This window comes from Piliocolobus tephrosceles, chromosome 4 (assembly GCF_002776525.5).
Source record: "Piliocolobus tephrosceles isolate RC106 chromosome 4, ASM277652v3, whole genome shotgun sequence".
Lineage (NCBI taxonomy): Eukaryota > Metazoa > Chordata > Mammalia > Primates > Cercopithecidae > Piliocolobus > Piliocolobus tephrosceles.
The window spans coordinates 48,254,587-48,398,765 of NC_045437.1; the positions used below are offsets into that span (position 1 = coordinate 48,254,587).

Genomic DNA, 144,179 nt, shown 5'->3' on the forward strand with positions numbered 1-144,179 from the left:
GGGGAGGAAAGAACCAAGGCCATGATAGGAGGAAAGAACATTTTGGACCAACTAACCCCTGATGTTCTTGGACAATTTAGTGAAAGATCACAGATCTCACAAGGACTACTACATATTCTGCTACTGAGACAGGGCTTATTTAGTTTGAAACACAAAAGAGATGTTATTGTGTTTGTATTCACAGGCTCTTGTAGCTTAACAAACAAACAACTTTATATAAATAGGCAAACAAAGCAAATAAAATCCCATAGTTCAATGTGGCAGAATGGAAAGAGCACTGTATCCAAATACGGCAATCTAGAGACTTGGCTTTGCTAACACCTTGACTACTAATTTGTTGTGGCAGCTGTAAAGCTCAGTTAACTTTTCTGTGCTTCTGCTGGTTAACCTCTAACATGAATGTCTAAAGATTATGAGTCCATATGGCAAAATAATCACATGAATCCTTCATTTATTCTCTAATACAAACATACAACGCATGATGATAGAAATGGAATATAACACATTTTTAAAATACATGTCTTAGAGAAAAAGGGAACATCTCTTTTAAAAATAAAAAAAATAGCAAATATTTGGAAAGTTGAAGTTATGGGGCACATAGGGAGTAGGTGCTCTCAAAGTTCCTTTGGAAATGAGGGTCAAGAGAACTCTATTCATCATGGGAGACCAAGTTCCTTGAATTAAGCAGGGGGCTGGACAGCACCTCCATCCAGCGAACTGGGACTGAAATTTTTCTGCTTGACCACATAGCTATGGCTAGAAACATTCTACTTGTGTAGAGAGGAGCCCACGCAATAAAGAGAACCAGGCTAGCACAGGGCACAGGTGTAATGCGTTACCTGCTTGAACTGAATGACTGGAACTTTCATGTAAGACTATCCTGAAAGTGTGAGGTCTGGAAGGCCAGGCTGAGGCAACCATGGGAAGGAACAGGCATTCAGGAAAGTTTCATGCAGGATGAAATCTCAAATAAAATCTACAAAGCACACAGAAAAATTTATTGCAACACAAATCCCTTATGAGATTCAACGAGTGAGAATTCATACCCAAAGAAATTGGAATGACATATAAATTTCAAATAACTTTAAATTTAACATGCTTAGAATTCTTAAAGAGATTAAGGATGTATTAATAGCATTCTTTCGATATTAAATTGGAGGTTATATGGCAAGAACAAGAAGATATAAAATAAGCTTGTTGAAAATTAAATTTTATTCCTTGAATTAGGAAAAATCACACTCAAAAAATAAACCTTAATACTTAACGTAAACAAGAGACTGGGCAGACTTAAAGGCAGAACAAAAGAATTGGAAGATTACACTGAGAGGAGTCATACAGAACTTAGCCTAGACCTAGCCTAGAAAGAGGAGATAGATTAAAAGAGTTCAGGTAAAAGAAAAATAGACAGAGAAACACAGACCACACATCCAATGGGAGTTCCAGAAGGAATGAATAATAAAAATTGGGCAGAAAAACTACTTAAAAGTATAATAACAGAAAAAAAATTAATTGAAAAAATATAAAAATCCTCAGACTGAAAAATCATCCTGAATGCTTAGGAGGACAAAAATAAATAAAAATAAAATTCACATTTAGATAGAGTGGTCTAAAATTAAAATGGATGTTAAACAATTTAAAAGGTGTCTTGATTTTATGAAATTATTTTGAGGCTCAAATGAACAGTGGGTGGGAAGGTGCCCTGTGGAGAAGAGCAGGTAATGCTACGATGTGCTGGGGTTAGAGGTGATAATCAGTCATATCTCCCCCCAACTCTAAGTTTGGAACCAGTTGAGAAATAGCCACAAAAGATAGAGAATGAAGATACAAATGTCAGGTTTATTATGGATAAGCTATACTGGAGAACACTATCCACCTTCAACCAAGATGATTCTGATACATAATAATATTTGGGAGCCGGCCGCAGCGGCTCACACCTGTAATCTCAACACTTTGGGAGGCCGAGGTGGGAGGATCACTTGAGGTTAGGAGTTTGAGACCAGCCTGGCCAATATGGTGAAACCCTGTCTCTATTAAAAATACAAAATTTAGCTAGGTGTGGTGGCACGCACCCACTCAGGAGGCTGATGCAGGAGAATCGCTTGAACCCAGAAGGTGGAGGCTGCAGTGAGCCAAGATCGCACCACTGCACTCCAACCTGGACAACAGCATGAGAGACAAAGGGAATCACTTGCTGCATTCCTTTTCTTTTTCTTTTTGGGGACAGGACCTTGCTCTGTCGCCCAGGCTGGAGTGCAGTAGTGTGATCTCAGCTCACTGCAACCTCTGCCTCCCAGGCTCAAACAATTCTCCTGCCTCAGCCTCCCCAGTAGCTGGGATTACACCTGCCACTACACCTGGCTAATTTTTTAATTTTTTTTTTTTTAGAGAAGGGGGTCTCACTGTGTTGCCCAGGCTGGTCTCAAACTCCTCGACTCAAGCAATCCTTCTATATTGGCCTCCAAAAGTGCTGGGATTACAAGTATAAACCACCATGCATGTCCACTGTGCTCATTTTATATTGCTGTGTAATACATATTTTAAATTTAATAGCTGAAAACACAGATTTATGATGTCACCATTCCCACACATCAGGAATCTAGACATTGCTTAACTGGATCCTCTGCTTGGGGCCTCACAAGATTGTCTGCAAAGAATTGACCAGGTCTCCTTCCTTCCTGGAGCTCAGAGTCCTCTTCTAAGCCTAGGGGGATGTTGAGCAAGAGTTAGTTCCTTGTGGTTACAGGACTGAGGCTGGAAGTTTCTAGAGACTTCCCACAATTCCCTGCTTTGTGACTCTCAACATATGCAGTTGACATGATGGCAACTTGCTTCTTCAAGGCCAGCAGGAAAGTCTTGCTTCTTCAGTCTGCTAAAACTTCTATTACAACATAATTATAGGGGATAGCCTGACATTTTTGTTGTATAATCTAATCTAATCAAGGGAGTGATAGCCCATCACTTTTGCCATATTCTGTTGGGTAGAAGCAAGTCACAGGTTCATCAACACCTATAGGGAGTGGATTACACAGGGCTTGAACATCAGGCAGCAGGAATTATTGGCAGTCACCCTAAGGTCTGTCCAACACACTCACTGTCCTAATTTATAAAATGGGAATATTTCACAAATGGGAATATTTGTTATGATTATCAAACAAAATAATATGAGAAAGGGCTTGACACAAAGAAAATGCTCAGTAATGTGAAATACCTTTTTCTGGCCCAAGAAGAGGGTCAGTGATGATCAGACCACAGGGTAGTAATCTAAATTTTTAGCCAATGCCTCAGTGCTGAAGCAGATTGTCCAAGGACTGTATTTTTAAAAACACAGAGAGGATATGTCATCTGCCTAAGGTCCTATAATGATAGAGCACAGACAACATGGAGACTTTGTCTGACTTCACAGTCAGCACATCACAGTGCCCACCCACTCCTGTCCAAGGACCTGAGGCCTCTCAGTTCCCCTGTAGCCCTACAATTCATGTCACTCTGGAGGTCCACCTCAGGGCTCTGCTTTTTAAACTAAGTCTGGAATCTCTAGATTTCTTTATGTACCCCTTCCTCAAATTTGAGCATACATCCCCAAAATGTGTATCTGCGTTTGATTGTTTATAAATCATACATACAAGCTATCATATTAGTTTATTATAAAACATACCCAAAAGAACTTTTCAAAGGATAGAAAACATGAATAAACCATGCGTTAAAGTTTTCTTCTAATTGCAGTAACTCTCTTCTTCATGAGCTGATTTTAGTTGGGGTTTCCATTAATGATTGATGGTTTAAATCTATACTTCAAATAAACTTCTTGATGGAGTTCAATACCCTTTGGCCTCTATGTAGGCTTCTTTGTGGATCTGATTCAATTATCATTATTTTTATTTTGTAATATGATTGAAGGAGTAGGAAAAATGTCCGCTCTGCCATTTTCTTATTCTTTGCAGAATTATTAATTGCATTATTATTAATTGCACTATCATTCTATTTAACTTATTATGCTATTTAACTTGTAATTCTATTTAGTTTGTAATTTAGAGGGCAGGAGTCTTTTAAACAATTGTTTGTTGGCAATATACATACTGTATTGTGTCACAATACACTAAACACCAGTGAAGGAGTGATAGCATAATCGTCAACCTCTTCACAGTGTGAATTCCCACTTTTCCTTCAGGATAGCTCAAGTTCTGTTTGTGACCCAAGACCAGCTTGTATATGGACCAAGTGAGAGTACCAGTGCCATTATGTATACTAAATGTTGATCGATCTAGATTGCTTATGGTGGAGGATGAATAAAAATAGCTTTGGAAGTTCTGCAAGCCTGTCTTTAGAGACCAGTGAATAGGATTTTTCAGTTGTGAATCCAAGTTAATCAATATTGGAGATTCTGGCATCAATATGAATCGTCATTTTGAAAAGGTATTTATCACACCTTCGCCACCTCTAATGTATAACATTTCCGTATGTCACTTAAGAGATCTTGCCAAGTGAGCTAAATGAAGCTTAAGAGAATTCAGTTTTATCTCAGCAGAGGGCGTCCCTTCCTTCAACAAGAGGCTGTCTTAAGACCTAGAACCTAAGCAAAGAGGTCATGAGAATAATCTCTAAGTCTAAAAGAACTAAATTAAGCTCATCCATTATCCAACCTAATGTCCTCATTTCCTGTGTGAGCTGAAGTCCAGAGAACTGCTCAGAATTCCATGGTTAGCTGATGACTAAAGCAGGACTAGAATTCAGGCTTCCTATCCTCAGCTCAGGGCATTCTCCAATATTCCCCACAGCCCTTTCATGCACATTTCTTAGGAAATATTTATTAGGAATATTAAGGCTAGCTCATTTACATTTAATGGAATCACTGATAAATGTGGATTTTAATCTAGCATCTTATTTCATGATTAATATGTTCTACCTCTTCTATGATTCTTTTTCTCATCTCTTGACTTCTTTTGGATCAACTAAGATATTTTAGTCATTGATCTTTCCCCTTACTATTTTGGAAGATTTACAATAACTATTTATTCTTTTAGTGGCTGGCCTAAAAATTATTATCTTTTTCTGTTTATTATTTTATTTTTAACCTTTCATTGTTATCCAAATATAATATAACTGTTAATCTCTATCATTGGCCTATACAATTCAGAAAGCTTAGAACACTTCAATCCCATCTATCTACATCCCAATTAATTGGCACTTGTCACAATTTAAAATTCTACAAAATTTTTAAACTCTATATTCTTATTGTTTTTTGGTCTTCATTTCTTCCTGAATCTCACATTTTCCATCTGGATCATTTTACTTGTCCCTTAAATACATCCTATAAATTTTTCCAAACTTATTTTTTTTTAAAAAAGTATTTATGTTTACCATATATAATATAAATGGATATATAACATAATATGTTAATAAATAGAATATCTCCTGGGAATAGAAACCTAAGTGAGCAATTATTTTCTGTCAACATGTTGACAATATTATTTTACTGTCTTCTAACTAATTAACTTTAAAAAAATCAGTTGTCAACTTAATTTTATTTCTTTAAAGGTAATATGTCCTTTTCTCTGTGGCTGCTTTTAGCAGATGGTGTGCTTACTGTTCAGTTTCTTTGGTTTTCTATGGTTTCACTATAATGCTTCTGGTAGTGCTGTTCTTTACATTTATATTGTGTAAGCTCTATTAGGCTTCTTGAATCTATTGATTGATGTCTTTTATTAATCCTTAATATTCTTGGCTATCATATCTTAAAACATTGCCTTTAGTTTTTCTCTCTGTTTTCTCCTTCGAACACAGCAGAATTATTTTATAGTTTGTGACTAATAATTCCAACAGACATTATTTCCAGTGATTATGGGTCTATTTGTGTTGTCTGTTGTTTCTGCTGGTGTTGTTCAATGAACTCTGTTTCCATGTATGACTGGCTGTTTTTGACAATGTGTTGGACATTGTGTTTTAAAGACTATTTGTACTAATTTTCACAATAATTTGAGGCCTAGCATAACATCATCTTCTTCCAAAGAGGATTTTCCTTTGCCTCTGCCAGACACTTGAGGTGCTACCAGTCTGGGTCTATCTCAAACCAAGTTCAAGGCTTGCAGTTTCCTGGAGCACCCAAATGACATAAAGCGAAATCAAAACTTCTTTGCAGGGATTAGCTTACTCATGATTTACCTTACCTGGATCCTTTGGGATCCCAATTTAAAATGGTCATGGTTTATTAAAATCCTAACTTCTGGGGGATCACAGGTCTTGCCTTTTGCCTCGTGGTCCCAGGAATTTACCAAAAATACATTTCTTTAGGATTAGCAAATGTTCTTAGGGCAAAATCAGATTCAGATGTTGGTATTACTCTCTTGGTTCTCCTCTTCTAAATTTTGTTTTTGTAACTCCTCAAAATATTGTTAATACTTTGATTCTTTTGAGAAGATTTTTAATACTTCATTCAATTCTTTATGTTTCCTTAGTGGGAGGATTGGTCCAAATTTTCTAATCATCAACTGTTGTGAGTAGAAGTTTCAGCTTATGTATTTATTAGAAGAAAGAATATTTTTCATAGTTTTCTATTTCTACTTTATGTTTATGAAATTGTTAGTCACTATAGAGCACTTTATATATACCAAGAATATGTGTGTGTGTGTGTGTGTATATATATATGTAACATATCCTACATAACCAAAATTGGTATGTAGCATTTATCAAGTCCCTTTAAAGGACTCAATCTGGTGTAATATGAAATTGTTTATAAGATAATTTTAAGTCGTGACTACTTCAGGTGTTTGATATTCAGTATGATAAATGTGTGCTTTACCAACTCATAAAAATACAATGGAAGATTCAGGGATCTGTATGTAACATACATACATAATGTCATATCTCACCAAGGGTACTTACTCTTCCCACTGAATGAAAGTGTCTTCCCCTTCCCTGGTCTCTTTCAGGTCTTTTCTCTATCCTCATCTTCTCAGTGAAGCCTTTCCTATATATCCTATTTAAAATTGCAAACTCCCCCACCCCATTCCTGCATTTCTTAATCTCATCTTGTTTTTTGCTTTTCTCCATCATACATACTTATATACTAAACATTATATATACTGGCTCTATCTATCACTGCCTCTCCAATCTTGATAAATCTACTTAACCTCTCAATTCCTCATTTTCCCTAGATATAAAACAGTGTGAAGAAAAGCATCCCACTCTTTTTCATCTGAATGCCTCACAGTGAGTATGGTGATAGATCACGAAGGGGGTTAAATTTTAATAAGATCGTTACCATTATTGTTGCATAATAACCTTTTTTTATATTAATGTGCTGGATTGTAAGAAATGACCAAAAATTCCTCCTATCTATATATGCACACATACAGTCTAATCTCCATTCTCTTAAATCTGGATAGCCTTATGACCTGCTTTGTGGTGGAAATGACTGTATGTTTTAACTGCAGGCTTCAAGAGCCTACATAGCATCCATTCTTATCCTCCTAGAACCCTGAGACATTTATGTGAAAAAGTCTGGGTTAGCTTCCTTGAGAATGAGAGACCACATGAGAAGACAGGCCCAGCCAACCTCTTGCATCAATTACCGGTGAGAATGTCTTTGACCATATAATCCTAGTCAAGCCACTAGAAGAATGCAACCACAAGTGTAACAATAAGACCAGCAGAAGAGCTGCCCATCAATCCAAGCCCCAACTGCTGACCCATAGAACCATGAAAAAATAAATAGAAAACTGAAACAAAAACTATTTGCTAAAGAGCAAAATTGACTATGTCAGAAAACATTTGAATAGTTATTCTTCAAGAAGCAAAAGAATAAGAGTTATACTCCCTTTAGTAGTAATAAACCCCTACCTAACCAACTTTTCTGCAGATAATAATTTAAAACTTTAGAAAAACAGAAAAATATCTGAGGGGAAATAAAAGCAGGCAGATATTACAGAAGAGTCTATACTTGAAGAAGGAAATACCATGAGTTAAGTTTTATGTTTTTCTTTTTTACAGCTTTTATCCTGAGAGCAGGCTATAGCTGGTGTGACATGGGGGTCACTGAAACTCAGATAGAAACTCACAGTCTTCCTGGCTTGCAGAACCAAATGTCAGAGTTCAAGGCAACCACAGCTTCTTGAAAATGAGAGGGAAATTCCATGAAGGAGATAATCACAGAGAGAGAGAGAGAGACAGAGAGAGAGAGAGAGAACACCCAAATGCTGCCTAGAAATTTCTGGTTGAATCGTATGTCTCACATTTGTGGGACAGAGCTCAGGTCTCTCAGCTGAGGCTAAGAAAACAACTTGGATTTGAGCTGCTGCCTAATTCAGGGCATACAGAATTTGCAATTTGAATTCAGCCAAGATAACTACCTGCCTAGAAAAAGCTGCACAATATTCTTCAGAATAGCATAACAGAATACAGAGTCTCTTCAATATATCATTTATAATAGCCAGAATACTTTCCAAAATTGCTCAACATTTGAAGAAGAAAAATGTGACCCATTCTCAAGAGAAAAAACCAATTTGGAGATAATGCAGGTGATATAATTGGCAGACTAGATTTTAAAGTGGTTATTGTAACTGTGCTCAAGGACATAAAGAAAAACATACTCCTAATAAATGAAAAGATAAGAAAGCTCAATAAGGAACTAAAAACTACTTTTTTTCTTAAAATAATCAAATAAAAACTCTAGAATTAATCACAAGAACAGAAAACTAAACACCACATGTTTGGGGGAAGGGGGGAGGGATTGCATTGGGATTTATACCTGATATAAATGACGAATTGATGGGTGCTGACAAGTTGATGGGTGCAGCACACCAACATGGCACAAGTATACATATGTAACAAACCTGCACGTTATGCACATGTACCCTAGAACTTAAAGTATAATAAAAAAAATTAATAAACAAAATAAAATAAATTTAAAATAACATTATAATACCTACAATAAAAAATTTACTGGTTGGCCTTAACAGTAAAATAGAAATAACAGAAAAAAGTTAGTAAGCTTTAAAATCATTCAATAGAACTTATTCAATATGCAGAGCAGAGAGGAGACATTGAAAAACAATGAGCAGGTCCTCTGGGAACAGTGGACAATATCAATAGGTCTAATACATATGTAACTGGAGTCAGAGAAGGAGAAGAGAAAAAATAGGTCAGAAAAAATGTTTGAAAAAAATGTATACATGAAAATTATTCAAATTTAGAGAAAGGCATGAAGTTACAAATTTAGGAAGGAGAACAATCCCCAAGCAGAAGAGGATTAAACACACACCTACACACACACACCCGCACACAGGAACATCAGAGTCAAAGTGCTAAAAACCAGAGTTAGGAAGAATAATCTTGAAAGAACACAAAGGATCTTATTGTAGACTCATTCTACACCAAATAAAATACTACATCCAGAGTTTCATGAACTGTTTTTATTCAGGAAATTTTCAGTGTAGGAGAAATTGTGGCTTTTCACTGGAGAAACAAATCCTGGGTGTGAGAAGCTGATCCACACTGTCAGAGACCAAGGAGGTGGGTGGCTGAAGAGGAGACTAGCAGCCTTTCACTTCCATTTCAGCTGGGGAAGAGCTTCTGGAGGAGACAGGATGCTGTGAGCTCTCTGGAAGACAGTAAGATTTTGACATAAATAACTCTAAAATCAGGGAAAGAGAAGTGAGATCCTCATGGTAAACTTGAGAATGACCCAACCAGAGAATCTAGTGCCTTGGAGCCAAGGGAGTTTTTGAAATGGAATTAGTAGAAAGAAATTTGGAGGGAATGGGGAAGGCCCAGAAGATTTTAATCCTTACAGCATGTATTTCCTCATATGCTTTCCCTCCTTTCTCCCACAATTTAGCATAACCCTATTCAGGGTGGATCACTTTGAAACATAAGGAGGTAGATTCTTTCCCTTCCTTTTCACCAATAGATCAGAGATATCTGGAGGTAGCTGCCCTGGGGAATGTGTGGCCTCGTTTTGACAAATGTGGGCCTCTTAATTCATAGAGAATGTTGTTAATAATTGAAAACAAATAAATAAGAAAACCTCCAAATGTAAACCCAAAGTTTGCTGCTTGTTATAATTATGTTTTTCATACTAGACTGGAAATAAGGCTATTGTGTTTTTGTTTGTAGTTTAAGCCTCTTTTTCTCTTTTTATTCCCCCTCCTTTACTTCCCCATCCCTCCATCCCACACCATCTTGTTTTAGGGGCAATATTCCCAAGAGAGGGTAGTAGTCCAAGAAATAGCTGGAGGCTGGTTGCCTGAGGTTGAGGCAAGGGCCTGGTGTGATCCCAGGCTGAGCACCAGTGGGGAACAGTGCAACCTAGCACCATCATGGCCGGTCTTCCAGCCCGTCTGCAGCTCTTCCTGGAACACAGGCCTTTTCCTGTGTTTGAACTCACCGCCAATGGCTGTCCTACCAAAGGTAAACAGCAGCAGTCTAAGCAAACTACTCTGTTTCCAAAAGAAAGCTTTTAACTTTTCTTCTGGAGGAGGCAGGAGGGGGTTGTTTGAGGACTGGGTGGAGGAGAGAGAGGAGGTTAGACCAGAGGAAACACAACTGACCCTGGAGCCTTGCCCTGCTGTGTTTCTTTCTTTTCTTTTCTTTTTTTTCTTTTCACCGCTCTCATTATTTTTGGCTGGCTCCTTTGTGCGTGCTGCCTCTATTCACTGACAGCTGCTTTGAACATCAGTCATATCAGGTCATGTGCCAAGCTGTGCGCCTCTGGTCACATCGCTCTGAGGCCTCCAGTTTTTCAGCTTCAAAGTACCTCACAAGCAGCGACTCGCCTCCTTTGGGGAGGGTGTTAAAAAAAGGGGAAGCCTGAGACAGACTCATGAAACCTCTGGTGTTAAGGCTGTAAACTTCGATCTCATTTGGCAGAGGAAGAAATTAGGACCGAAGAAGAGCGACAGAGGCCTACTTCCAGGGTCTTGTGGTCAGTAAATTGAAAGATTGGGGGTGGAAGCCAGATCTGTTCTTGTCTAGTCTGAAGGTATTCTTCCCACTCTTTAGATTTCAAAACATATTTTTTAAGAAGTGTTAGCCTACCTCAAAAGTGCCTCATTGATGATGACGTTTTGAGAGTGAGACGGGTGAAGGGGTGGGGTAAGGAGGATGCCCCATGGACGGAACCATCCTCCTCCAAGTGGAGCCTCTTCTCTTTAGTCTCATTTACTCACATATTCATTCATTCAAAGTTGCTTGTTGAACAAATTTCACTTGCCAAGTGGCTTCCAGACACCGGAACACAGTAGTGACCCAGCAAAGTCTGATTCCCATGAAACTTACATTCTGTTGTTTGAATTTGTTTCCAAAGAGGATTATTTTTTGGTGAAAGAGTTCTGTTGATTTTTTTTTTTCTCCTTTAAGGAAAATAACATCTCTTCAACATCTAGCCTTCAGAGTATTAACTGGTATTCATTAAGCACTTGCAACACTAAGTATAGTCATCATCTCAAGCAAATTAGCTGGTGAGCTTCTAACCTGTGGTAATGTAAAATCTATAAAGAAAAGACACCTGAAAAGAGAATTTGCCTAGACAGCATCACCTCCACTCACTAAAAAATATGGGAAAGAAATAAACAAGTCGATGGCATAGATGGTGAATTGAACTCCTGTGGCTTGTAGTCTACAAAGGGACTCAATGCATTCACTTTTTTGTTATCCCATATATGATATAGGGTGGTGAAAAAATATGTGACTATTTTACAACAGACCTCCTTCATTGGTGGTGTGGTGAAGGTGGATGCAGCAGTTAACAGCCTTAGTTAGTTTCAGAGTCAAACTTTGAGAGCCACCCACCTGTGAATATTCCTACCTGGGATTTTTGGTTTGAAAAGTTAGAGCCAAAATTGTAAACTAGCAGCCTCCCAGCTGCTGAGTTTATCACTTATCTTTTACTGCATAACAAATTATACTAAAACTTACTGGTTTTAAAATAAATGTTTATTATCTCATAGTTTCTGTGGGGCAGGAATTCAGAAACAGCTTATCTGAGTGGTTTGACTGAGAAGCTCTGATGAGGTTGCATTCACTGTGGCAGGGGCTGCCATGGTCTAAAAGTGTGACTGGGCTGGATGCTGGATCCATTGCCAAGACAGTGCACTCAAAAGGCTGTTAGTGGGAGCCCTCAGTTTCTCTCCATGTGGCCCTCTCCATAGATTACTTGGGTACCTCATGACGTGGCTGCTAATTTCCCCCCAAAGCAAGCAATCCAAGAAAGTGTAAAAAAGGAGGGAACCCCAATGCCTTCAATGACTGTGTCTTCTAAGTCCCTTACTGTCACTTCTGCCTTATCCTGCTTTTATGTCCAACTCACACTGAAAGGATAGGTAATTAGATGTCATCTCTCAAAGAAAGGAATATCAAAGAATTTAGAGATGCATTTTAAAACCCTAACACTAGGTCCTCTTCACATATATAATTTATTTTTTTCTTAAGTTATTTTATTTTATTTTATTTTATTTTATTTTATTTTATTTTGAGAGGGTCTTGCTCTGTTGCCAAGGCTTGAGTGCAGTGGAGCAATCACTGCTCACTGCAGCCTTAACCTCCCAGGCTCAAGCAATCCTCCCACCTCAGCCTCCCAAGTAGTTGGGACCACAGGCATGCACCACTCTACCCAGCTAATTTTCTTATTTTTCTTCTGTAGAGATGGGTCTTTCTATGTTGACCAGGCTGGTTTCAAACTCCCGGCCTCAAGCAATTCTATGGTCTTGGCCGCCCAAAGTATTGGGATTACAAGCCTGAACTACCATGCCTGGCCCAATTCTAAAATTTTTAAATTGTAAATTCCACATAAATATTCAGATTTTTTCTTATTTTTTTTTTTTTTTAAATCTGGTCACACTAGGCCTACATGCTCACCAAGCACTTTATATCGAACACAAACTCTTCAATTTGCCATACTCCCCACCTGTATTAAACATGGCACACTTATTTAACACATGTGTGTTACCTGCTTGCATGATTTAAATAGTTGAGTTTAGATCTAAGTACTGATCTAGATCTAATGAGACTGGAAGACATGGCAATGGAATTGAAGAAGGAAGAAGGCTGACCCCTGGTGTGAGTTGAATCCCAGAAGATTGGGAAATGAGACAGGTTGTAGGTTTTCTTAGAGTGACAGCAACCTTGCATTACACCTGCATAGGGCTGTAGAGATGACAGGGGCAACTGTGGCAATCTGGGCATGAGGCAATAGGTCAAACAGATTTGGCAGACGTTCCTGTGACGGAACTTGACACTGAGTGTGTAGAGTCACCAGGGGAACCAGCCCCCTTTGACAGGACCATGAATGACCCAGCATGGATCAAGACTCAGTGCTGTCTTCCTAAGAGTGCCTGAGCCCTAGGTCTGGGACAACCTAAGGAAGGGTGTGAAATCCATGAAAAATAATGATACAGAACTGTTAGCCAACTCTGTCAAGGAGGGGAACTCTAATCATATTTAATTTAATGTATAAAAATAAAGAAAGTTATTTCCTGTCCCTGGTGTGTCACAAACACATAAATAAGCATTTAGAATGCTTAAAGAGAGCCTACAAGCAGAACAAAAGTCCTTTACAACCTCTCTGGAGGAGACTGTGAAAAGGTGAGCTTCACTGAATTACGGAAATGAAGACTGCAGAATGATTGGCCTAATAATAAACCCACAGTGCACTCAAAAGGCTGTTAGTAGGAGACCTCCATTTCTCTCCATGTGGCCCTCTCCCTAGGTTACCTGGGTATCCTCAAGACATGGCTGCTAATTTCCCCCCAAAGCAAGCAATCCAAGAGAGAGTAAACAAGGTCATGCCTGTAATCTTCACACTTTGGGAGGCTGAGGAAGGCCGATTATCTGAGGTCAGGAGTTTGAGACCAGCCTGGCCAACATGATGAAACCCCGTCTCTACCAAAAATACAAAAATTAGCTGGGCATGGTGGCGCATGCCTGTAATCCCAGCTACTAGTGGCAGCTGAGGCAGGAGGATCACTTGAACCTGACAGGCAGAGGTTGCAGTAAGCTGAGATCGTGCCACTGCATTCTAACCTGGGCAACAGAGCGAGACTCTGTCTCAAAAAAAAAAAAAAAAAAAAAAAAAGAGTAAACAAGGAGGACTTGTTTTACTTTTAATATGACTACAACCACTCCCCAACTAAAAATGCCTGTTTGCTCATACCAGATATTTGGAGTTCAGACTGCATGTTCCTTGGTGGTTAAGTCCACAGGCCAGTTGTAATATGGTGAAATATGTATTTGGCCTTAGTCCCCATTTCCTGGCATATAACTCCTAAAATCCTTGGAATCTTCAAAATGATGTGTCTTTCGGTATGCTAATGAGTTGACAAGTGGCTGGCAGCCCAAGGTAGCTTCAGGATAGGGGCTGGTGACAGGAAAAACCAAGTTGTAATTACAGAGTTGGGACTCTCAGCCTCACCCCCCAACCTCCAGGAAGGGGAGAGGGGCTGAAAGTTAAATTGATCATCAATGGCCAATGATGTAGCCAATCATGCCTGCATAATGAAGCTTTCATAACAACCCAAAAGGACTGGGTTTGAGAGCTTCTGGATGGCACGCCCAGAGAGGACATGGAAGTTCTTCGCCTCTTCCTCCATATTTTGCCCTATCCAACTCTTCACCTGGTGTTCATTGGTATCCTTTGTAATATCCTTAGTAATAAACCAGTAAATGTAAGTAAGTCTTTACCTGAGCTCTGTGAGCTACTCTAGCAAATTAATTGAACGTGAGGAGGGAGTCATGGGCACCCTGATTTGTAGCTGATTAGTCAGAAGTACAGGTGAAACAACCTGTGGCTTTTGATTGGCACCTGAAGTGGAGGAAAGTATCATGGGACTGAATCCTCATCCTGTGGGATCCGATACTGTCTCTAGGTTGACAGTGTGGACACTGAATTCAATTAAAACGCCCTACTGGTGTCTGCTGCAGAATTGGTTGATTCCTAGGTGTGGGGGGAAAACTCCCATACATCTGGTGTCAGAAGTGTTCTGTGTCGTGAAAGTATAGCAGGAAAAACGGAGTGTTTTTTCCTATATCCTCAGACCAGTTCTTAAAACCATAATGTGCTGGAACTCTGTTATAACACCAGCAATCTACCAAGTGTAACAGTTTTCTTAGAAATTTCAGCCTGGGTTCTACACAGAATGCCTAGGGTACATTTTCTCCAATGCTAGTAGTTCAAACACTGAGTTCTACTCCATCCCTCCCACTTACCACTCCTGGGCTAGCTTGGAGGATGCCACTAGCTTTTTGGTGACAGCACTAGGTGTGTGTTAAAGGAAAAGGAGCTCTCTGTTGGGTGAGTGTTGAGAAATTCAGACATGGGACAATGACAGCAAGGCAAGCAGACAGGAGGCTGGGGTGGAATAAAGGCGGGCAGGCAGTCAGCTTTGGAGGCTCTGGAAATTGGGGATGGCAGGGGAATGGTAGATATTGCTGTTTGAAAGTAGGAAGCTTTCATAAGCCAGTTATTCTTAGGCCAGGCATTGCCTATATTCATTCTCCAACAGACTCTGTTCATACAACATCTGAGCGCAGCTCTTAAACTTTGTCGTCCTATGACATCTCCAGGCACCAACATTGAAACCGCCTTTGCAAAAATTATCACTGAGGAAATTATGACAGTGAAAGAGATCAGACCTAATTGACTCTATCTTGCTTCTAACCTTTAAGCTATCCTTGTTCATTCCTGGGCATAGGCTGAACCAACTTTGGGAAGGAATTCAGCTCATGGTTTGACTGAAACAAAATTGATAATAGCCCTTTCCGGAATAGACCCCGTTCTTGCCTGGGGACCAGTCTGCCTTTACAGGACTAACAAATTAGCTACAAGATTAGAAATTACAGTTTAGAGGTCATGTAGCCTCTGGCTCCAAGAGTCTGAACCTCCCCAGATTGCTCCTGGGGACAAAATCACTATTGTCAAGTCTAAGATCAGTGTGTGAGGTATTTTGCAAACTCTGCACTGGATGGATCAGCTGACACCATCCAGACCAGTAATGTGGCTCAACCAGTTCTGCCATCCCACCCAGGAACAGAAGACAGCAAGAAGACCTGACTTCCACCCGCTGTGATTCCATCTCCAACCTGACCAATCAGCACTCCCCACTTCCCAAGCCCCTACCCACAAAATTATATTTAAAAACACTGATCCCCGAATGCTAGGGGAGACTGATTGGAGTAATAATAAAACTCCGGGCTCCCTCACAGCCGGCTCTGCGTGAATTACTCTTTCTCCACTGCAATTCTTCTGTCTTGATAAATGGGCTCTGTCTAGGCAGCAGGCAAGGTGAACCCACTGGGCAGTTACAACACGTCCACCTATGTCTCTTGATAGGCCTTACTGGTAGGATCGAACTTAGCCTAGACTTTACAGTGGCTCATCTGCTTCCACTTTTGCCCCTCTTCATTCTTTGCACAGTGACCAAAATAGTCTTTCTGAAATGCAAACCTGATCATTCTATCCCCTTAGTAAAATCTTTAATGATTTCCCACCCTTCTCAGGATCAAGGTCACAATCTGAACCCAGACCTGTCCGACTGGCCCTTGCATGAGCTGCCCCTCACCATCTTCCCTGACTCATGCTCATTCTTGAGGTCTCAGCTGACATGCCATTTTCAGGAAGAGCCTCCTGACCTTCTTGTCCACATTTGGTCCCCTGCTATATGCTCTTGTAACTCCCAGACTTAATCTTCAGAGCACTAACCACCATGGTAACTGTTTAGGTATTCAGGTATGGTTTGTTTGATTTTTTTAAATGTATCTCTCCTCCATGAGGCAATAAAATCCAGAAGCACGTTAACCACGCCTAGCATGGGGCTTCTTGGTCCTTAAGACATGCTTATTAAAGAGCTGCCCAATGAACCTCTGTGTCTTTTATATCATAAAACATGTGGTTCTCCAATTTTAGGGAGCAGTCATTAGTTTTTACCATGTACCATGCAGTGTTAGTTTAGAGAGCAAGGTAGGTTAGCTTTGTGGTTAAAAATTAGGGCTCTGAGCCAGAATTCCCCGGGTTTGAAATCTTACTATTTGTGTGGTATCAAGGAGATAGTATGATGTCTCCATTGCTCAGTTTCTTCATCTATAAAAAGGGCAGGGGGATGGTGGATGATAATAGCACCTACTTCATAGGACTGTTGTGATGACTAAGTTGGTTTGAAGTGTGAAGTGTTTAGAAGTGTCTGGCACATGCTAAGTATGTGAAAGATGTTAACCTATTCTTATTTACTCCAAATACTGTAAAAAATAGATGTGTTCTTATCCCCACTTGTCATATGAAAAAACTGGATGCATAAAATAGACTTGCTTCAATAACCTGTCTAAATGAATCCTTCATAGCATCTTTTCATGCTAAAAAAAACTTAAAAGGAAGAAAGAAATGAACATTCTCACATTTTTGAGAGTTGGGACTTGGAGGCTTTTGGGGTTTGGCAAGTTGAAGACAATAAATCAAAGAAACAAAGGAAGTTTCAAAGCAGTTTCAGTCCGGAGACTGCGCCATCCCTCCTGCACTTTGATATAACAAAACTTAGCATGTTCGTGAGAAGCCCAGAGCGGGAAGGAGAGACATATTTTCCATCAAATCTGTAGTGGAGATGGGGAGCCGCTGGAGCGTGACTCAGAGCAGCAGGAACTAGCATCTCCAGGTTGCTGCAGGAAGTGAGAACAGTGGCTCCTAACCAGTGCCCAAGCGCCTCAGGAGCTCTGCCAGTGTCTCCAAAGGCATAGCCATGTCCTCAAATCAAAGTCACTTGATTTCTTTTTTTAAATCTATGCTACACATCCCCTTTGAGAGGAAGTGGGTGCCAAAGGATACCAAACAGAAAGACTGTGAGTCACCGGAGTGGCCAATCTTCCTGGAGAGAGATGAGTCCTGCATCAGTCTTCTAAAAAGACATCTGGCAGGGACAGGGATATTCCTGGCAGCTCATTTGTAATGGCTCCAAACTAGAAATAATCCAATGTCTATCTTAAGTAGAACAGACATATAAATGGTTGTATATTCACAGAATGAAACCCTATCCAGCAATGAGAGTGAATGAGCCACAGCTATATCAACAACAGGGGCGAATCCCACGAATATACTATCGAGGCAAAGAAACCAAATGAAGTGCAAGCCAATACCATTTTCACGTAGATTCAAAACCAGGTAATGTGCATCCATGTCAGGTGCTGGAAGTCAGGGCACCGGACAGGAGGTAGTGACAGGAGGGGCTTGGGGGCCTCTGTCCTCTTTCTTAATCTGAGTGCTGGCTACTCAGATATGTTCCTTTTGTGAAGTTCCCTGACTGGTACACTTATGTTTTGTGCACTTTTCTGAATAATATGTTCTATTCCAAACTTTTCTCCATTCTCTCCTACCCTGCTACCTCCATGACCTGAAGTCAAGTTAGTCTGGGAGTCAACAGATGACCCCAGAGTCTGTGTCATTGGAAACTGGTGCCATACAAATGAGGATGCTTCAGAGGCAGGACACCATTTTGAGTAGAGCTCCTATTTCTGTGGTGCTGGTTCTGAGGGTTGGGGTTACAGCTTTGTCCTCACCTTCGTTTCTCTCCTGTCCTCCTATCTAGTCCCAGGGGTGAGCAGCCCCTCTCTCTATTCAAGTGATCTCTAAAATACGCTTTGCAACATGGGGCTTTCCTGAGGGGTGAGAGCCAAGGCCATATGCCATTCCTGCTCATGTGTCTCAGCTGGATCCTTCACTTTCAGTCAGGATCCAGATAGGCCAGGACAGAACTAGAGCTCCAGTGGGCTGATCAGAAATCTCTCCTGCCAAACCTAATGGGAGGGTTGGGAATTTCTGCTCCTGACACCCAGTGGGTGGTTTCACAAGTTTTAGAGGGTGACTGCTCAGGTGATTGGCAGCATCGGGAAAGAGGGAAAAGCCTTTTCTGTGACCCTCACAGGCAGGATTGCAACGCAGTGTGAGCATGGAGCAGCTTGGCACAAGGCAGCGTTGAGAGTCCCCTGGCTAGCTGCAGGGATAATGTCTGATCCTGACTGGATGCTACCCCATTCAGTCAAAGCCATGCAGCCTGAAATGGCACATGTCCCCATCCAGGCTGCCTGGGCGGGTCAGCTGGCCTGGAGACAACAACACAGCCTCAACGTGACAGTCCCCACATTCTGCAGACTTAAAAGGGAAATCCTTTGGATTCTGCCTGGACTCCTGGGGCTCAGCCCTGGCCTTGCCCTTGGGGCTGCAAAGAGGAATAAAAATATGGGAAGGCCTGTGTGTAGCTGCGATGGATTCTTCAAATGATCAGAGGTGGTTTCCTGCCTGCGAGGAGTTGGTACCCTGAGCTTCTTGTTCCTTGGATCCCTCCTTTCCTCTGCTGCTGATGCCCCCAACACCTCGCCCCCTCCCTATTGCTTCTCCTCACCCCACCTCACTCCCATGGATGTCTGCTTTTTTTATTGTGAATTTCAGCTGCCTGCTTGTTTCACCTCCGGTTACTCAAAGGTTTGCCCCAGTGTTGCTCCCCCTTTAAAAGACTCCATTCCTAGGCCTCCCTGCTCCATTCTCTCATGCCCTTCTCTGGCTTTCTCGGATTTTCATTTTCATTTCCCTTCCCATTTCTACAAAGGCAGGATGCAGAGGAAAACCAGCAGAGGGCAAAGAGCCCGAGAGCCAGGATCAGGAAACAGGAACGTGTTGGCGTGTGGCTATGGGCAAACCATAGAGACGTCTCTGGTCATCCGTGTTCCCCACTGTTGGTGCGCCTGGGTCACCCAGGCCAGAACTCCAGTGCTATGGGGTGTGCCAGCGTTGGTGCTGTGGTGGATGCAAAGAATGGGACTCTGCCCTGGCTTGTGCACACCTACCGAGTAACAAAATCTTCATGTCTCTCTCTAATACACACACACATATTCAGGTAACTAGATAGACAGAGAGATAGATAGATATGTAGCTAGATTAGATAGATGATGGATGGATAGATAGATAGATGATAGATAGATAGATAGATAGATAGATAGATAGATAGATAGATAGATAAATAGATGATAGAAAAAATGTGTCAGAATAAAAACATAATCCTATAGGCCAATAAGGACTCAATCAAAATCTTACAGGGTCACTGAATCAGAATCATTCTTCCCCTTAACTTACTTTCATGACTCTCTGCAATCAGGTGTGTCTGTCCACCCTGTTTTTTCCACAATTAAGTGAAATGAGGAAGTAGTGTAAGGCTGGTTTTTCTTTTGCTGCCACAAAGGTCTACACAGCGGCTGGTTCCTGTTCACAGTGAAAATGGTCGTGACCAGATGAATGAGGGACACAAGAGACATAACACAAATCAGAGAAGTTAAAATCGAGCTTATTCCTAAATGCAACTAAACCTAAGCAGAGCTCATGCCTGCCTGCTGAAGCCCCAAGTCTTCTACGTTGATAAAGGGTACGCCCTCCATTTTCTCTGCTCCTGCCTCCCCCATCTTTTTTCAAACACCGTGGCTGATTTATCTAAGCCCTATGCTGCCTCGCAGTATTTTGAAAACAAATTAGAAAGCTCCTTCCAGTTTTCCAGAGGTGATTAAATCCAAGAAGCCTTAGGAATGTAGAGGATAGAATAATATAAACAACAGATCTGAGATAACCATGTCCGGCGGCAGTTGCGGTTAGTTACTTCTTTTCCTTTTTCGTCCATCAGTGATGGAAGCTGGATTGAGTCCACTGCATAAAGTTTGGTGGGCATAAATCTGCTATTTGATCCTGGAAAAACTCTGAGGATCTAGAGTCAGTGAGGAATTGCAGCAATGCTGGTGTTTCAAAGGGCCTAGGAAAAGCCAAGAGTCCTGGCTGACCGGCCCCGACACTGTCTTACAGGCTGCAGGTTTACCTCGGTTAGCACAACAGGCCAAGCTCTCCCTTGCTCTAAGTCGACATGATATGATTTGTTCCCTTTCGGCTGTGTCAGTTCTGCAAACCAGATACCAGAGACTGCAGGCTCAGGAGAGCCTGCCTGTCTGGAACACCGTTTGTTTGGACAAGACAGGCCGCTAAGGCGTTTCATCTCTTTAAAACTCCCAGGGCAGACGGCATATTTGAGGAATTCCTTTTTTCAAAGATTTTTTTTTTTTTTTTTGCCCCTTCCAACATTTTGTTTAAGAGAAAATGAGATGTCTATCTTCTGTTTCCTTATTTTTTTTCAGGAAAGCAAAGGGTTGTTGACTTCCTCCCTCTCCCCTCCCTTCCTTCCTTCTTCCCGAAGGTACTCATCTGAGAAAAAGAGAACGAAGTATTGTTCCTGTTCTCTTTCTTAAGTCATTCGAAACACTGTCCCTGCGAGTTCTTTAAGTTCCCTGCAATCTGTACACAAGAGAAAGAGGGAGAGAGAGAGGGAGAGAGACAGAGAGAGCAGGGATCAGGTAAAGGAGTGGGGCTGCTGCAGCCATTCAGACCTCAGGAGCTGGTAAGTTACCCATGCAATCATTTCTGCTTCCATTTCAAGGTTCCTGGGTGGATACTGCTGTGGGCATCTTCAACAGAAAATACCTTACTGGGTATAGTCCTTAACCAAAGGATATGAGTGATAGATGGCCCAGAATTTAAGCTAATACTTTTTTTTTGGTAAGAGAATACTGATGCTTTGCAGAGCTAAGGCTGGCAAAACTAGAAATAGAATTACATTGGGACTAAGGAGGACACTGCATTAAATCTGAATTTTGGCACAGATCATGTGGCTGGGTGAACCAGGAGCCACTGGCATATGAGATGTGTCCCACTGGGGAATTTGCTTTTCCTCAGTACTGTGTCCTGGGAACCTTATCAGGGTGTCTGTCAAGGACTGTGGGTTTGCTCTGGGGTTTTTGTTAACACGTTGCCTGGATTGAGGTGCCCTTCTCCTGTTCTTTTCTTTCCATTCAGCATCCCCCTAAAGGAGGACTGTTAATTGTTGTATGATGGTTATTCTGCATCACTGAAGTAGGAGGGAAAGAGAGAAGGGAATGTCACTTGGAAATACTTCTGCATGTGGGGAGCTTATGTGTTCAGGATCCCCATGCGGGTTGGGTGTAAATTTATTATTCTCTGTCAGTGGAAGATGTCATCTGCCACACGATAGAAGGCAAAGGTTTTGGGGCATATAGCTTTAGTTTTGGAAAACGATATGCAGCTAGAATGGGAGGATTAAGATGGATTGTTTATGTCAGTAGGTGGGAAAAACTAAGTTATAGACGCAATTGAAAAACATTCACCCAGTGCCTGGTTTTCCAAGCACCAAATACGGCATAGCAAGCTAGTCAAGCTTATATACACAACTAGTTTTTAAAAGTCTAACTTGCTTCGATTAAATTTGTCATAAAGGATAATGTTACCAGGAACCCATCATCACAAGCCATGAGGGAGCCGAAATCATGTTGTTAAAAATAGCTCAGCAAGGTCACTCTGAGAGACTCACTATGTTTCCCAATATTGATACTTTAATTCAGAGAGATGTCGAATGGATAAAAGCCAATGGCCATGTATACTTTTAAAAAATATTCACTGCTGTGAAATTTACTGATTAAAATCATCTGGGATGTGAAGAATAAGATAAAAATAGCTGGACTCTCATTTTTAAAATTAATTTGGCTAGACTATGCTTTAACCACATTCAAGTAATTAATCTTTATTCAAAATTGAACCATCATCTTACTAAGGATGAGAAAACATGATAGAACTAGACTGTGATGTAGCTTTTGTTCCATTAGTCAGACCTCTTTTTTCTTCTCCTTTTTTAAAGAGACTTTCTTTAGGAGCACCATAAAATGAGCAATGTAAAGAGACGTGAATAGTGTTTGCCAGTTTGCGGATGCAAAATTATTCTAATAACAATTGAAAATTTTTTACAGCTACCCTACCACCTCCCCTAACTACTCCATTTTCATAGATCTTCAGATCAAAAGGTAGCGGGAATAGATTGTCGAGGGCATTATTGCATCATTTATCAGCAACTGTGGCCCCAGAAGAAAATGCAGGTCTGCGATCTTGACTTGCTCCTTTCAGTTTCATTTCTCTTGATAATGTATTGAATTTTGTGCTCAACAAAAACAACATCACAGAACACATTCTAGTTTTATTGAGTAAAAGCATCAGATGCAACACAATAGGAAACAAATGACAGCAGAGTCATTTGTTAAAGACAAGGAAGGCAATTAAATTAAAGACAAGGAAAGCACAAGGTGGCTAGGCCAGTGGCTCAGAAAACAGCCCCAATGCTAGCATGAGTATTCACTGTGGCTTGAGATTAAGAAGCTGAGGATATGCAGTTTTCTTTTAAAGAAAAAAGTGTATTCAATATTTCCATTTAAGTTGCTAAGTCATTGCTGTGAAAATATTTCTTGGATACCAGGGGAAAAGAATTTTGGCTACCCGAAAAATAAAAGCCATCGACTAGTTTAGTCTAAGTCACTACCACTCAATCTATCTTTACTCACTCAACTCCAAGGAGTGAGTTGGCATTTGTGGAAACTTCCAGTGTGTGATTCTCTGGGGGTCATCAGAGGGCTCTTTTGTGATATCATTGGGGGAATTCCAGTTTGAAGTGATCCAGAATTTGAGACACACAATATTTTATTCGTTAATTTCTGCCAAAAATGTACACATAACTAAATTACAACTTCTTATACACATTTTAAATTACGTTAGAATGTGTGTCCTGATCTGTGTACTGGGATGTGAGTCAAATTAGAGTGAGTAGAGCACAGGCTCTGTTGTTATACTAATTTTCGTTTGAATTTCAGCTTCGTTGCCTACTGATTATGGCCCTCAGGGCAGGTATTTAACTGTTCTAAGTCTCAGTGCCCCCAAATGTAAAATTGCATCAACATAATGGAGTTGTGAGGATTAAATACAACTATTGCCATAAAACACTTAATGTTTGGCAAGTAGTAGGAGTCAATCAGTGTCAGTTATATACTTTTTAAGAGTCATATATTAACACTTAAGAGTACTGTATTTTGTTAATACAGAGAATAGAATGAGTCTCCTATAATCTGTGTCATTATTCTTGCTTGATACTCTATCAAGGATCTAACAGAGCAGATATTATTCCTCACAGCGTTAGAGTTGGGCACACATTGAGTGAAGACATTCTGAACTCTAAATTCTCATAAAATGAAAGAGTGTAGAGTTTAGTATATTGATATTCATCTTCACTAGTGGCAGAAATGGCAGATTTAGCTTCATTGAATGCAGCTATATTCAACACAGCTCAATGCAGGGGCAAGTTTGTCTTGGGATAAAAGTTTTCAACTTAGATGAACGTGCAAAGAGACTTCAGTTATACTGTAGACATTTTATTCTCCCTTTCACCCACTTCCCCAACTGCTTGAGCTCTGTGTTATTGGTGACCTTTTCCCTGGTTGTGGAGGGCTGGAGACACTTTTTTTTGGAGACCATCGTGGTTATACCATGACTCAGCTAAAGAGGAAAGGACTTAAAGTGACACATTCTCCTCCTGCCCAGGGCTGAGCACACTTGGGGTTCTCTCTCCTCAAACATTCTAATAGTGAGCCACTCACCTTCACACAGAGAAATAGAACACTGTATCACCATGGGTGTGTGTGTGTATGCGTGTGTGTGTGTGGTGCCTGATTGATCCAACTGCTATTTTTCTTTCACTCTAAACTTTAAGACCTGTATGACCGTTAGTTTGTCAAGTAATAATGATGCTTTTTCTTAGGTCTTAGTTAAATTTCTCTCCACTTTCCAAAAGCAAAACACACAACAGCAAAAACAACAAAAAAATCTACCACCAATAGCCAAAGCCATTCAGGTCCTTTTGTTAGACTGAGAGCTTGTGATACAACAGATACGTATTTGGACACTTAACCTTAGGGACAAATCGAAGCTGAGTTGTTCTGCACTAACGTGCAAAAGGTGCCCTCTCATGTGGTTTGGTGGAGTAGAAAAAGACCAGATTGGGAGTCAGAACCCTGCTGTTCTCATCCAATCTCTGCATTTCCTAGATGCATGACTTGACAGGTTTCTTTACTTGCTTGGACCTCAATTTTCTCATCTGTGAAATGACAAAATGGGATAAATAAGTAATTTTCGAGGTGTGTGTGTGTGTATTAGAAGTCACCTGGGGGCTTGTTTACAGTCTCCTCCTGCCCTACCCACTTCATGGGATGATCTATGAGACTCTTGCTGACATGCTGTGATTCTCTAAAATAGATGGTCAATGTCTTGCTCCGTCTTCTTCAGGGTGGCGTTAACTGTAAATGCTCATTTGAAGAGCCATGCTTTCAAATGGAATTCCTATTCAGCACTGGATGTTCTCTCTAGAAGGTAGTTCTGAGTATATCAAATGTTATTTTAGAAGCTATTAGTATTATGAAGTAAGGAATGTCCTAGCCGGTTGAGCAATCTGATGATAATGATCAATTTTCTAGAACCATATGTAAATCACAAGATCAATTTCTTAGATCTGTAAACATTATAAATCAATATAAATAGCACTTTTTTTTTGAGACAGAGTCAGGCTCTGTCACCCAGGTTGGAGTATAGTGGCACAATCTCAGCTCACTGCAACCTCTGCCTCCCAGGTTCAAGCGATTCTCCTGTCTCAGCCTCCCGAGTAGCTGGGATTACAGCTGCCTGCCACCGCATCTGGCTAATTTTTTGTATTTTTAGTAGAAACGGGGATTCACCATGTTGGTCAGGTTAGTCTTGAACTCCTGATCTCAAGTGATCCACCTGCCTCGGCCTCCCAAAATGCTGGATTACAGACATGAGCTACTGTGCCCTGTTGAATAGCACTTTTTGATTTACCCATTTCCTTATTATTTGCATCTTAGAGTGAGCATGTATTTGTTAATCAAGAAAAACACAGATACTAAGCTTTTTCTATTCCCTTTAAAAAATACTAGTAGATTCTATCTCATAAGGTTTTGTTTCTTAGTTTTTTACAATGTGTGCTGAGATGAGCCTATTTTACAAGTTAGATCCTTGTCCCTAATTTAATGGTAATATAGAAAGGCAAAAAGATTGATAATGGTGTTTGAAAAACCAGCATTCACACATCATATTGTATGCTTCAGTTATAAGGAAAATATAAACCTTATAGAAAAAGTTGTTCTAATTTTCCTGATTTGGTTTTTACCTAAATCACTCATTTTTTTCTTGTATGATTATATGGATAATGAAATAAAGCAGCAATGGACACAGATCTCCCTCTGACAGTAACATAGAGGCAACAAATAATTTTAATGTGCACCCTCAGAAACAACTAGCCTAATGATGTCTGTTCTTTTTGACTACTCAAAAACCAAATACATTTACATAAAGCAATGGTATTTACATAAAAGAATAAGAACACGTCCTCATCCAGCATTATGTGTAATATAAGGTTCACAAGAAAGTAAGCTCCACGAGGACAAGGACTTTGTTTTGTCCGCTGCTGTTTGCCCAGGGCCTACAATAGCACAGAGCCTGTCATAGATGCACAATAAATATTTGTTAAATAGATGAGTTCATGAATCAGTGGGCTGTAGAGTGGAAGATGCTATCTTTATACAACGCCAAATGAAGCTGTTAATTTGTTAGAAAAAAAAAAAAGTTAGTCAAACTTTTTTGGAGTCTAGACAATGCCAAACTGCCAGCTTGATGTATTTATCCCTCACCTGAATTGACTGGAATTATATGGGCTTGTTCTGCTGTTGTGTGCATGGGGCTGTTACATGTATATTAAAATGTCATCTTGGCAAGCACCCCCAACCATTTGTTCATGGGAAATTAACATTTATCAGGTAGATACACAGAAAAGACTGTTGTTGCATTTTATTTTCCATTTATTTTCTGGGCAGATGATGGGTTTGCAAATTGTTTTTGGCGAAAGAGAGCATGGTCATTTGTTTTTCCTTGACTAAAAGAGCTGTGAGCTAGGATCCAGCCTTGTAGGAAATGTTCAGCTCTCTGGTTTGTTATAGGCAAAGGCTGTGAATCTAAGCTAAAGGAATGCAACTTGGGCTGAATTGACAAAACACCATGGGGTAAATTCAGGGAGAGAAATGTGATATCCTTGCTGAGCACAATGCCCTATCCTTTATTTAATTCAAGGCAATTGAAGAAAGCCAAAACCACTGGATCAAGGCAGTTTTATACTTACTTGGCAAATTTAAAGTGGCAAATCTACATGCCTAATACCAAAAGTTGAGATTTTGGATGATGCTTTTTACATTTAACAACATTGGGGTTCTAGGTATCTGTTAATTGGAGTAGAAACCGAAAAGGCTCTTTCTATTAACATTGATAAAATCTCTCTTTAGTGTCAAGTACCAGGGCACACAAAGATAATTCTGGACAATTCTCCTATATTCCTTTGATAGATTATGGCCCCACTCTGACCTCATTCTGTGATGGCCACTGATACTAAATGGGAGAGTGATTTACCAACAACGGTACTACCACCACCAGCGCCAGCAATTATGGAGGAGTCATTACTAGGTTTGGGGCCTCCTCAGAACTTTAGATACTTCATTTCACTTACCCCATTCTCAAGTACGTGCCTTATTCTCATCTTAGAGGTGAAGAAAGGCAACCACCTTGTTTAACAGATAAACTAGAGAAAGTACGTGATTTGCTCAAGGTCAGTAAATTAATGTTGCTTGTTTTCAGTTTCCTTAGTAAGGAAAAAGTGTCATCTGTAGCTAATAATTTCTTTAAAAAAATGTGTATCCTTTAAGGTAGTAGCCTTCAAACGGGGTCCAAGGACCAACAGCATGGCACCAGCTAGAAGCTTGTTAGAAATGTGGAATCAATCCCAGTTCCACCGCAGATCTACTGAAGCAGAATCAGCATTTTAACAAGATCTCCAAGTGACCAGTTGCACATTCAAGTTTGAGCAGCACTGCCTTATGGTTTTGAACTGTTGCACACAGATTGATCTGGGCATGTAGGTCCCTATTCCAAGGAGTTACAAAGCCATGTGTTAACTTTGACCTTGTCCAAGACAACATACCTCCCTGTTAAATAGTGATATTACTGGACCAGTCTCCCATCTATTCAGCTCTGAGCAACAGTAGGCATGATTTCTGTGATCTCCCCCATGAAGTTAACTCCATATCATGGGATCCTAGCACTCTCAGAGAGGAAAGGTTGATGGTATTATTTTCAGGTGCTTTCTGAGCACCAATCATCAGAGTTACCTGGGGCAGATTTCTAGGCCCTTCCCCAGATCTAACAAAGCTGAAGAGGGGACCAAGGCTTTGCTTATTATTCAAGCTACTGGCTCAGGGTAAGAAAGCCCCCAGGGAGGGTAGTGATGAGTATTTAAGGGAGATTACCCTAAAAAACAGTTTAGCTTTTTTCAGTAGCTTGAAAAAAACATTTAAAACAGTAGTGCACGCATGAGGGAACCGCAGAGTTCTTCCAGGAAGAAAAGGTACTCTGCCGGTTTCTTCCTTTGAGTGTTTGAGAATGGGGACGAGAAATCTTGCCGTCTGCCCTGTGTCTTCCTCAGGGAGAAAGGGAGGATCCCCTTCTCTAGCATCACAGCCAAGGAGGAGACGCCAGTCCACACGCCTCCCTCTTCCCAGTGAGAAAACTCTGTGGAAAGAATCCTTAGAGTTTCCTTTGCCCTGGGGACTCACCGTTCTCTCCTGGAACAGAAATCAAGAGGGGACTATTGTTGGAGGGGGTGGGGGAAGGAAGCAGCACCGGAAGAGAGCGAGGGAGAGGACCGGAATCGCCTCTGGTTCGCTGAAGCCTGGACAAAATGGGGCCTCTGCCCTGATGGAGCCCATGGCATCTCTCCCGTTACTGAGGCCCTCTGGCTACCTTCCATGGAAAGTGCAGGGAGATGAGGAATTTCAGGTTTTCAGCGCTGTTTGGTGGAACACCTACCTCCGTAGTGTCCACCACTTGTTTCTTGCTGTTTTTTTAGTTCAGGCATTTTCTTTCCCACAGCACAGTGGAATTTCCTCCTTTCACCCCTACTTCCAGGGAAATTTTTCAGTTGTTTTTTCTCTTTTTTAAGTACAAAGAAGGGTCTTCTAGCATTATCCTAAAAAAGGTATATATTGAACATTTTTAGGGTACCGAAGAGTTCTATGCTTAATCTATAAAGGCGCGGTTCCTGAAGTGCTAGAATTTGAATTCTTAGGGTGAGGAACATGCGAACAGTTCTGAAAGGTTGCTGGCAGGTATATCCAGAATCTCACCTCCTACCTGGCTTTTCAGAGATGTGGGCAAGGAGGGACTATTCCTGGCATTGTCTTTCTTGACATTCAGGAAACATTCAGTGATGCAGCAGGCAGGCAAGCAGGCGTCTTCTCCAACATGGTCTGCAGCCCTCCTGGCACCCAGTGATTTCATGGCACAATCACCTGTCTCTTACTGGGGAGAAGTCTCCAGGGGCAGAGAGTTCTTCTGGTGGCAGCCTGGACCCCAGATCTAAATGGGGATGTTCGTGAAGGAATAGAGACACCAGTTTTGTGGGTAACAAAGTTCTGCTCAAAACTGCATCATTTTGCAGAAGGTAATCCCATTCCATGTGTCTTCACATCCTCCATATGTTCAGACACATCTCACTATTTAGAATGACTGACATTGGCTCTTTTCCCCCTTCAGTTTCCTAGGAGAGAAATTTCAGCATCACATCTTTAATACATGCAGTTGGGAAGGACATTTAATGGTGAGAAAATCCCATTTCAGAAGGATTAGGACATAAAATGCCAAATGTATTTGCTCTTCAAGCAATATGGATATTTTGGGAGGGGTCGTGGTTTGCTGAAGTGCTATCACTATGTACATGGTACATGCACCTTACACTTGTGTATACATACACACACTGCCTACACAAAATCATTGGCTCTTATAAAAGATTATGAGCCAATGGGTTAGCCCCAAATTGTGTGACTCAAGAATGTAGTATCTGATGTTCAATCTCTTAAACTTCCAAAGAGATTTACTGTCCTAATTATATTTTTCTTAGTGATGTTAAAAAGAGTTTGAATATTGTTAACTAGTGGGGGCAGGGAGAAAATGAGAGAAGATTTAAGTGTTACTACAAGCAATTCATAAAGCACTTCATTCACTTACTGTGTGTTGTTTTGAGAATGTGAGTAATGCAGGAAAGAATGCTACTTAGAGTCAGAGAATAGAGGATTGAGTGTACATACTGACACATGAATGGAACTAAAATGCATATGGGAATTTAGTATATCATAAAAATAACATGTATATCAGTGGAGAAAGTTGAATTATGTAATTAACAAGATTGGGACAACGGGGTAGCTATTTGGAAAAAAAAAACTTATATTCCTACTTGATTTTTTAAATTAAAATAAATTCCAGATAGATCAAAGACTTAAAATGTTAAAAATAAAAATATATGTGAACTGAAAATTTTGCTTTAAAAAGTCTTAAATAAAACAAAGAAAACATAAAAACTGTAGAGTTTTTTTTTTTGGAATTGCAGAGTAGGAAGGGCCTTTCTAGTTTTACACAGAAGCCTTAACATTTATCATGCATTTTATTGCATTACAATAAAAAGCTTCTGCAGGGCCAAAACTCAATAAACAAAGTCAAAAGACAAACAAAAAACCAGAGGAAGCATTTGCAATGTGTATCACAAAGAGCTTAGTATAAACAGAAAAATGAGCAAACGACATGAAACACATACGTCACATAAAATGAAATATAGTTGGCTTATAAACATGCACAAAATAAAAGATATTTTAGTTCATAATAAGAAGATACAAATTAAAACTATGAGATACCAATTTTTATTTATCGGCAAAGATGAAACATTTGTTAACACATTTTTCTGTGGGGTTCTGGAGAGAGCTCTCAGATATTTCTGGTGTAACTGTGAATTAGCAGAACATCTACAGAGAGCAGTTTGTGAATGTCTATCAAAATGTAACATTGACTCCTCTTGAATTTATCCTATATAAATGAGATGCAAAAAGACAGACCTACAGGCCGGGCGCGGTGGCTCAAGCCTGTAGTCCCAGCACTTTGGGAGGCCGAGATGGGCGGATCACAAGGTCGGGAGATCGAGACCATCCTGGCTAACACGATGAAACCCCGTCTCTACTAAAAAATACAAAAAAACTAGCCGGGCGAGGTGGCGGCGCCTGTAGTCCCAGCTACCCGGGAGGCTGAGGCAGGAGAATGGCGTGAACCCGGGAGGCGGAGCTTGCAGTGAGCTGAGATCCGGCCACAGCACTCCAGCCTGGGTGACAGAGCGAGACTCTGTCTCAAAAAAAAAAAAAAAAAAGACAGACCTACAATGCAATGTACCTGCCACAGCATTATTTGGACAGAAAATAATTAGAAATAGCACAATTGTCCATCAATAACAGACTAGTTAAATTAGTACAATGGAATATTGTGCAGACCTACCAAATGAGGGAACATAATTGAGTCCAGAAATGGACTCTCGGTATATGTTCCATTGGATTTGACAAAGGTGCCAATGAGGGGAAAACAGTCTTTTAAACAAATGATACTGAAACGATGCCATGTCTATAACAAAAGAACAAATGAACTTTGGCCCTTATCTCACACTGTACACATATATTAACTTGGAGTAGATCATAGGCCTGAATATAAGAGTTAGAACTATAACATTTCTATAGGGATACACAGAAGAAAATTTTTGTAACTTTGGCTTAAGCAAAGATTTCTTAGTTATGACGCAAAACATGAAATACATGAAAACATTGATAAATTGGACTTTATCAAAATTAAAGACTTTTGCTCTTCAAGAAAAAGATACCGTTATAAAAAAAAAAAAAAGACAAGCAACAAACTAGGAGAAAATATTTGTGAAACGCATATCTGATAAAGGACTTGTGTTAAGAATATCTGATAAAGGGCTTGTTTTATACATATTTTAAAAGTCTTAAAATTCATAATAAGGCAAACAACCCAATTTAAAAATGGATACAAATTTTGAATAATACTTTAAAAAGATATAGAAATGGCAAATCAGCACAGCGAAGATACACAGTATTGTTAGATTATGAAAATGCAAACTAAAACCATGATGAGATATCACTACACACCCAGTAAAATGCCTAAAACCAAAAAGATGGAAAATATGAAGTGTTGGTAAGAACGTGGAGAAACTGAAATTCCCATATGTTGTTGGTAGGAATGTAAAAGGGTATTGCCTCTTTGGAAAACATTTTGATAGTTTCTTAAATAGTTAAATATATGCTTACCATACAACTCGGCCATTTTACTCCTGGATAACTACACTCAAAAACTGAAATTACACATTCCCATGAAGACTTGTGTGCAATGTTCACTGCAGCATTATTCATAATGCCCCCAACTGGAAACAATCCAAAGGCTCATAAATTGGTGAGTGGATAAGCAAAAGCTGGTTTATCTATGCAGTGGAATATTAGTCAACAATAAAAAGGAACTATTGACATATGCAACAATGGATGAATCTCAAAATCATCATGCTAAGAGAAAGAAGCCAGACACAATATTATTAAAGGAACCAGACACAGAGTAAATTTTGAATGATTTTGTTTATAAGAAATTTCTAAAAGCACAAAACTATAGAGACAGAAAGTAGATTAGTGCTTTCCTGGGACCAGGGGTGGGAGCAAGATCAGCTGCTAATGGACATAATGGAACTTACTGGAGTGATGAAATTATTCCAAAATTGGATTTTTTGATGGTTGCACAACTGTATAAATTTTCTAAAACACATCATACTGCATATTTTAAAACACATGAATTGTATATCATGTAAATTATACTTCAATAAAGCTGTTTAACTTGAAAAAAAAATGAGGCAGCTTTATAAGTTCTGATAAGGGAGCAATCTCCAACCTGTATAGTTAAGTAAAAAGGCCAAGGTACTTTAATTCTACAGAGTGCTATCATTTTTGTTAAAAAAAAAAAAAGAAAGAAAAAAAGTGTATTTTTCATGTGTGTAGAATATCTCCAGAAAGATACAATAGACTTGCTGATAGAATTTACCTTTGGACGAGGGAGTAGGATGGCTGGGAGACAGGGATATAAGGAAACATTTAACTATATTTCCTTTTTGTACCAGGGTGGCGTGGGGTTTTTGAGACCCATGTGAGCCATATCAGCTCTTTTATAGTGGGCAAATGTCTGAGCCTTTGTTTTCTCATCTGTAAAATAAAGCCGATCTTTAAAGATACTTCTGATTTTAAGTACCATGCTCTGAGAATTTCTTTAGGGATGAGCATCTCTCACCTGCCGACCTTCCTCTCGTTCTTTCCCTGCCAGCATGTCACCAAATGCCACATATAAAACCACAACCAAAGGCTTTGTTCCTTTTCATTCAGTTGCCTCTCAGTTTATTGGGGCCATGTTCTCTTGTCACATATGTAAAATATGTCAACCATGGTGAAACGGCAGCCTAGAAAGCTAGGGGCAAACACACAAGACAGTATACAGTATACAGGAGCAGTTACAACCATGTCCTAGGGGCAGCTGCTTGAGATGAAACCCCAGCCACCTCGCTTGCTAGCAGCATGACCATGGGGAGTTCACCTGTGCGGTTTCTTCATCTGTATAACAGGTATAAAATAGAATCCCCTCTTTGGGTAGGAATTAAGAGTGATAATTCATGTAATTAGTAATATTAAATAAGCAGTTAGCCCTTATAATCTGAACTCCCCTACTCATGGGACCAGGAGCTTTCCTGGGAGTGGGGGAAAGAAAGGCATGTCAGTTAACAGGTTGTATATTCATTACCACTGTGAACTGGGGGTCCTGGCAGGGATGAAATGGCTTATTTTTTCACGCAACAACCCAAAGGGAGAGGCTGGAGTAAATTCTGCTCCCCACAAGCCAATATCAATGAGAGAAACTTCTTCAAGAAACTTCTTCCAAGATTCTATCTCCTGGAGTCAGTTTCATCCTGAAAATGTGAAGAAGGCAAGCTGTAAAACTACAAGATTGTGACATTATGCGGGGGGTTGAGCCAGTTAAGTTACAGTGAGTTTCAGTTTACATGATAAATGTGCCTTAAATTACATTTGGATTAAAATATTACTGAATATTAATATGGGGACACTTGCATAACCTCCTTGCCATGGTAGTCATTCGACAAAAATGAGTTGTTGCTTCATATCAAACGAAACCAAGTCAAATACCTCTAATTACTATGATACATGCATGCTCCTGTTTCCCAACTTCAGTCTCAGTGCACAAGCAAGGGTTTTATCTAAATCCAGACAATTATTTGTGAATCCCTGTAACTTCAAGGGTCTCAGTCATGGATAGTAGCCCTCCTGACACCAAAAAAAAAAAAAAAAAAAAAAAAAAAAATCTGACAGCTTTTAAAGGAGCTGAATTTCCCCTGTGTGTATAAGGTGATAGCAGACTCCTTTTCATTTTCCAGATCACATTTTAGAACCGGATTCTAGAAGGCACAGTTCAGTTTAGTGGTTGCTCTGCTTAATAATTCTTTCGTGTCTGTCTTCTCTTCTTAACTACATCAGAACTGTGTTTGTCAGGGACCGTATTTTAAACGATGTTTGTACTCTCTAGGACAAGAGGCTCTCCAAATTCTTGCTGGTCTCACATTAATTCTTTCAGATCCTTTGAAGAAATAACAGCTCTTATTATCCCTATTTTAGAGATGAGGAAACTACAGCTCAGAGAGAGTAAAGGATTCGGCTGAAGTCATATAGCTCCATGGATCTGAAGGGGAATGCAGAGTTATTGCGAAGAGTCTGTACATAGATGTCAAGTGCTTAATGTTTTTGGACTGACTAAATAATGGTTTAGAAGTATATGGACCTCTGTTTATGTTATAATATATGTTATGTTATGGTTATGTTACAGTAATTAACACATTCATTGATTAAATATAAATTTTAAGACTGGGTGTAGTAGCTCATGCCCGTAATCCCAGCACTTTGGGAGGCCAAGGTGGGCGGATCAAAAGGTCAGAAGTTTGAGACCAGCCTGGCCAACATGGTGAAACCACACCTCTACTAAAAATACAAAAAAAAAAAAAAAAAAAAGCTGGGCCTGGTGGCTGACACCTGTAATCCCAGCTACTTGGGAGGCTGAGGCAGAGGAATTACTTAAACCCAGGAGGCGGTGGTTGCAGTGAGCTGAGATCATGCCACTGAACTCCAGCCTGGGCAACAGAGCAAGACTCTGCCTCAGGAGAAAAAGAAAAAAAAAATGTTAATGTTACTGAATTCAAAATAGCTTTTATTTTGTATTTTTCTAACTTATTAGTAAGGTGCAAAATGGGTTTATTTTTTAAACTTACAAGAGGTCCTTGATCTGAGAAGTCTGGAATCCGCTGAAGTAGACCAAAGCTAGGGCTCACTAACAAATTGCAGAAGGTGTGTTTAGAAGAATCTAGGTGTTCCGGTAGCAAAGAACATTTCTATTCTTCAGTTGCTACCTATAATAGGTTTGCATACTTGATCAAAGTCTAGAAAATGGTGGAAGTATTGATCATCATTGTTTAATTTCTTCCTTCATCTAACAACTATCTCCCAAAAAACTTCTAATTCTTTCCTTTATTATCTGTGTGACTTTGGGAAATTTGCTTAACTTATTTGTGTCCTAGTTTCCTCATTGACAAGGTAAGGAGAATAGTAGTACTTACCTCAGAGGGTGCTGTGATGGTCACATGAGTTAATGCCTGTGATGTCTGTAGCATATTCTTGTCACATAGGAAATACTCAGCAAATATTATTGTTGCTGAATACTTGAGACTGTTTTTGACACATAGTTGGGGCTCAACAGACATTTTTGGAATGATTTAGTAAATAAATGAAAATGTGAAGTAGGAATAAGGGCATTCTATATATATAATTTTTTAATTACATTTCTTTGGTCACAGGCAGGCAATTAGGACAGCTGCTTTTGTGCCGAGGCTACTTTTGGGGAATATTCATTTCGGTGAGCTCAAGCTAGAGAGCTGATGACGTTTCTGTATTTTCTGGCCCAGCAGACTTTACAGGTTTATCAGCTTTATCTACTAGATGTATCACAACATGCATTTAAGGGATCAGGCAGGAAGAATTTGGGCTTGAAACTGATGTGAAGTAAAGGCTTTATTCCTCATTAAAAACCGTAAGAGGAAACAAGGCCATTAGACCCTTCAAATGGGAGAAGAGAAGCGATGCTTTCTTGCCACAAACCAAAACACTAAGGACCACAGCTGTAAGAAGGTCAAAGGAAGTTAGAATGACCTTTCATAGCAGGCTCAATGTTTAGCCAGCTTAAGATTTTACTTTCAGATCATCCCAGGGATAGCTATTTGGTTTACTACATAAACAACCTTCTAGCCTTATAGAAACAGTTGTTTTTGCTTTTGTTTTGTTTTTGTGAGGTTTTGAAACAAAACCTATTGCTTGACTTTAAAAGATGAGCTGTCCTGAGTTTCAGCACTGGCTGACATGGTTTTTGTTATTGCTGTTGTTGTTGTTTGTTGTTTAACAAAGGTATTTGGCAAATGGGCCAATGAAGAAAATATCAGTTTCTCAGACTCCACTGCTTTCTCCAAGACTAGGCAGTAATCAGATGACAAGTCATAGTGATGATAGCACCTAGTGCTCCTTGGCACTCCACGTTGGGGAGGCCCTGTGCTGATGCTACAGACACTAAAGTAAGACCCATTTTCTGCCTTACAGAACTTTCTAGGCATAGTTACAATAAGGGACATTAATATACTTCCCTGTCACCTATATTCACTGACCCCATGTCTACCCACTGGAATCAAATGAAACAAATCAAATTCTTTTCAATGTCAGCTCTTAAGTATTTAAACATAAGCCATCAAGAATCTAGGTCTCCAACAACTCCAGCCATCTAAGTAAGGTATGGTTTTATGTCTCCTCACCAGTAGGTCACATTGCTTTGCACACTCTCTAATTTGTTCCTCACCATAATGTTTGACCCAGAACACTCCTCCACCACCACCATCCCAGTGGTTTTGGCCAGTACAGAGTGGAGCTGGGCTCTCCAGGGCCAATATTCAGTATTCAGGGTCATAGCAACTGCTGGAATTCTTCCTCAAAAAGCCCAGTGAAGGGACCTGGAGTAAATAAATAAGAAACTTGAAATAAAATGGTTGATTTTCTTTATTATATTTTTAGATCCCCAGCTCTAATCTTGTCCTAGGTCTTCCTCCTTTCTCTGTAGAACCATGAGAATATTTTCTTACCAGTGTTGTTAGGAAAACCAAATACTAGTATACTTGCCATTTATTAAGTGTCTTTTTCTGGCATCCGGTGTTTTAAATTTATTATTTTATGAAATCTTATAATAACCAGGCAAGTTGGGTTATTATTATTTTTTATCCCCATTTTCCATAGGAGGAAACTGTGGCTTAGAGATTAAGTAACTTGCCACAGTTCTAGAATTCAAACCCAGGGCTGCCTAACTCCCAAGCTTCTGCTCCTTCTCACAAATCACTCAGTGTCTCTGTGATATATTAATAACATACTTGGACATACTTAGTACTTTGGCTGGACATGCTAAGTGCTCAATAAATGTTAGTTTCCCTTTTTCTCATCATCCTTCCAAATAATCACATGCAACCTAAAAACAAGGAAGAGGGCTTAGAGTGGACACAAGTGTGTGCCAGGTTCCCAAAGTGGTCAGATAACATGAATTCTGCGGTGACGTGCCTTTGGCCATGTACACCCCTTCTGTGGGGCTGTGGGCCAGCCCTACATCTATTAACATGTACTAGGCCAACTCGTTTACTATCAAGGAATGTCTGGCAGTTCTTTCTAACCAATCCCTACCCCATATAGTTTCTCCTTATTTCTTCAAATAATTCTATGCACTCCCTAAACCATTCCATTAAATCCAGTGGCTTTTGAGAGCTCCACAGCAGCTCAGAGCTGGCCCTATCTTCTTTGGACTCAGAGTCCACAGGTCAGGGAAAGATGTAGATAGCGCATGCCATCACGGAGAAGAGGGTCTCAGGGCAGGCTTCTCTTTGGCTCCTCCTACCATTGCTGGGGTTCTTTGCGCTCTTCTGAGAGCTGCATACTATGTTACTTACAGCAACTATCATGCTCAAGTTCAGTAGTTCTCAACTGGGGGCAGTCCAGTGCCTACAGAGGTATTTGAAAATAGGGAGGGTGCTTTCTGGTTTTCACAATGACTAAGGGGCACTTTTGGCATCTAGTGGCTGGGGGTGGGCAGGGATGCTAAAATTCTGCAATGCACACAACAGTCTGGCATGATGAAAAATGGACCCCAGGCCGGGCGTGGTGGCTCATGCCTGTAATCCTAGCATTTTGGGAGGCCAAGGCAGGTGGATCACAAAGTAAGGAGTTTGAGACTAGCCTGGCCAATATAGTGAAACCCCATCTCTACTAAAAATACAAAAAAAAAAAAAAAATTAGCGGGGCATGATGGCGTGCGCCTGTAGTCTCAGCTGCTTGGGAGGCTGAGGCAGAAGAATCGCTTGAACCCGGGAGGAAGAGGTTGCAGTGAGCCGAGATTGCACCACTGCACTCCAGCCTGGGTGACAGAGCAAGACTCTGTCTCCAAAAAAAAAGAAAAAGAAAAGAAAAAGAAAAATGGACCCCAAATAGCAATGCTGTTGCGCCCATTGAGAAGGCCGGAGCCACCACTGTCTTCTTGCCATTGTCCCTCCATGCCCAGCACAGTGCCCATCCCTTCACAAAATCTAAGTACAAATCTCATGAATGAATGCTCTCCTTGGTACCTTGCCATCTTTCAACATGTCTCCTCTCCTAGGGGAGCTGTCCTGCTTGCTTGTCATTTCTGGAACCGACTTCAAAAGTGAAGGCTTTATTCAGCTCTATCTCATCTGTTTTCCATTCCTTTTTCCTTCCCTTATTCTCAAAATTTTCAAAATTGACCTTCTAAATTGACCAATTATGATTTACCCTTTGAGTAAAACTCAAAGACATGGCTTTGTAGAGTAATTTTAGGTAGGAGCTTTTATCTCCACTATAGAAGTAAACACTCCAAAAAGGTATTTACATTGATGGGCTAATTGACTAGGTTGTTAAATGATTAAGTGATTTGGCCAAAGCAGCAACAGTGGCCCTGTTGACTTCCCTTCTCTGACCCTTGAAGCTACTCTTGAAGCCTGGAACTTGTGGAGGAAGGGAAGGGGGTCTTAAAGAGTCAGCAAGGAAGAAGCTCAAGCTCAAGCTCTGACCTGTTCATCATTCCTGCTGAAATGTCAGGAAAGCTGGTACTAAGCAGACTAAGGACTGCAGCTCCCTCCAGACAGATAACCTGCTAAAAGAGAGTCAGAAATGTGTCCCCATGAGATGCCTGTATCCTGATTCCAGTTAAGTGATAGCAGCATGATGCTGCTGCAGTATGGAGCATTATCTGTGGTTGGAAATTTTCAGAGGTTGTGGGTTTTACTTTCTGGCTGATTCCCTTGAGAAGACCCTTAGCTCTTTTCTTTTTCATAAATTTCAGAGAGAAGGTTCTCTTCCCATCATGGAAATTCCCAACTCTGCTCCATTCAGGGGCTCTCCCATTTTCTTAAAGGGTATTAGGGAATACTTTTAAAGGTCTTAAAACAAAGTTCAGTCTCATTCTTCTCAAATTGAAAACAACTTTCTGAAGGGTAGCAAAGCTCAGGGCTGGTAAGCGTGGGCTGGGAAAAATCATGGAGTGGAGAAATTTGGTAAAAGGGGAAAGAACAAACATTCACTTAGCACTTTCCATGTGCCATGCACATTACCTATTCAGTACATGATTTAATCTTCCTCCAGTTCCACGAAGAAATATATTAGTCTGGATGGACAAGGTTATGCTCCATTAACAAACAAGGCTGCTGCCTGGTGGATGTTCATAACCCAGGGAAAAGAATGTCCCCAAATTCCCTCTATTTCTTTCACCCAAAACAGTCTCCAGGAAGAAAAAAATCTTTGTTCAAAGGAGCAATAAAATAACAAGACTGAAAGAGTGAATCCACCAGCCCTTAGAAAATCAATTCCAGCATTTCTTCCTCCTGGAACCCAGAGGAAGCACCCTGTTATGTAAGTTCTTTGTTTTCTTTTTTTCTTTCAGATAGGGTCTCACTCTGTTGTCACCCAGGCAGGACTACAATGGCACGGTCTCAGCTCACTTCAACCTCTGCCTCCTGGGTGCAGGCGATTCTTCCCCCTCAGTCTCCCCAGTAGCTGGGACTACAGGCGTGCACAACCACACCTGGCTAATTTTTTTGTATTTTTAGTAGAGATGGGGTTTCATTATGTTGGCCAGGCTGGTCTTGAACTCCTGACCTCAAGTGATTCACCCACCTCAGCTTCCCAAACCACTGGGATTACAGCTGTGAGTCACCGCACCAGCACCCTGTTATGTCAGTTCTTCTCAGATGTATCTATTTCTAATGGGAGGGAAAAATCTGAAGAAGAAATCCTAAGCAGCCAGCCACAGGTAGAATTTCAGACTTTAACCTGTCCTGGTATTTCACATTTTGCTCTGTAACATACCCATATTTGTCCACTACTACGAAACCCAAAAGACACTCTAACTTATTCTGTGGTTTCCAACACACCTAGGAACTTAAACTTAAGGCTTCCCCATCTTTTTTTTTTTTGAGACGGAGTCTCGCTCTGTCCCCCAGGCTGGAGTGCAGTGGCGCGATCTCGGCTCACTGCAAACTCCGCCTCCCGGGTTCCCGCCATTCTCCTGCCTCAGCCTCCTGAGTAGCTGGGACTACAGGTGCCGCCACCTCGCCCGGCTAGGTTTTTTTTGTATTTTTTTTAGTAGAGACGGGGTTTCACCGGGTTAGCCAGTATGGTCTCGATCTCCCGACCTCGTGATCCGCCCGTCTGGGCCTCCCAAAGTGCTGGGATTACAGGCTTGAGCCACCGCGCCCTGCCAAGGCTTCCCCCATCTTTTAATGGCAATATGCTTACCATCTGAAAGTGGGTCCCTGAGGGAGAGGGACAAGGGTTGCTGTCAGGCTAGGGGCATGGTGATTGCCCCTTGGCAGCTAGAGTATCCCAGAAGCCAAAGAGGACGACAGAAAGGAGGAGGAGGGGTGGGGGGGAGAAAAGAACTGTGAAATGATATCAGAAGACTAGGAATAACCCCAAATATGGCCTTAAAAAGCACACGGAAATGACTTGGAAACAAATTACTGAAAACATAGTTGTTAGGGGACTACATATATTATTCATTATATTTTTCTGATTCATTAAAGAAGACAAAATACTTTGTCCAGAGCAAAGCAGGTTTTAGCCTGAGGCAAATTGTTTAACCTTGCTAGGGTCCAATCCATAAAGCAGAGCTCAAGCGCTGCTCAGTCTAATGAGGTGTAAAGTTTGCAAAACTCTTTGAAGGCAGAGAGCTCAATTTGACTATTATGCATTATTGGATAAAATGCCAGTTTAGGAAGGAAACTCTCCAGTAGCATTATATGTGCCTTAACTTGTAGCCAACCAGTAGAGCTGGTTGTCAATGCTTCATGACAGAAAGAACCCAATTATTGATCACTTAAAATGGAAAATAAGCATCTGGGCTTGGTGGTTTATGCCTGTAATCCCAGCACTTTGGGAGGCTGAGGCGGGTAGATCCCTGAGGTCAGGAGTTTGAGAAATTTGAGACCAGCCTGGCCAACGTGGTGAAACCCCATCTCTACTAAAATACAAAAATTATCTGAGTGTGGTGGCACTCGCCTGTAATCCCAGCTACTCAGGAGGCTGAGGCAGGAAATCGCTTGAACCCGGGATGCAGAGGTTGCAGTGAACCCAGATCGGGCCACTGCACTCCAGCCTGGGTGACAGAGCAAGACTCCATCTCAAAAAAACAAAGAAATAAGGCAGGCAGTAACAAATGGCATGCACCATTACAGCACTGGCTTGGTTTGGAGACAGATTCCTGAGCTAAAGAAGGCCTCATTTACTGGAATGGAAAAATATAAGGCCAGGAAATTGCTCAGAGGTCTCCTGTCTTTTCCTGTACACATGGGACGCACTAAGTGTTGGCTACTGTTTTGGATCAGAATCTCAGTTTTAGAAATAGCCCAAGTCTGTCCTTGGGAAGGGAGAGAATGTTTTGGTATATTTGCGTGTGGTGGTGTGGGGCAGGGGAGGTACAGAGGATGCTGGGAGGAGCCAGTTAGACCCTCCCTGAATCCAAACTGTTTCCTTGGGCCTCACAGTCATCGCTGTAAGATTGGGCGGCCAATCTGAGTGCAGGGAGCCTCCAAGTCTCCTGAACTAGCACCGAGGTAGAGCCGAGTTGGTCCCACTGACAGCACAGGCCAATTCTGCACGTTCAAGTCCAATGGCTGGTCTCAAGTCTGCCTATTTTTCAGGTGCATAGGCTGAGCTTTAGTCTCACAGTCAACAGATATTTGGCATGCAACAACCTCTCACCAAACATTATTTTAGGCAGTAGGAATATATAAGGAAACAAAAGACAAATATTCCTGTGTACAGGGAGTTTGCATTCTAGTGGAGGAAAATGAACAACGAATAAAGTGAGGTATACAGTGTGTTAGAAGATATGGAGAAAAATTAAATCGGGAAGGACAGAGAATCGGGAGTGCTTGGCAGCCGGAGTTCGGGTGGCCTCACTTCAGACGCGGTATTGAGCAAAAACTTGAAGGAAGCAAAAGAGGCATGTGGGTATCTGGGGGAAGAGCTGTCCAGGCAGAAAGAACAGCGAGTAAAAGGCCCTGGGGTGGGAGAATGGCTGGTGTGTGCCAGGAACAACCAGAGGCTGGAGAGTGGGAGTGGAAGAAGCAAGTGAGAGGGTGGTAGGGCATGAGGTCATAGGAGTAACAGGGAGAAACTTCATATAGAGACTTGTAGGCCACTGTGTAGACTGTGGCTTTTACTCTGAAATAGATGGAAAATCACTAGAGAGTTTTGAGCAGGAGAATGACAAGATCCGATTTACATTTTAATAGAACCTGCCTGACTATTGTGTCGAGTAGATAGGAGCCCAAAGGAGAAGATAGGAGAAGAGTCAGGAGGCTGTTACAGTGATCCTGGAAGGAACATCTGGTGGCTTGACCAGGGTAGAGGCAGTGGAAGTGGTGAGAAGTGCTTGGATTCTGGACAGATATTGAAAATGGAGCACATAGGATTTGCTAATTCATATACCAGGGTACTCAGGTGGCCTGTCCAGGAACACATTAGTGAACTGGGAAGAGGTGATAAAGAAGGAAGGGACATAGCTAGAGCAGGCAGGACTCCAGTTGTTCTTCCTTTGTTCCTTTCTTTAACTGAGGGTCTGTTATGGGGCAGGCACAATAGTGACTGTGAACTAACAGGATCCCTGACCTCATGGAGCAAACAGTATGGAGAGAGTCAGACATTAAGTGAATAATCACACAAATCCATGTAAAATGACACTCTAACTTAATGTGCTGAGTGTCGGTGTTGAAAAATATTTTTTCAGCATTTAATCAAGAGAATACAATAATTACTAACTATTTTTAATTTTTTTTACTAAATTTTTGAAATCCAGTGTGCATTTTACGTGTACAGCATCTCTCTATCCAGGTTAGCTGCATTTGACGTGCTCAAAAGCCACATGTGTCTAATGAGTACTGAATTATACGGCACAGCTCTAAACCATCAAGCCACACACATTTTAAAGTCATGAACAAAGTGCTGGAAATATAGGTCCTTCTCCGGTAATTTAAAAAGTGGGTAATACCTTAAACAGAGCCTCCTGCATTTTAAAATTGAATACTTTGTCATTAATTAGCTGTGTGCATTTGGGGACATCAGCTTATTACCCTTTACCTCAGTCTGTAATAAGGAAGTGTGATGGGGCTGGGTAATGTGTACCTACCCTTTAGTCTTAATGATCATTGACTCTGGATAAGGAAGTCCAGATAGTTTTTCCTTCTCTTGTCATCTCTCCTGAAGAGACCTTTCCTTTCAACCTTAACTCTTCTATGATATCTGAAAGGTGGAATTTAACTAGTTCAATAGTGAACTGACAAAACTCCAAAATGACCTTCACTCCAAAGCAAAGAGTTGAATTTTTCTAGAGAACTATGAATACTGACTATTTAAATGATTAATGAAACTACTGAATTTTAGGTATAATATATTATTGTGGCTAAGTTTTAAGAAAAAGTCCCCATGTTTAAGAGATACGTTCTGAAATATTTATAGAGGAAAAAATATGATGTCATGGATTTGCTTCAAAAGCGTCCCAATCGGAAGGTGGGGAAGTGAGTGGGGTATAGGTGAAATGAGATTGGTCATGAATTGAAACTAAGTATAAGCACAGATATTATCCTGTCTACTTTCACAGTTTGAACTTTTCCATAACTAAAAGTTTTTTTTAAGCAGATCTTCAGACTTTCTTAGATTTTAAACTTTCCTTTAAATACTGTGTATCCCTCATGGTACGGATGAAAAAATCTGCTTGAGGGCCATGAGCACATGATTCTTACTTAATACTCCAGTGGGATGAAGACCCAGGCCCATCACTCCCATCATAGTTTAAATATCTCTGGCAGTTTTAGCGGTAACACAACTTTGTTCTCTCATCCTTCCCCCATACAGTTTAGGATCAATATTTAGAAGTGAAAGGCTGTCTCCACTGTGATTCAAGGAGAACCCCAAACTCTGCCAGAGCCACACAGGTGTCCAGGGAGCATGGCGATATATCACAGGTTTGTACAAAGTACACTGAAAATCTAGAAAGGTGCCGATGTTTGGCTCACAGGCACAAATAATGTTACTTCTTCCCCATATTGTGGAAGCTACATGCCACAGAGACAGGTAGGGGCTATCTGAGAAAGCATCTCAGAGGGAATGTGACCTCAAAGGCCAGGAAGTCAGCATTTGGGACCCACCACAGGGGTGGGTATAGGTCTCTTGTTGCCCTGGGTTGCCTGGGCATTATCTAAATGTCTGGCATAATGCTCTAAGTTCAGTGGGAGCTTTCTGGTCTCACCTGTTCACTTTACCCTCTCAAACATCATGATAGAGGATGAAGAAGCTGGACCTCATCTCTGAGTTTCTACCCAAGACATTGTGAGGGGCTGAATGGTAAATGGAGAGCACGGGACAACATTGCAGGATTGACACCTTTAGGTACCTTTGCCTGACCGGCATGGATCTTCTAGCTTCAACACCACTAGATGCCTGACTTCTCACCATGAATTACAGCATTCACTCATTTTTACTTCCAAAGGAAGACTACTGCTAATTTCTTTAAAACAGTGTCTACAAAGAAGGAGAACAGGACTCAGTCTGGGAATGTTTTCCTTTTGCATTTTCACCACCAAAAAAGTATTGAGTTTAGGGTACCAACATATGGTGCAAATGTTAATTTTAAGGGAAATTTGGCACACTCAGCATGCTAAACTGTGCTACTTTCTACACATGTGATACTTGGCTTCAGTGGTGGCAATACAGTGCCAGATTTTCTTAAATGTCAGGCATTTTAAGAGATGGTTTCTCAGAATTTAAAATCACACACACACACACACACACACACACACAATAGAAATGCGACTATGATGTTTCTAAATAAAATAAATTTGACCCCCATAGGAAAACAAGGCACAGCTCTCTGGAGCGTGTGGTGGACCATGGGTTGACTCTCAAACACCTGCACAGTGCTGTTTTAAGCTATAAGCAATATATTGTAATCCCATAGTACATTAATATGATAATCTGCAACATAGCATATCCAATGTTTACGGCACATAGATGGTTTCCCTTGAAGGTGCCCCCGTCTGTTGAAAGAACTCACTTATGGCCGGGCACTGTGACTCAAGCCTGTAATCCCAGCACTTTGGGAGGCCGAGGTGGGTGGATCGGGAGGTTAGGAGATCAAGACCATCCTGGCTAACACGGTGAAACCCCATCTCTACTAAAAATACAAAAAATTACCCGGGTGTGGTGGCGGGCACCTGTAGTCCCAGCTACTTGGGAGGCTGAGGCAGGAGAATGGCGTGAACCCGGGAGGCAGAGCTTGCAGTGAGCCAAGATCGCACCACTGCACTCCAGCCTGGGCGACAGAGAGAGACTCCGTCTCAAAAAAAAAAAAAAAAAAAAAACCTCACTTATGCTACCTAAATCAGAGAAGCAGGTGAGAATTATCCAGAGGAGTCCCAGCAAACGTCAGCATTTGGTAGTCCTTATTGTCAGAATAGTCTAATACTGAAATACGTTGAGCCTGGACCCCCACACTTCTTCTTACTAAACTTCCCCTTGACTACTTTGGTTTATCAAGTTTATCCTAAGCACAGATCTGACTCTCTCAACTTCATTGGCTCATTACATGATCTTGGGGGATCTTTTCTAGGTAATCACCCATGTCAGAGAGAAAACATTCATTTCAAGACTGCTTTGTCTCTACTTATGAGTCCGAGTCCAGATTTCTAGTTATTTTCATACTCCTGGAAGAGCAAGAAACCTAATGGTGTACTTCTCAATGGACTGATGAAACAGTGCAGGGGAGGAGGAAATTGAGAATGATACAAAGCTTTACAGGGACCAGGACAGAGCCAAAGTCATCCGGCAGGAAAGAATATACGGACTGAGATTCCTGACACGTGGGCTCTAGAACTTTAAAACTCTCATATCTTGCCCATGCCTCTATCATGAATAAACATGAATAAAACCTGAACTAGAGGATATCAGAACGCTTTCCCATGCTCTAAACATTCTATAATTAATTCTCTTCCCCTCAGGGGTTTTGGGAGAACTAAATGTACTAATGGGTATGAAAATTTTTGAAATAATTGAGAGTTATCTCAGTGTAAGTTAGCACAACATCATGAAATAATTATCTCAATAAACCTAGAATTCTTTCTTATTCTTATTATAATGTTGGGTCAAATGTAGGAGCTTACTTAATGTCAGGTGGAAAATAAAAGGTGTCATAGAAGACAAAAAGACACATTTATAGAAATGAATAATATAAGTATAAATTAGGTTGACCTTTTGGGAAAGCAATTTAGCACTATGTATTAAGACCTGAAAATTAATATACTTTCACTCTGTAATTCTATTTCTAGATAATCTCATCTAAGGAAATGGTAGAGACGTAACAAGGATTTATGAACAAAGTTGTCTACTGCAGTGCTATTTGTCTAATGCATAGAGATATGTAGTAAGTAGTGCTGTAAAAGAAAATATATTCATGCATAGTAAAAGACTTGAAAGAAACAGACCAAAATATTAACACAGTAACTCTTGGTGGTAGCATTATTGATTATTTTAATTTTCCCTCTTAGATATTTCAGCATTCTATTTACAATGGTAATAAATTTATACTATTTAAAGGCCATTAAAAATAAATTGTATAAACTTGTTCACCTTAATCTAATCCTGGTACCAACATATTTTGTCTTTTAATATGTCTGATCAGTAGCCAGCTTATCTGAACTGCTTTCAGGGCTTTCTTCTGTTCTTTGCTAACCATGAGGCTGCATGGGCTTTATATTATGGCTATTATTTGCCAACAGCCCTCTGACACCCGGAGAGCTGAGTCACCTGTCCGTTTTAGGGTGTCCGAACGTGGTGCTCCTTCCGTCCTTCAATATTCCCTGCATTCTTTCTCCACACGAAGTTCACAAGCTGTGAAGTGGCCCAGGGCTCATTTCTTTGGCAATACGATATACAGGGGCTCTTCAAGTGTGGCTTGCTTAATCCTCCCTACGAAGCAGTCTTCACTCACGTTGAATTTTCCATTAATTTCTACAGAAAAGCTATTTACTCTGAGAACCCAAAGGTTTTAGAAACTATGGGCGATTCTGCAAAGTCTAGATTGAATTTGCTCATATTTTGTTGTTATTAAAAAGACTCAAATGAATTCTCTCTTTCCAGGTGAGACCCTCAGTAGAAAGGTATTTTGTTATTTATTCATTCCATTATTTATTTATGCGTTCAAATTAGTTCTGTCTTAGGTTCACCTCACCAGTTCTTCAATCAGCATAAATGAAGATGAAAACTTGAAAGGTTCATTTCCCAAATGCCCATTAAATGTTGTCTAATATACTCCTTTTATAAGGAAGCTAGAGAAGGTTAGTGATGAAACAGAATCAACCTGTTACTCCACCAAGACAAGGGGATTGTGGGGAGGGAGGGAGTACAGGAAGGGAGGAATATTGATTGAAATCCACCAGAACCAAGTCATTCCAAACCACTAAAAGTCGAAAAGCTCCAAGGAACAGAAAATAAGTTATGGGAAATCATTTAAAAGAACTCTTTCTTTTGCCAAACCTTCCAAGAAAATATTCTTTATGCAGAATCTTCTTCTAGATTCAGTCTGTGGCATCCAGTCTCTCAGAATAGGCCCCTCAGTGTCTTAACTGGCTTTCCCTCAGTACCTCATCAATTTGTCACACAATTCTTATTCAATGTAGATCCAGCTATTTCTGCACACTTTCACATTGATTTGGAAAATGTCCTTCACACTTTGGTTTTAGTCTCTACTCATGAAATGTCATTTGCATTAGGATGATTTAGTTTCATGAATGGATTTTTCTCATGTATGATTTTGCCTTAGATGAGCCTTGGAACGCGTATACCACATTCCGGCCATTGCTGCAAAACAAGACTTTGTGAGCCTGCTTGCATCTCCTCCTTAAATATATCTGTTTTTTCACCCTTTGTTCACGTTCTCGGGTTGAAGTCTTGGTTATATTTGTATGTGTTGTTTTCACAAGTTTTAAACCTGAAATTCAGTCCAATCCCTGTCTCCAGTCTTATACCCTCCAGTCATCTAAGCTGTCTCAGGCAGGTGTGGGTTTACATAGGGAGATTACATGTGCTTGTGCACACACACTTGTGCAACTTAAATATGCCAGATATGGTCCTGTATATTTTGTCTAAACATCTCTATTACTGGTGATTCCATGATAATTAGGTATCTGGTGTTACTTGAAACTAGCCCCCCAAAAAGTTTTAAAACATTTGTCATTAGTATTGTTCTTCTACATTGCATTTTGGTGGCTTTTGCCCAATTTTCCACTTCAAGTTGTCACTTTTCTGATTGATTTGTAGAAGCTTTTAGACATTGAATAACATTAATTATTTGTCATATGTTGAAAAAAATTTTTTTTGTTTGTCATTTCCTTTTAAACTTTATGTGATTTTTGACATACAGGATTTTCTTGTTTTAATTTTTTTAATTTTTAACTTTTTAATTTTTTTAATAAATAGAGACAGGGTCTCCCTATGTTGCTCAGGCTGGTCTCAAACTCCTAGGCTCAAGCCATCCTCCTGCCTCGGACCTCCAAAGTGCTGGGATTACAGGTGTAAGCCACCACGCCCAGCCAGGATTTGTTTTCTTGTATAATCAGGTTACTCAATCTTCCTAGTTTCTGACTTTTAGTTACAAGTTTAAAAAATCATAGGGGTAAGGCAGACTCACTAAAGCCATCTCTACCAATGAGTTGGAGCTTTGGACTTGGAATGAAGCTTTTACAATGTTTCCAATTGTAATGGTATTGTTGAAACAAATGGGCAAGGGTTAGGTCTGGGATAAAGGGTTGGATTTACACTCATCCTCAGGAGGAAGAGCCCATTTGAAACTAGAACAGAAGTAGAAGGAAAATCTCTTGGAGGAAAGCAGGGAGGGGGGCGGGGATGGTGATCAAACAAGTGTTTATAAGAGTCATTTATATGACTAGAAATTGAATGACTATTCTGTAACCTTTTCCAAGTTCCTGGGCTTTGGACTGATTTCAGGGGATTTTTAGAGGCCAATGTCTTCCCAGACTTGAGCCATCTGAATGATTCAGTAGACAAAGTCCCCTTGGGGTGGGCAAACCCTTTCAATGGCCAGTTCCCTGGCAGGTGCCACCACTTTACATTTGCAGAATATTCCCCCCTTTGCAAAAATCTTTCACCTACTCTATTTTGCTTGATTATTATAGCAATCATGTAAAATGAGTAGATTTACCAGGATTTCCTTTTCCTTTCAAGGGGTGAAAATAAATAGAATCTCAAATTTAACTGACTTTCCAAATTCAGCAATTGAGTTAAGCAAGGTGAGGTGTGCAGTTCACTCTAAAGGAGCAGTGTGGACTAATGCAAGGTGTACAGGCAAAGAAATTGGGCACATTTGGGGTGGAATGCCAGCTCAGACACTTACTCACTCCCTGACTTCAGGCAAGCCAGTTCCCCTCTGCACTTTGATTTCTCATCTATAAAATGGAATAATGGCACCTGTCTTGCAGGATTGATGCAGGGATTAAATAATACAATGCTCCATTTCCTTCCATTATTCTATCTTTGTGGTTGTGTATGTTTTTGTGTGCCACTTTGAAACTTGCATAGAAGGGGTGGTATATCAAGACACTGAATAAATGGGAGAGTGTGAGGGCCCCCACACAGGGCCTGGCACAGAGCAGACGTTGCATAAACCTAACTCCTCTCTCAGTACCCAGCTCACAAACTCCTGGGAGCTATGACGCCCTTGGAGGCTTTCCCCTAAAGGTTTCTTATGTAGTCTTACAATCCTACTCACTTAAATGTCTTTTACCGCCAAAACATTAAGAGTATTGTTGGAATTCAGAAATAGGATTCATTAAAAAAAAAAAAAAAGACCCTCAATTATTACCCAGAAGGCCATTATATAAGCAGGCTCAACGACTGTTTGCAATAGTTCTTACGTCATGACTAAGAGCAGAAATTGGCAAACTATAGACCCTGGGTCAAATCCAGCCCACCACTTTTTTTGTTTTTTGTAAATAAACTTTTATTAAAACACAGCCATTTTCATTTGTTTATGTGGTGACTGTGGCTGCTTTCATTGCCACTGGCAGGATTGAGTAGTTGCAACAGAGACTATGTGCCTCAGAAAGCTGAAAATATTTACTGTCTGATCCCTTATAGAAAAGTGTTGCCAACCCATGGCTAAGAGCTGCTACTTCCAGGCTATGTGACCTTAGATAAGTCATTTACATTTGTTGTGCCTCAAATTCCTTATCTATAAAATAGGGATAATTGTCCCGACCTGCAGGACAGTTGACAAGGACCCTGGAAGGGGGAGTGGGAATGGAGGAGACAAGAAAACATGAGAAATGGAGACAAGACAAATAGCCTGATCAAGTCTCGTTTAATGGTGGCAGTGCAATGCCTTATACAGGCTGGCAGGGGAAGAGGTTGGGCCAGGGCGGTGATGGGGGGCTGGGTTTTCTCAAATTACAATCGCGCATGCGCCGTGGGTTTGTAATTTTCCCGGGCGCGGGATCGCGCCTGCGCCATAGGCTGCATATCTTCCTGGGCGGAAAATGTTTGCGTGCGCGCGGGAAAGGTTGGCGCGCGCGGGAAAAGCTTAGGCGCGCGCGGGAAAAGCTTTAGGCGCGCGCGGGAGCAGTTTATAATAAAGAACCCGGAAATGTTCCATCTTGTCTCCGCTTTGCGGAGATCAGGCAACAGGGGTCGGCTAATTCCGGGCCTCATGGCTGCAGACAGATAATTGTACTGATTAACCCATAGAATCCATGTAAAAGACTTGCATGTGGTAAGTCCCCAGTTAATAACAGCTGTCATTATTATTACTAGAATTGTTGATTTGCAGCAAAGCTCTTTGGATAAAACAATAACCCAGGAACAGAAACCTATTTGGTCATGCTCAGTTTTAAAGGTCTCTCCTGCAGATATCAATAGCAGCTAGAATGGTCCATCCTTCCCTGTCACCGAAACGTTTTCTTAAGATCAGCCATTTCAATGCTATTAGCTCAACTTCCAGGACATTAAAAGCATACCCTGCCATTCCTCCACACTTAATGTAGATGTTTGAATCAGTGCCACTGGATATTTTCCAATAGTCTGTGTACCCTCTCTGGGAGAGAAGGAATTGAATGAGGCATTTTGTTGAAATTAAATGTCAAGAGTACCAGCTGCTTCTTTCTAAAAATATGAGCTAGATATTCCAAAAGGTGTGAACCATCAATCAAAGTACAAGGGAAGATTTTGCATTTAGTTGTTTGTTGTTAGAAATTTTTTTAATGTTGTAAAGAAAACCAACCTTTTGACAAATGGCATTGAAAGCCATTAAGGGAGTTGAAAAACCAGCAGTTTCACTTTGTCTCCTCTATATGGTGGGAAATGCTTTCTCAATGTAAAGAAATCGTATCCAGCAGTCCAACCAGCATATGGAGGTGATTTCCAAGACAGAAGTGAAAAAAAAAAAAAAAATCCCACAGCCCAACCTTTCAGAAGTATCATAGTCATGCAGAGAGAAAACGTCCTGCCCTCTTCCTCATTGTTAAACTTTGTGGGTTAGAAGAGCCATCTCTATGGGGGTAGCATATCTCCAACCCAGCTTCTCACCTAGTGGCTGGGGAGGGTCTTGATGTGGGATGGAGAGAAGTCTTCCACTCAGGACTCACATGCATACAAATGGTGCACCTGTGAGCACTCCCCACTGCCGCCAGGGGAGAGCATAACCTGTTCAGGACGTTTCCTTTGTGATTACCTGGACCCCAGATGGCCATTGCCTGGGCTATGCCTCATCAACTCAATCTTGACATACAGAAAAATTTTCTCCACACCTCCAACACCCTATCATTAGTATCCTGGGTGGGTGGTGGAAAGGGAGGGATGACTGCAAGTCATAGGGCTTCTTCCATCAGAATGTCTCTTCTGCCATGCTCACCCACTCACCATGACCATTCACACTTCCCTTATTGTAGAGACTTGTCGTTTACCTTGAACAGAGATTCACTGAGCACTCCCTACGGTACTTTTCAGCCTAGGATGGCTATGAGAATCACCTACAATACGAAGCTCTTAAAAAACATTGTTGCCTGACCCCTACCCAAGAGATCCTGAGGTGATTTTGGTCTGGGAAGGAGCCTAGGTTTGCATTTTTTAAGGGAGGTGGGCATTGTATGTTTAAAACTTCCCAAGTGATTCTCGTGTGCTGACCTACCATGTGCCAGCCATTCTTCTACAGGCATACAACAGTGAACACAGGCCAGGTACCTGGTCTCATGAAACTTAGAATCTAGTCGGGCAAGTCAGATGATAAACATATGAATGGCCAAGATATTTTTTATGGTGCTACCAGGAAAATGAAACTTGAGGCTGTGAAAGAGAGATCCAGGGATGCAAAGATTTGTAACTTTAGAGTGGTCAGGGCATCACTGTTATCAGCCCAAATCAACCACTGTTGCTGGAAGCCACCTTAGAGGGCATGGCTTACCCTCAGTGATTTGGTTCCAGAATGCTACAGCCCTCTTTGTCTTTTACCTACTATTAAATTAATAGCAGAACTTCTTTGACTACCTCACTCCAACGTGATATCCTATTATCAGTATCATCTATTGAATACAATTTTCTGACTTGTATATTGATAGTACTAAAAGCAGATCAAAACTCGCTTATTCTGTACAGGCCCTCTGCAAGATAATGGTCTCATTGAATGAATTGCTAAGGTAGGCATTATTAGCTGAGTTTCATAAATGTGGAAACCAAGCCTCTGAAAGGTTAAGAGAATTTAGTGTGGCTTACCTCTGTACTCCTTTTTGGTTCCTTCCGGCTCAGACAATCTGTGGTCCTGTGATCTTTAGTGAGTAGTAGCAAGCCTCTGAGGGAAGGCATTTCATCTTACACATCTTTCTTTGCAGAAGACCCCCTTCTCTCCCACCCACCATAGGCCTTGCTTGTGATGGGCAGCAAATACATCAGAGACCAGTCCGTGAAGGCAGCTTGATGCTCACTCTTGAGTCCGTGAGCCCTGTAGGAAGGTCTTCAAGCCGCAGGCTTCAGGACTGCTGCTTATAAGCTCCTGTATGTCAGAGCAAAGATGGTAACTCTGGCTTTTCTTCTCAAGACTCCAGGGTGAAGTTCTCAGTAAGCAACTTTGAGCCTCTTCAAAGAAGCTTCCAAAGCATCTCGCAGGCTTTTGTAAAGGCTTCTGTGGGTCTTTGTCCCAAGATCTGTCCCCTGGACAGAAAAAATTCACGAGAAAAATTCTTTTATGCAACCCCTCCTTTCTTTCTAATTAAATTTTTAAAAACTGAGATTAAAATGCCAAATAAAGAGTCATTGTAATTCCTAGACTAGGAATTGTTATTCAATAAGGCAGACTTAGAATTCCAAGTAGTAAGTGGATTCTGTGGTTAAAGATGTGGAGGATTCCATACAGAGAAGGAAATTCCAGTAAGGTTACTAAGGGAACTATATCTTGGAAGGGATCCCCCTATTTTGTAATGTAATGCACACACAAAAATTGGCAACTTGGATTACTTTATATGGCTTGTGTGTGTGTGTGTTTGTGTGCACATGCATGGGTGTATGTTCAAGACAAAAAGAAAGCAAGGTTATGAATGTGATGAAATCTCGTTAAACAATTAATGTAGAAAACTGAGAAATTACAGTAACCTTCCTTTCTGAATTTGGACTTTCCCTCCCTTACTCTGATATCCTTTTCGATTTTCACAGTTTAAGTCCCAAAAGAGAGATACAAACCTGTCCAAGATATAAGTCCTGTGATTATTTCAATTTAGTTGAAAAATATTTAAACCCTCACAGGTTTAATCAACAGTGGCATTTTCCCCCTTCTCCTGTCCTTTCTCCTTTGTGTGCAGTGGAGAACCACAGCCCTCCAAGGAGACTTTCAGGATGGCTTAGCTGCCCCAGCTCAGTGCCGGAGCCTGAGAGCTCCGAGCCTTTTAATTGACCTTTGTCGTGCTTCTGAGACAGTGTCAGAAACTCCTGATCTCATCTTGAGGCCAAAGACACAGATTGAAGGGGTTAAAGGTTGATCTCCAGCACCAACAAATACTCTTTAAACAATGTGCAAATTCAACATAGTACTCACAGCAATAAATAAGCCATAATGATAATGTTTGCTGCTGCAAATTTCTCCACATGGCAAATTAATTCATTCTGATTCTGAACTGGCAACCAATGGCAATATTAATTTACCAGATGGAGATACAACCTAAATTCACATGTGCTCTTCAAGCCACAGACAAACCTCTGTTCAAAAGCAGATATAGCAATGCATAGTAAGAGGATCACAATCAAGCAAGGGACATCTACTAAGTATCTTCATGGTGATCAGTAAAGTGCAATGTGCAATGACAGAAGAGAGCATGAATCCTAGGCTGCAGGGAGCTTAAGCACTGGTTAAGCACTAAATCTAAACACAAAATAATCAGAGTGCAATATAGGGGGAAAAACATACACTTAACCCAGGGATTAGTGGGTATAATGTCATAGGATTTGAAACAAGAGACAGATAACTGAGTAGGGAGAAAAGATTTCTGGGAAGAAGCTGAACTTAAGTTCAGCCTGGAAGAATGGAATGGATCAATGAAAAGAACATTCCTGGATGGCCAATCAATCCAAACAAAGGCAATGAGGAAGGTATTATTATGCCCCTTGTAGATAACAGTGAAAGTCTGATCTGACTGCAGTTGGCAGGATTTTAGAGAGAAGGGGAACAGAGTTGGACTTGATCATGGAGAACTTTGACAGTCAGGTAGAAGAGTTGACATTTGATTTGCTCTGTATATCAGATAGGGATTGTGTTTAGCTACAGGCCACAGAACTCTGAATACATTTGCTTAACCAAGTAAAGGGTTCATTTTCTCAAATAACAAGAAGACTAGCACCAAGTGGGCACAGGAGCTCCACACTGACCATCTCCTCCTACCTCTTGACCACACATGGTAGGAAGCATTGTTGCTTCATGGTTCCAATAAGACTGCTCCTCCTCCAGTCTCATATCCACATTCCAGGCAGTTTTATTTACTATCTATTGTAAAAAAAAAAAAAAAAAAAAAAAAAACAGAACAAAATCCTCTTAAGACTAGTAAATTATAGCAATTTTAAAATTCGTCACTTAAAAATGTTAAGTACCAGTCATCGTATAAGATAGTGACGACGCAGAAAGGTTTAGGAAATGGTCCTTGGCTTCAAGGAGATCCCAGTGTTGTGGGAGGTTAGATTATGCAATATCCCATGAGGAAGCTCCCTCAAGGGTGTGGGCACAGTCTTTGGGAGCTGAGAGGAAGGGGGACTGATTCTGTCTGAGGGCTGGGGCATGCTTTGCACTTTGTGGTTCTACAGTGGTACAAATAGGATTGGACTTTTCATTTACCCTGAAAGCAGCTTTTAAGCAACTCAACTACATTGAGTCCTGGGGAAGGACTTTACATTGTCAAAATCTAAAGGGCTCACCCTTGACATGCCAGAGTGCCTTCTCAGCATTGGGGAAGAAGTCAGGGAGAAACTCGGAGGGCTGGAATGGAGAAACTGGATTAATCATATTTGCAGTGTGTAATTCTGTAATTACTGCGAATGTTTCCAACTGATTCTTCTTTATTTTAAGACTAACTGAAGTTCATTTTTGGACTTACACTTACTGGCTTTCTTAATGCAGTTAATTGAAGGTCAGCCTAATTTTGCAAGTCCCCAAATTCTCCCTCTGTTCTACAGAACACACTGGTAGGGAAGGCTGTGGCACTGGTTGGGAAAGGGGAAACTTTTTCTCTCAACCTTCACATCCAAAGATAGTCCTTCATCCTTTTCATGTTGTTTTGACTGACATTTTAATGAATAAGAAAAAAATAAATAAATAAATAAACAAGAGAAAAGAATATTTTGACATTTTGATAGAAAATAGTTTCTGATGTTAGTCAAGGAAATGTAGTTCTGCTTTTTGTTCTCTCATGTTCAGTAAATCAACCAACCAGTTCAATATTCTTATAGTAGCTCCTAAAACATTTTGCGCCCCATCTGGTTGTCAGTTCCTTCCACTAGATGGTAAGTTCCTTGAACCTAGTGTTCGGTTTATGAGACACTGTCCTCCTGGAACCCAGCATAGTGCAGACCCAGAAGAGACACTTGAAGCAGTTTGCTGAGTGAATACCTGCAGGGAGGTTCCTCACAGTCTGAGTCTTTATTGAGGTTTGTATTTGTTTTCCTGATGATACAAGCCTGTGTCATAAAGCTGTATGCCCAAAGTATAAGCCAGGGTGAAGTCTGACAGAAGCATCCGAAGAACTTAGGCAGAGACTGAGGCTGGAGGATCACTTGAGGCCAGGAGTTCTCAAGACCAGCCTGGGCAACAAAGTGAGACCCTATCTCAATTTTTTTTAAGATCCTGGGCAGAAAAATCAAGAAGTCCATTAAAATGCCTCAAGGGAATTTTTCAGAGCTCAAAAGGAAGGGAATCCCAAGTCCAATTTTGTCTGAGTGTTTGCTGTTTGAAAACCAATATGAATTTTTACATTTTTAATGCAAGTGTTTGAATAGCTAAGTCATCTACAGTGTAAAGAAGTGTAAGTTACAAAAGTATACCATTGAAAGTTTCCTTTCCACCCAGGGCACTGAACAGCTGCAGCGTCACCCACCTATAAACTATGATGGGAACAGCCCCTCCATAAATTGGTAACTCAGCTGCTTCACTCCCAAGCCTTCCTCCTTCAGCCATACAGTCCTTTTCCCCAGAGACAGTAGATAATATCAGATTCTTCTCTTTCCTCCTAGAGGCAGGCTATCTGTACATGTACACAAGGAAATAAGTGCATGTATTTTATAAGTATGTATATTTTATAAGAATGATTTTAGTGAGCAGAATCAATAGAAAAAAAATCAATATGAAGCAGATGAATGAGAAGACTTGGAACTATAAAAATGTAAAGTGGGGAGAAAAGGTATCCAGATGCAGAGTGATTATTCATCAGTAGGCAGAAGTATAGCAAGAAATCTATCTACATAAAATAAAAAGAAACAGTGAACAGTGGGGTCACAGACCCATCTGCCCATGAGGATGGGCTTTTCCACAAAGCGAATGAGAGTTTGCATGGAGAGTCATGGGGAATCTGCAGCTATTGAGTCAGTGAGGGAAATCATGGTGGCCTGCCCTCCCGGGACACACTGTGTTTGCAGGAATGTGGGCATGTTTTACTCTGGTGGCATACTCACTCAGAGACTCATTGGCATTTGCCCACCGTCACCTTGGGCATTTTCAGAACCCTCCCACACTCCTTTATGCTATTTCAGTGAAACAGGATATTCTATCTTTCATATCAAAGAAACACGCCACTCATTGGCCAAGGAGCCTGAGCCAGGATGAAGCAGGGGCCATCCATTCTGAGGAGCACTACCCTAGTCCCTGCTATGCTGTGGCTAAAGCACCTTCCTCATGGGAGATGTCCTTAGCAGTTAATTTATGTGAGGTTGACTTGGGATAAACTGGGACAGGACAAGTCAACCAGTTAGTCTTGTCTTCTGGAAATGGCAAAATTTTGCTTGGGATCAGGGAGCAAGAGAAAGCTAGGACATGGTTATTTGTCAAGTAAATTTTCAAGTAATGATTAGATTTGAACCATACATGAGGCACCAGGCAAGTTTCTGACTTTCTAACCAGATTATATTAGAAATATAGGACGACTACCCACACAGAAAGGTGACAGGCAGCACAGGACCCTGCCAATGAGTGGAACATCCAACAATTGTGATAGGCTTCAGAGAAGTGAGGGGTTTGCTTCTGGCTCTTGTGGAAAGGAAGGTTTCACCTAGAAGTCTCCATAAAGACTCCACTAGGGAAGGTTCTCTCCTTCTCCTGCCCTGCAGAATCTTGCAGCAATATGGTGGATACAGCCAATGAAATGTCAAAGAAAGAAGGCAGCTGGCTGCTCAGGTAGGCTGCATGGGAGAGCAGCATCTGGTGGGGCCAAGGCAACTTAGGATTTGGCGGGCAAGTGTGAAGAATATTATAAAAAACAACTTCCATGTTGTCAGAGAACTCGGTTCATCAAGCTTAGGGGAAATGATGCACCACAGTGACCTATCAATACCTATCTTCTGATTTACAAGAAGTAGAAGTATATTTTCTAATGGTCAGAATGATCTTGTCCACTGATACTACTTTATTATTATTATTTATTTTTTAAGTCGGGGTCTTGCTGTGTTGCCCAGGTTAGAATGCAGTGGCATGATCATGGCTCACTGCAGCCTTGAAATCCTGGGCTCAAGCAATCTTCCCACCTCAACCTCCTGAGTAGCTAGGAATGCAGGCCCATACCACCATACCTGGCTAAGTTTGTTGTTGTTGTTGTTTGCAGAGACAGTGATCTCAAACTCCTGACCTCAAGCAATCCTCTGGCCTCAGCCTCCCTAGTGGCTGGGATTATAGGCGTGAGCCACTGTGCCAGGCTCCAGATGATTTTGCATTTCAAAGAAAATGTTAGGGCAATTATAGAAGATTGTTTACTGAACATGCAATCAAGGCAAAAGACTACCTTGAAGGATAACTTAATGCATCATCCCTGCCCCCACCATATTCTTGCTGAATAGACTATACACACACAAAAATGCTGGTATCTGCCATATTTAAAGTCTCCCCTTTGGATAGAACAGGAATTAAGATTATTAAATTCTCATAACCCCAGTCCCTTCTGTATATATCATATGAATATCATTGGACACATTCCACAAATATGAATTGATTATTGGGTGGGGTCTGGTCACCTTGACTATTGCTGGATGTTTTCTAAATATCCTCATACACACTTTTAATAACAGTGTGCAGAATAGTATTTTTGTATATTTCTTTTATATTTTTAAACTTATTTTAACTTAAATTCAGTAAAATTCATTCCTTTGGTTCTTTAAATTTTGACAAATACAGAGTTGTGTAATTACCGCCACAAGCAAAATACAAAATATTTCTATCAACCTCTCCCCAGCTCATATTTCCTTGAGTTATACTTTTAAAATAGGTTCCTTCCATAGATGGCTAACCTCATCAATTATGCGTTGATTCTCAGCACTTTTGCTTGCAGATCGTAATATTTTCTGGTACTATCTACCAATTCTGGAGCCCACCAGACTGAATACGCTGTCATTTTCAGAGGTGGACAAAAAGAAGGTTTCTAACATGCATATGTATTTTTTGTGTACCTAGGAGTAACTTTATCAAATTTATTTCTCTGTGAACATGAACAAACAACATATATTCTAAAGATATTCCCTCCAAAGAAAGTTGGAGAAAAATTCTAACATTCTACTTAGAGCACCATCTATTAGAGATATACTAGCTCTGAGGGTTGGAGAACTGCTAAGTCATATCTCCAATTCATTTCCTTCCTTTAAATGGGTCACGAGGACAGAGATAACCCCAACACACTAGCAGCTGTTCCAAGCTCAAATAATTATATTCACTCCTGCTTTCCAGAAACTAGGTCTAGGTATTCAGCACTTAAAAGAAAACCTTCTCTTTCCCAAATGAAACCCACATCCATTTTAACCTATGCAAGTTAGTAGCTGAATCTGTTGTTGATAATTTTTTTACTAAGAGCTTCTTATCAATGTATACATTTAAGATATACAAATGGTAAACATGCAAGTTAATTATGGACTATTTAAACAATACACAATTGTTTATATTATGTCTTTATATTATGAACATATTATATTATGTCTTTATATTATGCCTTGGTTGTATTTAGGAACTTTCAGAAAATTGATTTTGTGAGTTCAGTTGGCTATTTCACATGTGAACAAGTTTCATCAACAATTCACATTTTCTGGCCACCTAGAGAACTCGGCCCACATCATGGGCTGACAGATTATTTTTATAACAAAATGGGAGGAATTGGGGTTTATAAATTAAATGGGGGCCAGAAGGGCATCTGGAAGGGTCCTGGGGCCTGGTCCAGCATCGAGTTACCTCTTTTTGGTTCTACCACTGACCCAGAGAGTGATGAGGCAGAACATTGACTTTTTTGACCACATCCTGCTCCATCTGCCAGCTATCTTTCGAGACCCTTCTATTCCTGCCAATCACAGGAATGCCAGACTGAATCATTACTTGCCAAACATCTACTAAGGAAGAACTCAGCAGTATAAGTTCATATATATTAAGACAATTGTGTTGAAACGTTAGAACATTACAAGACTTAAAAATCCCTCTTCAGAGGAGCCTCACTAGGAGATCCTTTGTATGAACATGGAAGATAACCGCCAGTTCATGTCTATCCTCCTCTGCCTTCCTGTGGTCCTCCCCACCCCCTACCCTTTGTTTCTCTTCACACTGCTGTTTATTCTCACCATTTTCCTTGACTCTCACCTTTTTCCTGCTTCCACCTCTGTTGAGAACAGAGCTCTGGGGTACATCACATAAGTAAACTGCCACTCTCATATTACAAGGGAAGTCAGGGCCTCCAAGAGTAAAATGTAACATTTTCCAATGAAAATGGGAAAGCTTCAAGGAATGAAGAGTTCATTTTCTCTCTTTCCTGGAAGAGTGAATATTCTTTCGTGAATTTCAGGACCAACAGAAGTCAGTGTGGTGGAGGAGAGATAAAGAGATTTGCCCCTGGCATGCTGGCTCACTGTGATTCTTTCAAGAACATTTACTGGAATGACCTTTGATTTGAATGAGAACCACAAAATACCAGTAATTTTATCTGGGGAATATTTATATTTTGGTGCAGTAGGTGAATTCCCAATTAAAAACCATTATTAATAGCATATTTCCCCCCAAACTAAATGTGGTTTTGTCTTGGTTAGGCCTTGGATTTCTCTCATTGGTCCTTATGGGTCAAAGAGGAGATTTTGGTTTTGGTTTTAAAATTCATTCATTCCCTATTTCCCTATTTCTTCGTAACGAACTCCTACGGATAATAGCAGTTAAGGAAGCTATCTGAGTCCCAGATTCCTTTAACACAGATCAACCCAATATGTTCCTTTATAAACTATTTGTTTCTTGCTTTATAGCCTGTCGGGTTTGGGTGATGCATTGTAGAAAGCCAGGGACCTTAGAACAATGTCTGACGATAGCAATGAAAATGTATGATTATTCCAAAATCTTCTCCCTCTTATTAGTACAAAGAATGGGCTGCTACTAATTTCCCAAACTTTTTTTTAGGTGGAAGAGTGTAGGGTGACCACCCACTCTTGGTTTACATTTCCCTTTCTCAATCCAGGAGTCTTTCTTTCTACCCATGACTGCCCTTTGGACTTTTCAGGAATCTGTTTTCTGGCTAGGTTGCAGAATTTGGTGGCACTTTGATAATGGCTCTCCAGTGTTAGTGTAGCCAGGATTTAGGGCTTACCCTGAATCTGAGAGTTAGTTCAGAGAATAGTGCCCTTGAATGAGGAGGGTAAGCAACAGCTCATACAAAGCATACGTGTCAAGTTCTTTTCATAATAACTACGTAATAACTTATAGGTGTGCTGATGATTTCATTAGGGACATACTGAAAATCATCCACAGTCTAAATAATGCAAGATAAAATTACACATTTTAAAACTTCATGGGGAGACTTTAAAAACAAGAACCACTCATTTCTTCTTTCATCCCAAAGCAGTTGATTGGGCATCTACTTTGAGCCACGCACCATCCCGGGAACTGAAGATGCAGCAGTGAATAAAACAGACCCAGTCCCTGTCTTCACCGTCTAGCAGGAATTGTAAGAGCTGGTTTGCTAATGTTGACCCAGCACTATTCTAGTGTCTGAGACTTTGGGTTTGACAAACAGGTCCTCCTGTCCCTAGGAAGGTGACCTCTGATATTAGATTTGGGGCATTGTTTCAGTTTCTCACACACTGGCTGAAACAGCTCATGAGATCAGCCTTTGCTTCAACCCCTCATTCATCAAAGCAGACTGTTATTAACATAAGCTTGAAAACATCTCCGTAATAGCAAAAACAGCCATAGAGAAGGGATGGGGAGGTATTCTTTAACTGCATGGTTTATTGCCACATGGTATGAATAACTCACCCTAGCCTTATCCATGGCCTTCTTGAGTGTGGTTCACCTTCACCACTGTGACAAGACCAACTCAGGATAAATGGGTAAAGTCTTGGTTAACTTGCAAGGCAGAGGCCCAGATGCCATCAGTGGTGATCAAGAGCTTCAGCTTAGAAAACAGACATGATGTCAGACAGCATCAAACCACTGATCACAACCCAGTCCCCATCTCCTGTCCACTCTTTCTCACTCCTTAAGGGTAGCATACTGTCTAGTGTTTAGCATACTTTCTCACACACATTGTAAATTCCCAACAACCCTATGGGGATATCCTAACTTCCATTTCATGAATGAGAAAATCAAACCTCAAAAGTAACTTACTCAGTCTCCCACAGCTGCTAGCACAAAGCCCACATTCAAACCTAGACCTTCAGGCTCCAAACCAGCACTCTTTCCATTATCCCACACCCAGCGGCTTTTACATTTTCAGTTCTTCTTTCTTTTTGCATGTTGTTTCAACTCTTCCTGGTGTGGAACTGTCTTACAACCTGCTGGTTTTCTCCAGGGCCTCTGGAGGCAGCCATGGATCAATGACTCAGAGCAGGGCTTGCCCCACCTCCTCATGTTTTGGGTTTCCTAACCAGATTGCCATCCCCAAGCCTCTCCTGCCTCCTGCATAAGAATCCTGTCAGTTTTATGGGTGCCTGTGGGTCTACTGTAAGAAATAGAGGCGAGCATGTGGGTGGTATACATTGCGGTTTTCTATGAATCTATTAATATTTTTGCTGAGGACACCCAGAATTTTAACTTGACTGATTTCAAGATAAATTACCTCCTCAGGGAGATATCCTTCCCCTGCTTTTCCCTTCAACACTCCCCTTCCCCAGGATATATGTGTTTGCTAGATTTTGTTGTTGTTTTTGTTGTTTTACCATCTAGGGCTTCTCCTTCCTTATCACCTGGTGCTGGTGCTCAAAGGCAGGGATATTAATAGCTAGAAGCAGCCACAGCTGATTTCTCTCTCAGGCAAGCCAAGGGGAAATCAGATCTAGTTCTCCTTGACCTCTGTAGGGACTGGTGATGATCCTTAAGGTCTTTATGCAGAAAACCATCTGTATTCAGAAAGGGACTGCTGTTTTAAATGTCTGTAAAAATTTCCCTGGATAGATCCAACTTTTTTTTTTTTTAGACAGAGTCTTCCTCTGTCGCCCAGACTAGAGTGCAGTGGTGCAATCTCAGCTCACTGCAACCTCCAACTTCTGGGTTCAAGCTATCATCCTGCCTCAGCCTCCCAAGTAGCTGGGATTACAGGTGCCCACCACTGCACCTGGCTAATTTTTGAATTTTTAATAGAGATGGGTTTCACCATCTTGGCCAGGCTGGTCTCAAACTCCTGACCTCGTGATCCACCTGCCTCGGCCTCCCAAAGTGCTGGGATTACAGGCTTGAGCCATCACACCCGGCTGAGATCCTACTTTTTAAAAAACTTTCTGGGTTTCTAATTTTATTCTAGTGTGCACAGACTACTATTTTAAGAGTGGGAGAATCATTATATAAGAAACTGGGGGAAATTAATATTATGAGATTAAAATATATAAAAAATTAAAATGTATGCACCTAAAGTCTCTGCATTTGGGGACATAATTGTGCCATTTATGTTTAAAAAAAATAACCACATCATCTCTGTTCAACATTTTTTTTTTTTTTTTTTTTTGCTTTACCAGGACAATGGTGATAAAAATTCAAATGCTGAAAATAACTATGCTTTTGAGATTAACATTATATTAGGAGTATATTACAATTCCTAATGTATTAAAAGGAAACAATTAGCTGATTATGTCATAACTAAAAACAAAAATATTAAACAAAGGCAATAATAATGTGCATAGACTGAAATATCTTCCGTTTCAAAATTAGTGATAACATTCCTTTCCAAGTCAGTAGCTTTCCAGTATAAGCTACAGCATGTTGTATAAAGATACAACATGTCCTTAGCCATGTACTTAAGAAGTACCTTCTTAATAATAAAATACACAGGAAACTCTGTACATTTTGGCCCAGGTTCTGACATGTTTCTTTTTCACTAATTCTCAACCCAAGCTCTCTAGTATGTACTAGGAATTATTGCCTCTTTTAATCAGAGGAGAACTTTAAAAGAGAACCAGTTTGCTTCTCGATGGGCTCTTCAATGGTTTGCCATAGGTACTTGTAGTCTGGAAGAGACTTTTCCAATGTGAGCAGCCTTTCTACTAAAAGAAATTTATCTCCCAAGGGGTTATAAAATCAACTGTATTCCAAATGAAATAATAGGGAAAGGATCTGCCGTTTTCCCCTCCAGTTCAGCAGGACACATTTAGTCTTGTTGAAAGTCAATTATTTTTATAGATGCAACAAATTCTTGGGCCTGGGCCACACCCTCTATAACTCTATGTGAATCTAGAGATCAGGACCTTCTGGATTGCAAGCTAAGAGATGATTTAGTAAACAAGAAAAACCATCAAAGAACCTCTGTTTCCCCATCCTCCTGCTGGTCCTTTCTGATAGCAGCAGCACGACTCTCATTTCACCCATCCACACCCCTCCGGGTCTCATAAAGCTAGACATTTCATTCTCCCACTGCCCTCGTCACTTCCTACAATTGCCTGGCCCTTGAGACAGCAGTGGAAGAAGATCTATCACTGCAGTAAGAATTTTAGGAGGAAGCAAAGCTAAGACACAGGCTGGGCCTCCCATTTGCTGAACACACAAGCTCTTGCTCATAATTACTAAGCCCCAAACCCACGGTAAGAAAGACAAGCCAGGGCTATCTTTTCACTCACATAAACACAAAGCAAATATTAAGTATTATTTTTTAGTTATCTGTCCAGTTTCACAAACAGCTTTAAATAATGCCCAGATAGTTATATAATAAGGCACATATTTTTTCCTCATTGGGTTGTCTGTGTATAGACTAGGTAACCAAACCAAAAAAAAGGCTCATTTTTGCTTTAATTGCACTGCAGCTCCCAAGCCTCCCAAAAAGACACACATGCTATTTAAGAATTTAAGAATATCTGGATCATTGTAAAAGCTGTATCTGACTCGCCAAGGATCATAGAAAATCACTGAAAACTGTTGGCCCTCTCACCCCTGGGACCTTCACCCCATATTGCCTCGTTTGTAGACAATCCCAGGGGCTAGAGCCCTGAGTTAGTCTAAGACTCTATATCAGCCCTGTCTCCACTGGCCCTACATCAGACCTTACACCTGGCCAAGCCAACTGGCTCCATGGGAGCCTCTGATGAGCAAAAGGGATAATCCCATTCAAACTCAGAGGACTTGGGTAGAACTGACCCTCACTGGAAATGTGGAGTTGCACTTGGTTCATTCTGTCAGTATCCATATGAAGAAGACAGAAAACTGGCAGGGCCAGACGCAGTGGCTCAAGCCTGTAATCCCAGAACTGTGGGAGGCTGAGGCGGGTGGATCACTTGAGGTCGGGAGTTCAAGACCAGCCTGGCCAGCAAACCCCGTCTCTACTAAGAATGCAAAAATTAACAGGCCGTGGTGGTGCACGCCTGTAATCTCAGCTACTCGGGAGGCTGAGGCACAAGAATCACTTGAACCCAGGAGGCAGAGGTTGCAGTAAGCTGAGATTTGTGCCACTGCACTGCACTTTAGCCTGGGCGACACAGCCAGACTCCATGTCCAAAAAAAAGAAAAAAGAAAGAAAGAAAACTGGCAAGGAGACATGTGAAAAACACAGCCCCTGGTTCAGACTCTAGTCCCACCACTAGCTCTTTCAGACAGGCCTATGTATGTCATCAGGACACAGTAACTGGCTGTGTCAGCAGGGGAAGTGTCAGGCACCACAGGAGTCACCAAGCCTGCCCTTTATTTTGACACCTATCTGAAAGGAGAGACCCATGTGTGGCTTTATTTCACATAATAAAGGAATATTTCATTCTAGCTTGCTTCAGGTTTAAGACTGTAATGTGTGCATTGCCGGGATGACTTTATAACATTGAGCTACTCGATATGCTTTTTAAAATCATGTTTATGTCATTAACTTAGTAGCACACTTTACTCAGAGTGGATACTCAGAAATGATTAGATCTGAGTTAAGCATTAATATCCCTTCTCCCATGAGGCTTTGAATATCCTCATTTCCAGCAGCAAAGGCCCAAGCAAGGGAGTAGCAGTGAAAATTGGTTTCCTCACAAAAAAAAAAAAAAAAGGCCCTAAAAGTCACTTTCCAATCACCATTAGTAGATGCAATTACATCTCAGATTGAAAAGCTGCAGCAGAACGAGTCTAGTGCTCACTCCTTCAGTGAGTACCTGTATAACCTGAGAATGTAATTTCATTTATCTGGACTTTGGTACCCTGATCTTAAATGGGGACAATGACCAGATGAGTTCTCAGGTTTCTTCACAAACTAGTCCACTTCCCTTCCTATCATCACCCCTTTTGGTTTTGTGGCTGGATTTACACTGGAGCCCAATTTGATACAGCCCTAGGGTCACCCCAAGAGGCCAGTGCTACCCATATTGATAACTGGGTTTTCAAGGAGAAAGAAAAGCGGTATTTTGAACAGCCCTAGGATAAATGAGGGTTCATATTAAGCAAGTATTACTCTTCATAAATTAGTACTGATAAATAGTCAGAACCCTTAAGGGAAAAGAGGATTTAAAACAAAACCAAATCAAAACACACAAGTTTATTTCTCTTTAAAGGAAAATTGCCAAGGATGCAGAAGGAAATGAAGATGATCAAAGATGAGGATGTGCATTTCAACTTGGCTGTGAGGAAGACCCCCTCCTTTCCCCACTGCCTGCAGCCAGTGGTTTCTCGGGGAAAGGCTCCCCAAAGACACCCCTTCCCAGAAGCTCTCCGAGGGCCATTTTCCCAGTTTCGGTATGAACCTCCTCCAGGAGACCTAGATGGGTTCCCCGCGGTCTTCGAAGGAGCAGGGTCTAGGAAACGGAAGAGCATGCCCACAAAGATGCCCTATAACCACCCTACAGAAGAAGCCATCCTCGCCCTCCACTCCGAGGAGAACAAAAACCACGGCCTTCCCAACCTCCCTTTGCTGTTCCCGCAGCCCCCGCGCCCCAAGTATGACTCTCAGATGATCGACCTGTGCAACGTGAGCTTCCAATTCTACCGCAGCCTGGAACACTTGGGGGGCAAGCCCGTCAAGCAGGAGCCCATTAAGCCCAGCGCCGTGTGGCCCCAGCCGACGCCGACTCCATTCCTGCCCACGCCCTACTCCTACTACCCCAAAGTCCACCCGGGCCTCATGTTCCCCTTCTTCGTGCCGTCGTCCTCGCCCTTCCCATTCAGCCGGCACACCTTCCTGCCCAAGCAGCCCCCGGAACCTCTGCTGCCCCGGAAAGCCGAGCCCCAGGAGAGCGAGGAGACCAAGCAGAAGGTGGAGAGGGTGGACGTGAACGTGCAGATCGATGACAGCTACTATGTGGACGTGGGCGGCGCGCAGAAGCGCTGGCAGTGCCCCACCTGCGAGAAGTCGTACACCTCCAAGTACAACCTGGTCACCCATATCCTGGGCCACAGTGGGATCAAGCCGCACGCGTGCACGCACTGCGGAAAGCTCTTCAAGCAGCTCAGCCACCTGCACACGCACATGCTGACCCATCAGGGCACGCGGCCCCACAAGTGCCAGGTGTGCCACAAGGCCTTCACCCAGACCAGCCACCTGAAGCGCCACATGATGCAGCACAGTGAGGTGAAGCCGCACAACTGCCGCGTGTGCGGCCGCGGCTTTGCCTACCCCAGCGAGCTCAAGGCCCACGAAGCTAAGCACGCCAGCGGGCGTGAGAACATCTGTGTGGAGTGCGGCCTTGACTTCCCCACCCTGGCCCAGCTGAAGAGACACCTCACCACGCACCGAGGCCCCATCCAGTACAACTGCTCCGAGTGCGACAAGACCTTCCAGTACCCGAGCCAGCTACAGAACCACATGATGAAGCACAAGGACATCCGGCCCTACATCTGCTCCGAGTGCGGCATGGAGTTCGTGCAGCCGCACCACCTCAAGCAGCACTCCCTCACCCATAAGGTACCGCGGGGCCCCTGGTGGGGTGGGCGGGGCCTTAGGAAGAGGAGTGGGGCCATGAGCAGACCCCTGGGGAGCAGGACGCCTGTGCCGCTCTGCACCTGACCCCGAGGAGCTGGGCAACCCCGGACAAGCGGTCCCTTGGCCAAGCCCTGAGGTCCTTCCTCACATTTAAATAGGAGAGAACGATTCTCAACCAAACCCTTTCCCTCACCAGCCTTCTAGACTCTAAGGTAGGCTTAGAAATAAATAATGCAGACATTTGCAGAGGAGGATGAGGAAGGATGCTCCCTAGCGTCCAAGAATCTTGCAGATTCTGCTTCTAGAAACTTCATCCAAGGCACTAGCAGGAGTGTGTCATCAGACCCTAAATCAGCTCTGTGCCTGGGATGTGCCAGGGAGCACCTTCTGGAGAATTCTCTTGGTCTTGTACTGTTGAAGCAGTGGAAAACAACCTTTTGCATTGTTTTCTCCCTCAACTGTGAGACCTGCTTCATATGCAAGCTCTCTAAGGGAAGCAGAGCTTGGCGGAGGCCGGCAGGACCTATGCCTCCCTGTGTTGAACCTGTTCCTAGTTGGGTGAAGTGCTCTATGGTTTATATTGTAGGAGGCATGAGAAAGCATCCTTCTCTGGTTTTGTTTGATCTTCTCTGTGCTCACGTCTTCAAGGAGAAATACAGGCCCAAGAGTCTAAATTCAGCCCAGTTTGCAAACATAGCCCTAGAGTCATTCAGGCTGAACTAAAACAAGGTCCTAGTGGTGTCCCTGAAATCTTACCCCAGCTAAACTATGGAAACTGCTTTGAGCCTCCAAGAAGGAGTTTCGCCCCCACTGACTCCTACTCTCACACCCTTAACCTCAAGTGGTTTTCTTGGCAGGAAAGACTTCTAGCAAGCCAGAGCTTCTAAAGTATTCTTTAATTCTGAAACGTCAGCAGCGGACTTTGCCCAGTCAAGATAATGTTTCTGCTGTGCTATAATAGGTTTTACTTGTTAGGTTAGGACAAAACACAGGGTATTTTCTGGCTCTGCAGCTGAGATGAAATGTGTGGCTGCCTTGTGGGCTCTGCACAAACAGGTCTTGCCCTACAAAAGGCACCTGTAGATACCATCCAAAGGGGAATCACCTGCCAAGTGCAGGAACCATCAACAAAGGACCCAGACTGGGATTCAGTCACAAGGGGGACCATTTGCTAAATTCAGGGGCTCCTTTATATGTGGGAAAGGAATCAAAAGTGCATTTTAGAGTATATAAAGGTCCTGTAAGATGGTAGAAAATGAAGTCAAAACGGGAGAAACAGCCTGGTGTCTGAAATAGGTTTCATTTGAATTAGAAAACAAAATACATTTTAATGAGAGGTGTAAGTGAACAGTGAGAGGTAGTATTTGTTGAACACTTGCTATATGACAGGTGTTTCACTCTTTATTCAATCTTCATTTACTTCTCAACAACTCTAAGTGCTACTCCTCATCTGCAGTTGAAGACACTGAGGCATGGCAGGTCACTCAGGAATCTCTGACATAGGCACCTGTGCCTTGGTCACCCTACGGTGAACACTTCCTCTTTTCCACCTGCTTCCCTGTTCACACCCCTGACCACCTGACAGGCTCCGACTCTGTGATTCCACTGATCTTATCGGAGAAATAACAGCTTCCTTTGATGCTTCAAAGTTGTGTCCAGGCTCCTGCTCATTTGCATTCTAGGCCAGCCCACAGGTGAATCTTACGTGGGACACAGAATTCTCTTTAAAGGATTCTGAAAACAGTGATAAGCAGGAACTTCTCCTTGGTTTTAGGACAAATGGATCAGAGCCAAGCCCAGAAAAAATCTTGAGAGAAGAAAGATGCTAAAATAAAATGTAAAATCCATTAAGAAAATGTTTTTCATAAATTTTATAATTTTAAACTCAGTGTTTGAATATGCACTACATTTTAAAGATTCATCTCCTTAGGCAGAATCAAAATTTAATTTCTAAAGGCAGTTGATTTCTAGGTCTCCTTATTAATATAAATGCATACTCATGTAACATCATCTGGACTAGACAGTGCTTGAGTTAGAAAGAATCCCAGGGTTCTCATGACCCACCACTTCATCTTGAGATGAGAAGCCTTCATTAAAAAAGGCCATAGGACTCATCTAAGGTTTTACAGTCAGTGAATAGCTAGGCAGAGACCTGAATCCACCCTTTAGTACCATGGGCCCGCCAGAACTGCAAAGTGATTCTTTCTTACCATGACTCAAAGTAAAGAAATGGAAACATAGACAGAGAGAGTCAGAGATGAGCTTGGAATCCCTCCTTCCCTCCTTCAGCCACTATGAATGTCAGGCAATATGGATTTCATCAGGTACAGTTGTTAACTAAGCAACTTGTTCCAATCCTATGGTAACTTTCAGTTTAGTGCCCTGGTTCTCTAAATTTTTCTTCCCAAAAGTCATTCTGGGTCAAGACCTCTTGCAAAGGCCTTTGCGGGGAAGCGATGGATAGTCAGGATCAGTGAATGCCCGGCTTAAGCTGTGAGTCCCTGGAAATGCTCTCAATTAAGGGCCTTGGTTCAAACACACCTTCATGCACAGAAAGGAAACAAGAAAGCCTCCTGTCCCGTTCCTTAATTCAGAAAGCTATCTCTTGCCAAACTTCTTTATAAGAAGGAGCTGGCTTAGGGGAGGCTCCATAACCATGTCATTGTGGAGGTCAGTGTGGCCTGTGGGAACCCAGGAGACCAGCTTGAGAGGGTGATTATCAAGTTGTAATTTACTGAAGTGTGGATATAAGATGTTCTGGGATTTTCAAGTCCATTAATGAGAACCCAAGAGAACACTGGTTTCCATAGGGGAAATAATAATATCATTTTGGAAGATTTTGTTTTTTCATTATCATGAAAGCTGGATTATAGACTCGTATTGCATATCAGCCCACAGTGTTCTTAACAAAAGCCTGTTAATCCTCAAGAATTACCACTGGAGACTTAACCCCAGCAGCAGCTGGAACAACAAAAGCAATAGCTTTCTTTTCCTCTAACAGTCTGGCTAGTTTATGGTTTTCAGAAGGAAAAAAAAGGATTATATAATCAACACTTTTCAAGAAAATAGTAATTTAACAAGGCTGAAGCTACACCATTTGAAACTCAACATCTATCACCAAGCTCTTTGTGGATTGATGTGGCAGAGAGGAAAATGAAGCCTATGATCCTGATGAAAACATACTGCCTGTCAATCACCATTTTTCTGAATCTTCCCTCCCTACAGGGTGTGAAGGAGCACAAGTGTGGAATTTGTGGGCGAGAGTTCACCCTGCTGGCCAACATGAAGCGACACGTGCTGATCCACACCAACATCCGCGCCTACCAGTGTCACCTCTGCTACAAGAGTTTCGTGCAGAAGCAGACCCTCAAGGCACACATGATCGTCCACTCTGACGTGAAGCCTTTCAAATGCAAGGTGGGCAGTGGGACTTGAGAGGAACCAGAGAGTTGCGCAAATGCCTGATAGGAAAGCGTCCCCAGGGGGACTTCTACTCTATTTAATCAGTGGGGCTACGGGGGGTCACAATAGGTCCGTGGTCAACCCCAGGTCCCATCTGCCACTCTGCCCCTCTGCACATCCCACTTATGTCATGCCAGGCTGGAGGTCCCTAAGGAGCCTGCCCTGTTTGTCTCACTATGGCATCAGTGCCCAGGGGCGGAGCCAGGCATGAGGGAAAGGTCTGAGCATGGAAGGCCCTTTTGAAGAAGGAGGCTGTTAAGGGTTGCAGGTGATGTGGAGAGCCTTTGTTTTAGAGAGGAGAAAGCAAGTTTAGCCTTCTCCTTACAAGGCAATAAACAGGACATAGAAAGGAGTCAGAGAAGCTTCTAGCACAGCTTCCCCCCTGCTGCTGCCTCCACTCCTCTACTTGCCTCTTGACACTTGGGCTGAGCCATATGTATACTTTGAGGGCAGGCCTCCCAGAGAGGATGAGAGGGACTTCAAAGCTAGCCCCTCAGAGGCCCTCAGAAATGCTTGCTGGGGCTGTGGAATAACTGTGAGCAGTCACTTCAAGTGCCTTTCACCTACTGCTAAGTGCCATGTAGCACAGGGATGGAGCATCTTAGTTAAAATATCTATTAGACTAATTTGGTTGGGTTTGTATTTCATCAGCTGAGAAAATGTGTGAGCTGGAGATTGGTAAAGCCCAAGGCGCTGATGGGCATTACTCAGAAATGCTCCGGCTCCCCGAGGCTGTCCCCACCCTACAAGAGTGTTTCCTCTCTCTACTTCTAAAATGAAGAGAGAGCATTGGCCATGACTGGGTTTAATCCGAGTGATGTACTGGCCAAGTGTCATCCGGTCATGAAGAAGGCTGAGGGGGAAGAAGAGGGAAATTACCACATTCAGATATCATTAGAGCCCTTCTGTTTGAAATGGAGGTTTTCTCTCTGTGCTACTGGGTGCCTAATCGGGTTCATATGATACTCTGCTGATCCACACTCCTGAAGTGGGGTTCCCTGCTTCCAGGAGCTGTTCCTGCTTTAATACCTCTGCAGTGTGGCCCCACTTGAAGGAATCCCCTGTGAAGCTGACTTCTTTCCTGTGTTGGCAACTCTTGGAAGGGGTGAGGGGTCAGGCACCAGAGCTTCCCTAGACCTGTGTGGGCATTGTCCAGAGGTGGGAGAGGGAGGCTTCTCCCTCCAGCCCTTTTCCTGCCACCCACTTCTGTTTCCCCTCCTTTTCTTCATGTTCCCAGTGGTTTGAAAGTCAATTTACATCCGTCTAAAGCAAGAGTCAACTTCGTGCAGGACAGGCCGCATATTTTTCAGGACTCAATACAAAGTGGAAATGCAAGACTCCTTGTTCAAACGTTACTGGGAGTTTCAAGATGATGAAAGCAGAGCATTAAGCCAAACTCAGGAGCTTTCTGACTATGGGACCCTGTGTGATATGCCCATGAAGTGAGGCCTTGGCTGCATGTGGCGATGGACTCCACAGCCTCCTCTTCTCTCTCTCTTTGGGGACTTCTTTCATTTCCTTCCCACTTCATTAAGCCCCTAGAGCACTTCACATTTCACAGAGCTGTTTCTTCTTGCAAAGGGTTTACTGTCTCCTACAATGGAGTTACAAGCAGGTCTCTTTACCATTCTTCATTCCTTATGTTGAGTTTACTCTTGGGCTTCAAGCATTAACTGAATTTTTTGTCTTATCAACTGATGGTGGTGGAGTAAAGTTGTTAAAATATGAAGGGAGCCATTAGCATAGTTTATAATCCCCTGAAAATTCACATCTGTCCAGTCAACCATCTCCTACCTCCACCTCATCAATTCTGGTCCAGTGGTAGTGGTAAAACCAGGCAGAAAATGTTCCTGAAATACAGGGTTATGTCAGCAGGCAAAACGAATGTAGGCTGTGTGTGGCTTGAGGATACAAAGGCATTCTGCTTCTCTACCCTCAGGGGCTTGGAGGACTTCTTGGACCAGGTAGCATCTGAGGATCTGGAGGGTTCTCTCTAGTGTCAGTGCACAAGAGACTGCAAGGTGCTATGTAACCAGGGCCCTTGATGCAATGAGCAATCCCAGCTTGAAGTTCAGGGCCTCCCTTCACGAACGATGGCTCCTTCCTCCTCCACTCCAATGATGGTGCATGTACATGGTCCAAAGGGCGTCAGATGGTCAGCTTTACAGTTCAGAAACTGTTTTACCCATTTCTTGAGGTTAGATTAGGCTCCATGTCTGGTCCACACCATCAGAACCCGTAAGAGAGTGGTTCATAAAGTAGAATGACAGCTTTGAAACAATGCTCCCCTTATATTTTACAATGGGAAAGATGGGCTTGGCGCAGGAATTGGACTGGTCATTTGCAAACGTTGCTTCTTCCTGGTGGTAAGTCCTCTCAGGAGACCACACTGGAGGTCAGGAGGCTCCCTAGAGAGTGTCGTCTATCATCAGACAAAAAGAATTGGATGTGAAAGGGCATTCTTATCAAACAGTGGAGAAGGCGGGCCTTCTCCATTCTTAGCCATTTGTGAAACAAGAACAAGTGTCAGCCACCTTGACTCACAGCCCTCTGTCTCCGAGACAGTCCTCAAAGCATACAGTCAGGGCCTTCCTCTCCCTGTCCCCATCTCCTGTCAGTGTCACCCTGCTGGGTGCCGTCTTTGTACCATTGCCCTTCTTCATTTCAACAGACTTGCAGAGCATGTCTGGATTTACAGATTATGTCACAAGGCTCTTTGCATTTGTAAACTAGCTCCAGGTCACACTGTGGGGTGAGCCATCTCAAGATGCTGTCCAGTGGTTCTTGCTTCCCAACTGTGCTGTGCTAGATTCTTGGAAATTCGGCCCCGGGTGAAGGTTGTTGGGGATTTGGGACTTGACAGAGGGATGAAGGGCCATTTGCCCGTTGCAATGCAGTTCACAGTCATCTGAGAGACATGGCTGGCTGGCTGCTCCGTGGTGTTGGAGGACAAGCCCAAGCAACTGAACTTGTGTTTTGTTGCCGTAACAGGGAAGAGCCATCCACTTCATGTCTCGTGATTGACATGGCTGGGCAGAAGAGGCAGTCTTCACTGTCTCCTTTACCCAAAAACTCACAGCAAGGAAGAGGCTTTTAGTAACCGATTCTAATTTTTTGGGATTCTCACCATTAAAATTCCTTCTTAACATACATCCTTCCTCCTGTCTCAATATAACTGATCTTCTCTAGGCCTGTGCTCAGTGGAAACAGCTGTCCCTAGCAAGCAGAAATGTTCACTCAGTGTGGGATTAGGCGTTAACAATAGGATGGAAAATTAGAGGAGAGGAAAGGTTTCCATTCCACGTTTCTTTTCTTTTTTTCCTTATAAAAAAGTTACTGCCCTTCTGGGCTCTTTTGCTATTGGCTGGACTTCTGGACTTGTGCTTCTTGGAGCCAGCTGGAGTTTTTCCAGAGACCTGCGCCTGTAGACTTCAGCCACTTTTCAGAAATATGCTTCCCAGATTCTGGGTAAGCACACAGGGGTTGATTTGGATCCTATCCTTGTAGTGGCCAAACTCCATAACAGCAAAGAACCAGCTGCCCTCTTTGGGAAACCTGTCCAGGAAAAGCAGCCATCCAGAATTTCCGGGACAAATTCTCTTTTGAGATGGGTGAAGCCGGGAGCTGCCTGAGTTATGAATCACCAGATCATCTGAAACCTTGTCTGTAGCATAAGACTGAAGGCCAGAGGGCAGAGCTGTCAGAATAGGGATGAGGTCTCCCCGCGGAGGGGCCCACCACTGTCGTCAAACTGGCTCCATTTTCCCCTCACTTTCTTTGATGCTCCAAGAAGGAAGAAACCAGATGCGGGGCTTTGAGGGGCCCAGTGCTTGGGGTCAGAGTTTTCAGGCTGGCATGGAGGGGGTTAAGGCAGTGACCAGATAGCAGCCTTTGGCAGCAAAGCCCTCCTCAGCAGAAGGAAGGATATAGCTGTATGAACTGCCTGCTTAACAATGCCTCACATGTCCCCAGGGGCCCGCCTGCAAATAGATTTCATCTTGCTTTCTCTTGTACTTTTCAAAGCTTCCTGTTTTCTCACGGTCCTTTTGGACAGTTTACAGTCTCTCTCTCCCTCCCTCCCTCTCTCTCCCTTTGAGGAAAGGAACACCCTTCTTATTAAAAGAGAGAGGGAGAAGAATGTGCGGGAAGGGCAGTTTCACGGAGGCCATTCTCCTCAGCTGCAGGCCACAGCTCTCTGACCTCTTCTTTCTGAATAGGAAAACACAGGCTTCCTGGTGCATCTCAGTTCTAAAGCTCACACCAGGCTGGCTGGGGCGAGGTAGTGTACTGCTTCTGGCCCCAGCCCAAGGGCTGCCCGCACTATCACCCTGTCTCTGGCCACGGTCAACTTCTCCATAGCTGTCAGCATGGCCACTGGGGTTCATGGCAAGTGCCCAAGGTGCCTCCAGGACCTGGACCAGGGAGGAGAAGGGTGCCAGGAAGCTGGGATGAGGAGGCCCGGAGCACACAGGCATCCGCCAGCTGTTCGAAGGGCAGACTAAGGATGGGGGAGCCAAATAACTCGGCCCTCTCCCAGCCCTGAGCCTTGGATGGAGCTTCTCTTTCCATCATTTCCCAGACCTGGGGCAGGCACAACCGCCTGCATTTCTACTACACTTCAAGTAGCCTAGCGGGTATTTAGTCAGCGGATTCCCTATCTGGTTCTTCCTTTAATATTCCCCTCATCTTCAAAGAGCTTTCCATTCCTGGAATGTAAAAGAATCCACTATATACACAATAATTATAGTAAAAAGAGCTAATATTTATTGAACTCTTACTATTTGCCAAGCCCTTCTTGTGAATTATTTCACTTGATCCTCACAACAACCTTCAGAGGAAACGATGATTATTATCAACATTATACAGAAGAGAAAATGGAGCAAGCTCTCTGTCCTTCTGGGTCTGCACCTCCCCTCTCTACTCTGACATCTCAAAGCCTAATAACCCATGTGACCCATGTTTAAAGGGCACTTTAAAATATTTGTTTCCATTTTTTATTAAATTTTGAGGTCCATCTCTATCTCAAAAAGCGGGTGGATGGAGAAGCTGAGATTTCACGTTGAAACACACTGATGGTGCTCCTTGGAGAGACCAAGAGGTCAAGCGGGGGCACTCTGGTGGAGAAGCGCACCTGCTGAATGAGATCAGAGTCCTCCCCACTCCAGTGGCTTCCTGAACCAACATCCACTCCCATTTTCATCTCCACAGACCTTGGCAGAGATGATTCAGCAAGTCCTGCTTGGGCACACTTTTAGCTTCGCATTGCATGATTTAAGGAGGCCTTGACTTCAATGGCTGCTTTTCTCTGGAGAAGAAGTTAGAGATTTGGTGGTCCCTCCCATCCATTGCTCCTCCCTCTGGTCTAACTCCCCTCCCCTACTGTGAAAATTCTGCTTGGGGCTTACATCTCAGACTCCACCCAAGAGCACCGTGATTCACTGGCCCCATCCTCTTTCTCTGGCCTCATTTTACTAACAGTGTCTGAGAGGTTTCTCTCTAGAGTTTCACGGACATAAAATATCTCCATACACTTGGGTGTTTTCACATGAGGACAATCTTCTGAGAAAGATGAGGAGGCCAAGTGTTCTGAATAAGGATCAAAAGGCTTGGTGGAGAGTCAGAGGCTGAGAGGAAGAAGCTAAGTACCTACTGCCCAGATGTGAGTGGAGCCCGAGTATCTCAGGTCCTGGGTTAATTGACTCTATCCTTCTGCCACTGAGGAGTTTAGTTTGAAAATTAATAGGTTTTGTGGGAAAAGGATGAGAGCTGGTAATGGCTGCTTTTTAGAATTTTGCATGAAGTAATGATATTTCCCTGACTTGTTTATTTCCCCAATCAAAGACTTAGGCATTCATGAAGTGTACTATATGTGTAGTCCTGTGCTTGATACTGAGTTGGCTACAAAGAAAAGGAAGTCAGCTTATTGGAGACTACCTGGGATGCTGTTTAGAGCCCAGACACTGTTTTACTAGGTGCACACCTCTGTGCATGGAATTGGGGAAGGGAAATAGATGGGACATTGGGGCAGGTGAATTGCAAGGTCTGTAATACCCCAAGGTCCCAGAAGGTGTGGCAGCAACAAGAATTTGATTGAAGTGTCTGAAAATATCTCATGAAGAGACTTTATCTTTGTGTACAACAAAGTGCACTTTACACATTTTTTGTGGTTAGGCTAAAATTCCATCCCCTTTACAAAACCTTCTCAGACCAGGTCAGCTTCTAAGGCTTCAGCAACCACAGATAATAACTGAAAGAAGAATTTCTCTCATCATGCGAGCCAAGTGCAGAAGGTGCTTGTCACTTCTTTTCAATGGCCTCTTTCTGGCCTATAGGACCACGAGACCCCGTTCATGCCCGGACTAGTATAGTAGCCTAATTGATCTTCTGGCCTTCAGCTTCTCTCCCCCTACATGCCTTGTCCTTAACCACTCATGGCTTTTCATTTGATCAATTCTTGCGTGGCTGTGTTTCCCACCCTTTTCCTCACTCAGCAGATGCTTACTGAGGAACTATGATGCGTCACACCAATACTAGGCAGATAATAAATAAAAAAGCAGACAAAGCTTCAACGCGTGTTGCAGTCTCCTGAGTGAGAATATATATGAACCAAATACTGGTTATGCTCAGCAACTGTAACAGCAACTTCACTCCAAATAACCAGGAACCATCCCACAATCCAAATAAGGTATGCTTTTTCTAAAAATGACCCATGACTGGAAATCCTTAATGTAGAATCTCTAGCTTCAAAGCTTCTTTTTGGCCTGGCATGGTGGCTTACCCCTGTAATCCCAGCACTTTGGGAGGCTGAGGCAGATGGATCACTTGAGGTCGGGAGTTTGGGACTGGCCTGGCCAACATGGCCAGAGAAACTCCATCTCTACTAAAAACACAAAATTAGCCAGGCACCTGTAGTCCCAGCTACTTGGGAGGCTGAGGCACGAGAATCTCTTGAACCTGGGAGGTGGAGGCTGCAGTGAGCCAAGATGGCACCACTGCACTCCAGCCTGGGCAACAGAGCGATACTCTGTCTCAGGAAAAAAAAAAAAAAAAAGAGCTTTCAGCCATGATGGTGGAGAAGTGGGCAAATTAAGCTGATAAACATAACTCTAATAGAACTTTTACACATATGCATGACTGAGCTACAGATTGATATATCTTAATAAATTATCTCAATTGAGAATAAAAGAGTCATCTATCCTACATATTGCTTCTCTTGCAAAAGTTGGAATTAGACCAGTTCTGTCATCCTTTTCTCCTCTTAGGTCACCATTTTCAAATGAATGTGGTGTGCAGATGCTCTGACTGGATGCTGAGCTTGGAACCCCACCCAGTAGGCCAAATTCATTCATGCTAGTAAGAGAGAGCAAAAGTGGGGAAAGTACTTACAATTCTCAAACATGAATCATTCAAGAATATAGAACCAACCATTCATTATCCATACGTGGACCCAGCATTCTTCTAGGCTAAACTCCCCAAATCGTCATTGGAGAGGTCTATCTACTCTTCCAAGACGAGCTCAACACTCATCTCCCATAGCCAACTAATGAAATTGTTGCCTTCATTAATAAAAATTTAATCCAGAATCCCCAACATTGGCCCTAAAAATATATCTCAGCGAGGAAGGAAAACTGGTGTAAGCTCAGAGGATGCCTCACCTTGAGGGTCTCTGTGGCCTCTCTCACTACATAGTGCTGCCCCAGCTCCACTGGCCTCTGAGGTTGGGGAGGGAAGGAGAATTCTTCTCTCTTAACATTCTTGTCCAATCACAGACACAAAATCACTGTTTGCATTCCTCCTACCACAGCCAAGGAAAGGCTGAAATTTTCCTGCTCTAGTAAGGCTTGGGGACAACAAAAGCTCCCCCAAAGCAGTCTGCTTCTGGGTTCCTCTTTCTGCATATACAAAATCACCTGTGAGAAGAAAGTTCTGCTCTTTTTCCAAAAGCAGTGGGAGAACCAGTTGTCCTTCATGTATTTGCAGTTCGATTGAAATAGAATGATGAGAAAGAAAGAGTAAAACATGTTTACTTTTTGTACACTCTCACTACTTCAAATTTCTACCCAGAGAAAAGACACACTCCTTCCTGAGATGATTTTTCATTTTTTTAACTTTGAAATCCACACCAGTAATTAGAAAATAAAGCAATTTAAAAAGCATTGTGTGATACGTCGTATATAATAATACAGTATATTCTTTTATTCTCTGCTGCCTGGTACAGAAGAGTTGTGTTGAGAGACACACAGTATGGTCTGGTGGTTGACCATGTGGCCTCTGGTATCTGATGGCCTCAGTTCATTAACCCAGCTTCAGCACCCACTACTTGTGTGGCTTGGCCAAGTGACATAAGTCCTCAGATTGTGCATCTGTAAAATGGGGATGGTAATAGCAACCATCTCATATGATTGGTGTGAGAATTAAATAAGATATTCCATGGTAGACTTAGAACAATGCCTTCCGTATTGCAAATGCTGCATAAATATTAAACACATAATCACATTCTTATTAGTAAAGGAGGAACACTTGTAGCCACTGTTTTTCGGATCAGCTCTTCTCCTTTTCCAAAGCTTTTATTCAAAAGAAGTTTTACAAGCTTTGATATTTTCACTTTGTATTTAAAGGTCTCTAAACTCCAGGAACAAATCTCATGAATCTACCCCTACTTGCTCCACCTTTGAGGCTCCTTCCTGATTTCCTTACGGACATTTTTCTTGCAAGCAGATTAAAATGTCAAGGTCCAAACAAAGTAGAAGCGGTATCTGTGCTCCAGGGGCCTGGATGAGGCTTTATTCAGGCAGAGTAACCTGTGTTCTCATTCCCATCTTTGACAGCTTTGTGGGAAGGAATTCAACCGGATGCACAACCTGATGGGCCACATGCACCTGCACTCAGACAGCAAACCCTTCAAGTGCCTCTATTGCCCAAGCAAATTCACCCTGAAGGGGAACCTGACACGCCACATGAAAGTCAAGCACGGAGTCATGGAGCGGGGCCTTCATTCCCAAGGTAATCACTCTTTTGGGAAGCCCTGCGAGTCAGTCCAGTGGACAACAAATGGGAGCTGATTTCATTTATGGGGATTACCTTGAGAGTTATTCTTGTCAAGACCACAGCAGAGTAGCAGGAGTAACCTTCTAATATTACTAGAAAAAAATCTGACACTAATTTCTGAAGGTAGTAAATACAAGTGAATTAGAGTAAATAGGACCGTCATCATGATGCCAGTCGGTACCATTATTGGTTCCTTTGTTCCAGACACTACATCAGGTGCCTTGTTGCTAATATTCATGGCAACTCCAGGCTGGAAGAACTTCTATTATTTCTATTTTACAGCGGGGCAATGAAGGCTTCAAGAGATCAGTTTGCCCGAAGTTGCTCTGCTGAAAAGCGGCAGAGTCAAGATTTGAACCTAGGCCTTTCTGACTCTGCAGACTTTATTGTACCCACTTCATGGCATTGCTGTGAATGGGAATGCAATTTTTCTTTTCTTTTTAGAAGACAGATGTGCAAGCCCTACTGTTAGCAGAATTATGTTGACAGCAGGCTAGGTGTTTCCTACTTGTTCACGACCAGACACACCCAAGGACAATTTTCCTGCTTGGTAGGTAGGGTTGTTTGGCCCATATGCAGAGCAGGGGTTTACACCTCCCCCACTGAGTCCTCACTGAACTAATGAAAAGTTCTTACCACCTTTATCTTCTCAGTCCCAGGGCCCTTGGGAGTGAAGAGTTTATGTTCCAGATCTACTGAATTCAGCCAGGTTGCTCCTTAATTGTCTAACCAACCAGTCCTTCAATAAAGAGGCAATAAATGCCCCTGTGTCCAAAGCAGTGAACTACACATAGCGGCAGATACTAGGGGAAGGAGACCATCTGCCCTCTAGAATGTCTGTGCATGGGGAGAGAAGACAATTTTACGTGTAATTTACAAAATCATCTTAACAGCTTTTCGGTCACTAGTATGATCAAAGCACAGGGTGAGACCCCTTAGGGACATTATTGCTCGGCCCTACAATGCCATGAAAGAGACTATGTTATTCTTATTTTGTATAAGAGGAGACCAAGGCCTAGAGGGGTTAGATAAACCGCTCAAGGTCAAACAGCAAGTCTGAAGACAGAACTGGGATTCCAACTCAATTTCTGAATCAAGCCAGTGCTCACTACCCTAGGCAGAAACATGGGGTGATTTGTTTGTGTGCTGTTTCACTTACCTCCTTACAAAAGAGATGGTCGAGTGTGTGAGCATACTCATAAATAGGTACACATAGGCACACACAGTGTGAAACAAAATGGTTGTAGCTTTCAAGTTTTTCACAGTACCCACTGAGTTTCTAGTGACTCCTGGATGACAGGGAGCTGTGGTCACAAAACAAGGGCTAGAATTTGTTCAAAAGCCCTGAAAAAAATTGTAGTTAAAACAAAAACAATTTTATTTTTCCTGCAAACGTTTTTCTCTTGAATTATTCACTGAATCTCTAGTTGCCTGAGCCACTTCCCCAAGCTAAGCCTGGATTTTTCCAGAAGAGGTGAGGTTTGCTCTGTCATCAGGATGGGAGACATACAAGTCAATGAGGAGACCACGCTCCATCTGAAAGCACGAACTGGTTGCCATGACTTACCCCACACTGCTGCTCAAATCCTAAAAGGCACCTAACAGCTCTGTTGTTCTGGAAAAATAACTATCAGAGGGTTGCTTTGAAAAATTTTAACAGACTTTCAACAGTCTTAGTGTTTTCATCTACAAAGGGTATTAGCTTTTATTTTTCACTCTAGCTTTTGAAATCGCTCAAAAATCATTAAAAAGATCTTTCCTGTCCCCTGACAAGATTAAAGATTCAGACAGCTTCGTTGCCTGACAGCATCAAAAAGTGAACAAAATTGAACATCATCGCCCCTACCCTTCTTTTTTGCACCCCCCTCCCAGAAGCCTGCTCTAGCTGCACCCCAGGACCCCTCCCTTGCTGTTGCTCCTCCTCAGTGTCCAGCCTGTCCCTGGAGGCCTGCCTATTGACTCATCAAAGGTCAAGGTCTTAAAGACAGGATCAAATGAAACTGCCATGCCCATCCCTACCGCCCTGCAAATTGAAGCCCAAGGTGAGGCCTCCTTGAATCACTGTGCCCAACAGCAGGGACACTGGTGGTCAGACACAGGGGCTGTGTGAGCTCCTCAGAGGACCTCTTCGTGCCATCTCTACCCTGTCTATGAGTAGGCTGTTGGCACAGGAGCCACAGTCCTGGGGTGGTGTCTGCTGCCCCAAATGGGATATCTTTGTTTTGTTCAAGATGAAAATGCCTTTATTATTGATTTACTTTTTTTATGATGAAACGTATGCTCATGGTAAAAAATAAAACAATAGTACATTAAAAGTGAAAAGAGAATGTTTGTTAATTTTAAGATTTTGACATACTTCAAGACATTTTTTGATAGAGATGGCTAGCTAGATAAAATCAGGTCTGCACTATAAATAAACACGCACACACAAACTTACATATATATTTTGTTTTTACTTAAAATACATAGCAAATATCTTTTTGTGATTATTAGTAGGTCTCCACATCACCTATGCATGGTTCACGATATGGATATATCATTATTTATTTAACCAAACCTCTATTATTAAATACAAAAATTTTTCGCAGTTTGACTGTGATAAAAAATACGGTGATATGCATCCATACACGTGTTTTGTGCACCTGCCTGCCTATTTTTTCAGTTTAAATTCTCAGTAGCATAATTGCTAAGTCAAAGCTTGTTTTTAAAGCTTTCGGTGGATGTGGCCAAATTCACCTTAAAGGGATTAAACCAATTTGGACACTGTCTGTGACAAGCCTCCCACCACCACATCCTTACTGGGAATGATCTATTTTTAAAATATGCAATCAGAATACGATAAACGGCTCCGGGCTGCTCCCCTTCCTCAAGGTTCCATTGCCCCAGCATTTCCTCAGGTGCATAAATTCTTACTCTGCTCTCGTAGGTCTGGGAAGGGGGAGAATCGCCCTGGCACAGACAGCTGGTGTCCTGAGGAGTCTGGAGCAGGAGGAGCCCTTTGACCTCTCTCAGAAGCACCGGGCCAAGGCGCCCATGTTCCAGTCAGACGGGGAGAGTGCCCAGGGCAGCCACTGCCATGAGGAGGAAGAGGAGGATAACTGCTACGAGGTGGAACCCTACAGCCCTGGCCTGGCACCCCAGAGCCAGCAACTCTGCACACCCGAGGATCTGTCCACCAAGCCGGAGCACGCACTGGAGGTGCTGGAGGAGGCCTGCAAGGAGGAGAAGGAGGATGCATCCAAGGAAGAATGGGAGGAGAGGAGCAAGGGTGACCTTGGGGCAGAGGGCGGCCAGGAGAGAGACTATGCAGGCAGAGATGAGTGTCTCAGCCTCAGGGCTTTTCAGAGTACCCGGCGGGGCCCCTCTTTTTCTGATTACTTATACTTCAAACACAGAGATGAGAGTTTGAAAGAATTACTGGAGAGGAAAATGGAAAAACAAGCAGTGCTTTTAGGTATCTAAGTGGACAGTTTTAAAATTACATTTGGAAAATGAGAACGAGGCAGTTCAAATATAGCTTTCTGCATGAGCTGTCATTTTCTGGAGACTGGCGAATAGTACCAATCTCTACAAATGGCTTAGACTAAATGAGCAGGGATGTAGGTAATGGAAAGCCTTCTCAGGTCATTCACGGGGCCCTTAATACCCTTCACACATGTGCAGGGTCTTCTTCAGTGGCGTTTGATGCATCGCCAGTATAATAAACTGTGAGTATTCTTCTAGATATCTAATTGTAAGCTGATGCTGACAATTTTAGAAGTTTTTAGACAATTTTAGTAGTTTTTAGAAATTCTACTTTTCTCTGATTTATATGCAATACATGGTAAATTTCTAATTGCAAAAATATGGTGCTTGAGGTGTCACCTTATTAATAACTATTTAGGTGAATTTGTGAAAGTTATAATATTTTCCAGATAGATGAAAATATTAGTAGTTGTATATATAAAAATAGCCTTTATTCTATAACCAAAAATGTCAGAAATGGCACAGGAGGATGAAATGTTGAAGAGAATGCTCTCAAGTAGTTGCTGCAGATATAAGGTAAAATTTCAGGAGAAGAATAATTTTGACTAAGGGAAACTGGTGACCTAGAATACTTAGACTCTCTTGTTCTATGTCGGCTGTCTTCATCAGATTGAGCATTTGGAGCATTTTTTTTTTCAGATGATCTGATGATGTTCAGGGTCCTGGTTCCTCAGACAAACCCCCACTTCTCGAGCAGAGCTCCCTCCTGGAGACCACTGCTGTCTTGCTCTGAGGCCTCATGCCCCACAAGACAGAGGTAGGGACCGGGCACAATGGCTCACGCCTGTAATCCCAGCACTTTGGGAGGCCGAGGCAGGCAGATCACTTGAGGTCAGGAGTTTGAGACCAACCTGGCCAACGTGGTGAAACCCCATCTCTACTAAAAATACAAAAATTAGTCAGGCATGATGGCGGGTGCCTGTAGTTTCAGCTACTCAGGAGGTTGAGGCAGGAGAATCGCTTGAACCCAGGAGGTGGAGGTTGCAGTGAGCTAAGATCATGCCACCGCACTACAGCCTGGGTGACAGAGTGAGTCTCTGCCTCAAAAAAAAAAAAAAGGACAGATGCAGGAAGAGTTGTCACCAGTGACCAGGGGGTTTCTCCTCAGAGCTAGCGCTGGGGGGTGACCTCAGAGAATTCTCCCAGAAATCTAAGCTCTGACTTATTTGGGTTACTAGAATAGTTGATAGCTAATCATAAGTAAAGAAGACTCTGGACTATGTTCTCAGTGCTGGCTGTACATTAGAATCATCTGGGGTGACCTTTAAAAAAAAGACACCAAACCAAGGCTTCACCCATTAAGATTCTGATTTAATTGATCTGGAGTGAAGCCCCAGGACTGGAATTTTCCAAATTGCTCCAGGCAATACTTACGTGCAGCCAAGATTGAGAAGATTGAGGGGAATAATATAGAACTCACCATTTCTGTGGCTTCCAGGACACTTTCCAGAGACTTCATAAGTATTTCTGTTCCTAGCCTCAGACTCTTTAAGGTTGAGAACAGGAGACCTCACAATCATACTGCTGACTTAGGCCTCCTTACCTGTCTGTAAGAGCCATATGAGTGGATACACACACTCTATATATAGATACACACTTTTGACATTATACTAGAAGATGATGCCTGTGATGTTTATAGTCACTTACTATGTTGAAAAATGCATGGCTGGCCTATGGTGACTCATTATCTCTTCCCAGACCCTTGAACCATGATGCCAGTGAGTGGAAATGACTCTATTGGGTGGGATGGGCCCAGCAGGTCGGCCTTACTTAGGCACTGACACTGAGAAAAGCAATACTGACCGGGTGTCATGTATGTGTGACTGCCCATAGCAATAACCCTCTGGTACTGTGTCTGTTTATGTAAAAACCTCTTGTTTGGTAGTTTTGACTCTTATTTATAGAGCTAGGTACTGGTTATTATTGTGCTTCATCCTATCCCAGACTTCCCAATACATTCCTTTAGAAGACATGCCCATCTCCAACTGTTGGAGGCTGGCCTTTTCTGTAGGCCAAGATTTGCTCCATTAGCCCCACCTGCTTGTCATCACTCACCTGTGTGTTGTGTCCATCTCTGACCCATTTCCCCTGCCACCTTGCCTAAAGCTTCTCCTGTCAGACTCCCCACCACCATGAAGTGCTAAGAGTACTGTGTCCTGAGGTAAGGGCACCTGCAATGGAGATGGTGAAGAGAAGACTGTGGGTTTTTGTGGTTACAAGCACAACTCTGGGTCACAAACCCATTCCAAGTCCTCAGAGGGGCAAGTCCCTTCCACTTATTATTAAAATAGCTCATCAGTGCCTCTAGTGAAATTGCCCAGGAGGCTGGCAGAGTGGCCTGGGAGGCTTCCAGCTCTTAGGGTTCAGTTACACATTTATTCACACTGTGGCCATGTGTCGAGGACCTACTACGTGCTGTGTTTGACCACATGTCCTGTAGAATGCCGTTTGGTTCTGAGTATGCCTGGCTGGAATGGGAACCAGGAAATTCTAGAGTAACAGGCTCTAGTCCTTTCCAACCAAAACAAACCACATGGGAATGTTTGAGGGACCAGTTAATGTTGAGATGGAGAGAGTATGGTCTAGAATGGTGGTTTTCTGATTGTGTTTTGAGGAGCCGGAGGTCATCTTTAGGCCTCTGAAGAGTGGTAGGGAGAGGAGAAACTCTCAACTCCCACACCCACCTCACTCCAAGCAGCTCAAGTTCCATCTGATTTATACGTTAGCATTCTAAATAAAATTTTATTTGGAGGGAGTAAAAAGGTCTAGGAGAAATAAAAACAATTGGTTATGGAGAGTATTCCAGGGCCTGTTTTCAGTTGTTGACTCTGGGCATAAGACACTTAATTAGATCTAACCTAATGGTTAATACAGAATTAACCTTCTGAGCACCAAGGCTAAAACCTTGGTTTTGTATGCTGTTGAGTGGCCAACATCCTGGTTTGCCTAGGATGATCCTGGTTTAGACCTGTTGTCCCAGGATAATTATTCGAGTGTCACCTTAATTCTCAAAAGTATTCCAGTATGGGTGAGAAATTACATGGACACCTTATGCATGAGCACAGAATTAAGGACAGGGTTGGCCAACTTTGCCTAATGAGCTGATGAACCAGAAAGCAAGCCTTGAAGGAAAGTCCATGTGGGCCATCTCAGAGAACTAAGGGATGAAGCCTTCCAAGATTACCAGCTTTCCAAAACCAGAATATCACATTGTGAGACTCTGAAAATAGGTCACTACCAAATGCTTTCCAGCCTTTTGACCACTGTCACTTTGAACCAATCAATAGACAGCCGAGTGGCATATTGTTCTTTTATTCTTTTTATTCTTTCCTATGATTAACCCTCATGTTGCCTTTCAATTCCTCTTTCTCTCTCTTTTTAAAAATTTGACTCCCCACTGGCCATGAGACTAAGGCTGACCTTTCATGAACCCACAAGAGTAACTGGTATATTTGTATATGAGTAGTTGCATGAGAAAGCTCAATGTGCATACTGTATTTATTAAGCCCTGAAGACATTTAATAAAATATTAACATGGTGTTTTGAATTATGATCTTTGTCTGCTTTGCTGGAACAAAATATAACAGGCTAACATTTGAAATCCTTCGCATATTTGGACAACATTACACCAAATGTTGATTTTGTACAGAACCCTAGCTTGCTATTTAAAAACTAAAACTCTAAGTATATAGCAGCTCAAGTTGTGAATATTGCTTTCCGCTTCACTGAAAAAGCAGTTTACCTGAAAAGTCCATGTAACCTATATTTTGTTAATTTAAGCAAATAAAGACATGTTGAAAAAACTGAGTTAATTATTTGCAGATACCTGAAATTTTGCAAGGAAGTTGCCATTGTCAACATATCACTCCTGCCATTATACCCTTGGCCAGGGTGGTTCCCAGTGCTTGGCTCCTCAGCCCCAGGAATACCAGTGTGTTTGATTCTCCCTCCCTCAGGGCTTCAGAAAGAGATGAATGAATTCCAATCCATCTGCAGGAAGGTGACATCTTCCTCATCCTGTTGCCTTTTCCTATTCAGAAAAAAATTTATTCTGGAAGGATGTCACAGGCAAGTGGGAGGTGAAGGCAGGATTGTCTCATTCTGCCTCACATTCTTTGTAAAATGAAGTTCAACAAAAAGGCAGTAGATGCTATAAGCAAAAGCTCAAATTCTGCTCCCAGGTGGCCTGTGTTCAAAGCCCAGCTTTCCCACTTCCAATCTTTGGGAACTGAGACCAGTTCATGAACCACTTTGTGCCTCATTTCCTTATCTGTAAGATGGGACTAGGAACTCTACCTTTTTCACTGGATTGTTGAAATGACTTAAAACATGCAAGACACTTGGAATGTGCTGGGCTCACGGTGATGCTCTGTTAAGAATTAGGCACTGCAAGGCTGGGTACGGTGGCTCACGCCTGTAATCCCAGCACTCTGGGAGGCCTAGGTGGGCGGATCACAAGGTCAAGAGATCGAGACCAGCCTGGCCAACATGGTGAAACCTTGTCTCTACTAAAAATACAAAAATTAGCTGGGCACGGTGGTGCGTGCCTGTAGTCCCAACTACTCGGAAGGCTGAGGCAGGAGAATTGCTTAAACCTGGGAGGTGGAGGTTGCAGTGAGCAGAGATTGCGCCACTGCACTCCAGCCTGGCAACAGAGCAAGACTCCATCTAAAAAAAAAAAAAAAAAAAAAAAAGAATTAGGCACTGTGATTGTCAACATGGTGGCCAGAAGACTGAGCACTCAGCTTCCCGTCCTCAACAGAAACCTCACAAAGTTGTGTCAGCATGGGGGGCTGTCCATTCCTGGGGAGCTTCCCTTTAAAACAGCAAAACTGCAGCACATATTGAACACTGTGATAGGCCAAGCACTGTGCCAAGTGGTTTACATACTCGCAAACATTATTCCCTATTTTACCAAGAAGGAAATGGAAGTCCAGGAGAGTGAAATAACTTGCCCCAAATTACCTAGTTGGCAACTTACTCCTTTGTCTGTAGCAGGTAAAGCATATAGCCTATAGCATGTTGGGTTCTCTGGAAGCAGATGCTGAGACAAATTTGGATGGAAGCTACTTATCAAGGATGAATACCAGTAGGAAGAGAAAAGAGGAAAGAAAGGTTGAGCAGAGGGAGAAAGCAACCTGCAGTGCATTCCTGACAAAGCCTCAGCCACTGTGGTGGGCAGCTCTGGGGGCAAATGTTGCCCATCAGAGTTATGCCAATTTGAACAGAAATGTCCATTCCTCTACACCCCTACCTAGTTCAATCACCAGATGTGGGCTTCCCTAGGAAGGGTGTGACTCTCTGCAGCTGGGCCAGACCCCGAGGGAGCTGGCAGCTGGAGGCTGTCTGCCAAATGCACTCTCATAACTTGGATGCAAGTACTTCCTTGAAGAGAGACTGCTCATCTCTGCCTCATCCCAGACCACTTATTAATGCGTATTCATGAAGCATCTCCTGCAGGTTCCAGTGAGCTTCTCTTCCTGATTGAAAACTTAGAGGAGAAGGTGAGCACAAATTTCAGCCCCTACAGCTGCAATGAGTCTAGGGACCAAAAGTGATAGTCATTTTCTCTTTCTCCATTACCCAGTCTAGACTCCCCTCATCATCAGGTACCACCTCTGGCAGTCTTGGTGGCTTTCCTAGTGATTTCATCCAGGTTCTCATCTGCAAGAGGTCTGAGTCCTTGTCACCATGCTACTATGGACTGAATGTTTGCGTCCCTCCAAAATTCATGTCTTGAAACCATAATCCCCAATGTGATGGTGTTTGGAGGTAGGGTCTTTGGGAGGCAATGAGGTTTGGATTAAGTTATGTATGGGGCCCTCATGATGTGATTAGTGTCCTTAGAGGAAGAGGAGGAGACTAGGCCTTCTCTCTCTCCCATGTGAGAAGGTAGCAATGCAGCTGTCTGCAAACCAGGAACAAAGCCCTCGCCAGACACTGATTCTGCCTGCACCTTGATCTGCACTTCTGAGCCTCCAGAACTGTGAGAAATAGATGTTTGCTCTTCTAGCCACAGAATGAGGTTGCTGTGCCTGTTCATTTAACATCACGAGTGGGCCAGGAAGTATCAAAATGAGCCTAAGTAGGTCGTTAGATTCCACACTATACTTCCTGGTCCACTCTGTAACAACAGCCCTACTTCCTCCTGATGATCAGGTCAATTACCTCTGCCAAGATGGTGACTCCTTTCCTTGTCTTTTGCACCCTGGAGGTGAGGAACAAAAGTGTCCACAGCTGTAGCTTATAATTATAATGATACTCTTGCTGTGTTCCAAGGTGAAAGTGTACAATCCTTGAGGATGGAAGTTTCTAACCCTGCAGAGCCCAGAGTTATGTGATAAGAAGTACAACACCCCCCACAACCGCCCTGGGAAACCTGCCAATCACCCCAAAGTGTTATTGGGATTGATGGCAAGTGGGACCACTCCCACTTCCACTCCTGGTCCCTGGACCTATGCAGTCTTTCTATTGGGACATAGCACCATATAAAAGTATTTGATTCAATTATATACCAGAGGGTGGCACCCCATCCTTCCAGAGTATTTCCTCCAAGAAGCACTGTAGGGAGCTAGCCACTTCTGGGTGGTGCAGATTTGATCAGTAGATCCTGTGGCCAGGGCTCATTTCTAAACCTCAGTTACTATAAGCTGAAGGTCATGGTTTGATGCGATGTTATATAGGATTCTGTGCCAACATAGTAAGCATGCTATAACCCCATCCCTTGCATAGTAGTGCTGGCTAAGTTCCCACGAGCAGGAAAGCAAACATATACTCAGAGTATGTGTCTATGCCTGTAATAAGGAACCACTGGCCCCTCAGGATGAAATGAGCTCATTGGAGTCAACATCTTACCAAGTGACTGACTGGTTTTCTTGAGCAACAATGTCATATTAGAAGCCCATCACCAGTCCTCATGGTTGGCATGTTGGATATTTAGCAGTGGTAGCAGCTAGATCAGCCTTTGTAAATGCAGTTCTTGCTGCTGCACCCATGTGTAATTTCTACCAATGTGGCTACTTTGTTCACGTATTCTTTGCTCCAGCACTGGGGTGGCTAAAGCCAATTGGTGAGGTCATTTTTGTCTGCCGGGTTATTTAATGTCTATTTCATGGTAGATGCTATCTAATGATGTGTCTTAACATGTGATATAAAGATTTTCCTACTTTGTATTCACTCTCATATGTCTATCCACATACTCTACCCTAGACTGAGAATAATAGTGAATGCCTACTTTAAGTAAAATGGTGAAGAATTGCCTTTCTGAGGAAGTGAAATTTAATTTGAGAACTGAAGTATAGAAGAAACAGGCCAGGGAAAGAGGGAAGAGCATTCCAGATGGAGCAGACGGCAGATGCAAAGGTCCTGTGAGATACATATGTGTGTGTGTGTGTGTGTGTGTGTGTGTGTGTGTGTGTGTGTGTATTATGGCCGGTTTAACAATTCATTATATTAAGCATTCTGGCAAATAATTTTGTTTCTTCTTCTAGGAAACTGCTATCAACCTTGTGTCAACTGAGGGGAGAGATAAGGTAAAATCTATTCATCATCTTCGACCTGCACAGACTGTTGCTGTGTCATTTATCATTGCTGAAGGACAGCTTCCCTTCCAATCTGTGGCAACTCTAGTGAAGAAAACAGTTTCATTGGAATGGCAGGTTATCCAACTCAGGACAATATTTAAAACTTTCAGCAGTGGTTTTGCAAGAGTGTATACATACAGGATTGAGTCGGTTACCTCTTTTCACTCCTTAAGACAGTGTGGTAGAGCACAGCAGGAGAGGGTGAGTGCTGCAAGGTGAGGCTAACATAGAAAGCCATTGAGAAAGGAGGTGAAATAATGAGATTCAGTTTTTGAAAGCTCATTCTGACTATAGTGTATAGGGTTGGAAGAAAGCCAGGATGATGCTGGAACACCATCAAAAGGCAGTTTCCACAATCTCTGAGAGATAATACTGCCCTGGATTAAGGAGGTAGCAAATAATTTAGAAATGAATGGTTCAAAATCTGATGTGGAGGTCCAATGGACTTGTTATACTGAAGGTAAATTGTAATAAGATGCATATTTTTCTAAGTTCAAAATAAAATGCCACTTGATATAAAGTCCATCTCCTCACACAATGACTGAAGGGATCAATTAGATTTTTATGCTATCAGAAAAACCATGCTCTTCATTTAGTTGGCAGGAGGGCATATTTACTAAGTAATGTATGTAAAACTAATTCCATCTGATTTCTCTCAGTTTTGCCTACATTACAACTGGTGAAGAAGTAAATAGTCCAGACTGAGGAAGGCAATGAGGCTTCTCAGATGCAGATTCTGGGAAGAAATGACAGAATAACAATGCCAAATGAACACTGAGTTGGAAGATCAGAAAAGTAATGGAAAGGCTAGAATTTCAAGACCATCATGTGAGGCTGCAGAGTCCTTTTCATCTCCATAGACCTTGAGGACATCTTTGATACAGCCAATAAAATAATACACCCATGAACATGAACTTGCACAAAGAGTTAACCATCTCTATTGTTTTTATTCACTAAATGGAGTCCAAATACATTTCCATTTTTAAAATACGGTTCTTAAAGGATGACAGTTCAGTTATCTGGACAATTTTATCTAGTGATCATCTTATTTAGCAATGGTGTAGAAAAAATGAGATACTGCCACATTTTAAGTCCCAGAGTTAATTGGCCCATGGCACCACTGATAGCACCTTAAGAAGAAACAGAAAAACAAAAACATGTGGAAGGAATTTGTTCCTGCCCTTAAGGAACACACTGTTCTTAGCTGGCCTGCTGAAGCTGGCAGGAACATGGCTAATGATTTCTGAAATCTCCTTTCTCCAAATCTCCAAGGCCTTAAAGCTAAAAATCTCTGCCCTGTGAAAACCCAGGTGTGAACACAGCCTGGTTCCCTGAAGCTCTGTGGCATTTCTTTTTCTTTTTTTCTTTTTTCTTTTTTTTTTTTTGAACATCAGAGCTGAGCCAAGAGTAACTTCCATTCCCGTTAAAAACTCACTCTGCAAGTGGAGGAAGACATGTTCATTTGATAGCTGGGGAGTGACCCTTATGGGGTCCCTGGGGACCCAGTATCAGTGGCGCTCACTGTTTCCTCTTCCCTGGATGCAACAATATATTAAGGGAGAAAACAAAAAAAGAGGAGGTTGGCTCTTTTCATGATTTTCCTTTTTAATTTTTGTTGAAAATGGAACAGTGTTCTCTTGATCCTTCAAACAAATGGAGGGGAAGTGGAAGCCCAAAAGTTTCTCTTACATTCCCCAGAGAGGGTGGCTGTGTTTGTAGTGTGATGTGGGAAAGTCCTTGTGTATCTACTGCATTGTCATGGTGTACCAATGTGATTTGCAGTAGGAAGTGTGGGATGAATAGAATTTTTATGTAAGAGAAAGTGATGGAGCCACATTCTTTGAATCAAAGATCTCCATTTGCCCTTCATCTCTAAGACGTGCTTCCCCTGATGCCACCCCTTATCTTTATTAGCTGATGAGAAAAAACCTAAGAGCTCTCTCTGAGCCTGCCCCAAACAATGAGTCCAAGCAGAAGTCCTCACTACTCAGAATGCACTCAGGCAATGAAAGTGAGAGAGGGAAGATACTTGGCAGGACATGCCAGAGATCACACAGGCAATGTGAAGGGGAGGCGGAGGGCTGTTACAATTTCTGATATCGTACCTGAAGAATCATTTTAAACAGACATTTGAAACACACCGTGTGACTCTTTTCACAGAGTGGATCTTAATAAACAAATGGTCTTTGGAAGGAAAATGGATAGATATATTAAGAGACATCAAAAAGGATTACAAAGATAGTGCTGTCAGTTTAGAAATTCGTCGTATGAAGCACGCTGGAAATGGTTTTGTTTCTTCTTCTAGAATGTAGCAGTAAAGAAACTGGTCTCTGCTGTGTCAAATGAGGCAAGATCTATTCATCATTCTGGACTTGCAGAAACAATTGCTGTGTCATTTATCATTGCTGAAGGACAGCTTCCCTTCCAAATTGTGGCAAGTCTAGCGAAGAAAACAGCTTCACTTGGAGTGGCAAGTTATTCAAGTCAGAATAATATTTCAAATCTTCAGCAGTGGTTTTACAAGACTGTATACATATGGCATGGAGTCAATTGCCTCTTCTCCCTCCTTAAAAACCAATTGAAAATAAAAGAAATATAAAATCCCCAGTAACAGCAAAGTCCTTATAGAAAGAAAAAAAAAAAAGCAAAAAGCAAAGCAAAGTCCTGCAGAGCCTCAGAAACAGATAATTACAACGTCAGCCTCCCAAGGGATATTCAAAAAACATTCGTCAGGTATACTAATGCATCTCTCTGAAGCACACTGTTAACAGGGTCTAATCCCCTTAGAAGTCACTCTAAGCCCCTCTCTGAAGACACAGGTGATTTTGTGGATTTCAAATGGCTTTATTTCCAAAAGCTCCATATGCCTCCATGCTATTAATCTCCTTACCTTCCTGCAGGGATATTTTGCTTTTGATCTCAGGTTTATCTACTCAAATGCTTTGCCTTATTCAGACGGTTAGCTCTCTGAGCGAAGGGCCTGGCTACTACTACACCATCTTCAGCAAGGTTTTAAACATACTTGTGATTGGATACAGCCGCTATCTCTTCTTCTCCTTAGAATTCCATCAGACCAAGATTGATGCTTGAATTTATCAGGAGAAGCCTTCAAGAGGGCCTCTACAAAATGCCTCTGTTTTAAAAGATGCATTTTCCACTATGGTTAATTAAAACTCTTTGAGGAAGAGAGGCGCTTCCAGAATGATAATATAACGATGCCTTTTCCACTATGGTTAATTAAAACTAATTAAAACTCTTCCAGAATGATAATGTAACGATGCCAGTGAAACTTCTCCCCCAGGGAGACATCTATTAAACAGGTAAAAGACAATCATTCAAAAATCTCTGGTGATTGGCCAAAGGGCTTACAACAATTTAAGGAATATTTATTCAACAAATCTACAGAAACTCCGTAGTATCAATGAGAGGCCATGGCAATCAAGCTAGGATCTTCACCCTTCCACCTCTCCAGCTTCCAGATGGCTTGTCCAGTGGACTTGGCAGCCAGGTGGCAACTCCCACCTCCCCAGCCTATACAGACGGAAGATCTCTCCTGGGTGGGTGTCCAGGCAACAGTGCCCCCCACCCTCAGCTGCTGCTCAGTGGGGAGGAGCTGAGTGGAGAAGCTGGTGAGGAGTGCAGTCCCTCTTTCCTCGCATTTCTGTGTTTTGGTGGAGCTGTTCTAGTGGGTTCGGCAGTCAACTGGCATTTCCATCTCCCCCAGTTTCCTGGTGTAGGAAAGCTGTTCTAGGCCAACTGAGCAGCCAGTGAACACCGACAGGTTCCATTTTCCCTGGCTGTGCGCTGTGGAAGACCTACACTGAAAGAGGTAGCAGAGGATGGTGGTGATGGTTGTACAACATTGTGAATATAATTAATCCTTTCATAGGTTTTACAATATCATCTTTATTATTGTAATAATACAGGCTGGGTGCGGTGGCCCACGCCTGTAATCCTAGCACTTTGGGAGGCCAAGGCGGGCAGATGGCCTGAGCTCAGGAGTTCGGGACCAGCCTGGACAACATGGTGAAACCCCTTCTCTACCAAAAATACAAAAAAAAAAAAATTTAGCCGGGTGTGGCTGTGTTCTCCTGTAGTCCCAGCTACTCGGGAGGCTGAGGCAGGAGAATTGCTTGAACCTGGGAGGCCAAGGTTGCAATGAGCCAAGATCGCACACTGCACTCCAGCCTGTGTGACAGAGCAAGATGCTGTCTCCAAAGAATAAAAAAAGAAGAAATATATACATAAAATAAAATTTATCATTTTAAGTGTATAATTCAATGCAGTAAGTATATTCTTAATGTTGTGCACTCACCCCCACTATTTATTACCAGAAAATTTTCATTATCCCAAACAGAAACTCTGCACCCATTAAACAATAATTCCCACTATCTCTTTTCCCCAGCCCCTGGTAATCTCTATTCTACTTTCTGACGCTGAATTTGACTACTCAGATACTCTATATAAATGGAATTACACAGGATGTGTCCTTTATGTTAGGTTTATTTTATTAGCGTAGTGTTTTCAAAGTTCATGCATGTTATAGCACATGTCAGAATTTCCTTCATTTTTAAGGTTGAATAATATTTCATTATATATATTCATACTACATTTTGTTTATCCATTTATCCATCAGCGAATGTTTGGGTTGTTTCTGCCTTTTGGCTGTTGTGAATAATGCTCCTATGAACATAGGGGTACAAATATTTGTTTGAGTCTCAGTTTTCAGTTCTTTCCATTTTGATTTTCAGTGTATACTGTCTTGATTCATTTTCTGCTGCTATGAAAGAATACCACAGACTGAGTAATTTATAAACAATAGAAGTTTGCTTGGCTCATGGTTCTGGAGACTGGGAAGTCCAAGATTGAGGGACTAGCATCTGGTGAGGGCTTTGTTGCTGCATCATACCATGGCAGAAGGCATCACACCATGGCAGAAGGCATCACATGGGTGAGAGAGAGAAAGGAGCCAAACTCATCCTTTTATCAGGAACTCACTCCCAAGATAATGGCATTATTCCATTTATGAGGGCAGAGTCTTCAGGACCTGACCACCTGTTAAAGGTTCCACCTCTAAACAATGTTGCAGTGGGGATTAAGATTCCAACCCATGAACTTTGAGACACATGTTCACACCATAGCATATACCTAGAAGTGGAATTGCTGGGTCATGTGGTAATATCTATGTTTAACTTTTTGTGGTACTGCCAAACTGTTTTCTACAGACATTGCACCATTTTAAATTCCCGCCAGCAATGCACGAGGGTGCCATTATCCCCACATCCTCATTCAACACTTGTTATTTTTCATGTTTTAATAATAGCCATCCCAATGGGTGTGAAGTATTTCTCACTGTGGTCATAATTTTTTAATTAAAGCGCTTGAATTCCTTTATATATTCAGCTGTTAATGCTGGGATCCATATTTACTTTCATAATCTCCCTTCTTTTCACACGAATATAAACATAGAAAATAAAAGATGAACTGTACCTCTTCCTTGTAAATAGAAACTGGATGCCCAGTGAATTATATGGGGTTTATTCCTATAACTGTGCTGTTGTTCTGTACCTCTTATTCTTCAAACAAAAAGGAGCCTATCTGGGTTTTGAATAGAAGCTTTGTCTTAGTCCATTTTGTGTTGCTATAAAGGAAATATCTGAGGCTATTTACAAAGTGTAATTTACAAAGAAAAGAGGTTTATTTGGCTCATGGTTCTGCAGGTTGTTCAAGAAGCATGGTGCCAACATCTGCTTCTAGTGAAGGTCACAACCTGCTTCCACTCACGGTGGAAAGTGAAGGGGAGCCAGCATGTGCAGACACCCCATGGCAAGAGAGGAGGCAAGAGAGAAAGGAGGTGCAGACTCTTTTCAATAACCAGCTCTCTCAGGAACTAACAGAGGGAGAATTCACACCCCTCTGCCCAGGGTGGGTGGGCACTAGTCCATTCATGAGGGAGCCCAACCTCTGCCATGGCCCAAACACCTACCATTAGGCCCTACCTCCAACATTGGGAATCAATTTCAACTTGAGAATTCAAGGGGATGAACATCCAAACTACGTAAGTCTTTATTCCAGTTAGGGCATTTTCTTCTGCTTTACCATTCCATTTTCTGTTTCCATCCTGGATCCTATTTTCCCTTTATCCTGAGTTGCAAGGTGACCTAATAGCTAACTGTGCCCTTGGTTGACTTCCATAAAACTTGCATCACAAATATTGTGGGTTAATCTTTCCTAGGACTTGTCTGTGAATAGTAGACAAGCACTGCATCTTCCCTTTGTGGGGGTGGAGGTGGCAATGTGCAGGCACACAGAAGTAGCGGAACACATATCCAACCAGGATTCAAGTTGCTGGGTCTACCCCTTTGTCGAAGTTTGCACATTTTAAACTGTAAAAACTTCAGAAAGCAAGCAAGCAAAAACCCCAAAAAACCTCTATGGAGCTTTTGTTTGTTAGAGAGAAAGAACCAATGTGGCTAAGTACTCACATGAGGCATTTAGTGATAAAAGCCTATACTTAGCCACTGAAGATACGCCATAGTCATCATATGCAAAGCCTTGATACTTTGTCTGAAAGTTAAAAATTTGTCTGTAGTATTTGCCGACCAAGACTTTTCCCTTTAAAATCAAAACAAAAGGACCCACAGCTTCATTTACTCATTCAATGAATGTTCACTGGGCACCTGCTACATGACAGGCACTGTGCTGGGGAGGCTCCGGAGACCCCAGAATAAGCATTACAGATGCAGTCACTGTCCTAAATGAACTTAACAGTTTTGTGAGGCCATTATCAGTCTGTCAATCTGACTACCCTAATAAGCAACAATACTTATAAGCTATATGGAAAGCTCCCAAATTATAAGCAGAATGATTAAATTCCTTTCAGGGCAATGATCTAGATTTCTACTTATGTAAATTAGGTATGATATTAACATCTATTACAATTATTGCTTAAATGCATACAATAGGTTGAAGTTGTCAATCTAGACACCTCTCCCCTACCCCAACTTTTAAATATCTTCTCTGGCAGTAGAAATTCCTTTTCTGATGCTTTCCGAGGTAACACTGGAGAAGGACTTGAGTGCTAAGTATTCTAAGAACCATGAAACATGGTTCCTGACCACAAGCAGTTTATTTCAATTCATGTAAGCAACAAAGTATAACATTTCTCTTGGCATAAGGTACATGGTTTAAGAAGGAATTTTAAAAGTCAAATCTTACATTTATATTCAACTTTAAAATGTCCAAATCTCTCACACCTTTAGCTTTGATCCTTAGGGAGCTCATAAGAGCCCACTGACTTGTACAATTATTTGTATGAGGACACAGAATGATTTATTTGAGACCTCATCCCCTGGGCCTTCATCCCCCGGCAAGCTTATGGAGAGTCAACACTAGAATACATGTTTCTCAATAGCAGCCCCAGATCTTTCCATCCTACCATGTTCAAACTTGCATTCCAGAAAGAATCACATTTCCCCGTAAATTACTCCTGGCCACGTGGGCCCAGGAAACAGCAGAGCTGAAGGGTTCTACTGAAAGAACCTGGCTTTTACTTCAAGACAGACTCCTTGTGAATCCTGGCTCTGCCACCTGTTAGCTGTGGAACCAGGGTTACATACACTTTACTTATTCTTTTTGAGCCAGTTCCCTCTCCTACAATAATTCAGGGAGGTGGTGACGAGCACAGGCTGTGGACTAGGGAATACCTGGGCTCTGGTCCTGGCTCTGTCTTACACTAGCTGTGTAGCCCTGGGGAAATTATTCCTTCCATCTAAGCTTCAGTTTCTTCATCTGAAAAATTGGGACTCATATAGTATGAACCTCATAGAATTGTGAGACATAAATGGGATAATGCCTGTAAATACCTAAAGAAAAATAAGCACCCAATACATGTTAGCTCTTATTACACCGACTCCAGTGACTACACAGGCATGTGCCTAGTGTGAGGCCTGACACACAGCTGACCCACAAACCATCACGTCAGTTTCCCTCCTCTGTGTCCCTAGGCTGACCAAACACAAATGTGAGATCGTTAATATTACTCCAGGTGTGATGGCATAACGTTAGGGAGAATTCTTTTACATCTGCCTTCTCATTTTACTCTATTCCCCAGGATTCTCCATACAAGCAGATCACTCTTCCTAGTGACAGACACACACGCCTCTCCCCACCACGTAACCCAGTCAGCTACAGGGAGACAGATTCTTGGCCTAAGCAGACTAGCATTTGCATTCTCTTCCTGTGAACTCCATCAGAGGGCATCTGGAGGGAAAGTACCTCTCCAGCTGCGACAGTCAGTCAAGAAGAATGACAGAACCAGGTGCACTTACTGACATTTCTAACACCAGCCCCAAATGACAGCACATTCATGCCGACTTATGAGAAACTCTTGGATTTATGTTGCTTCCAGCACATTTAGCAGGGATAACTTCTAACTTTTAAAGGAAGAACAAATCTAACAAGCAGGGCTCAAAGACTTTTAAGGTTTTTATTACACAAGACAAAACACTTGGATTTTACTCCAGGCCTGTAGTGTGGCATAGAGAGTGGTGTTTTTAAAACTGCAGGTTGTGACCCATTAGTAGATTGTAAAATTAAGTGAGTTGATTCCAGTGTTTTTACAAAATGTAATAGGCTAGAATAGGAACTATCAAAGTATTACGCGTAATAAGGCTAAGTGCTTTTGGTGATGCTTTTTTAGAAGACATACGTAGATGGGTGGATGGTTGGATGGATTGTACTGTCAGTGTGTTTCATACTGTTAGCCATGGTCAAAATAGACAGGAAGTCACTGAAACACTAGATGTACATAAAAACATATGTGCATTTTATCAAAACAAAGAAAACCACTCTGGATTAAAGAAGTACATGAAGATAGTGGAAAACCCACATCATTCAGCCAATGCCCTCTATTCATAATGGTATAATTTTACTTCATCACAAAAAAAATTGTGTCTATGTGTAAGAGAAACATGGAAAGATAGATGGAGTCCACCCAAGAATGTATTCCCATCCTCAGTGACCTCAGGGCAGTTTCTCCCATGCAACTGGAGCTGTGTCATTGAGGAAGAAAAACCAACTGATTGGATTCAGCTCTCCTGAGTCCCAGCTGGTGGGGAGAATTGATCTTCAACTTCTGAAGGGTGAAGACCAAGTCTTTCATTTCTTTCTGGCCCTCACACTATGTTTTATCACATTAGGTGTTTGGGAACTTTTTATTGACCTAAGAGTCTATGCAGGACACAGTAATGGACTTGTTGAAATAGTGCTGTTTTAGTGTTTTTAATAACGCACTCATAAACTTTTTAGCTATTTTCTCTGAGTTTACATAAAGTGCTCCTTGTCTGATGAGTACAGTAGGGGCTCCAGGCAGCTTACAGTAGGTAGAGGTTCCAGTACTTGAGTGAGAACTACGGGTAAGTAGATGATGCATAAAAGATCAGGCAACTCCTGTAGATACTGAGTGAGAAGCCTGGATATCAGCAATTCCAATTCTACAGATTTGTTCTGTGTTTTTATATGTATGTGCACAAAAGGTGATCATACACATAGGTACCTTGAAGCATGCTTTGAAACACTAAAATAATCTAAATGTCCATCCATAGGGGATTGTCTAAATAAATTGTTGTACCTACCTCCACACAGTGGAATACTATATAGTTGTGAAAAAGAATAAGGAAGCTCTTTATGTACTGATATGGGACAGTTTCTAATAGGATTAAAAATAAAATGGTCATATTTAAAAAAATAATAACTGTGACTCTACAGTATCATTGCAGCCTCAGAAGCTCTCATATGGCCAGCTGAGGACCTCCTTGCAACTGCATCCCAGCTCAACTTCTACATTTGCCCAAACCTGTTTCTTTCTCTTCTGTTCCACAGGTCCAGAGGCATAAAGAATCACCCCAAAACTTAGTTGCTTAGGGAATCACCCCAAAACTTAATTGCTTAAGGAATCACCCCAAAACTTAGTTGCTTCAAACAACAATACGCATTAAAATCTCATGGGTCAGGAATTGGGGAGTGGCTTATCTGGGTTGATCCAGCATGTGGTCTCTCATGAGGTTGTGGTCAAGATGTCAGCTGGGTCTGTTTCCCCCACCCCAGGCAGAAACTGGTGGGAAGTGCCCTTAGTTAAGCTGACTGTGCTTATCATGCCTGAGGGATGGAAGGGTAGTGAGAACACCAGTGAAGCTGCAACTAAGCCATTTTAGAAAAGGAGCATGCCTTCAGTTCTAATAGCCTGCAGAGGAGGAAGTTCTGTTACCCAGATCAATCTCCCCTCCGGCCATGGCTTCAGTCTGCTTTCTTTTATTGTGTCTACCGTGGGCATGGAGAACGTGTGCTCATCATTATTTCCCCATTATCCTTTTTAGACTTAGACAATGATGAACTCCTTTCTCTAATAAGGTTAAATTATCTCATTCCTATTATATCTCTTTTCCTCATTCTTTTCATTATTTTTTGCACTTGCGTGAGTAAAAGTGGAAATACAGCCTGGAAATCTGAATTGTGCTCTTTTAAATAATTTTTGTATATTATATTATTGGGGTCGGAGTGTGTGTCCTGTCCTCCTCACAAACACCTTTTTCACAGTTCTCTGCAGCTTTTTCAGCACAACTTAATCATCAGTGGAGTAAACTAATCTAATTGTGAGGAGATGGGTTGAGGATTCTTGCCTCTCTATAGCCATTAGACCACATCTCCTTCAACCTTGAAGCTACCCCAAAATAAATACAAAATCTAACTGAATATGCCTTAATTTGGCCCCCTAGTCCCTTCTCCCAGCAACATTGTCAACCCCGAGATCATCCAAATAGATGTTTAGCAGTGGCTGCTGGTCTTGGCATATTGCATGATAAGCCAAACCTTTGACTTTCCAGCTTCTACTCATTAAGGGGAACAGCTCCTGATAAGATTCCAGAGCTCTTCATTTTTGCTTTGCTTCAGGTTAAGAGAATGGAGGGTGTTTCTTTTGGGGGGAATAGTTGTTCTTATTGGTCTGCCCAGTGCTTTTAACACAGGTGTCATACCTCAGAGAGTCACTTACATAAAAGAGAAAGCTCTCATCTCCCAGCTCCACTTACGGCAAAATGGCCTTTCTTTAGTCCTGCCTTTTCTACTGTCTTCTTGTGCTATTCTCGAATTCCTGGACCACGGATCTGGCCTCCCTCATTTTGACTCTTAGATACACTCTCTTAAATGTTGTTTCACCTTCAGCTTCCCTTATGTCTAAGTACCCCAGAAAGTGACCTTACCTAGTAAATGCCAGAGCCTGGGATCTACCCCATGGCTGCTTGCTTGGCCATTGTCAGATCTTATGACTTCATTAAAGGCAGTTGAAAGGAAAGGAAAACTGGATCATGAGCAAGTTTCACATTTCCAGATTAGCTGTCTCGAAAAATAAAAGGGCATCCCGATGACAGATTCCAGAACAATCTCCTCATGGGAATCACCATTTATCTTAGCAGCTGTGGTTTCTCAAGAGTGACCAAAGTCCAAGCCTTTCTGGGGTTGATGACACCTGTGTATGACATTTAGGACTTCTTTTGTTCCCTGCCTCAGTCTCAAATACAGTGCCTAAAGGTCAGAAGGCTTTACAAAATAATCTCCTAGTTCAACTGTAATTCTAATTTGCTGGGCAGGGGAGAGCTCCAGAATAGCATGAGAAAACTCACTAACAGGAATATTTCTCAAGGAATCTTGCTTTTCCTATTATCATGTTACTCCCTTAATCTCATTCTTCCAATCCCTATTATCACCTCTTAGCATTTTGTCTTTGAATTAATGATTCTAAGAATTACTTTTACTCTTCCAATATCTATATGCCCACTAATTTTCCAGGTGGAAGATGTGTTTTGTGGAGCTTATCCATAGTGAGAATAAGGAGATGACTGTAGTTTTCCTGACCCAGTCAATTCAGAACTGTGTCACCTGTTTGACGATATCTGAAAAGGAGAGCCCAGCCTAAGCCTGCTACCACCCATCTATGTGCTCACATTGGAACAAGTGATAAAGTCAAGAGAAATTTACATCTGTCTCTATTCTAGATAGGAAATTTAAGAACTAGGCACCACAATAATATTTTTATCCTTCTTGTTGAAGATTCTGTCTTTAAAAGAAGGCAGCTGTGAGATGTGAGTAGTAGCTACATGGCTGGCATACCATGGCTTAGGATAAGTTCCTGGCAAAGATTGAGAGCCACTTATGAAGGCTTGAAGGAATTAATTTAAAAAGAAAAATAAATGGAAACCCTAAAATCATGAGGAAGAAGAAAAAGTCTAAGGAAAACTATAAAGATATGAAACAAAGATGCGACAGAATATTGAGTGCTGGGTGGTCAGCATCCATATGGGAGAGGTTATTAATGTTATTGAGGGGACAATTAACAATTTTCAAGAAGAAATAGTGGGAAAGTTTCAGGAATAATATTTGTGATTTCCAATGGCTATACAATAAGCCCCAAATGTGATTGATTGATTGCTAAAGTAATTTAATAGGTTAATATGAGGCAAATGCTTTTGTTGATACTCCTTTCTAAAAGATTTGGGGCCACAAGGCAATAGAATTTTAGTGGTATTGTTAAAACTGGCACAGATATTGCCAGTATTCCTGGGACTTCTACCACTTGGATACCTGTGGGAAGTCTCATCCTGCTGAAGGCAGAACATCTCATAAATTTCTAATATCCTTTGCTAATAACATCTTTTCTCAGAAGCAGATGGATCAATAAAGGAAATATGGCCAACTCTTAACTCTGAGCAAAAAGGTAGAACCTATTAGTAAAGTGGAAATGAGGTGAACCTTGGGAGATAGTAGCTACAGTGGACATCGGTTGTTCTTCAGCATTCTATCATGCATTCACCCCACTACAGGTAATTGCACCCCAATTTTCTCTGGGGGCATTACCTCCTCCCCATTGCATGTAGCCTTATTGGACATGCAAATCAGAGTTCCCTAGCCTCCCCTAGCCAAGAGCTAGGCATCTGACCTATGCTGGGCCAATCAGACTCACCATCTCTCTTAAGATTTTTAATCTAAAGTATATAAAGGGTCTTCAAAATGTTCATGGAAATGCATATTATGAAAAAAATTCAGGGAATTTCAATTTTATGTACCAAAATAAATTTGTACTAACTTGTTATAACATATCTGAATAGGGTCTGGTCTGAGTCATGTGAAGGGTAAGACTTCAATTTGAAAAGAAGACATATCAGAGCAACATGAAATCTGCTAAAAATGAAGAAAGAAAACATCAAATTTATGATGAAGCTTGGGTAGCAGAATGGTGAAATTATTGATGCTTTACAAAAAGTTTAAGGGCACAATGTTTCAAAGAAATCAACAGTTTACAAATGGATAGCTCATTTTAAGAAGGGATGGGATAGTGTTGAAGATGAAACCAGCAGCAGCAGACCATCCACAACAATTTGCAAAAAAAAAAAGAAAATCTTGTTCTTCCCATAATTGAAGAGGGCCAATAATTAAGTGCTCTAATTGAAGAGGGCTGACAATTAACAGCTGAAATAATGGCCAACACCACAAACATCTCAATTGGTTCAGTTTATACATGTGACTGAAGAATTAAAATTGAGAGAACTTTCCATTCAATGAGTGCCAAAACTGTTGTGCCCAGATCAGCTGAAACAAGAGCAGAGCTCTCAATGGAAATTTTAAACAAGTGGGATCAAGATCCTGAAGCATTTCTTTGATGAACTGTAACAGAAAATGAAACATGGCTTTACCAGTACAATCCTGAAGACAGAGCACAATCAGAGCAATGGCTACCAAGAGTGGACCAGTCAAGAACAAAGGTCATGGAAACAGTGTTTTGGGATGCTCAACTCACTTAGCTTGTTGACTTTCTGGAGAGCCATATAACAACAGCATCTGCTTACTATGAGAGTGTTCAAGAAAGCCAAAGCTTTAGCAGAAAATAAAAATAAAAATAAAAACAAAATAAAAAAATAAAACCACACCTGGGAAAGCTTCACTGGAGAGTCCTTCTTTACCACAACAATGCTCCTGCTCATTCATCTCATCAAACATGGCAAGTTTGTGAAAGTTTTGATGGAAAATCTTTAGGCATCCACCTTACAGTCCTGATTTGGCTCTTTCTGACTTCTTTTTGTGTCCTTACCTTTAAAAAAAATATTTAAAGGGCACTCATTTTTGTTCAGTTAAAAATATAAATTAGACTTCATTGACATGGTCAAATTTCCAGGGCCCTCAGTTCTTTAGGAATGGACTAAATGGCTAGTATCATGGCTTACAAAAGTGTCTTGACCTTCTTGGAGCTTATGGTGAGACATAAAGTTTATATTTTTTAATTTTTATCTTTTAATTTAATTTTTCCACAAACTTTTGAAATCCTCTTTTATTAGCACCAGGACAGATTAATTCCTGCTGAATAAACTCCTGGAACCACCCTGATTCTGACTGTTGTATAGCCTGATACTAATCATCAGCTTTAAGCTTCTTGATAATCCTCCCAACAAATTCCATTTTTGTTTGCTGTAGCCATAGTCTGTTTCTGCTGCTACTAACCTAAGAACCTTATTGAATGATATCTATACACTCTCCATTGTGTCCAGAAGAAAACAGAACGCAGAATGAGGCATCTCTCTGAGATTTCAAATATTCAAGGGAGAGATAGCTCTGTTAATACAGCTGGAGCCTTTATATAAAAGGAGAGGTAGCCTAAGAGTCTATAAAAAATATGAAGATAGTATTTTTTTAAAATGATCTTGGGGTAAAGGAAAAGAGACAGGAAGGTAAGGAAGCAAATGAGTAGCTAAGGCCACTTCAGTGGAATCAGATTGTTAAAGATCACACACACACAAGATCAAAGAACAGTACCCAAACAGAAGAAAAAAAGAAAGATTGGTGGAGAGCAGTCAAAATCATAGCCAGAAGGCTGAAGCCAAGAAAAAATGAATCAAACTTAGGAAAAAATCTAGAGGCATTGAAATGGCTTTTGTTGGACACAACCAGAGTGAAAATGGCCAGAATTGTGTAATCACGCTCATGTTCTAAAGCTAATGGAAGATGGTGAGTAGAACTTCTTTACAGCTTCTATTTTGCTGCTGTCTTCTCTCTGAAAATGAGACAGCTTCAAAACCTGAAGGTGTAGAACAAACATGGTTGCACTGAAGTCCAAGATAGGGGCCAAGATAGTAAGAGAACAGGGAGCCTTCGTGAAAGACTTTGATTCTTCAGACTTGGATAAATTCTAGCTCAAGATGTAACAACTAATAAAAATGATTGTAGAATTGCTGCCATTAATTTTTGGAAAATCAAAAAGGATAGAAAAAGGGCCTGAAAATTGGAGATGGACAAGTGACTTTACTTCTGAAAGCCAGTAAGGTAATACAATTTTTTAAAATTATATATAATAGAGACAGGGTCTTACTATGTTGCCCAGGCTGGTCTTGAACTCCTGGGCGCAAGTGATCCTCCTGCCTCAGCCTCCCAAAGTGCTAGAATTACAGGCATGAGCCACCATGCCTGGCCAGTAGTACAGTATTGAAGTTTGGAATCTACAAATAGTCAATTTAATATGAAGCCCGGTTATTTGGAAATTACAACAGTTAGATCACCCTATCTCTGGGTTGCGTATTGTCATAACTTAAACAGATAAAGCCACTGACACTATCCATCTGAATAACATAGAAAACTGGACTAAGAGTACAAGTACATGAATTTCTAACTGGTTGAAAACTGCTACACAGCAAGTGCCGAATTGTGAATCAGTAGTCTTCCGGAGGGAAAAATATTGGGCTATGAGGCAGGATTCTGTTTTTGTTTGTATCACACAATATTTTATCAACAACATGCACAGAAGTCACTTTGTGGCTGACTCAGCTAGAAGATATAGTAAATACACTAGATGTAAGACTGAATCTCAAAATTACTGCTATGGGTCATTTATGTATGGAAATGTGTTTATGGATAATTTAGAAAGATATTTATTAACATTCTAGAAAGATATACACCAAAGTATTCACAACGATTAACTATGGGTGGGTGGCATAATAAAATTTTAATGTTATTTTTTGTTTATCTGCACTTTATAATATTTTTGTAATGAGCAAATATTCCTTTCATTAAAAAACAATAAAAAAGATTTATTTCAAAAAGAAAAAACTTATGTTGGTTGATGCAATATAAAAACAAACCAGATGAAAATTAGCATGGATAACTGTAAAGTCCTGTGTCAAGGTGGAAAAAAAAAAGTACTTACATAAGCATAAGATGGAGGCAAGAAGGGTCTGGAAACAGTTTATTTGAAAAATATTTGGAAATCTTGGACACAAAGTGAATACATACCAAGAGGATAGACTAATGCAATCACAGGCAGTATTAATAGATTATCAAATTCTGGAAGAAGGAAAATGATGAGTCCAATGAATTGTCAGATTCCATGTGGAGCACTATGTCTAGTTCTGAGCCTCCATGGCCTAGAGAAAGGTCAGAGGAGGGTCTTCTGGATAGTCACAGGTTTGAAGTCACTGTTCATTAAGACTTCTCTGGCCTAAGACAATTCACCTAGATCAGAAATTCTCAGAAGCCTTTTTAAAAAAATGATTTAAGACTTTAATTAATAGGTCTCTGTAGTTTGTCAACTTTTTTGAAAAATCAAATCATAAACTTTTATGACAAATTAAAAATGAAGTTCTTAAAAATCTCAACTTGACCAGATATGCAACAATTTAAAAACCTTTAAAGTTATATTGAAAAAGAAAGGGGGGACGGCCTTAAAAATGTTTGCTATTACCAAAAAGAGATGTCTTTAAGTAAAAATAATTTTTTAAAAACTGTCTAGAGGTGAGTGGATCACTTTAGCTCAGGAGTTCCAGACCAACCTGGGCAACACGGCGAGACTCCCCTGCCCAGTCTCTAACAAAAAAAGTATAAAAATTAACCTGGCATGGGCCGGGCGCGGTAGCTCATGTTTGTAATCCTGGCACTTTGGGAGACTGAGGCAGGCAGATCACGATATCAGGAGATCGAGACCATCCTGGCTAACACGGTGAAACCCTGTCTCTACTAAAAATGGAAAAAATTAGCCGGGCGAGGTGGCGGGTGCCTGTAGTCCCAGCTACTCGGGAGGCTGAGGCAGGAGAATGGCGTGAACCCGGGAGGTGGAGCTTGCAGTGAGTCGAGATCGTGCCATTGCACTCCAGCCTGGGCAACAAAGCCAGACTCCGTCTCAAAAAAACAAAACAAAACAAAAACAAAAACTTAACATGGAATGAGCGTCTGTGGTCCCAGCTACTCGAGAGGCTGAGGAAGGAGGATCTCTTGAGCCCAGGAGGAGGGTGCAGTGAGCGAGATTGCATCACTGCATTCCAGCCTGTGACATCATGACCCTATCTCAAAAGCAAAACAAAACACTACGTTGCATAGACAATGCAGATAGTTCTAGTTGTCTGGTCAACGGAAAAAAAAAGCACTCAAGACCTTCAGCACCAATCTTTTGTTCATTTCTTGTTGCCGGAATTTCGCATTCCTTTCTTCTTGTTGGATGATAACCAGGATGGTGGAAGAGATGGTAAGCCCGCATTTGCTCAGCCTCGGGAGCCGGATTCTCAGCTGATGGGTTGTTTTTGTCTCTTTGCCATCTTGTGGTTTAGGGTTTTCTGGGTGTCTGTGTCGGTAGTTGATGTTGAGGCGGCTGCTGACCTTGGGTCTCACCCCCTTGATTTTCTTTATCCTCTTGGTCTGGGTCCACTGCAGGCCGTCTCTGGCGAGGAGAATCGGGGTGTGAGTCCCGGATGCACATCCTGCCTTCCTGGTCCACCCTGTTCTCCTGCGCCTGGCTGTGGGCACCCCTATCCGTGCTCCTGCAGGAGGGCTGGAGTGGTGGTCCGCACCGGCGGGTCTCCGCAGGTGGTAAGGGGGGCGCTGCGCCTGCAGTCGGCGCATGGTTGGGCCTGGTCCTTGGGCTCGCTCCCATCCCTTGTTCTTCACGCACGCTCACTATTCTGCTCATCCTGCTGCTAAATGTGCGAGTTCCCTGCAGCGCGGATGGCGTCTCAAAGGGTTGCTGTCAAATGCATTTATCAGAGACGTCTTTCCTGCCCAATCTATTTAAAATATTACAGTCCATCCCAGCTTCACCTCCATTGTCTTGCCTTAGTTTACCCATGGTACTTACTGCTTTCTAACATACCATACATTTATTTGCTATTGTCAGTCTCTCCCAACTAGATTTTAAGTCTCATGTGTGCAGGGAATTTTTGTTGTTGTTCACTGCTGCACTGCCAGCTCCTAGAACAAAACCCGAGACAGGATAAAAACTCAACAAATATTTGTGGAATGAATGACTTGCCAGTCTAAGACTTTTCTTAGACTTAGAGGGAATCTTCTCACATTTTCATAATTCTTAACATCTTGGGGTGGTGAGATGAGATTAGTAGTGACGTACAAGTGGGGCAGAGCAAGGAATAGGAGCTGTAGCCCCTTCTTCTGGAAGTCTTAGTCAACTAAGGATACTAATGTGACAAGAAGAGCAAGGAACAGCGGAAACTAGCTGGGAAATAGCCCAGCACCTCCAGTCTATGTCTGGGGGTGGGGTCTCTTAGCACAGATGTTGATCACTGAGGTTTCCCATTGAACAGTTTGGCCTTCGAATGGAGGAAAAGGAAAAACACTCTTCAATAGCAAGCTCCAGACCATGTCAGGAAGATCAGTTCAATTTCATGAAAACTCTAGACAAGAACAGCCAGAGGTATCTGCGGTACAAATGACCCTTTCTCTTCCACTCCTGCTTAGGGGCAGCCACGCTTCTGCAACCACAATGTCTTGTTTACTATTTCCCTTTACTCAGCCTTGTTTTCCTAGGTGCCCTCTGAAATACCTTATTTAGACCTAATACCAGAAAAGATTCTTCTCTCACCTTCCTTCGTAACTTCTGTTATCTGACATCCTTCACAACTTGCATGTCATCTGACATGACAGCAAGCATTATGGTGGATTATTTCTCTCTCTTTTGGAAAACAAGTGTCTGATAATCACTTTAAAAGGCTCAATGAAGTTGCGAAATGCCTCCTACCCCTTATAGTGACCATGAGCCCTTTCTATCATCACCTTCTTAACGTGGGAAAGTAAAATACAAATCAGGAGTCCCAATAAGTTAAGTTCCCCAGATGGGAACTTACAGGTAGTCTATGCCTTTGATTTACCTGAGCCTCTGATATCTCGCCTACAGTGGGCCTGAAGGTGGGCAGCCAGCAAGCTGCTGTCTGCCTGAACTGTCTACAAATGGTTATAAGCAAACTTCTTCTACGGCTTGCCTTTCTGCAGGCTCCTGGAGGCTTTTATTTACTTAAGGAGACTTGTCTTCTGGTCTGAATACTGGATGTGTTAATGGATTGCTTTATTTGAAATCTATTTAGACACAGACCTAGGGGGCTCCCTTGTCCTGGAAGAGTAAATGCTAGCACCTATGGAATATTTCAGATCTTAGCACAAGTCTCTGTTTCTGAGACTATTACCAAGGGGCAGTAATTTCATTATGCTATTCTGGGAGAAAATTATTCCTATCTTATTCTTGCACTTATATAACACTGATTGTGTTGATGTGGTTAATTTCAAAAACACTGTTCATTCTCATGCTATTCATTCTCTCATCATTAAATACAAACACACACACACACACACACACACACACATTGAACACCTATTATGAGTCTTGAGCAGGACTAACCTTGAGGATACAAGTTAAGAAGAAAGGGTCTTCCGAGGGCTTGTGCTCCAGCAAGCTCAATCACTAAGTCAGGGACCTGAAGGCAGAGTCTGTGGGATTCCTTGCCGGATTTTTGAGTTGCATCATGATGTATATTTTAACAGTGATGTAAGTTCAAGAGCTCAGGAGAGCAAATATTAAGTCACAGTGAAATTTCAACGTTCAGAAATAAAACGAGCCACTTGTGAATAGCAACTCTCACTTTGCATGTAATAGGGCAATTAATACATAATTCCATTCCAAGTCTGGAATATTTATTGAACACCCACAGATGTGTATGAGGCACATGGCAGGGCTGCAGTATTTCTCAGACTTCCCCAAGGAAATGCTCTGAAGGGCTCAAGGAAGTGAACTGGAGACCCACAAATTTGGGAGTTAGAGGTCTTTGTGGCCAGTGTCTGCTGCAAGTTTGACATTTCTCTGAGTTTCTGTGTTTTGTTTTAAATATTCATATTAATTTTCTTCTTTCTGTTCAATAATACATCAGAGTCTGTTTTAATATAAAATATTGTTTTCTCCAAAACCTTCAATAAAATGTGTGTTCTAAATTGGTGCTTATACGGTGGCTTTGAATAGCCCTGACACAAAACAGTGAATACAAACACTCCAATTTGAGCAGCACAGCTCTAGGTGCTACCCGGTGGAACTTGGTAAAGCACTGACCCTCACCTCAGGCGTGCTCCAGCCAGGCTCAAGATTCAGACGTTACCCTCCTGGACCTTCCCTGACTACTAGGTCTACAGTAGTCTCCCTTTCCCCCAAATACCATGTTTTTGTTTTCACAGCATTTATCACCATCTGAAATTATCATCTTCTTTATTTTTAAGATTTTAAACAACCAGAAAGTTTAATAACAGGAGACAGGTTAAAACTATAATATACCCATATTATAGAATGCTATCAAATAATTTAATATTTAAAATATTTTATTATTTTCTCAATACATTGTTAAGACTAAAAGTGAAGCTACTGAATAGCATGTATAGAATACTATAATTTCATAAAAGAAATATATATATACACATATATGTTAATAGTGGTTGCCTCTGAGTGATAAGGTCAGAAAGGACTTTGATATTTTTCTGGTTGCTTCTCTAATTTCCAGATTTCCCACAGTAGTATCTATTGCCTTTGCAATTAGGGGAAAATATTATTTATTACAGTGCCATGGGGATAGGAGGAAAAGAGAAGGTGGGTCCCCACGCTCTACCTCAGGTGGCACCTCTGAAAGTCACTGCCGAGGATCCAGCTCCTGGCCACCAAGCTTGTCATGGTTCTAGATCCCATCTGATGCCCGTGACTCCTGATGCTCACAGGAATGGCAGTGGCTTCACTCCTCAACTCTGGATTGCCTTGCCTTCCCTGTTGGCTCTGCAGCCACTTCTAGCACCTGTGTAATCTTTCTTTCTTTCTTTCTTTTTTTCTTTTTTGCATTAATTCCCACACTGTTACAAAAATAAAAAGGGAGTTTTCTGTTTTCCTGGTTGGACTTGAATTGATACTCTATCTGACTCATCGTTCATTTCCAGTAATCTATCATAGAGAAATAGAGAGGGTAACATCTAAGAGTTATGCAAAATATTGCAGCATTGTCATTTGGAAAAAATAGAAATAAACATAAATATTCAACAGGAAGTGTTGTGGGTTAAATTGTGTCCCACCAAAAAGATCTGTTCAGGTCCCAACTCCCATACCTGTGAATGTAACCTTATTTGGAAATAGTGTCTTTGCAGATGTAATCAAGCTTAGATGAAGTCATACTGGGTTAGAGTGGCCCTTAATCCAATGACTGGTCCTTATATAAAAGAAGAGAGAAATAGGGACACAGACACACAAGGAGAACAACACATGACAATGGAGGCAGAGATTGAAGTGATACAGCTGCAAGACAAAGAATGCTCAGGCTGCTGGCAAACACCAGAAACTAGAAGGGACAAGGAAGAATTCTCATTAGAGCCCTCAGAGGGAGCATGTGCCTACTAACACCTGGATTTCAGACTTCCAGCCTCTAGAACTGTGAGAGAATACATTTCTATCCTTTCAAGCCACCTACTTCATGCCAACTTGTTTAGGCAACACTGGGAAACTAATATAGTAAGTTAATAATAAATGTTTTAGGAGAACTGGAATTTACCCTAACATTGCTGTTAAATATATATGCACATATATATATAATCTATCTAAATAATAACACAAAACTTAATGAGAGAGCTTGTTTACAATGTTGCAATGCAGTTTTCTGGGCCTCCCTGTAGGTATTCTGATGCAATAAGCTTGATTTAGCAGCCAGTAATGTGTTCTGGAAATCTTAGCCATTATCACGTGGTAGACTTCTCAGCTACCCCTGGCTGGAGTCAGTCACAGACCTTAATCTTGTTTCCTGAGATATAATTTAAATGATTTAAGAAGGAGAGAGAGAGAAACCACTTTTCTTGGTTTCTACTCTCAAGTAGTCTCAGACTTCAATGGAGCCTTAATTTCCAGTGAATTGACCTGTCAATCTTACTTAGAAGAAATTAGTTTACTTCAATCAGCATTGGGAAGATATCACTGAAGCCTGAAGAGACATTTTCCAGCTTTCTCACTGTCTTAGATAAGGTTCTTCTAGTTCCAAATTACAGAAACCAACCCTAGCTAACTTAAACGTAAGTAAATAAGTAGCTAAGTAAGTAAATAAATAAGAAAATCAAAGGCGAATCCAAACAGTCAGCCTGGGAGAGGACTGGGCCCAGGGCACATCCATTCATCAGCATCAGCATCAATTCCAGGCCATTAACCTCCCTTGACCACATGGACTCCTGAAACCACTCAGTTCAAATCTCCAAATTCCTCAGAGACAAATCTAATTGTTTCCACTTAGGTCAGGGGTCCCCTGAACCAATTGGTTATGGTTAAGAAAGAGTAGGTTCATGTGATTCATTTGCAGCAGTTTAGGGTCCGTTTATGTGAGCGAGGGCCAGTTCTCAGGAAAGGGGAAATGAGAGAGCAGCAACATCTGCAAGAGGCCTCTACTCTCCCGACTCCCTTCCTTAACTCCTAACTCTTAGTCCATGCCCTGAGAACAGATCTTACACTTCTCTTAGAATAAGCCATTCCTGTCTTCCCTTCCCAGTTCTCCACATTCCATTCCAACTCAAGGCATTTCTGAAATGCCTCCCAGGTCCCCTTTCCCTACAGGTCCCATCCATGTGGAATTTAGACATTTGTTCATCTTGCTTATTTATGCACTTTGGTGAAATCCCCTCTCTAGAGGGAACTCCTTTAAGATCAATTTAGATGATACTGCTCTTTGGATAAATGACACAAGAAAATCAGAGCCAGTAAGTTCTGGTTTGGGTTCTTTTTTCCACTGGCAGCTATGGGTTGTGTTGAGTCACCCATACTAGTTTCCGTTTTGACTGCTATTGCACAATGAAGAGCAACCTGGGTGACTCGGGGGTATAGTCTATGGCTAACCACAAAACATGGCTTTTCCCAGTGGAAAGGATGGCTGGCCGCTGTAGGGGAAGGAAAGTTTATTCAGGCACAACAGCATGACACCTTAAATTGAATGAGTTATCAATTTTGAAAACAACTTATGTCTATATCAATGTCAAGTCAACTCTCCTGCCCCCACTCTGTCCTTCAAGGATGAGCTGACTACACTGTTAAAAAAAAAAAAAAAACAAAAACAAAAACAAACAAACAAAAAAAACAAAGTTTCTTTGGGTACCTTCCTACTATATTCTGTCTCCACAGAAGCTATCTTAGCTATCATATCATCAAACATCATTAATTATGATGACACAGTTATCTCTTAAGAGTCATGAAAAGGTGCCATGAAACTCAGACATGTCCTCTGAACTGAACTAAGAAAAACGCATACTGGAAGTGCTTAGCTCACACTAACTGTGTGTCACTGGGGCGTTACATAACCTTTCCAAGACTATTTTCTCACCAGTGAGATGTCATAATAATAATCCCTCCCTCAGGGAATTGTTGGGGAAATTAAATAAGTATCAAAAAATTAGAGCAGTTCCTGTTTTGGGTCAACTGCTTAATAAATGTTAACTATTATAACCATCTCCTATCCCTCGGGTAATGTCTGATACACCTTCTCTCTATGAAACATCCTGCATTGTAAATATCAACCTACTTGTCTTTCTTTACTGCTAGACCAGGGCACTAGGTGGGAGCCTCTTTCTCCTGTATCTCTAGCACCCAGGTAGCCACAGTGATGCTGGCTGCATGTATGGATGGTGTCTCAAGAGCTGAATGTGGATCATTAGGACTGGGATGTAATCAAGAGAACTGTGACCACCCCCAACAAGGCTTTTTAGCCTGTGTGAGGGCATTCATTGAAGGATTTTCCTGAAAATCATAAAGAGGGAGTGGAGAGGAGAGTTAGGAGTTTTGTGTGGACTTGGGAAAACTATTTCACCATTCTTAGCTTCAGTTTCTTCGTCTGTAACATGTAGGTAGGAAGACTTGCCTTACATCATTGTGTGAGAATTGAATGCAATAACAGGAGTACCGTGCTTGGTCCATAGTCAGCATAAATAATAACTATACAAGTAAGAGGCTTCTTACCAAAAGATATAATGACAAATGCTGTTAACATCACCAACTATGCCTCTGGCTTTGACTCTACTTTTACCAGGTACGTTCTAGGTAGTAATTTTGTTTCCTCTAGAGACTTATCAGCCAAGGGGAGTCCATTTTACTCTTGAGTCTTGTTTAAACTGGGCCGGCATTTATAAAGTTTCTTTGAGAGCCTCACTGAGTTGGAACAGCTCTCAATGACAAAAAGGGGTGTTTCTGGATCTGCAAAGGTCAAGACCTGATACTTGTACAGAGCGCCCTATCTTACTGGCCACTCAGCCAAAGTGTATTTACCAGAGGTACCAGCTCATCTCCTGCTTCTCTTTAACAGCAAAAACCACTATTAGATGACAGAATCAGATAGAACAAAGCTTAGAAGGTCAGCATTACTACACAGAGGAGCAAGTCCTGTGGGAATACTTTCATTCTGGGAATACTCTTTTGGAAAGCACACTGATAATTCTGGCCCATATTTTTGTGTAAAATATCTTATTTTTAATAGTTTGAAAGATATATTATTAGCTTTTTAAATTATACTTTAAGTTCTAGGGTACATGTGCACAACGTGCAGGTTTGTTACATATGTATACATGTGCCATGTTGGTGTGCTGCACCCATTAACTCGTCATTTACATTAGGTATATCTCCTAATGCTATCCCTCCCCCCATCCTCCCCACAATAGGACCTGGTGTGTGATGATCCCCTTCCTGTGTCCAAGTGATCTCATTGTTCAATTCCCACCTATAAGTGAGAATATGCGGTGTTTGGTTTTCTGTTCTTGCGATAGTTTGCTGAGAATGATAGTTTCGAGCTGCATCCATGTCCCTACAAAGGACACAAACTCACCCTTTTTTATGGCTGCATAGTGTCCCATGGTATATATGTGCCACATTTTCTTAATCCAATCTGTCACTGATGGACGTTTGGGTTGATTTCAAGTCTTTGTTATTGTGAATAGTGCCGCAGTAAACATATGTGTGCATGTGTCTTTATAGCAGCATGATTTATAATCCTTTGGGTATATCCCCAGTAATGGAATGGCTGGGTCAAATGGTATTTCTAGTTCTAGATCCTTGAGGAATCGCCACACTGTTTTCCACGATGGTTGAACTAGTTTACCGTCCCACCAACAGTGTAAAAGTGTTCCTGTTTCTCCATATCCTCTCCAGCACCTGTTGTTTCCTGATTTTTTAATGATTGCCATTCTAACTGGTGTGAGATGGTATCTCATTGTGGTTTTGATTTGCATTTCTCTGATGGCTAGTGATGATGAGCATTTTTTCATGTGTCTGCTGGCAGTATGAATGTCTTCTTTTGAGAAGTGCCTGTTCATATCCTTTGCCCACTTTTTGAGGGGGTTGTTTGCTTTTTTCTTGTAAGTTTGTTTGAGTTCTTTGTAGGTTCTGGATATTAGCCCTTTGTCAGATGAGTAGATTGCAAAAATTTTCTCCCACTCTGTAGGTTTCCTGTTCACTCTGATGGTAGTTTCTTTTGCTGTGCAGAAGCTCTTTAATTTAATTAGATCCCATTTGTCAATTTTGGCTTTTGTTTTCGTTGCTTTTGGTGTTTTAGACATGAAGTCCTTGCCCATGCCTATGACCAGAATGGTATTACCTAGGTTTTCTTCTAGGGTTTTTATGGTTTTAGGTCTAACATTTAAGTCTCTAATCCATCTTGAATTAATTTTCGTATAAGGAGTAAGGAAAGGATCCAGTTTCAGCTTTCTACTTATGGCTAGCCAATTTTCCCAGCACCATTTATTAAATAGGGAATCCTTTCCCCATTTCTTGTTTCTCTCAGGTTTGTCAAAGATCAGATGGCTGTAGATTGTGGTATTATTTCTGAGGACTCTGTTCTGTTCCATTGGTCGATATCTCTGTTTTGGTACCAGTACCATGCTGTTTTGGTGACTGTAGCCTTGTAGTATAGTTTGAAGTCAGGTAGAGTGATGCCTCCAGCTTTGTTCTTTTGACTTAGGATTGTCTTGGCAATGTGGGCTCTTTTTTGGTTCCATATTAACTTAAAGCAGTTTTTTCCAATTCTGTGAAGAAAGTCATTGGTAGCTTAATGGGGATGGCATTGAATCTATAAATTACCTTGGGCAGTATGGCCATTTTCACAATATTGATTCTTCCTACCCATGAGCATGTTATGTTCTTCCATTTGTTTGTGTCCTCTTTTATTTCACTGAGCAGTGGTTTGTAGTTCTCCTTGAAGAGGTCCTTTACATCCTTCATAAGTTGGATTCCTAGGTATTTTATTTTCTTTGAAGCTATTGTGAATGGGAGTTCATTCATGATTTGGATCTCCGTTTGTCTGTTACTGGTATATAAGAATGCTTGTGATTTTTGCACATTAATTTTGTATCCTGAGACTTTGCTGAAGTCGTTTATCAGCTTAAGGAGATTTTGGGCTGAGAAAATGAGGTTTTCTAAATATACAATCATGTCATCTGCAAACAGGGACAATTTGACTTCTTCTTTTCCTAACTGAATACCCTTGATTTCTTTCTCTTACCTGATTGCCCTAGCCAGAACTTCCAACACTCTGTTGAATAGGAGTGGTGAGAGAGGGCATCCCTGTCTTGTACCAGTTTTCAAAGGGAATGCTTCCAGTTTTTCCCATTCAGAATGATATTGGCTGTGGGTTTGTCATAAATAGCTCTTATTACTTTGAGATACATTCCATCAATACCGAATTTATTGAGAGTTTTTATCACGAAGGGCTGTTGAATTTTGTCAAAGGCCTTTTCTGCATCTATTGAGATAATCATGTGGTTTTTGTCTTTGGTTCTGTTTATATGCTGGATTACATTTATTGATTTGCATATGTTGAACCAGCCTTGCATCCCAGGGATGAAGCCCACTTGATCATGGTGGATAAACTTTGTGATGTGCTGCTGGATTCAGTTTGCCAGTATTTTATTGAGGATTTTTGCATCGATGTTCATCAGGGATATTGGTCTAAAGTTCTCTTTTTTGTTGTTGTTGTATCTCTGTCAGGCTTTGGTATCAGGATGATGTTGGCCTCGTAAAATGAGTTAGGGAGGATTCCCTCTTTTTCTATTGATTGGAATAGTTTCAGAAGGAATGGTACCAACTCTTCCTTGTACCTCTGGTAGAATTCAGCTGTGAATCCATCTGGTCCTGGACTTTTTTTGGTTGGTAGGCTATTAATTATTGCCTCAATTTCAGAGCCTGGTATTGGTCTATTCAGGGATTCAACTTCTTCCTGGTTTAGTCTTGGGAGAATGTAAGTGACCAGGAAATTATCTATTTCTTCTAGATTTTCTAGTTGATTTGCATAGAGGTGTTTATAGTATTCTCTGATGGTAGTTTGTATTTCTGTGGGGTCGGTGGTGATATCCCCTTTATCATTTTTTATTGCGTCTATTTGATTCTTCTCTCTTTTCTTCTTTATTAGTCTTGCTAGCGGTCTATCAATTTTGTTATCTTTTCAAAAAACTAGCTCCTGGATTCATTGATTTTTTGGAGGGTTTTTTGTGTCTCTATCTCCTTCAGTTCTGCTCTGATCTTTGTTATGTCTTGCCTTCTGCTAGCTTTTGAATGTGTTTGCTCTTGTTTCTCAAGTTCTTTTAATTGTGATGTTAGGGTGTCAATGTTAGATCTTTCCATCTTTCTCTTGTGGGCATTTAGTGCTATAAATTTCCCTCTACACACTGCTTTAAACGTGTCCCAGAGATTCTGGTATGTTGTATCTTTGTTCTCATTGGTTTCAAGGAACATTTTTATTTCTGCCTTCATTTCATTATGTACCCAGTAGTCATTCAGGAACAGGTTGTTCAGTTTCCATGTAGTTGAGCGGTTTTGATTGAGTTTCTTTGTCCTGAGTTCTAGTTTGATTGCACTGTGGTCTGAGAGACAGTTTGTTATAATTTCTGTTCTTTTACATTTGCTGAGGAGTGTTTTACTTCCAATTATGTGGTCAATTTTGGAATAAGTGTGATGTGGTCCTGAGAAGAATGTATATTCTGTTGATTTGGGGTGGAGAGTTCTGTAGATGTCTATTAGGTCCACTTGGTGCAGAGTTGAGTTCAATTCCTGGATATCCTTGTTAACTTTCTGTCTCGTTGATCTGTCTAATGTTGACAGTGGGGTGTTGAAGTCTCCCATTATTATTGTATGGGAGTCTAAGTCTCTTTGTAAGTCTCTAAGGACTTGCTTTATGAATCTGGGTGCTCCTGTATTGGGTGCATGTATATTTAGGATAGTTAGCTCTTCTTGTTGAATTGATCCCTTTACCATTATTAATGGCCTTCTTTTGTCTCTTTTGATCTTTGATGGTTTAAAGTCTGTTTTATCAGAGACTAGTATTGCAACCCCTGCTTTTTTTGGTTTTCCATTTGCTTGGTAGATCTTCCTCCATCCCTTTATTTTGAGCCTATGTGTACCTCTGCATGTGAAATGGGTCTCCTGAATACAGCAAACTGATGGGTCTTGACTCTTTATCCAATTTGCCAGTCTGTGTCTTTTAATTGGACCATTTAGTCCATTTACATTTAAGGCTAATATTGTTATGTGTGAACTTGATCCTGTCATTATGATATTAGCTGGTTATTTTGCTTGTTAGTTGATGCAGTTTCTTCCTAGCACCGATGGACTTTACATTTTGACATGTTTTTGCAATGGCTGGTACCTGTTTTTCCTTTCCATGTTTAGTGCTTCCTTCGGGATCTCTTGTAGGGCAGGCCTGATGGTGACAAAATCTCTAAGCATTTGCTTGTCTGTAAAGGATTTTATTTCTCCTTCCCTTATGAAAATTAGTTTGGCTGGATATGAAATTCTGGGTTGAAAATTCTTTTCTTTAAGAATGTTGAATATTGGCCCCCACTCTCTCTTCTGGCTTGGAGAGTTTCTGCTGAGAGATCTGCTGTTAGTCTGATGGGCTTCCCTTTGTGGGTAACCCGACCTTTCTCTCTGGCTGCCCTTAACATTTTTTCCTTCATTTCAACTTTGGTGAATCTGACAATTATGTGTCTTGGAGTTGCTCTTCTCGAGGAGTATCTTTGTGGCATTCCCTGTATTTCCTGAATTTGAATGTTGGCCTGCCTTACTAGATTGGGAATTTCTCCTGGATGATATCCTGAAGAGTGTTTTCCAACTTGGTTCCATTTTCCCCGTCACTTTCAGGCACACCAATCAGACGCAGATTTGGTCTTTTCACATAATCCCATATTTCTTGGAGGCTTTGTTCATTTCTTTTTACTCTTTTTTCTCTACACTTCTCTTCTCACTTCATTTCATTCATTTGATCTTCGATCGCTGATACTCTTTCTTCCAGTTGATCGAGTCAGTTACTGAAGCTTGTGCATTTGTCATGTAATTCTCGTGTTATGGTTTTCATGTCTATCAGTTCTTTTAAGGTCTTCTTTGCATTGATTATTCTAGTTATCCATTCATCCATTCTTTTTTCAAGGTTTTTAGTTTCTTTGTGCTGGTTACATAGTTCCTCCTTTAGCTCTGAGAAGTTTGATCGACTGAAGCCTTCTTCTCTCAACTCATCAAAGTCATTCTCCGTCCAGCTTTGTTCCATTGCTGGCAATGAGCTGCATTCCTTTGCAGGAGGAGATGCGCTCTGATTTTTTTGAATTTCCAGCTTTTCTGCCCTGCTTTTTCCCCATCTTTGTGGTTTTATCCACCTTTGGTCTTTGATGATGGTGACGTACTGATGGGGTTTTGGTGTGGGTGTCCTTTCTGTTTGTTAGTTTTCCTTCTAACAGTCAGGACCCTCAGCTATAGGCCTGTTGGAGTTTGCTTGAGGTCCACTCCAGACCCTGTTTGCCTGGGTATGAGCAGTAGAGGCTGCAGAAGATAGAATATTGCTGAACAGTGAGTGTTGCTGTCTGATTCTTGCTCTGGAAGCTTCGTCTCAGGGGTGTACCCCACCGTGTGAGGTGTGAGGTGTCAGTCTGCACCTAGTGGGGGATGTCTCCCAGTTAGGCTACTCAGGGGTCAGGGACCCACTTGAGCAGGCAGTCTGTCCGTTCTCAGATCTCAACCTCCGTGCTGGGAGATCCACTGCTCTCTTCAAAGCTGTCAGACAGGGGCATTTACCTCTGCCAAGGTTTCTGCTGCTTTTGGTTTAGCTATGCCCTGTCCCCAGAGGAGGAGTCTACAGAGGCAGACCGGCCTCCTTGAGCTGTGGTGGGCTCCACCGAATTCTAGCTTCCCTGCAGCTTTGTTTACCTACTTAAGCCTCAGTAATGGAGGGCCCCCTCCCCCAGCCTCGCTGCCGCCTTGCAGTTAGATCCCAGACTGCTGTGCTAGCAATGAGGGAGGCTCTGTGGGCGTGGGACCCTCTGGGCCAGGTGTGGGATATAATCTCCTGGTGTACCATTTCCTAAGACCCTTGGTAAAGCACAGTATTAGGGTGGGATTTCCCTGATTTTCCAGGTCTCAATTTTCTTTGGCTAGGAAAAGGAATTCCCTTCCCCCTTGCACTTCCCAGGTGAGGCAACACCTCACCCTGATTCAGCTCTCGCTGGTCAGGCTGCACCCACAGACCAGCGCCAACAGTCCGACACGCCCCAGTGAGATGAGCCCGGTACCTCAGTTGAAAATGCAGAAATCACCTGTCTTCTGTATCACTCACGCTGGGAGCTGGAGGCTGGAGCTGTTCCTATTCCTATTATTAGCTTTTTTAAAGTGAGGTGCAGAAGACTGTATAGTGTGCTGAAACTCATGTAAAAATGTTTAAATGTGTAGACCATGTCTAGAAAGATTTATGATAAACTGATAGTCTCAGTAGCCTTTGGGGAGGGAGCTGGGTGATTGAGGGTTAGGGAAAAGAGGAAGACTTTCCATGTGTGCCTTTTTGAACCTTTGAAAATTTTGAACAATGTGAACATAACTGCTTGTCAAAAACTACAGTTTTTAAATGTTAAAAAATTAAATTAAATAATCCATTTCTGTCACATTTAGGAATTTCCTAGTCTCTTGCCTATGCCTATATGCTTGTGGTTAATTACATTTACATTTAAGACCTAATTAGTTCAAAAACTGCAGTTTTGTCATTTCATTCTGAAGGATATTTATTTATTTTAGGGATGGGGTCTCACTATGCTGCCCTGGCTGGTCTCAAACTCTTGGGCTCAAACAATGGATATTTATTTTTAAACACTCTTTCAAGCTTTTTTCTTTAGTTATTGAGGTCCACATTCACATTTTTTTAAATCTCAATAAACTTTTGAGGGGAGAATTCTTGAATTTGAAGGACTGCAAGATAGTTCCCATCATGGCTAGGTAGTATTTTCTGGGTAGGTGGCAGGGGATGACAGGTAATGTGTCCAGAATTAGCTTCTTCCAGTGGGTTCGTGGTCTCACTGACTTCAAGAATGGAGCCACAGACCTTTGAGTGAATGTTACAGCTCTTAAAGATGGCACAGAGTGAAAGAGTGAGCAGCAGCAACATTTATTGTGAAGAGTGAAAGAACAAAGCACCCACAGTGTGGAAGAGGACCCCAGTGGGTGGTTGTTGCTCGCTGAGGTGGCCAGCTTTTATTCCCTTATTTGTCCCTGCCCATGTCCCATTTCTGTCCTATCAGAATGCCCTTTTCTTAGTCCTCCTCCCAATTGGTTACTTTTAGAATCCTGCTGATTGGTCCACTTTACAGAGCACTGATTGGTCCATTTTATGGAGTGCTGATTAGTCCATTTTACAGAGCACTGATTGGTCCATTTTACAAACCTTTTGCTAGCTACAGAGCATTGATTGGTGTGTTTTTACAGAGTGCTGATTGGTGCATTTTACAAACTTCTTGCCAGCTACAGAGTGCTGATTGGTGCATTTTATAATCCCCTTGTAAGACAGAAAACTTCTCCAAGTCCCTACTTAACCCAGAAAGTCCAGCTGGCTTCACCTCTCAGTGAGGCAAAAATATAAACAAAAGGGGAACGCTTTTTAGTGAATATTTTCCTGTTTCCATTCACTATGAGATCATTCTGATATTTGATTAAACTTTTCTTGTTGAGCTTCCCCTAAATCTTCAGTCACTGAAATTAATGAAAGACTAGTTCCAATGTTTAGTAGATTCTTCATGGTATAGAAGACTCTCTCCTGGGACCATGCCATTCCTTGGCATGGAGCCTGTGGGCCCCATTCTGCCTGGGGCCTCACAGTAAGACTGGACTGAGAACAACAGAGCAAGAGTGGGAGCGAAGGTGGGATGCTCTGAGGTTGCCATCCTCTGCCTTCAATCACCTTCCTCCTTCTCATGGTGCCTCCTGCCTCATGCTGCCCTGAGCCTCCACACTTCCCAGACTCCCCCACAACACACTCACATTTACACTCTGCCTCACGTCTATAGCAGCAGTTGTGTGCTGAGTGTGCACTGAGTCACCTGGAGAGCTTGTTAAAATCCAGACTCATGGGCCCCACTTCCAGATTTTCTGATCTAGAAGGTCTGGAGTGGGGCCCAAGAATTTGCATTTCTAACAAGTTCCCAGGGAATGCTAAAGCTTCTGACCTGGGAATCGCACTTTGAGAACTTCTTACTCATCTTTCTCTTTCCTTTTCTAAAATGTGTGGGTTTTACTTTTGGACACTTAGAAAGGATCTAATCAATGAATTAATTCTAGTATAATGGAAACAGCTTGAAGTTAGAGGCAAGTAAAGCCAGATTCACAGACAGACCTCAACATTTGTTAGCCATGTGATGCTGGGCAAGAATCTTAACTTCTCTCAGCCTCAATTTCCTCATCTGTAAAATGGGAACACTAATACCTACCTCATATAATTAAATAATGTCTGTAATGGGTCTAGACCACATTAGATGGTCAATGAACATCAGCTTCTTTAACCCCAATCCCTTTCTTGATATACAATGGGCTGGTTACCACTCAAGGTGTTAGTCCATCCAGGAATTCCCAGGATGATATGAGCAATTATTTATATACATGCAACTCTTCACATTTACAAAATAAATTAATATACTTTATCTTCTGAAGGAAACTTGATAACATACATTTTTAACAAACATCCAAGACAATTTTCATATGCACCAAAGTTTGAAACCAACAAATATCTCATTTAATCCTCACAACAACCTAAAAGATGGCGTTATTAATCAGATCTTATAGATGAGAAGCTGAGACTCAAAGAAGTTAAGTGATTGTCCACGATAACAGAGCTAGATCCCAGGCCTCTAGCTTGTGAATTCAGTTCTTCAATATGAAGATAAAAGTCTTTAATGGTGGTATTTTAGGCACCAGAGACAGGAAAATGGGAGAAATTTTTGCCTAGATGATCACAGTGGCGCCACCTGATGTCCAACGGGTGAGTTGCATGGGAATCTGGGAGGCTGATTGGTTAGTTCTGATGTGATAGGGTCTGATTCTGTGGCAGTTAACTTACGAAAGGATGCACCTGATCCAGGTGTCTTGCGGCCTTTCAACTCTGAATGGCTGACCAAATGCCAGTTGGCTTTCTGGAATGGAATATTTAGTGACCGGGCTAACAGACAACCTTCCACCTTTTCCATTCCTTCTTTTATAGCTCAAGCCTTAATAAGGGAAGGATACAGTTGTTCCTAAATGTGGCTCTGGAAAAATCTTAACCCAGGAAAGAACAAATCTTGGCTTGGAGCTTTACAAGTGGGGATGGCCACCAGCCAACAAACTACCCGTTAGGTTATTTATACTGCAAAAGGAAATGATTTACTTGCAAGCTACTTCTTTTCAGCTCATTCCTAATCCAAAATATTGTTCCAGAAATCAAAACCTGGGGTTGAAATTAACAAAAAATATTTAGTGGACATCACATGGCTTCCTATTATAAATTCACAATTCCATGTAGTTACCTATGACAGATGCTCACCGTTTAAGTGGCCATTTTTAATCAAGACTTGATTCTCTCTCTGACCTTCCCATCCTAGAACCTTATTTGCTTCTTGGAAACTCCCTATGAGCACATATGTAAGGAATGCCCCTCAGGCTTCCATGAAGATTTTTTTGTACTTATTTATTTTAAGTAAAAGATATTTGAGAGGAACATAACTATGGACAAGGGCACTGAAACTAGCCAAGGGAGAAATTAATCCCCAACTTGGTACAGAGTTCAACAACTGGAAATGGGATTCTTATACTTAAGGACACTCAGACCAATGTGAGTGTGGTAGCAAAATCATGTAAGCCAAAAATTTCCCCATGAGCTCTGGGAGGGAAATTCCACTTTCTCATCAAAGAAATGAAGCTTACTCCCTCTACTTCCAACTGGAGACAGAGCATGATTTTTCTTGATGTTGGTATCCCAAGAATTCATAATAAGCCCCACTGGGAAAATGACACCTGAACTCAGAGTCAGATCTGGTGTTGCTGGCAAAGAGCTTGAATAGGTTTGCCTATACTAGACTGCAAAATACTTCAGGGCTCAAAACCACCGCTTCACTCTCCTTTTGCAGGTGAGTATGAGCCTGGATTGAAGTGGGTGGTAATGAACTCTTGAAGGAAGCAGTAACTGTGAAATAGATCATGTTCCGCATTGTAGACATGGTGAATTTGTGGTGTTCACAGACCATGGTGAAATCAAATCAGAAACATTAGAATCAAGTTCTCAACTCTAGCTGAAGATGCAAAGCAAGAGTTTATAAGCCTGGTGAAAGAATGAGCATATTTTCTTTACATTATAAATTTCTCCAGTTGAGGGTGAAAGTTTTTAGGAGGAATATCAAGTAGTTCAGTCATTTGACATCTACGTGGAGCTTGTCTCCTGCATATGAACAAAACCACTCATCTTGAGCTATTTCCCTAAAGGTGGGCTATTACTTAGCCAGCTGAGATACATCAGTTACTGAAATTCTCAGTCAAGGAATCCAAGACAAGAAATGACTCAGGGTCCTTCTTTATTGGTGTCAGTCCAATTTTACTTAATGCTAGACCTGTACTAATTTGCACTATAGAATTCTTTTTAAAAAATAATTTTTATTTTTGAGACAGGGTCTTGCTGTGTTGCCAAGGCTGGGATGTGGGTGACATGATATGGGCTCATGGTAACCTCCAACTACCAGGCTCAAATGATTCTTCCACCTCAGCCTCCTGAGTAGCTGGGACTACAGGTGTATGCCACCATGCCCGGCTAGTTTTTTATATTTTTTGTGGAGATGGGGTCTTGCCATGTTGCCCAGGCTGGTCTTGAACTCTTGGACTCAAGCAATTTGCCTGCCTTGGCCTCCCAAAGTGCTGGGATTATAGGCATGAGTCACCATGCCTGGTCTGCACTATAGAATTCTGAAATTAGACTCTAGAATTAAGCAAATCTGACGCATACCATAATGATGAAGACAAATACAGAAGACTGGGTATTGTGACAATAAAAACAATTTCCGTGTAATTCAGAAATGTGAGTGAAGGACAGTTCTCATTTAAACTATAAACTAAATTTCTTCCAAAGTTAGCTTGGGCCAAGCCCAGGAATGACCAAGGGCAGTTTGGAGGTTAAAGGCAAGATGGAGATTGGTTAGATCAGCTCTCTTCCACTGTCATACTTTTCTCACTGTTATAATTTTTGCAAGGTGGTTTCGTCCCTGCCTTCAAGGGCGTCATGGTGCAGTGTGGGAAGGGACAAGCAGTCAGGCCATTCAATACAGAGTGGAAGGACCCAAGATAGCGTGGTTAGCAACTGTGATCCTGGGATCTCACAGGTGGGACACTTATCTCAGACTTAGGGGGTCAACAGAAGCTACCTGGGAGAGGCTGTATCTGAGAAGACTCTGAGAGAACAGAAAGGACCTAGTCAGGCTAAGAAGAAGGAGAACAGTCCAGGGTGAGGATGCAGCCTATGTAAATTCAAGGAAAAGAGGGAGACAAGGTGGGAGAGCTAGAGGAAGCCATTTTAGACCAGCTGAGTAGACAGAGGAAAGGAGATTTGCCAAGAAAGAAGAGGAGACAAGGGGAAGGGAGGGAGTAGGAAGGAAACAGGGGGGGAAAGGAAGGAGAGAGCAAGAGGGCAGAGAAGAGGATTTAGCCAGAGCCCAAGGCTGCCCTGGTTCTCACCCTCCGCACAGCCTAGTGATCAGATTCCCCTGAGTTTTCAGCCTGTGAGTCGTTTTCCTGCATTAGCATGTGACCACACTGTTCCTCACAATCAAAAGAATCGTAATCCTAACAGGGGCTTTTGATATTCAACAGACTGAAATGTAAATAGGCCTTTTCATCTTTTAGCATGTAGTAAATAACCATGTGGTTTTGAACACAGTAATTCCAACTTTGCCATTTTGATAATCTGAGTACAAACCATCCTGAGGACTGGAGGTGCAAACAGCTTGTTTTGCCACATTATTTCCCATCGCTTTACAATAAGCATCCCCTTTGCCATTTTGCCTTACGTCTGCCCACTTGAAAAAAATGCTTGCTCTGAATCCCTCCCTTCTAAGTCTTTGCTGCTTAACAGTTGAGCACCCAACCAGTATTTTCTCTAGTCATCTCATAGTTGTTATCCCATAGATAACTATATAAAATACTGGTTGTGGATTTTTTCAGCAGATTTTAACCAGATTTCAACTTAACAATGCAACATATTCTAGTGGGAAGAGTGCTACAAAAGAAGTTTTAAAATGACAAAGTAAGCCTTATATTTTCCCAAATATCATTTCCATTATCTTCATAATTCCTATGCTTTAAAAATCAAAATATGAAAACCTAGTTCGGTGAATAATAACCGCCTAACAACAATAACAAAAATAGCTTAATCCTATTTTGAAGAATTCATTCTCTTCTCTCCATTTTAGCACTTCCTCATCAATCATCGTCTATTAATTTTTTTTCACACCACACTCAGAAACCGATAACACAGTTAGTGAATGTAAACATCTGTAGTCTACCTCTTTTACAGTTTTGTTCCTCATTTTTCTTCTCACTTCCCCTTAAGGAGGATTTTTCTCTCTTTCCTAAACGGGCTCAAACTCCTAATTCATCCTTTAAAAGCTTTTGCAGGATCTTATTTTCTGATGTACAATGCCTTTAGGGCTTTAATCCCAACACAAAGATCTTCAAAAATACAGTGGCTATTTTTGAAAGAAAAAAAGAAATTCTAAGAAGCCTGGTTACAATTATTAGAAGGTTCTGCGAACAGTTACAACCATAAAGTAAACAGAATAAATTTCACAGATGGTACTACTTGGTAAACATCAATGGTTCTCATTTTCTTAGCCAAACCCTCTAAATATCATCATCATCTTCAATTATTTAAAAAAAGACAATGTACCATTGGGGTCATTCATGTCCCTTTTCTCACATCATGCCTTCTATTGTCTGCTTCATCTTGTCTTATTACCAGTGGGTTTCAGTCCGTCCATCCCACCACTCCTTTGCTTTTACACTAAATGGGTCATGCCTGAGGGCTTAACATTCAGCACCCAGCAATCAAGGCCACCTCTCTTCATTCCCACTGTCAGCCATGGGTGACACTTGCCACCCTCTGGCTGAAGCCCTCCCTTCACATTCCCATGGTGTGTGAACCACATTCTGTCTCTACTTCTCCCTGGAAGTTTCAATTCTTAAAACTTGGTAATACTGAATCTTTTCTTAGTTTCCCCCCAAGTTGAATTCCTCTCTATGGGTACATTTTTCTCTCAGAATTTAAAAAATAAAAATCTTGTTTCATTCTTTTTGCTTCCCATTCTATAAGCGTATTTCTAGCTTTGGATCCATTTTATGTAGGTATGATTCCTTTCTGCCAATTTAAAATGGGCAAGACAAAAGCTAATTCTTTTTCTCCAACCTTCTTTTTATATCTGTGAAAGGAATTAAAAAAAGAAGTCGGGACCCCAGTTCACTATGCCAAGGCAAAAAATTAAGCTGAAAGCTGAGTCATACAAGAAACTGTCTTTCCTTCTCTTCCTAAGCAGATAGCTGTAGATAACAGGTTTCATATCTCCACAGGTAGTTACTCTGTCTTCATCCTGTCTTATGTAAGATGCCGATTTTCTGAGCACCAGAGGAATATGTAGTTGGCTGTTCCCTACCTGCTCCTTCTCTCTTGCCTCATGTGGGTTAGCATACCCTCCCTCTTTCCCCTCCAGCCTGCTTTTCCCCTTTAAATATCGAAACCCTCAAATTCATCTTTGGAGAAAGGCACAGATAGCTGACCGTTTTTGTGATTGCAGGGTTTTTCTTCTTCTGGGCAGGTCCTTAACCTTGGCAAAATAAACTTCTAAATTGATTGAGATCTGTCTCAGATACTTTTTGGTTTACATATCTTAAAAACATCTGAAGACAATTTGTCCTGTTTATTCAGTTTCTTACAAAAATATGCTAATAGTGATTATTTCTGAGGTGTGAGAATTAGGTGGTTTTAGGTAAGAATTGACAGGGGAATGGCATGCTTTTGCACTTCATTTTATATCTATTTTTCTAATTCTTGAAGTTTTTATAACAATAACATTATTTTTACAATGAAAAATCTTTCTTTTCTGTTTTTGTTTACTTGAAACAGGGTATCACTCTGCCGCCCAGGCTGAAGTGCAGTAGAGTGATCATGGCTCACTGGCAACCTCAACTTCTCCAGGCTCAGGTGGTCCTCCAACCTCAGCTTCCAGGGTACCTGGGACTACAGACACATGCCACCACACCCGACTAATAATAATAATATTATTATTATTGGTAGTGACGAGGGTCTCACCATGTTGTCCAGGCCGGTCTTGAACTCCTGAACTCAACAGATCCACCCATCTTGGCCTGCCAAAGTGCTGGGATTACAGGTGTGAGCCACCATGCCCAGCCCTTTCTTTTCCTTAAGAACCCCTTTATGTTATTCAGAAGGGGAAAAAAAAATGATACCTAATGCTTTTTAAAACTCCTCTAAGATTATGGTTATTAAGCTTTGTATCACTAAATAGTTACTCGTTGAAAAGAAGAGGGGAACAGACCTAGCGGGAGACTAAAGCTGGGGGAGTTTCAGTGAATTGTGCCAAGCTGGTGTCCCTTGACTCGTCTTCAAGCTGTGAATGTATAACCACATTCTGTGAGCATCATGCTCTGAAGGCTGAATATGGAGAAAGTTTAGGTTAGTTCGAAATAAAAAATATTTAAGTAACTTTGATGCCCCTTTAGGAACTTCTGATTCAAAACAAAAATCTGACTCAATTTTTTTCTCCATACAATTTGATATGTTCAGGGATTTTTTTTCCAAATCAGCACATGTTGCTGTAGTAATTAAACACACAAATATACACACACAAATAAATAAATGGAGAAGTGGAGAAAAGAGAAAGTCTCAAAGGACATATCATAAAGTGTCAGCTTTGGCTAATGGAATTATAAGTAGTTTTTACTTCATAGAAATACTGTATAACTTGCTATTGTGTGGGCTTTTTGTAGTTAGTATGGATTACAGAGATATACAATAAAACTCTTACTATTTCACACACACAGAAAGACCTGCAGGCAAAGAGCTCTGCATCCATAACACAAGGAGCTTTCTGACAGGGATGTCATTGCCTAGAATCAGGGTTCATTTATCTGTTTTCTCCTTCCTTCTTTCCCTTAAATTTGGCCTTGAGGAGGCACAAATGTTATTTACAGAAACACATTTTCATACAAAAACACCACACACACACACACACATCCCAAACAAAACTCCCATTCTTACTCTCCTGAGGTTGATAAATGTAATCAGCATTCTTTTCGAATGCCTAACACTAAGATATGGTGGTGTTCATCAGGGTCCCACAGGAAGTCAGAGAGTAAAAGCCCTGATTGGTGCAAACCATACAGGACAAGCCTCCCAGGGCCAAGAGCAGTGCAGTCACCAGTGGGGAGGAAGAACAGAAAACACCCAGCATGAGTGTGAATGTTGAAGTTACTTTAGTAGTTTTTATACAACATCATATTCAACTATCAAAGCACATATTTTAGAACTCAGTCACAGCCATTTTATATGCCACAAATAAGTCGGCTTGGTGAGTCTAAGCTGGGAGCTAACAACCAGATTTGCAAGCCCGAAGAATGAGGGGGAAACTTCCAATCCCTGAAAATATTATTTTCCACCACAATCTATTTAATTGTAATATTTGTGGTTAACAGGATTTCTCCAAGCTTAGGTGTATAGGTTCAGATCTATTTGCAAATATCCAGGTCTTTCCAAATTTAATTATTATGTTTAACATTGCGATCTGAAAGCTACCCGCTCCCAGTATCATATTCCAAATTATCGGCTTTTTCTGGATTCCTATTTAAAGGAGATTCTATCTGCAGAATTAGAACTTGTCCTCAGCATTTTTCACATGTGCATTTTTGTTTGTTTGTTTGTTTGTTTGTTTGTTTGTTTGTTTGAGATGGAGGTTCACTCTTTGTTGCCCAGGCTGGAACCTCCACCTCCTGGGTTCAAGCGATTCTCCTGTCTCAGCCTCCTGAGTAGCTGGGATTACAGGCCTACCACCATGCCCAGCTAATTTTTGTATTTTTAGTAGAGACAGGGTTTCACCATGTGGGTCAGCCTGGTCTCAAACTCCCGACCTCAGGTGATCCATCCACCTTGGCCTCCCAAAGTGCTGGGATTACAGGCTTGAGCCACCGTGCCCAGCCACATGTGAATTTTTAAGTACCGGTATGTATCTTAAGGCAGGAATTCTTCATTTTTGCTTTCTTACTTCATTCAAAATACTTTCCCTCTTAAAGAAATTTTTTGGGCAACTCTATCTTACCAACCACCTTAAAATTTCTTCTGGAAACGCTCTTTCTGGCAAGTAAAGTCTTACTTCTATGAAGAGTTCTTCCTTGCTGTGGAATCATAAACAAGAAATAGTCGCAGAGGTTATCTCAACCAACGTCTTCAATTGGCTGATAAGAAAAATTCTTCATGCTTTTTCCTTTTTTTAATGATAGTGCTTAGATTTCAGCTAAACTCTTTCGCTCTCATTTGTTCTCTGGTATCATTTATCTTCAATTATTGTTTAAGATCTCCCACACCTCTAATAACTTAAGATAAAAACAGAAATCTACGGAGTTTCTTTCTCTCAGAGAGCTTTTCCCGTATTCCACTCCCAGTGTTAGATGACTGATGAGCCTGGAATTCTTCCTCTTAACGTCTGGTTAGGTTTCCAGAGGAAATGTTGACTTTTGCCGCGAACGGTAGCAATCTCTAATCTTCTGGGACCTCATGCTAGCACACTCTTGCCCCACCTAGAGGTGCTTTGGTCCAGAATTTTTCTGGATCTTTCTGGTAGAGACCTCTGGGTTCCTACAGTGCAGAGGGCACATTCACAAGCAACTCCCCCAACCTCACCCCCACCTGATTCTGCTATAAAGAGGAATTATTGTTTGCACATTAAAGGGGAAGAAACAATGACTCTGAGATCAAGTGTCCTGACGGAATTTTGCTAGTTGGGGCTATAGCTGGGATATAAGCCTGGATTTTCTGACTCCAATTTATCCACATCGCTATTTTCTTTATCTATTGCTAGGCTTTTTTCTCCTGTCTTTTACACTCTACTAACCAGCCCCATCCTGTGCCGCCAGAAAAGAGATGAGTGAATAACAGGGAAGAATGCACTGCCAGTCCCTCCCCTTGACCCATCTGGAGTTAAGAACCCCCATCCTTAAACAGTTAAGGCCTCTGATTTTTCACTTGTTATCCCCAGAAAGAATCAATAATGTAACGTTGTTTGTTTTTTCAGACAGGGTCCAACTACATTGCCCAGGGTGGTCTTGAACTCCTGAGCTCAAGCAATAATCACGTTAAGTTTTAAGCACTTCTTCCCTTCCTGCTCGTCTCGATTGCTAATAACTGTTTATTTAATGTTAGGTTTAATGCAACATTTATCTCAGAATAACTTTCTTGCTGTGTTTTAGGGTTTTTTCTCCCCTTTATTCAAAGCAAGGTCATTTTTCTCCAATCTCAAAACAATGCTAGAGACTGTGCCTATCTGAAACTCCCTTATCACTACTTTTCCTCAGTAGGATACTTTTGAGCCACTTAAGGTTATAGCAAAACAGAAAGAGGAGAATATATGTTCCCACGTACCCATTTATGGTAGAACCATTATTTTTAAAAAGTCAGTCACAGCAAAAGCATAATCCCATAAAATACAAATATTGATAAATTGGACTTCATCACAATCAAAAACTTTTGCACTTCAAAAGACCCCACTAAGTCAATAAAAAGACAAGTCACAGGCTAGAAGAAAATACTTGCAAATCATGTATCTAACAAATGACCTGAATTTAGAACATATAAATAACTCTTATAACTCAGTATACAAGAAAACAAACAACACCATTTAAAAATGGGCTAAATAAATAAATATTTCACCAAGAAGATATAGGAATGTTTAACAAGCATATGAAAAGATGTTGGATGTCATTGCTCACTAGAGAAATGCAAAGTAAAACCACAATGAGTTACTATTAGATACACTAGAAGGGCTAAAATAGAAAAGATGGACAATAAAGAGTGTTGGAGAGAATATGAAGCAATTGGAAAAACGCTGATGGGGATGGAAAATGGTACAGCTACTTTGGAAAATGGTTTGGTAGTTTCTGAAAAAATTAAACATAAACTCTCCATACAAACCAATAATTCCACTCTGAAGTGTCTATCCAAGAGAAATAAAATCAAGTATCTATACAAAGACTTGTAGGCAAATGTTCATTGCATGATTATTCATAAGAGCCAAACTTTATGCTAACTGAAAGAAGCCAGATGTACACATGAATACATATTGTATCTCATTCATATGAAATCTATAGAGACAGAAATTAGATTAGTGGTTGCCTGGGGCTGAGGGTGGAGCAGAGATTCACTGCAAATGAGCATGAGGCAATTTTTTGAGGCAATGAAAAAGTTGTAAAATTGGGTGGTGGTGAATGGTTGCACAATTCTGCAAAAATAATTGAATTGAAAACTTGAAACAGACAAATTGTATGGTGTGGAAATTAATCTCAGACAATTTCCTTACTTCAACTTTGCTAAGTGCTTATCTTTAGCTTTGTTTTACTTATTTGAACCTTTGAGCCCACCTTAATTTGCAAGGTATTTACCATTTCTGGGCAAACTAGCATCAGAGGAGAGGGTCAAAACACAGTACATTATCACCTGGTGCTGTTTACCCTCGCATGAAAACTGAGCAACGTATACTCCATATAGACTTTTAAAAGTGTATGTTGATTTCCTTTAGTGGTGTACCAAATTTTGCCAATGTTAGTCAATGTCTTCAAACTCTAATATCGAAAAAACAAATACATTTGAAATGTTAACTCTTAAACTTTAAAGAATGGTGTCACTTTGTTCATTCAATTAAAAGATTTAAAGATAGGAAGTAAAAAGTGGCCTCCTATTTTGCCTTTATCAGAGTTAACATTTTCCATCAAATTCTGGATCCTCTTTTACTTACCAGACTGGTCTTCTTGCCACTAAGAGGGCATTAACCTACTCTGGTTTCCTGCTGATAGAAGGTCAAGAATGTTTGCCATCTGCCCTGACTCCATTCAAACATCATGTGGCCTGCCTTAGAGTTGTACTATTTTAGTAACGAGAATTATCCACCTGGGAAAGAGGCCAGAGTAGCTGAAGAAACCAAACCAGAAGTGGCTAACAGACAGAATCTCTTTGTTTGACTTTAAGTATTTGTAATGAAATTAAACTTTCTTGTCAGAGTATTTACACAAATGCCAGTTCCACATAGGTTATAACTGGACTCTGTGCTGCACAGTTTAGGCAGTTTACTCATCACCTCCCAAATATGCTCTACCATCTTAAGGTAAGAAGTTATATAACCCTTTGCTTGGCAAACATTTTAAGCAACAACAAAATAGCCATGAAGCAACAGAGGAAATTAGGCTGTGATTCATTAAACAACTCCAACTTAAATGCTATGGTTTGCATGGACTCGAGTCCTCACAAACATGAATTCCCCCTATGTCTTGAGAGGTCATTTGTGCATTTGAAAATGGAAAGAAATCTGATAATAGATGTATCCAAAAGTGCACCCAGCCAGCTGGCTCTTCCATTTTCCTTTGTTTTCATGATGGGCCAACCTGGTTCCAGTTGGCATGCTCTGCCAGATATAGTCATTTCTAAGGGGCCTGGAGTCACTCTATCTCCTTTAAGATATCTGAGTGTCTCTAGTATAAGACATGATGTATTGATTTGGGAGGCTAATTTATAATCAATCTGCTGAACAAGAACAATTCTTAGGATGTAACCACCAAGCAATTGTATCTTCTGCCCCCAATAACTCTAAATTAACTCTTCAGACTAGTTCTTCTCCAGCTCCTGGAAGAAGTCTCAAACAATCCCATGCTATTTCTGGTCACTCTCTGGGAATAAAATATAACAAGTTATAATCTCAATTCAGTAAGCAAAAATATTCAGCTTTATATAATCATTGAAACTCTAAACTCAGTTTAAGGCTAAAACACTCTTCTCCCTCCCATTTGCAAGTTACCAACAGACAGAGGAAGGGACTTGGCTTCTTACAGTCTGCTTGTGCTATCTTTATAAAATACCATAGACTGGTGGGCCTAAACAACAGAAATGTATTTCTCACAATTCTAGAGGCTGGGAAGTCCAAGATCAAGATGCTGGCCAATGTGGGTCCCAGTAAGGGCTCTCTTTCTGGCTTACAGACGGCCACCTTCTTTCTGTGTCTTCATATGGTAGAGAGAGAAAGCAAGCTCTCTGCTGTCTTTTCTTATAAGTACACTAATCCTATTAGATAAGGGCTTATGATTTCATTTAACCTTAATTATTTCCATAAAAGCCTTATCTCTAAATACATCCTCATTAGGAGTTGAGGCTTCAACATATAAATTTGGGGGGACACAATTAAGTCCATAACACCCATTTTCATCACCTTTCATCTCCTCCTTCATTCTCTCTTGTACCCACAGTATCTGACCTTTGAAGTACGGGGAAAGAGGAGATTAAAGGAGGCAGGACCATTGGTACTGTCTGAAGCTGGTGTGAGCCTTCAGCATCCTCCCCAGGCCTGGCAGGCAATAAACCCAATTCCTTTTCTTAGGGGAAATGTTTGGAAATGCTTTGCTCTCCTCCTGTTCCATGCCACACCTCTTTCCTCACCTCTGAAGAATTTCATGGCTGATCTCCAGCCTCTTCCTGGTGAAGACCCTTCTCCTCTTCAGACAACCCACATGGACAGACATGAATCAACTCCACATCAGCTGTCTTTGGAGTGTGGGCCATCATGTCCATCAGAAACCTTCATGCTTCCTTTTACTTTCTTCCTCTTGAATCTGAAGCTCTAGAAGTACAGGCCAATCATGACGAGGCACCAAATTGCTTTGCTCCTGCAGTCAGAGTGTCTCTCATTTTTACATTCCCCAGGCAGGAGTCAGAATATATCCCACCCTAACTCCCGAACTGCAGAGGACACACTTCTAGCTTTCAGGGTAGTGTCCCTGAAGCCCTTATTTTTTGACCTGAGGGAAGGAGAGACTCACTCCACTAAAATCATCCCCCTAGTTCTCTCTTCTGTAACAGTTGTGATGAATTGGTCCTCTGCACCAATTCCAACCTGTTTTCTTGGGTGCTTTTCTTTATTGCAAAATTGAAAACAATTACTTTCAGATTCTTTTGAAGTTAGGATTCTAGATGCAAATTGCGTTCTGTCAATTGAAGGTACTTGAGGCCAGGCATGGTGGCTCACACCTGTAATCCCAGCACTTTGGGAGGCCGAGTGGGTGGATCACCTGAGGTCAGGAGTTCGAGATCAGCCTGGCCAACATGATGAACCTTGTTCCTACTAAAAATTAGCCAGGCGTGGTGGCAGGCGCCTACAATCCTAGCTACTCGGTAGGCTGAGGCAGGAGAATTGCTTAAACTGGGGAGGTGGAGGTTGTAGTGAGCCAAGATAGCACCACTGCACTACAGCCTGGGCAACAAGAGCAAAACTCCGTCTCGAGATAAAAAAAAAAAATGGGTACTTGGACAAGATTTGGAGCTGGGAAAGGGGGCAGTCTTCCCACTGCATGCAACCCAGGGGAGAACAAAGTATTTTTCTGCATCTGTGATCCAGGGTCCAGCTTTTGTTCTACCCCAAAGTAGCAGCCCCGCTTCCTTCTAACTTCTCCTCACCTCAAACATCTCAATTACCTAAACAAAATGGATTTCCACTCCCGAATCCTAGTAAGCCACAGATTTCAGGGCCTTGAGAGAAAAAATACAGTTAAATGGAAGTCTTGAGTTTTGTTTTCCTTTACTGTGTTCAAACCAAATTATGCTGTTTTGTATAATTAATTCATTACCCAGAGAACAGGCCCAAATTATGCCTCATAGACTATAGCTTTGGTAGGCTGATTTTACCAAGTTATTTATTTCAAATCTGTTATAGTTGCTGCCAAGGAATTTTGATGTCATATGAAGTATACTATGGAGAGGTTTTATACTTACGTCAATAAGTGAAGCCATTTCTCAGTGACCCTTTTTATTAATGGAGTTCCTATGAACTTTGTCTGTCGACAGCTGGCTATGGTGATGCATAAGCTATTAAAGCAGCAAGTTGCACTAGCATGCTCACACACACACATGCACACACATCATCTTCATTCACTACATCCTCCCAAGGTAACCTGGGAGGGTTACCTATATCTTCCCAATATACCTTTAATAATAGACACCTCCCACACAGACCCAACATCCCAGTCAATTTTAAGACAGTTGTACATAGACAGACCTGTTGCCCACATGGCAGCCTCTGCTAATCACGAAGAACAGGAGTTTGCTTGGCAGGAGAATCAGTCACCATCTCCGAGTTCCTACGTTTATGGATGGTATGGGTGTTCTCTTCTGCTCAGATGTGAGGATTCAATGAAAAGCACCTGTCAAATCTATGCATTTATGTGGAAATGAGACATTGTTCTGTAATGTCAGTGTGTGTTTTGAGGATGACATTGCCTGTACGACTCTCAATTCTCATTATTTTAAGAAAGCAGTGACCTAACTAGGAGATATTTCTAGGTATGCGTCTTTAGATTTACACCACCTTTCTTCCTGAGGCCCACGACCACCAGCCTTATAGAAGCCACCATGATCTCTCACTGGACTACTGCTTTGTCTCCTAACTGGCCTCCCTGCTTCCATGTGGGCCTCACTACAGCGATCTCCGCATCAGATATAGAACAGTCACTTAAAAATGCAGATCAGTTCCAATCCTGACCTGGTTTATGAACCCCTCAGTGGCTTTCCACTGCACTTTAAATAAAATAGAACTTGGCACTGGGTGTTGTCCTCCCTGTACCCCACCCAGCCCGGCTGAGTCAAGCTTCTGAGACGGCGCCAAATTCATCCTGCGCAGCCTCTGCCTTGCTCTCCTCTGCTTGAGTCATCGTCCCTCCAGGTCCTCCCTGAACTGACTCCTTCTGTTTCTTCAGTTCAGTCTCCTCAGCGGGGCCTCCCCTGACCAACTACCAAACCTAACTTCTCCTTATTCTCCTTACAGCTTCCTATTCACTTTTCTTTTAATGCATATTATCTATCTATAATTATGTGTTTATTGTCTACCTCCCCTGCTTGACTGAAAATTACATATGGGTGTGGACCATTACCACTTGTATTCCAAACACCTTGTTCAAGCATCCACTGATACCCCGAGAGGTCTGGGAGCCCAGGTTCCCAACTCCTACCATACCATCAGTGTGTCATCACCTGCAAAATTTGCTTTAACATTCTTGTTAACATCATCAACCTAATTTTACTGAACAATTTGCCAATACTCAAAATTTGTTAACTTTTCCAATAAAAATCTAATAAGGAAAGCTTTTAAGTTGACAACAAGGAAGCCAGGATGTAGAAAACAGCCAGCTTTGACACAAGAGTGTGGCTTAGGTGAGCTTTCCATCAATTTGAAGGTGCTATAGCCGATTTTTGTGGTAAGCTAAAGATCAGAGTGCAGTTCCACGGGGTAGGATGCAAAAGCATGACTCTGCTGTCTCAACTCAGATGTTTTTACAATGACCTCATCATTTCATTTGAAACAATGAGAATTCCAGGATCATTGGAACATCCGTACTCAAAAATCATAAGGAAAACATGTTAACCTTTTCTTCAACTCTTCGTGTCAATGTCTCCTTCCATTCATATACATAACAAGTATGATTTCTTGTAATACATAAAACTATTAAAATAACCAGTTTAAATTTTCTTAGTTTTTAACAATAAAATTATTTATATATTAGTGAAGATTTAAGCCAGTTTTTAACAATAAAATTATTTATATATTAGTGAAGATTTAGTTTTTAACAATAAAATTATTTATATATTAGTGAAGATTTAGTCAAAGTCACAGCTAAGAATTATTGTTATTTTATGGAGACTTATATTTGAAATATAGAAAATCAGGCATGAAGCTATTACATGAAGCCATTTTACAATGGCTACATAGTTACACAGCTTTGGGGAAAAAAACCAGCTATGTTTATCACCACTGAAAAAACAGAAGGCTAATTAAAACAAGAGCCTATTATGAATCTCATTAACTAATCAGTTGAATTGGCACATGTTTATTGAGCTTCTACTATGACCTTAGGAAGTGTAAGACATGGTTCCAGCTCACAAGAAGCTTAAGCTTAGGGGTGAAAGGTAGCACAGAGGCTATTATATTGTACATTTATTACATTAGTAAGTGTCTTCTTACATTTATGAGGTGCTTACCAGTTCCAAGTTCTCTGCTAAGATTTTTTGCATGCACTATTTCATTTTATTCTCACAACAACCATCATGTTCTTTAACTACATAGCAATTTAACTTTTAAGACAACTAAGACTCAGAGCAATTCATTGGCTGTCTACTGACATACAGCTAGTGAGGGGCTAAGTTAGAATCCCACCCAGATCTGCCTGATTCAAAGGTTCAGAGCTCTTTCTACCATCAAAAATGTGCTGTGGTCAGGCTTTCCCCAGGAAGGAATGCAAAAATAAGACCAGATAATAAAATGAAAACGTGAACTTTGTGAGGGCTAGACCATGCTCATTTTGTTTCTCATTTTATTTCCCAAACCCAGGACAGTACCTGCACTGATTAGCATTATTTGAATGAATGGCATCTGACAATTAAGCTTTGAAAGCAACAGATTTTGACTCAGAGCAGAGAGGCACTGGGGGGAGCATAAAAAGACAACTTCCAGGTATATAAAATCTGGGAGAGCTGACTGAACATACCATCATACTGGAATAAAGATTTAAATCAGTCTTCAGAGAGGCTGGTTAGCCTTGAAAACATAGAAAAGGAGAGTGAAACTACACAGGTGAAAGCTGATCTTTGTCCATCCAGTTTATTTTTCCCAAATTTACCAAGGAGAGAAGCTACTCCATCTTCCTGGGGGCTGAAAGAGAAGAATTGAGTGAAAGGGGGAGAGGAAGAAAGGCCAGGCCATTATAGCAACTGATCTTCACCTACAAAGAGGGAAACAGCAGGCAGGAAAGAAGCATCCCTGCGTAAACTAGACAATAAAGCCACATGAGTGTGACAGGACAACCTGAGAGTTTGGACACCCAGGAGATCAACCAAGGAGAACTCAAGGCAATGGGCTGGGATGTTATAAAACTTTAGTTGGAGAAAGATGCATGAACAGAATAGAACAGACTAGAACATAGAAAAATGAAACCGTGTGTGTGTGCGTGTGTGTGTGTGTGTGTGTGTGAGAGAGAGAGAGAGAGAAAGAGACTGATCTGTTAGGGTGAACTAAGCATTGACACTGTGGAGTCAATTTCCCTTGGTTTGTACCTACCTCTAATCAATTGTCTCACCCTACCCCCACCACTGCCCACCTCCTCACCATAATGGTATATTTTTCATCATACAGGAAAAGAATCAGCATTCTGGTTTGTATCTATCAGTCTCTGTAGTCTCAGTTAACATACATAATCCCAAAGAGGAGAGACTCTCATCTGTATATAGGACAAATAAAGTCCTATGTCTGGATGGCTGACACAATACCTTAAACCCTTGTGAATTCCTACGGGATAAATGCCACTTGGAATGGCCTCCTGACAGCCAACCAGTGCTCTCCTGTGCTACTGTACACCCACCATACTACGCTGCGGCCAATGTTTCTTTCTGAACTGACATTATCAAATAGTACATAACCACAAGAAAGAACATTTTAGTTCCAGACTAAGAGGAGATCATCAACCGCACAAACACAACACAAAGGTTATGGTGCAGTGTATGATGGGGAGTGGGGAGGGAGGAAAGAGAGGAGAAGAGCTGACATGCATTCAGTTTCTAGCTTGTTTTTGGGAAGTCTTACATACTTACCTTACAAAGACAATAACCAAAGAATTAGAGGCTTGGTGAGGGTAAGTCAATTGACCAGAGTCACTCAGCTAGTAACTCTAAGGGATTTTTAAACTCTTAGGTATTCAAATACAGGCCTGTCTAGTTCAAGGGTAATAATAACAATGGGTACATAATTAGTATAAAAACAAATAGAAAAGATCCTTGTAATAAGGCTTAGAAATTAGAATGCACGGTTACCTAAGAGACACTGCTCTCTTTCAAGTTCTTTTTAAAATATTCAATAGAAGACCAGGCGCAGTGGCTGACACCTGTAATCCCAGCATTTTGTGAGGCTGAGGCAGGTGGATCATCTGAGGTTAGGAGTTCAAGACCAAACTGAGCAACATGGTGAAACCCTGTCTCTACTAAAAATACAAAAATTAGCCAGGCAAGGTAGCATGCCCCTGTAAACCCAGCTCCTTGGGAGGCTGGGGTAAGAGAATCACTTGAGCCTGGGAGGCGTAGCTTGCAGTGAGCCAAGATCGCACCACTGCACTCCAGCCTGGGCCACAGAGTGAGACTCCATCTCAAAAAAATAAATAAATAAATAAAAGAATACTCAATAGAAATATGCTGTTTGGACTCATTTTTCAGTTCTGTGTGAAGTCAAAGAAAAAATAAGGGAAATGAGAAACTATATCAAAGCAAGCTATAGTGTTTAATTCCTCCCCCTGCCCCTGTTCCATCCACAATGTTTGTTTGCACAACCGGTATATAGGAATGTTTGGAGAAGTGATGGAAACTTTTTTTTTTTATTTTTTATTTTATTATACTTTAAGGTCTAGGGTACATGTGCATAACGTGCAGGTTTGTTACACGTGTATACTTGTGCCATGTTGGTGTGCTGCACCCATCAACTCGTCAGCACCCATCAATTCATCACTTATATCAGGTATAACTCCCAATGCAATCCCTTCCTCCTCCCCCCTCCCCATGATAGGCCCTGGTGTGTGATGTTCCCCTTCCCGAGTCCAAGTGAGCTCATTGTTCAGTTCCCACCTATGAGTGAGAACATGCAGTGTTTGGTTTTCTGTTCTTGTGATAGTTTGCTAAGAATGATGGTTTCCAGCTGCATCCATGTCCCTACAAAGGACGCAAACTCATCCTTTTTTATGGCTGCGTAGTATTCCATGGTGTATATGTGCCACATTTTCTTAATCCAGTCTGTCACAGATGGACATTTGGGTTGATTCCAAGTCTTTGCTATTGTGAATAGTGCCACAATAAACATACATGTGCATGTGTCTTTATAGCAGCATGATTTATAATCCTTTGGGTATATACCCAGTAGTGGGATGGCTGGGTCATATGGTACATCTAGTTCTAGATCCTTGAGGAATTGCCATACTCTT

The 144,179-nt window shown here is 41.5% G+C and overlaps 1 protein-coding gene across 1 annotated transcript; it reads left to right on the top strand.

Annotated features, from left to right (window-relative positions):
* The first annotated feature begins 21,252 nt into the window (after positions 1 to 21,252).
* On the top strand, positions 21,253 to 84,879 carry ZNF366 (zinc finger protein 366). Its single transcript, XM_023207954.2, has 5 exons — positions 21,253 to 21,398; positions 67,267 to 68,612; positions 71,856 to 72,047; positions 80,921 to 81,095; positions 84,067 to 84,879. The coding sequence occupies exons 2-5, from the start codon at positions 67,281 to 67,283 to the stop codon at positions 84,600 to 84,602; spliced, it is 2,235 nt and encodes a 744-aa protein (XP_023063722.1). The 5' UTR covers positions 21,253 to 21,398; positions 67,267 to 67,280; the 3' UTR covers positions 84,603 to 84,879.
* The last annotated feature ends 59,300 nt before the right edge of the window (positions 84,880 to 144,179 follow it).

Excerpts from the sequence above, each read along its gene's own strand:
- ZNF366 (XM_023207954.2), top strand. The coding sequence starts at position 67,281 with ATGCAGAAGGAAATGAAGATGATCAAAGATGAGGATGTGCATTTCAAC. Across the intron at positions 72,048-80,920 it reads TGAAGCCTTTCAAATGCAAG|CTTTGTGGGAAGGAATTCAA; the intron begins GTGGGCAGTGGG and ends CATCTTTGACAG. Across the intron at positions 81,096-84,066 it reads GCGGGGCCTTCATTCCCAAG|GTCTGGGAAGGGGGAGAATC; the intron begins GTAATCACTCTT and ends CTGCTCTCGTAG.